Source organism: Mobula birostris, chromosome 5 (genome assembly GCF_030028105.1).
Source record: "Mobula birostris isolate sMobBir1 chromosome 5, sMobBir1.hap1, whole genome shotgun sequence".
NCBI lineage: Eukaryota > Metazoa > Chordata > Chondrichthyes > Myliobatiformes > Myliobatidae > Mobula > Mobula birostris.
In genome coordinates this window covers 202894765-203038943 of record NC_092374.1, presented here as the reverse complement: position 1 = coordinate 203038943, position 144179 = coordinate 202894765, and the positions used below count along the sequence as shown (strand labels likewise).

The 144179-nt window shown below is 46.6% G+C and overlaps 1 protein-coding gene and 1 long non-coding RNA gene across 3 annotated transcripts; one reads left to right on the top strand and one right to left on the bottom strand.

Annotated features, from left to right (window-relative positions):
• Positions 1 to 41194: 41194 nt before the first annotated feature.
• On the bottom strand, positions 41195 to 85621 carry LOC140198290 (zinc-binding protein A33-like). 2 transcript variants are annotated; one of them, XM_072259356.1, is made up of 6 exons: positions 85171 to 85620; positions 84989 to 85084; positions 83946 to 84179; positions 82476 to 82498; positions 82264 to 82379; positions 41195 to 41804 (listed from the first exon to the last, which is right to left on the bottom strand). In XM_072259356.1, the coding sequence occupies exons 1-6, from the start codon at positions 85579 to 85581 to the stop codon at positions 41272 to 41274; spliced, it is 1413 nt and encodes a 470-aa protein (XP_072115457.1). In that variant the 5' UTR covers positions 85582 to 85620; the 3' UTR covers positions 41195 to 41271. The 2 variants fall into 2 exon arrangements, with proteins under 2 accessions (XP_072115457.1, XP_072115458.1); XM_072259357.1 differs by lacking the exon at positions 84989 to 85084 and having other exon boundaries at positions 85171 to 85621.
• Positions 85622 to 87531: 1910 nt separating this feature from the next.
• On the top strand, positions 87532 to 103628 carry LOC140198294 (uncharacterized). Its single transcript, XR_011886157.1, has 3 exons — positions 87532 to 87958; positions 89890 to 89939; positions 102794 to 103628. It is a non-coding gene; the product is annotated as an uncharacterized lncRNA (long non-coding RNA).
• The last annotated feature ends 40551 nt before the right edge of the window (positions 103629 to 144179 follow it).

Sequence of the window (144179 nt, the reverse complement as noted above, 5' to 3'; positions counted from 1 at the left end):
CAACTATTTATTACAAATTGCCTTAAATTACACGTTACACATTTAGACGGAGGCGTAACCTAAAGATTTTTACTCCTCATGTATGTGAAGGATGTAAGAAATAAAGTCAATTCAATTCATTCTCTCTGCTTCAGGTTTCCCTTTCCCCGGAAAAGGGTTCTGGCTGAGTAACATATCGGCCGATGTCTCATGGCCGCAGAGTGATAATCTTGCAACAATTTGGGAACTCGTTCACCACACAGTAAATGTTGGTCCTGCTGACGATGCCCACATTCCATAAAAAAATAAATTCTTGCTTATGCTCCAGTCGAGAGTAGCAGCATTTTGTTTCTGCTCCTTCTGCAGTACCGGTTTCCAGCAGCAGGTGGGGCCCTTCACCGTCAAACTCTATCTCTTTGTGATCGAGACGCCGTAAAGCGATTGCCCTAATGGTTACGCTCCCAAATACATTAATTGTTTACACAAATGGTGAACATCAGAATTCTGTAGAGATCTTTTACTGCATTTTACGTAGAGATCGCTCTCTACGTAACTCCCTTGTGCACTCGTCCCCCACCACGGATCTCCCTCCTGGCACTTAACCCTGCAAGCGGGTTAATTACGACACCTGCCCCCGCACCTCTTCCCTCACCGCCATTCAGGACCAAGCAGTTACACTTCACCTGTGAGTGACACCTGTCGGGGTCACCCACTGTATCTGGTGGTCCTGGTGAAATCTCCTCTGCATCAGCGAGACCCGGCGTGGATTGATGAACCGCTTTGTCGAGTACTTACGCTTCGCCCGCCACGAAAGGCAGGATCTCCCAGAGGTCACGTACTTCAACTCCACCTCCCATTCCTATTCTGTCATGTCGTTGATGGCTTCAGCTACTTCCACGATGAGGCCAGGCTTTGGTCAGAGAAGCAAAACCTCATATTCCATCTGGGTAGCCTCCAACTTGATGGCATGATCATTCATTTCTTTTTCCGCCTCCCTTCCCTTTTTTCATTCCCCGTTTTGGTTACTCTCTCAAACGTTCTCTTCTTCCCATCGCACATCTTCTTCCCTTCATCCAAGGTCCACTCCACTCTCCTATCAAATTCCTCCTTCTTCCGCCCTCTCACAATTCCACCTATACCGTTCCAGCTTCTTCCTTCCTGTCCGCTCCTCCACCCACCCAACTTCCGTCTCACCTGGTCTCATCAATCCAAAACTTGCCGGCTTGGACTCCTTCCCCTCCTCCCACTATCCTATTCTGGCTCACGTCCCCTTTCCTTTCCATAAGACCATAAGACAAAGGAGCAGAAGTCGGCCATTTGGCCCCTCGAGTCTGCTCCGCCATTTTATCATGAGCTGATATATTCTCCCATTTAGTCCCACTCCCCCGCCTTTTCACCATGACCTTTGATGCCCTGGCTTCTCAGATACCTATCAATCTCTGTCTTAAATACGCCCAGAGACTTGGCCGCCACTGCTGACCGTGGCAACAAATTCCATGGATTCACCACCTTCTAGCTAAAAAAAATTCTTCGCATCTCTGTTCTGAATGGGCACCTTTCAATCCTTAAGCTATACCCTCTCGTACTAGACTCCCCCACCATGGGAAACAATTTTGCCACATCCACTCTGTCCATGCCTTTCAATATTCGAAATATTTCTATGAGGATCCCCCCCCCACCCCATTCTTCTAAACTCCAAGGAATACAGTCCAAGAGCGGACAAACATCCCTCATATATTAACCCTCTCATTCCCGGAATCATTCTAGTGAATCTTCTCTGTACCCTCTCAAACGTCAGCACATCCTTTCTTAAATAAGGAGACCAAAACTGCGCACAGTACTCCAAGTGAGGTCTCACCAGCGCCTTATAGAGCCTCAACATCACATCCCTGCTCCTATACACTATAACTCTAGAAATGAATGCCAACATTGCATTCGCCTTCTTCACCACCGGCTCAACCTGGAGGTTAACCTTAAGGGTATCCTGCAGGAGGGCTCCCAAGTCGCGTTGCATCTCCGAACTTTGAATTCTTTCCCCATTTAAATAATAGTCTGTCCGTTTATTTCTTCTGCCAAAATGCATAATCATACACTTCCCAACATTGTATTTCATTTGCCACTTCTTTGCCCATTCTCCCAATCTACCCAAGTCTCTCTGCAGATGCTCTGTTTCCTCAGCACTACCGGCCACTTATCAGCAAACTTAGCCACAAAGCCATCTATTCCATAATCCAAATCGTTGATGTACAACGTAAAAAGAAGCGGCCCCAACACGGACCCCTGTGGAACACCACTGGTAACCGGCAGCCAAACAGAATAGGATCCCTTTATTCCCACTCTCTGTTTCCTGCCAATCAGCCAACACTCTATCCACGTATGTAGCTTTCCCGTAATTCCATGCGCTCTTAAGCAGCCTCATGTGTGGCACCTTGTCAAAGGCCTTCTGAAAATCCAAATATACAACATCCACTGCATCTCCCTTGTCTAGCCTACTGGTAATTTCCTCAAAAAATTGTCATAGGTTTGTCAGGCAGGATTTTCCTTTAAGTAAACCATGCTGAGTTCTGCCTATCTTGTCATTTGCCTCCAGGCACTCTGTAATCTCATCCTTGACAATCGACTCCAACAACTTCCCAACCACCGATGTCAAGCTAACAGGTCTATAATTTCCTTTTTGCTTCTTTGCCCCCTTCTTAAATAGCGGAGTGACATTTGCAATCTTCCAGTCCTCTGAAACCATGCCAGAATCTATCGACTTTTGAAAGATCATCGCTAATGCCTCCGCAATCTCCACAGCTACTTCCTTCAGAACACGAGGGTGCATTTCATCTGGTCCGGGAGATTTATCTACCCTTAGGCTATTCAGCTTCCTGAGTACTTTCTCTGTTGTAACTGTGACTGCGCACAGTTCTCTTCCCTGACACCCTTGAGTGACTGGTATACTGGTGATGTCTTCCTCAGTGAAGACTGATGCAAAATACTTGTTCAGTCCCTGTGTCATCTCCTTATCTCCCTATCTCCCATTGCAATTTCTCGAGCATCATTTTCTATCGGTTCTATATCTATGTTGACCTGTCTTTTACTTTTTATATACTTGACAAAGCTTTTAGTATCTTCTTTGATATTATTTGCTAGCTTCCTTTCATAGTTAATCTTTCCGTCTCAATGACCTTCCTAGTTTCCTTTTGTAAGCTTTTAAAAACTTCCCAATCCTCTGTCTTCCCATTAATTTTTGCTTCCTTGTATGCCCTCTCGTCTGCTTTAACTTGGTGGCTTTGACTTCTTTTGTCAGCCGCGGTTGCATCCTTTTTGCATTCGAAAATTTCTTCGTCTCAGTCTGAAACATCGACTGGTTATTCCCCTCCATAGATGCTGCCTGATTTGCCGAATTCATTCAGCAATTTACCCACAGTGTTCCTTGTACTTTATTGTCTACCTGCACTGCACTCTCTCTGGAACTGAACTCCGACCCGCTCCCCAACGTCACCCCGGCACACCAATCACTTCCCCTTGCCACCTCACCCCAGTGTACCGACCTCTTCCCCACCTCCTACCGGTGCACAAACCTCCTCCCCCGGCGCACCAGCCTCTTTCCCCTTCCCCTCCCGGGCGTACCGACCTCTCCGCGCTCTGACACTCCCTCACACATTAACCGCACCGTCGTCACCTAAGGACTCCACACCCCCTCCCCAGATACACGCTGACCCAAGCACACATGAATACACACTGGGACCCGTGGACAATGCCTGCTATCCATGAGCTAACGAATGAGACACACACACCGCGGGCATCCGCTGTTCCTCTTTATTGAACCCGCGGGACGGAGATCCGCCGACACGAATCCCCTGTGCAAAAAAAAACATCCTAAACGCGGTTTCCCAGTGTCACAGCGGAATTCGCTCTGTCTCTGTAACACAACATCCCATCACCAAATTTTTAACACCCGAAAATAACTGTTAAAATAAGTTAGATCAAAAGACCGCATGTAATAAATAAAGGCACTAAATTTCAGAACACTAGCAGCAAGTGTTGACCATGAGACTGCATTCAGTCCTGGAGTCTCCTTTCCGATGACACCAGCTTCCCACCACAACCCTATCCAGTTAATCTTGTTTACCCATGAAGAACGACCTTTCGGCCGATTATTCAGAGCAATACCACTCAGATGGTTTCAGACACTCGTTTGAGGGGGGAGCGGGGTGTGAGCCCCATCCTAAAGAGCTCCTGCCTCCTGGAGGCAATTCATAGAAACCTGAAATAAATTCAGAAAACAGTGGTAACACTCAGACGGTCAGTCAGCCTCTGTGGGGAGCTGATATTTCAGAAACACCGGTCAGTACATTCAGGGGTTGGCTCTCAAACCTGCCCCGCCATCCAAAGTGATCATGGCTGTTTTCCTGATGTGGGATCGCGACGTGAAATGTGGACGTACGCCTTTTGCCTCCATGGATACTGCTCGGCCCGTTGAGATTTTTAGTGTGTTTTAATTTAATACAGGCCCCCAGTATCCGCGACCCCTTTATTTGTTCTTTATGGTTCTCCTCAACCATTTTACGCGCTGGTTCCCCAAACATGCTCCATTCCACGTTGGATAAAATATTTCTGTCTCCATCTTTAATCTATGCAATGATTTCCTACTTGCCCTCCCTCGGAGGCAGAGAATTTCAGATCCTCACTACCTCGAGAGAGATATTTCCACACGTCCCTATTTTCAAAAGACGGGTCCCTTCTCCAGACCCCATTTTCGTGACTCTCCCTCAAGCGGGAACAGTTTGAGGCGGGGAACTGCCTTGGGATTAGAAGCATGGAAAACCTACAGCACAGTACAGGCCCTTCGACCCACAATGCTGTGCCGAACATGTATTTACTTTAGAAGTTACCTAGGGTTACCCATAACCCTGTATTTTTCTAAGCTCCATGTACCTATCCAGGAGTCTCTTAAATGACCCTGTCATATGTGCCTCCACCAGCACCACCGGCAGCCCATTCCACACACTCACCACTCTCTGTGTAAAACAACTTACCGCTGACATCTCCTCTGTACCTACTCCCCAGCACCTTAAAACTGTGCTCTCTCCTGTTGGCCATTCCAGCCCTGGGAAAAAGCCTCTGACTATCCACAGGATCAATGCCTCTCATCATCTTATACACCTCTATCAGGGATTGAAGTCACCTTGGGAGAACTGTAACAGAGGTACTTCGACCTGAAGAATTGTTAGGTTCAGCCCCTCCACGGGGTCTAATCGATCGCGTGGGTTCGGTTCTTATTCCAGACCCTCCTTCCCAGCGTGGATTCCTGGGATGCAGGAAAATGCTGGAAAGCTTTGTTCCATGTTAGAATACATCCAAAAGACCACGGCTGAATAGCCTAAACCTGCTCCTATGTTTTGTGCTCCCCGAGCGCTCTGTGGAATCCTTCTGTCGCAGCCCTTATCCCGCGGCCCCGGAAGTCTTGGGTCCCTGACCATCCAAGCCCTGGACAGCAGTTTACAGGTCCCCTTCATTCCGAGCGACCAGAACCCGTTCACTCCCCCTCCCCCACAGAAAAGGGCCGAGACTCGAAAGTGCAAATTCGGTGTGCCGAAGGATCAGTCGCCGGTCCGAAGAGAATGGGACAGATTGGTGGTGATGCCCTGTCCCCACCCCTCACTCAACCCAGCACCACCACCTCCCTAACCCGATCCTCGATGACTTTCCCACGTCCTTTCCAACAAGGGAGAGATCACCCCTGCTTTAACTCCGCACACCTCATGTCCCCCACTTCAACATTAGAACACGGGTGGGATCGAGGCGGCGGTACCTACACTCTCTACAGAAATTAACTTCTCCCCTGCCCTCAACACTTCCATCCCTTTAAAAAAGGGATGGGAACTCCAAAACCAGCCAGTCTTTGAGATTGAATGCTCAAGGAGGGTGGTTGGTGGAAGATCATAATTTGCAAATTAGCCCCTCGAAGGGGCAGTCCTTCATCGTTGTCAATGTTCACGGAGGGTGGGGCCTGGGATGGGTAAGGGGCTGTGTTTTAAAGGAGCCAGCGTCCCCTCTCTCCTTACCCGCCCCTCGGCCCACAGAGGCAGTCACTGTATTTTGAAAGCTCCGAAATAGGTCTTGTGGTATTCCATTTCAGCCCGGCCGAGGGGACTGATCTTCAGGGACAGGCGCGTGCGTTTGGCCAGCAGGAAGACACCCCCCTGCCGGATCGACTGGTACCATCTCTTTTTGTTGGACCCCTCACAGGCTGACTGGGTTGCCTCCATGAGTTCTAGGACTTTATGGCTAGAATGCTGCTGTTACAGAACTTTACTCTCCAGGACCTCTGAGATGTCACTGCAGTTGGACCCCACGAACGAGACTTGGGCGTACACATAGTAATGGCCTGCCTCCAAAACGATGATGAATCCGTCTTTGTAATCCATGCCCTGGAGGCTGGATTCCATCCTGGTAGACCCCCACTTCACACTTCTGTTGTCAAGCTGCTCTAAGGCTGGGAGGAGAGGGATAAAGGTCAGACCATGGTCTCTGCAACACGACTGTCTGTGAACGTGAACGAATACACACATCCCTACACCCCTACCTCACCGTTTACCTGCTCACCACTTGTCCCTTTATCCTTCTCTCCATTCCCACCCAGGAGAGTGGGATTGAGAGGGATAATGAATCAGCCATGATCAGCTGGCAGAGCTGTCTCGATGGGCCAGTTGGCCTATTTCTACTCCGATCTCTTCTGGTCTCACAACTTGCATTCCTCCCTCCATTCCCTATCCCCCTCCTTCTCTACATCCCTTTCCTCTTCCCTCTCTCTCCCTCACCCTCCGGTGAGCTGCTATGGTCTTGGGTTACCAGAAGACTACGTGACATCGGAACAGAATTAGCCTATTGGGTCTGTTCTATCATTCAATCTCAACCCCATTCTCCTGCCCCTAAACATTTGACACTTTTACAAATTAAATCCCATTAACCGCTGTTTCAAATATACCCACCGACTTGGCCTCCACATCCATTTGAACATAAAAAATAGAACATTACAGCACTGTGCAGGCCCTGTGGCCCTGATTTGGTGCCACACATTTAACCTACTCTCGGAACATTTCCAACCCTTCCCTCCTACATAACTCTCCATTTTTCTACCATTTATGTTCCCGTCTAAATGTAGCAATGACTTCCACAGATTCACCACACACACACATCGTTCCAACCTCACTGCTTCCCCTGCTTTACTGCGAATAAGGCCATTCAGCCCATCACTATACAATCATGGCTAATTCTTTCTCAGTCTTCTCACCCTCATCCGCATAACCTTCAACCATTACCGATCAATGACCCCTGCCTTAAAACACCCAGTGACATCGTCTCCACAGCTATCTGTGGCAATGAATTCCACAGATTCACCTCCTTGGCTGAACAAATGTCTCCTCATTTTTGTTCCAAAGGTGCATTCCTTTATTCTGAGACTGTGCTCTGTGGTTCTAGACTCTTCCATTGATGGAAACATCTTGTCCACATCCACTCTCTTGAGCCTTTCAGTATCTTGCAGGTTTCACTGAAATCCCTCTGATCGTTCTGAAATTCATCGAATAAAAACCCAGAGACATCAAACACTCCTCAGAAGAAAAAGTCGAGGGTCAGAAAACTTCTCGTTTACTTTAACAGATGTGAGGATTGCAAGGCCAACAAGTGGAGGTGTACAGGATTGTCCTTGGATGAAAGGGTGGACACGAGATCCATGCTTTATGTCTCTGGGCCTGCTCTCGCTTCAGTTTAGAAGAATAAGGGTTGTTGGGGGGTGGAGAGGGATCTCATTGAAATCTACTGACTATTGAAAGACTGAGATAGAGTGGATGTGGAGTGGATGCTTCCATTAGAGGGAGAATCTAGGGTCAAGAGGGCACAGCCTCACAATAGAAGAACGTCCATTTAGAACAGAAATGAGGAGAAAATTCTACCAGCGAAAGTGGTAATAGTGGTCCAAAGAGCTCAAGACAGCAGAAGAATTTGGCCATTTGGCCTGTCATGTCTAATCCACCACATGATCATGGCCGATTTATTTTCCCTCTCAATCCTATTTTCCTGCCTTTTTGCCATAATCCGTGATATCCTCACTAATCAAGAACCTATCAGCCCCTGGTTTTAATAACCCAATGACTTGGCCTCCAGAGCTGACCGTGGCAATAAATTCCACAGATTCACTGCCCTCTGGTAAAAGAAATTTCTCCACTTCTTTGTTCTAAAGGGACATCCTTCCATTCTGAGACTGTGCCCTCTACTCCTCGGCTCTCCCAGTCTTGGAAACATCCTCTCCATGTCCACTCTATCTCGGCCTTCCAATGTTGGATAGGTTTCAATGAGATCCTCACTAATTCTTCTGATCTCTCGTGGGTGCAAGGCCAGAGCCACCTAACAATCTTCTGGCATTAACCCTTTTATCCCTGGGATTACTCTTGAACCTCCTCCGGGTCCTTTTCAATGAAGGCATACAGTTTCATAAATATGGAACCAAAACTGCTCACAGTACTCCAATTGAAGTCCAAGTAACGGCTTTTAAAGCCCCAACATTACATCTTTGTTTTTATATTGATATCCTCTCAAAATGAATGCGAACATTGCATTTGCCTTCCTTGCTACTGACACAACTGGCAAGTTAACCTTTAGGAAATCTTTCACAAGGACTCTTTGCCACGTGCAGTCCACTCCCCATTTCTCTGTGTAAAACAAACTTGCCTCATTAATCTCCTTTTAACCTTCTCCTCTCACCTTATATTTACTCCCTGTTGTATTTGACATTCCCACACTGAGGATAAAGAGACTCTGACTGTCTATAATGCCTGTGTCAGCTGTTGCTGACTTTTCTTTCGACAGCTGCTGAGTATCTGTGTTCCCACACTTCTGTACCTTGTGTAACGCCCTGGTTCACAGTTTTACTGACCTGCTGTAGGTATTTCATTCAGCAGCTCTGTAAGATCAGTCTGTTCTGCTCTCAGCCTGCTTCGGTTATTGTTCAAGATACAGGATGATGAGGAATGTGTGTCATCCAATCAGGATGGTGGTGCAAGGGGGAGGTTTTTCTGGTGACGGACACTAAAGTTGGGCTTGGAGCTTTTGTTCGGCGGGAGATGAAGAGAGGAGATGCTGGAGAGAACAGGTCGTAAGATTCGATCAAATGCGGGACCGTGATTCGATGAAGCCAAGTTCCGAGATCGGTAAATGTGGTGAAACATTGAGCTCCAACTTGTGAACATTTCAATGTTTAATGAAAATAGCCCTTCTCTTTTTGTTTTTCTTTACTAACCCTTTAGTTAAGTTTCATAAATATATTTCCTTTATTTGAATGCAGTGTACTGTCTGTTACTCCGTGGCACTAATATCTAACAGGGTAGCAAATTACACAACATCCACACAAACCGGGGTTTCGGGTGCGAGAGCCGTCTCAATCTCACAAGTTTGACGGGACCAGACAATGTCTTCCCGAGACCTACACAGACAAGGAAACCAGAGGTTTTCGCTTGTGATCCTCTCAGTCTGTGATGCTCCCTCCCTGGTAAGGACCGGAGGTGGGGCGGGGGGTGGGGGTGTACCAGAGTACTTCCGCACAACCCCTGCGGGTCAGTGGGGAGCGGCGGGTGTGCACTTGGCATCTGTTGACATATTCCTTCCCGTCTGGGTGAAAGCAGAGAGTGAGAGCGAATAACGGGAGCATTTCCGCCACCTGCTGGCCAGACGCGGTATAAAGAAAATGATATTTAAGATTCATTCTGTCTTTTTTTCTGATTCAGATCAGGATATTCACATATGCATTCACGGATAAAGAAGATGCTGCACACGTGTTCAAGGCCACAGGAAAACACCTCATTAGAACTAGTACAAATGCAATACAGATAGAAAAATCAAAAGTCTATAGGAGTTGAGTACAGAATCAAAATAATCCTTATTATTCACTGAGCCGATCTCTGCAATGTCAGAAGGGCGGCACAGATCCGACCATTTTTCTTACAGCTCCCCGTCCCTAGTCCCCATCCCTTCATCTCTCTCTTCTCTAAGTCTCAGCACTAACACCGGTGATCTAGCGTCAGACAAAACTCTCCCATTGCGCAAAGAAAATGCCACTTTTTATACCATTTAAGATTCCTTCAAAGCATAACATGATCATCACCCCAGTACTTTTCCGTAGATTGGTGTTTCCAGCTAAACCCTCTATAATGACCTTCAGCCCAGACACAGAATTTAGGAAGAAGACACTGTTCAGAACAAGTGAGACCGGACCTCTGGAGCCGGGCCGTATGTGGTGAAGTCAAGAACGGAAATGGAAATCAGGAGTTGAATGTTTTCCACACTGTGACGTACAATGTCCAGTCCTGTGGTGATTCCTGCAGCGACATCTTTGTCATCGCCACAGCATCAGTCTCCTCACAGCAGATTCTCTCCACATCCCGTGTTCCATACCATTAACTGATTTAATAGTTGCACAAATTTACATTAACCACTGTTTTTACACTCCAGTCGGACTACCTTCAGTCATCGAGCTGAACAAAACGAGCTTTTGGAGGAACACCGAGGGTCAGGCAGCATCTGTGAAAAGAAATGGACAATTGACATTTCAGTTTGAGATCCTTCACCTGGACTGCATCAACCCGGAATATCTTCCGTCCATTTATCTCCACAAATGCTGTCTGACCCGCTGAGTTCCTCAGCAGCTCTATTTTCCGTCCAGATTCCTGCATCTACAGTCTCTGTGTCTCTCCTTTCATAAGAACATAAGAAATAGGAGCAGGAGTAGGCCATCCGGCCCATCGAGCCTACCCTGCCATTGAATAAGATCATGGCTGATCTGTCCGTAAACTCAGCTCCATCTACCTGCCTTTTCCCCATAAATCCTTAATTCCCTTACTTTGTAAAAAACTACCTAACTGTACCTTAAATATATTTAGTGAAGAAGCCTTAACTGCTTCCCTGGGGAGAGAATTCCACAGATTCACCACTCTCCAGGAAAAACAGTTTCTCCTCATCTCCGTCCTAAATCTTCTCCCCTGAATCTTGAGGCAATGTCCCCTAGTTCTAGTCTCACTTACCAATGGAGACAACTTTTCTACTTCTATCTGATCTATCCCTTTCAAAATTTTGTATTCTGTAAGACCCCCTCTCATTCTTCTGAACTCCAGAGAGTGTAGTCCCAGGGGACTCAATCTCTCGTCATAGGTTAACCCCTTCATGCTTGGAATCAACTTGGTGAACCTCCTCTGCACTGCCTCCAAAGCTAGTATATCCTTCCTGAAGTATGGAGACCAGAAATGCACACAGTACTCCAGATACGACCTCACCAGTATCCTGTATAGTTGCAGCATGACCTCCCTGCTCTTGAATTCAGTCCCTTCGGCAATGAAGGCAACATTCCATTTGCTTTCTAAGTAACTGTTGTATCTGCAAGCAAACTCCTTGCGATTCATGAACAAGCACTCCCAATTCCCTCTGCACAACAGCATGTTTCAATCTTTGAGCATTTAAATAATAATCTGCTCTTCTAATATTCCTTCCAAAGTGGATGATCTCACATTTACCAACATTGTATTCCATCTGCCACACCTTAGCCCACTCACTTAACCTATCTATATTCCTCTGCAGACTCTCCACATCCTCTGTACAAATTGCTTTTCCATTCAGTTTAGTGTCATCAGCAAATTTTGCTGCACTACACTCAGTCTCCTCTTCCAAATCATCAGTGTAAATGGTAAACAGCTGCGGACCCAGCACCGACCCCTGCGGCACCTCACTCACCACTGAATGCCAACTGGAAAAACACCCATTGATACCAACTCTCTGCCTTCTGTTGGTTAACCAATCCACTATCCATACCAAAACACTTCCTCCGACTCCATGCATCCGTATCTTATTTATAAGTCTCTTGTGCATCACCTTATCAAACGCCTTCTGGAAATTCAAGTGTACGACATCCACTTGTTCCCCTCTATCCACTGCACTCATTATGTACTCAAAGAACTCCAGTTATTTTGTCAAACAGGATCTGCCCTTTCTGAATCCATGCTGCGTCTGTCTAATGGAACCACTCCTTTCTAAATGTTTCACTATTACTTCTTTACTGACAGTTTCAAGCATTTTCCCGACTACGATGTTAAGCTAACTCAAGATCACAAGACAAAGGAGCAGAAGTAGGCCATTTGGCCCATCGAGTCTGCTCTGCAGCTCCTCCATGAACTAAACTATTCACCCATCTATTTCCAATTTCCGGCTTTTTCCCCATATCCATTGATACCCTGACTAATTAGATACCTGTCAATCTCCTCCTTAAACACCCTCAATGATCGGGCCTCCACAGCTGTATGTGGCAACGAATTCCACGAATCCACGACCCTCCGGCTAAAAAAATTTCTCCTCATCTCTGTTTTAACTTTGTACCCTCTAACTTTAAGACTATGGCCTCTTGTCCTGGACTCACCCACCAAGGGAAACAACCATTCCACATCTACTCTGTCCAACCCTTTCAACATTCGAAATGTTTCTATGAGATCCCCTCTCATTCTTCTATACTCTAATGAATACAATCCAAGAGCCGACAAACGTTCCTCATTTGTTAGCCTATCCTATAGTTGCCCGTCTTTTGCCTACATCATTTTTTTAAAAAGTGGTGTGACATTTGCTGTCTTCCAATCCGCCGGGATCTGTCCAGAGTCCAGAGAGTTTTGATAAATGATCACCAACGCGTCTATTATAACCTCCGCCAATTCCTTCAGCACCCTGGGATGTATCCCAGCAGGACCAGAGGACTTATCTACCTTCAGGCCCTCTAGTTTGCTCATCACTATCTCTTTAGTGACAATGATTTTATCCAGGTCCTCACCTCCCATTTCATCCATAACATCCTTCTTTGGCATATTAGACGTATCCTCCACCGTGAAGAACGACACAAAATAGTCAATCAATGCCTCAGCCATTTCCTTATCACCCAATATCAATTTCCCCTTCTCGTCTTCCAAGGGACAAATGAGCTTGTAATTTGATACTATCTTTTATTTCCTTTGTTATCCAAGGCTGGTTCTCGCCACACTTGCTATCTTTACTCTTGACTGGAATATACTTTTGTTAAGCACTGTGAAAAATCTCTTTGAAAGTATTCCACTGCTCCTCAGCTGTGCTACCAAATAGCCTGTGCTCCCAATTCACATTAACCAACTCCTCCCTCATAGAAACATAGAAACATAGAAAATAGGTGCAGGAGTAGGCCATTCGGCCCTTCGAGCCTGCATCGCCATTTATTATGATCATGGCTGATCATCCAACTCAGAACACCGCCCCAGCCTTCCCTCCATACCCCCTGACCCCCGTAGCCACAAGGGCCATATCTAACTCCCTCTTAAATATAGCCAATGAACTGGCCTCAACTGTTTCCTGTGGCAGAGAATTCCACAGATTCACCACTCTCTGTGTGAAGAAGTTTTTCCTAATCTCAGTCCTAAAAGGCTTCCCCTCTATCTTCAAACTGTGACCCCTCGTTCTGGACTTCCCCAACATCGGGAACAATCTTCCTGCATCTAGCCTGTCCAATCCCTTTAGGATCTTATACGTTTCAATCAGACCCCCCCTCAATCTTCTAAATTACAACGAGTACAAGCCCAGTTCATCCATTCTTTCTTCATATGAAAGTCCTGCCATCCCAGGAATCAATCTGGTGAACCTTCTCTGTACTCCCTGTATGGCAAGGATGTCTTTCCTCAGATTAGGGGACCAAAACTGCACACAATACTCCAGGTGCGGTCTCACCAAGGCCTTGTACAACTGCAGTAGTACCTCCCTGCTCCTGTACTCAAATCCTCTTGCTATGAATGCCAGCATACCATTCGCCTTTTTCACTGCCTGCTGTACCTGCATGCCCACTTTCAATGACTGGTGTATAATGACACCCAGGTCACGTTGCACCTCCCCTTTTCCTAATCGGCCACCATTCAGATAATAATCTGTTTTCCTATTTTTGCCACCAAAGTGGATAACTTCACATTTATCCACATTAAATTGCATCTGCCATGAATTTGCCCACTCACCCAACCTATCCAAGTCACCCTGCATCCTCTTAGCATCCTCCTCACAGCTAACACTGCCACCCAGCTTCGTGTCATCCGCAAACTTGGAGATGCTGCATTTAATTCCCTCATCCAAGTCATTAATATATATTGTAAACAACTGGGGTCCCAGCACTGAGCCTTGCGGTACCCCACTAGTCACCGCCTGCCATTCTGAAAAGGTCCCGTTTATTCCCACTCTTTGCTTCCTGTCTGCTAACCAACTCTCCATCCACACTAATACCTTACCCCCAATACCGTGTGCTTTAAGTTTGCACACTAATCTCCTGTGTGGGACCTTGTCAAAAGCCTTTTGAAAATCCAAATATACCACATCCACTGGTTCTCCCCTATCCACTCTACTAGTTACATCCTCAAAAAATTCTATGAGATTCGTCAGACATGATTTTCCTTTCACAAATCCATGCTGACTTTGTCCGATGATTTCACCGCTTGCCAAATAACTGACTCCAGCAGTTTCCCCACCACCGACGTTAGGCTAACCGGTCTATAATTCCCCGGTTTCTCTCTCCCTCCTTTTTTAAATTCCTCTGGATGAGGTCGTTTTCTCACTAAAAATCGTCCCCCGCTCCTACAGCTCGGAAATCACCCGGGCTGTCTTCAGATTCGTCTGGGGATCCAAGATGGAGCGGGTGAGACGGACCGCCATGCACAAGTCCCTGGACAATGGGGGCAAGAACGTCCCCAATGTCGCCCTCACCCTGATGGCCAGCTTCGTGTGTGGCTGCATCAGATTGTGCGTGGATCCCAGATACGTGGGCACAAAGTACTACTATGTGCCCAGGTTTTACCTGTCGCCCTGGCTACGAAGGATGGGTCTGGCCCCTTTCCCGCGCAACACCCCTGTCAGCTAGTCGTTGCCCCCTTACCTGTCCTTCGTAGAAAAATTCTTCAAGACCAACGCATTTGACCACAGGGCCATTAGACAGTGGTCGGCACGTAATGTCCTGCAGACACTGCAGGAGAAGGACGTGATGGACACAGTGGGTGGTTCCCTGAGCAGACCGTCCAGTTCATCTGGCAAAATGCCTCATCGCTAGATCTTACCAACAGGCACAAAGACCTCGCCTGGCTGGCGACGAGAGGGGCCCTCCCAGTCAGATCCCTCCTGTATGCCCGGAACGGTTCCTCCACACCCCGTTGCCCAAGGGAGGACTGTAATGGGGTGGAGTCGGTGGCTCACCTCTTTGCACACTGTGGGTTCGCAAAGAAAGCGTGGAAGAGAATGGAAGGGACAGTACTAAGAGTCATGCCCAGCAGCTGATATACCGAGGACTCCGTGATCTACGGGCTGTTCCCGGGGACGCACACGGAGACCAACATCCGGTGCTGCTGGCAGATCATCAATTCGGTGAAAGACGCTCTTTGGTCGGCCCGAAACTTGATGATCTACCAGCACATGGAGATGTCCGTGGGAGAATGCTGCCGACTGGCACACTCTCGTCTGCAGGAGTACGTGCTGAGGGATGCACTCAAACTTGGTGCGGCCACCGCGAAGGCCCGGTGGGGAAGGACCACAGTTTAACGTTCATCACCCGTAGGAGGGGGGGAGTTTGGGTGGGGAGGAGACCGACCCTCATCAGCGGTGTGGACAGATAATCAACATGGTTCCCAAGGAATGGGTGGAATTGTTAATTTGGGAAAGTATTAGAGCCATTGCCTGCCTTATTATTGATAACTTGATTGTTAATAAGTCTTAACTCTTGACCAAGGGTCGAGAGTATATGTATGGTTTATTGTAAACAGATTTCACTGGTAAATGAACAGAGAGGCAACGCATAATTTTATTGTTAATACCTTTGTTGAGTGGGGACGCAGGGTCAACGAATGTTTTTTTTCTTGTGGTAATTAAATTTATTTTGTAATACTTCTGAATAAAGTATTTTTGGGGAAAAAAAAGTTGTGCATTGGATAGAGTTTTGGGAGCGTTTATTTTTATCCCTGTATCAGAGAGCCGTGCCTGCCCATAGTCAAGGGGGACAGGTTCCCTTGCTTGTACTCTGTCCCCACACTGTTTTCCCGTGTGTTGTACTGCCGACCCGACTTTTTCTATGCTCGTCTATTCTAAGCGCGGTGGTGCGAGTATTGTAGCCGCTCCTCTCCCCTTGTAAATAAACTCCTTATTGTTAAAACTGTATGTCCAGAACCCTTGACTTGAGACCCAAAGAATCTGTCTCATTTCCATCACAACAGCTTGTAAACATATCCCTTTAGTTCCAGACTCCCCCACCAGTGTACGCATGCCCACATCTTCTGGAGAAACCCTTGTGGAAGGGAAACAAACAACCCGCGAAACAAACACGATCGGACGGCTCAGCCCGCTCCCGGATCGACTTCCTCTTCCTGTCTGAGTCCCTCACGGTCAGGTCCACCGACGTCACGCCGGCGTTCTTCTCTGACCACTGCCTTCTGAGAGCCACCTGTCGCTTACGGGAGGACCAGAAGACAGGCAGGGGGACTTGGAAGCTGAACGTAAAGCTGCTGACCCCAGAGAACATCGAGGAACTAGAGAGGGAGTACACAGGTTGGAGAACCTTGAAAGCCTTCTTTGATTCCCCGGTTTACTGGTGGGAAGCCACCAAGGAGAACATTAAGAGGTTCTTCATCCGCAAGGGTATCCAGAAGGCAAGGCAGGAGCAGAGGGAACTGCGTAAACTCCAGACAGAGTTGCAGCAACTTCTCCTTCTGCAGTCGAAAGGGGTGGATGTCAGGGAGGAACTGCGAGAGGTGAAGGGCCGGCAAGCCCAGCACCTCGCCGCTGAACCCTCCAAGATCATCTTCCGATCAAGGGTCCAAACCGTGGAGCAGGACGAGACGTGCTCACGCTTCTTCTTCCAAAAGGTGCACAGGGGGAGCTCTGTGATCCGCAACCTTAAGGAAGAGGACGGCTCAGTCGCGTCCTCGCAGACCGACATACTGAGGATCTGCAAGTCCTTCTATGCCGGTCTGTACGACGAAAAGGCCACAGAATCCACAGCCTCCCGCAACTTCCTGTCGTCTATCACGCAGGTCTTAGACGACGGCAAGCGGGAGAGTCTGGATCAGCCACTGACCCTGGACGAGCTGACAGGCTCCATCCGTTCCTTTGGGTCGGGTAAGACTCCCAGAAGCGACGGCTTACCGACTGAGTTGTACTCGGCTCTGTGGAACTGGATGGGCCCAGACCTGCTGGAAGTGTACAACGCTATGCTTCTGGCCGGCAGTATGTCTGAGTCCATGAGGAAGGGCATCATCAGCCTCATCTACAAGCAGAAGGGGGAAAGGGAGGACATTAGAAATTGGAGACCCATCTCTCTCCTGAATGTGGACTACAAGATCCTGTCCAAGGCTATCGCCAACAGGGTCAAGTCTGCTCTGGGACAGGTGATCCACCCGGACCAAACCTGTGCTGTACCGAGCAGGAAGATCTCAGACAGCCTCGCTCTGCTGAGGGACACCATCGCCTACATGCAGGACAGGGGGGTGGACGCCTGCCTGGTCAGCTTGGACCAGGAGAAAGCCTTCGACAGGATATCGCACACGTACATGGCGGACGTGCTCTCCAAAATGGGATTTGGGGAGGGAATCCGGAATTGGATTAGACTGCTCTACACAGACATCCGTAGTGCAGTCCAGGTCAACGGGTGGGAAACAGACAGCTTCCCCATCAGGTCTGGAGTCAGGCAGGGCTGTCCCCTCTCCCCTGTCTTGTTTGTCTGCTGCATAGAACCCTTTGCGGAAGCCATCAGGAGGGATGAAGGCATAAGAGGGGTGACGCTGCCAGGCAGTGGAGGGACCCAAGTGAAAACCTCCCTGTACATGGACGACGTCACCGTCTTCTGCTCTAATCCGAGGTCAGTTCACAGGTTGATTGGCACCTGCGAACAGTTCGAGCTAGCGTCGGGGGCCAGGGTCAACCGCACGAAGAGCGAAGCCATGCTCTTCGGCAACTGGCCCGACCGATGCAGGGTCCCCTTCACCATCAGGTCTGACCACGTGAAGGTGATGGGGATCTAGTTCGGAGGGGCTGAGGCGTGCAACAAGAACTGGCAGGAGCGGACTGCCAAGATGAAACAGAAACTGGGACTGTGGGGAGGGCGCTCTCTGTCGATAACGGGCAAGAACCTGGTCATCAGGTGTGAGGTGCTCTAGGGCTGCTGTACTTGGCGCAGGTCTGGCCCGTCCCCCGCTCCTACAGCTCGGAAATCACCCGGGCTGTCTTCAAATTCGTTTGGGGATCCAAGATGGAGCGGGTGAGACGGACCGTCATGCACAAGTCCCTGGACAACAGGGGCAAGAACGTCCCCAACGTCGCCCTCACCCTGATGGCCAGCTTCGTATGTGGCTGCATCAGGTTGTGTGTAGAACCCAGGTATGTGGGCACCAAGTACCACTATGTGCCCAGGTTCTACCTGTCGCCCTGGCTACGAAGGATGGGTCTGGCCCCACTCCCGCGCAACGCCCCAGTCAGCTGGTCGTTGCCGGCATACCTGTCCTACGTAGCAAAGTTCTTCCAAGAGAACGCCTTTGACCACAGGGCCATCAGGCAGTGGTCGGCACGTAGTGTCCTGCAGGCACTGCAGGAGAAGGACGTGATGGACACAGTGGGGTGGTTCCCTGAGCAGACTGTCCAGTTCATCTGGCAGAATGCCTCATCGCCAGATCACACCAACAGGCACCAAGACCTCGCCTGGCTGGCGGTGAGAGGGGCCCTCCCAGTCAGAGCCCTCCTGTACGCCCGGAACGTCGTCTTCGCACCCCACTGCCCACGGGAGGACTGCAGTGAGGAGGAGTCTGTGACCCACCTCTTTGCACACTGCCAGTTCGCAAAGAGGGTGTGGAGGAGGATGGACGGGCTAGTGTCACGTTTTATCCCCAGCAGCTGCGTAACAGAGGGCTCTCTCATCTACGGGCTGTTCCCGGGGATGCACACGGAGACCAACATCCGGTGCTGCTGGCAGATCATCAACTCGGTGAAAGACGCTCTTTGGTCAGCCCGAAACTTGATGATCGACCAGCACATGGAGATGTCCGTGGGAGAATGCTGCCGACTGGCACATTCTCGGCTGCAGGAGCACGTGCTGAGGGACGCACTGAAACTTGGTGCAGCCACCGCAAGGGCCCGGTGGGGAAGGACCACAGTATAGGTTTCTCCACCCGTGGGAGTGGGAGGGGTCGGTGGGCGGGGAGTATACCCCTCAACAATGATATGGTAAGCTGAACTACTGGAGTGCCACGTGGGTGGCTATAAATACGGATATGTACTGAGTATAATGGAAACGTATGTAAAGGATGAAAAGTTATTGAATGATTTATTGTATATATTTATTTTTGAATAAAGTATATTTTGAAATTTAAAAAAAAATCACCAATTGCCTGTAAGTGGTCCTAGGACAGTCCTCCGAGATGGAGAAAGTGTGGAACACACACAAAATGCTGGAGGAACTCAGCAGGCTAGGCAGCATCTACGGAAAAAAGTACAGTCGACATCATGAAGTTCCTTGCAGCTACATTTTCATGCGCATCTTTATCACCCTCTCTGTATCAACAACACATGAATAAACTTCGTCATTCACATTCGCGTTATCTTGATCGGGTTAATTTCTGTTCAGGATTCTTATGGCAATATGTTTATATTCACGGTTGCATAATTGGATTATGGCAAGACCTGTTGGATAATGGACATTAGGGAAGACACCTTTACAGAATAGGTAAAACCGTTGGATTGATGGGAGAAGGGGGTAAGACAAGAAGGGAAAGAATTACAATGACTCGACTTAGAATTGGGCATACTATGCTTAATTCTTCCTTGTATCTTGTTGGAAAACATCACTGCGGTCTCCGTCTACCGTAGATGGAGGCCTGTTGCCTGCAGCTGCCTCCTGCTGTTGGGAGACGGGAGCTGTACTGTAGCAGCTGCTGGTGGATCTCTGAAGCTCTCACCACTCCCCTGTGCAATGCGACAGACTGACGGCCAAAGGTGAACAAGGTGCAAAGGGAACCGTGTTTAATTAAAAACAGACTAGGCCAGTGCATTGTGTTCTTTACTCTTATATTCAAACATTTTGGGTGTATGGGGTGTCAGGGAGGTGTAGCATCTCCGGCTGTGGAACATGTCGCGTCCTTTTCAGGGCAGATCGTCTATCTTTGGTCCCCACCTGGCACTCAGCTCTCACCTGTGGCTCCCGGTAACTGTTTGCATGTAACAGCTGCCACACCCAGAGCAACTGCTTCGACAAGCTGGCTAAACCAGGTGAGGGTAGCCGACGGGTCTCAATCCCTCGGTGGGATGGGGAGTTGTCTATCCCAGCATGTGAAGACAGACTCCGGCGGATTGAGCGGACGAGACCAGTGGAAGGTCCCACGGTCAAGAAGGCGGTCTCTCCAAGCATCGTGGAACGCCGTAGAGCACAACAAGACACAGAAGATGTCCTGGTCATCCACTACACCTAGTCCCATCTCCAGCTGTCTCAACTCTGTCTTGCCACTAGATCCAGATGGGAATTGGGAAGAGAGAATGAGGCTGACGCTGCGCAGCTCTCCCTCACTTAAATCCAAATTAAGCGCTAGTCTTGACACCATCAACGAATGGTGCCATCGATGACGAAGGAGGAACATGATGATTCAAACGTCATTCACCTTCATTTAATACAGAACTCAAACAGCGAACAGATAAGTTATTTCTTCAGCAGTTTGAACGGGGCACGACTGCGCAAGCGCGTGGACTTCGCCAGTGAGAACAGCGAGAAGAGTTTAAAAGCGAGAAGTGTTCAAAAGGTGACGGTTAGCAGTTCACAGGCAAGGGAGATGGGATATTAATAGCAGTATATATTTTACAATGGAATGCAAGGAGTTTTATCGGAAATGGTCCAGAATTTAAGAAATATGTATCAGAATTTAAGGAAAAACCTCAGATTTTATGTACACAAGACACATAGTTGAAACCCAGGGTAAATGTGCAGAACTGCAACAACAAATAGGAGTACTCAATAAGAACAGCTGCGAGTTGGAAAGAGATTGGAAAATGGAAGAACTTATTACAAAGTTACAAAAGGAAAATGAATTGTTGCAAAGTGAATTATCTACATTCAGATTATAAAATGATAACATGGAAACAAATGAAGAAGAACTTCGATCTCAGTGAACAAGTACATGCTATGATTCAAGAAAATGAAAACTTGGAAATAGCACATAGACTTGAAAAGCAGCAATTTTAAAGTTATGCATGTGAGAATTAATATTGTTACATACCCCATAACTGGGTTGCCAAACCAGCAGAAATGGACCACTCAGTTGGAGTCTGGATTACTGGAACTAAGGAAGTTTTATTAAAGAAATAAGCAACACAGTACCCTAATCTTAAGGGTACAAATGCAACAGTTTAGCAATGATAAAACACACACATAAACAGAACTAGGATAATAGGATCAATCAAGCTCTATCGCAGTCTAGGGGTAAGTGATCAGTTTCAAGTGACGCAAAGTTCAGTTCAATTTAGTTCAGTTCGCAGTAATCACTGCCGTGCCGTTGGGGGCGGGGCAAAGAGAGAGAGAGCGAAAGCTAATGAATATTCAAATCGGATTCCAAACAGACCTTCGATATTCCTCGCAGTTAACTTTCGGGCGAGCCCTTTGTAATGTCTTCTGAGTTCACCGACTGTGACCCCTCCGTTCCAGATACGATCGTTCCTCTGCGGTGAACCCGGCACCCAGGCAAAAGCGGACATACACACCAGGTTCCCGCCGACCTGTACCTTTCCACCCTGTGCGTCTCTGGTAGGTCCTGTGACAGAACTCCAAAACTCACACCAACTTGTGGGGGCACAACGCACTTCCAGGGTCTCGTTGTCTCGTCGTGTCGTGGTGTCTTTTGCCTTAGCGAACCTGTTCCTTTTATCCCCCTGCTGGGGTATCGCCTGTCCATCAGACTTCAAACAGTTCAGGCTCAAAGCACCTGTCTTGACAATACTCGGAACTGTGTCTCCTTTTCGTTAATCTCTCTCGTCCTCCATTAACATTCCCGAATGTTCCCCCATTGTCCTTCTTATCGGCATCAATCTTCTGATAACTTGGTATTTTGTCACATACCCCTACCCTTCAAGGATTTTTACCGGGGTAAAAATTATAGTCATGAATACACTATTAGATACACAGAGATATGCATGTTCATCAGCTATTTGGCTAATACAGAGAATTTTAAGTTGTCAACACCTTGACAGACAGTCAGCAACCACATTTTCCAGTCCTTTTATATGTGTTATTTTAATAATCCTCTAAAAGCCAGGCTCCAATTTAGCAAACTTCATTGTAGCCAAAAACACTAATGAGTTGTGATCAGTGTAACGTCTCAGTGGTTTTCGTCCCGGACCAAGATAACAAGGGTCGTCCCATACCAACTTAGCATTCTTTGGCAAGGGCTTAGTAGGAGGGTGGGTAATATCCGCAAAGTTCTTGCAAAACTTTCTATAGTACCCCACCATCTCCAAGAGCCTTCTCAGGGCTCTCTTGTCTGTCGGGGTGGGGACTTCGGAGATAGTTTGCACCTTAGCTTGCATCGGTGCCAGCTGCCCCTGTTTTACCACAAATCCCAGATAAGTGATTTTCGCGTGGCCGAATTCGCTTTTTGCGAGGTTCACTGTCAGGCTGGCTTCAGACAGCCGTTTAAACAGTGCCACACTGTGCGTCTCCCACGTGTCTCTCCAGAACACTACATCGCTAATATACCCTTCTGTGTTCTTTAGCCCTTTTGTCACTGAATTAATCATTCTATAGGGGTGTTGCTCACTAGGATGACCTGACCTGACAACCACCCCATGTCCCGGCTCTTTGCATCGCCTCGAGACAATCGAACATACGTGTGTGTGCCGTTTAATTAGTTTTATCAATGGCCCGCTTTGTTCGCGGGTTAGGTGAGAGACCTTATCAGTAAACCCGGCCAAAACAATAGACATCTCCCATCTGGTCGGCACCATACTTATCCTTTCAAAATGGGTCCTCGCCTTATCAGGTGGCACCGTAGCCTCATTAATTTTCATGATATCACCAGCTAGATCTGTTTTCTGATCGTAGTGAGCTTTTAACATTTTAATAGCCTCTAACTGTGTTAACTCACGTCTACAATAGTCAATAACATCCTTCCTCCTGTGTAGCCAGTAAAACTTTTTCATGATTCCACCGACTGTTTTCCTCCCCCCAAAATGTCCACCGAGAGGTATCTTGTGGCCCAGGATAAGAAACTCAATCCCATATATTTTTGGCACCACCCCCCATTCCTCATCTGCGGGCACGGTACTTGGTCTCCCTTTCTTCCTTAGCACTCCCTCCTTCACATAGTAGTCCACTGGTTTCCTTTTTAATTCTGATTCAGAGAGAGCTGTCTCCGCCGAAACCATCAGCTCCTCGTCTCGCTCCTGTGCCTGTACAAATTCTTTCCTTTCTAATGATAAATCTACCTTAATTTCCTCACTTCCTCCTGTTTCATCACGCTCCTTCTTTTTACTTTCTACCCCCTCCTGGTACAAGGCTGGTAATAACGTCTCAGCTAGAGCTATTTCGGCAGTCTTTCTGGACATACGCCGAGTCACTGCGCAAACGGGATAAACCTGTGAGTCTATGAGTGGGGCCTCAATGCTGGCAGGCGGGCCTGTCAATTTTACTGCTGGATACACGTCCCCGCCGGCGAGGTCATTACCGAGCAAGATCTCCACGCCTTTCATCGGTAGTTCGAGCCTCACCCCTATCGTGACCGGTCCAGAGACCAAGTCGCTTTGTAGGTGTATCTGGTGCAAAGGCACTGCTTCAGTCCCTTGCCCAATGCCTTTGACGCTGACCTCCCCAGTCTGGGCCTCTGAACTAAAGTCTAACACACTGTTTAATATCAATGACTGACACGCTCCAGTGTCTCTCCAGATCCGTACTGGAACTGCGTTTTAACCCCTCCTTCACCGACACCAATCCGGCCGAGATAAACCTTTCGCGCCCTCCCTGAACTTTATCAGACCGCTCCTTCCCCAGCGGTTTGTTTACCAACTCAATACAGCCAGTCGGAACCGCCGTTTTTCCTTTTCCCGTCTCCTTCTTTGGGGCAAAGCACCTGGACGCAAAGTGTCCGACTTTCCCACAATTATAGCATGCGACCCCAGGAGACTTCCTACCAGACTGCTCCCGGTCTACCTTATCCTTTTCACTAATCCCCGGCTTACTTTCTGACCTTTCTGGCGGACTCTCCCCGCCGTCCTGACTACCCTTCTGGTAGCCTTTACTCGGGGCAAACTTCGTTTTATGTGTCAACGCCTACTCATCCGCTAACTTAGCGGTTGCGGCTAAAGTGTCTGCCTCTTTCTCATCTAGGTAGGGTCTCATACTCTCAGGGACACAACCTTTAAACTGCTCAATCAGGATCAGCTGTCATAATCCCCATCTACCCCCTTCGAGGCGCACCAACGCTCACAATATATCTGCAGCTCACGGGCAAACTCTAAATGCGTGCGGCCCCACTGCTTCCTCGCATTCCGGAACCTCTGCCGGTATGCCTCCGGGACCAATTCATAAATCCTGAGTATGGCCTCCTTCACCACCTCATACCTCTGGGCATCTTCTGCGGACAATGCTAAGTAAGCTTGTTGGGCTTTTCCTTTAAGTACACTCTGAAGCAAAACAACCCACTTATCCCTCGGCCAGTCCTGATTTGCAGCAACTTTTTCAAAATGGAGAAAATACCGATCAACCTCGGTCTCGTCAAAGGGGGGAATCAGCCTGACCTCTTGGGTCGCACTGAACCCTCCACCCTGGTTCTGCATGGGCCATGCGCTGCCATCATCTTTAACCTCTCCAGCTCGAATTCCCTTTCCCTCTGTCTCTCCAACTGCCTCTCTTCTCGCTCCAACTGCCTCTCTTGCCGTTCTAACTGTCTTTCTCTTTCTTCGTGTTCTGGCCGCCGTACCCGGAACTCATGCTCGAGTCTCAATTTTTCAATCTGTACCTGCACTGTGTCTTCACCTGGTTTTCCCATAGACACGACCTCCAGCTCCCCTTGGGGAAACACATATTTAGACACATAATACTCTATGATAGCTCTGTGCATCTCCTCTCTCCTCATTGTCTACTTCCCCTTAACAAGATTCAACTGTTTGGCCACAGTTGCCAATTCCGCTGTCCTGGCATCCTCTAATGCCTCCAAGGTCGGCGCCTTTAGAAATTCCTCAATGTCCATTTCTGCTGTTTCCCTTTACTTTCTTTCGGGAATTTTAACCCAATCAATTTACCCCGTCCCAAATTTAGCGTTCAAAATCGCAGACGAGAACCCCACTTATGTTACGTACCCCGTAACTGGGTTGCCAAACCAGCAGAAATGGACCACTCAGTTGGAGTCTGGATTACTGGAGCTAAGAAAGTTTTATTAAAGAAATAAGCAACACAGTACTCTAATCAAAAGGATATAAATGCAACAGTTTAGCAATGATAAAAGACACACGTAAACAGAACTAGGATAATAGGATCAATCAAGCTTTATCACAGACTCGGGGTAAATGATCAGTTTCAAGTGACACAAAGTTCAGTTCAATTTAGTTCAGTTCAGTTCGCAGTAATCACTGCCGTGCCGTTGGGGGCGGGGCAAAGAGAGAGAGCGAAAGCGAATGAATATTCGAATCGGATTCCAAACAGACCTTCGATATTCCTCGCAGTTAGCTTTCGGATGAGCCCTTTGTAATGTCTTCTGAGTTCACCGACTGTGACCCCTCCGTTCCAGATACGATCGTTCCTCTGCGGTGAACCCGGCACCCAGGCAAGGGTGGACACACACCAGGTTTCCGCCGACTCGTACCTTTCGACCCTGTGCGTCTCTGGTAGGTCCTGTGACAGAACTCCAAAACTCACACCAACTTGTGGGGGCACAACGCACTTCCAGGGTCTCGTTGTCTCGTCGTGTCGTGGTGTCTTTTGCCTGTTCCTTTTATTCTCCCTGCTGGGGTATCGCCTGTCCATCAGATTTCAAAAAGTTCAGGCTCAAAGCACCCGTCTTGACAATACTCGGAACTGTATCTCCTTTTTGTTAATCTCTCTCGTCCTCCATTAACATTCCTGAATGTTCCCCCATTGTCCTTCTTATCAGCATCAATCTTCTGATAACTTGGTATTTTGTCACATAATTCTTAAACAAAAAGATTTTAGTCTTACAACGATGCAGATGAAATCAATCTAATTGAGATAATGCAATTACGTGAAAAGCATGTGACAAAATTAGGGAAGAATAGCAGTTTGCGGCACTGCTATCTAAGGAGCACATACAGCATTCGCAAGAGGAATTGCAACTACCGAGTGATGCAAATAGAGATCTGCAGGCTGAACTAGGTTGTCTAAAGAAGAGTTCTCCAGGACATATTCGGTTGAAATTGGAACACCACAAGTCCAGCAGGTGGCGGTAATGCACCTTAAAGCTGGTTTACCAACCGCCATAAAACAGAAGAAGGAGAAGGAGAAGATTTCTTCAGCAGTTTGAATGGGGCCCGACTGCACAAGCGCGTGGACATCAGCCAGTGAGAACAGCGAGAAGAGTTTAAAAAGAAGACATTTTATACAGCGGGCGTCAGAGAAGCGGGTGACGGGTGACGGAGTAGAGGGAGACAGAGTAGGAAGGCTTTGACTCAAAGGGGCTTCGGCAATAAAGGGTCGACGCAGGGTAGGTTATCTGTGTAGAATACAGCCAGGAAGTACGTGTGTGAAGCCGGTTTTCTGTGCTCGGTGTCAGATGTGGGAGGTCCTGGAGACTCCCGGACAGCCACATCTGCACCAGATGAGTCGAGCGGCAGCTCCTCAGGGACCGAGGTTATGGACTGGAGCTGCAGATTGATAACCTTTGTCTGGTCAGGGAGAGTGAGGAGGTGATAGAGAGGAACTATAGGCAGGTGGTCACTCCGGGGTCTCGGGAGACAGATAAGTGGGTAATAGTCAGGAGAAGGAAGGGCGGAATCAGAGGCTAGAGAGTACCCCTGTGGCTTTACCCCTTGACAATAAGTACTCCTGCTGGAGTACTGTTGGGGGAGACGGCCTACCCGGGGAAAGCAACAGTGGTCGTGACTCTGGGACATATTCTGTCTCTGTGGCTCAGAAGGGTAAGGAAAGGAAGATGATAGCAGCAGTGATGGAGTACTCTATAGTTAGGGGGTCAGACAGGCGATTCTGTGGATGCAGGAAAGAAACGCGGATGTTAGTTTGCCTCCCAGGTGCCACGGTCCAGGGTGTTTCTGATGGCGTGCACCATATCTTGAAGTGGGAAGGAGAACAGCCAGAGGTCGTGATACATGTTGGTACCAATGACAGAAGTAGGAAAAGGGAGGAGTTCCTGAAAACAGACTACAGGGGTTTACGAAGGAAGTTGAGAAGCAGGACCACAAAGGTAGTAATCTCGGTATTACTGCCTGTGCCACGCGACAGTGAGTATAGGAATAGAATGAGGTGGAGGATAAATGCATGGCTGAGGGATTGGATCGGGGGGGGGGGATTCAGATTTCTGGATCATCGGGACCTCTTTTGGGCAGGTGTGGCCTGTATAAAAAGGATGGGTTGCACTTGAACCCCAGGGGGACCAATATCTTGGCGGGAAGGTTTGCTAAGACCTTTGGGGAGAGTTTAAACTAGAATTCCTGGGGGGGTGGAAACTGAACTGAAGTGACAGAGGAAAGGGAGGTAGGTCACAAATGGTTGTTCGTCCATCGTCATCGATGAAGACCTCGCCACCATGGTGTCGAGACTAATGCTTAATTTTGATTTAAGTGAGGGAGAGCTACGCCGCGTCAGCCTCAATCTCTCTTCCCAATTTCCATCTGGATCCAGTGGCAAGAGAGAGTCAAGACGACTGGAGATGGGACTAGGCGCAGTGGATGTGCAGGACATCTTCTGTGTCTTGTCCTGCTCTACGCGTTCCACGACGCTTGCAGAGGCCGCCGCCCTGACTGTTGGACCTTCCATTGGTCTCGTCCGCTCAATCCACCGGAGTCTGTCTTCACATGTTGGGATAGACAACTCCCTATCTCACCGAGGGTTTGAGACCCATCGTCTACCCTCACCTGATTTAGCCGGCTTGTCGAAGCCGTTGCCCGGGGTGTGGTTGCTGTCGCATGCAAACAGCTACGATGAGCCACATGTGAGAGCAGAGTTCCAGGTGGGATCCGAAGGCGGACAAACCGCCCTGAAAAGGACTCATCATGTTCACCCACCGGCGGTGCTACCCCTCCCTGACACCCCATACACCCCAAATAGAGAAAGCTTGGAAACAGTGCGAAAGGGAGGACAGGCAGGTGATAGAGAAGGGACGCACTCAGACAGATGGTTTGAGATTTGTTGATTTTTATGCGAGGAGTATTATGAACAAAGCCGATGAGCTTAGAGCATGGATCAGCACTTGGAGCTATAATGAGCTAGGCTTGGATGGTGCAAGGGCAGGAATGGCTACTTCAAGTGCCAGGCTTTAGATGTTTCAGAAAGGACAGGGAGGGAGGCAAAAGAGGTGAGGGCATGGCACCATTGATCAGGGATAGTGTCACGGCAGCAGAAAAGTAGGAAGTCATGGAGGGGTTGTCTAAGTCTCTGTGGCTGATAGTTATGAGTAAAAAGGGTCAATAACTCTACTGGGTGTTTTTATAGTAACAGGGACATCGAGGATCAGATAGGGAGACAGATTCTGCAAAGGTGTAATAAAGACAGGATCGTTGTGGTGGGAGGTTTTAATTTCCTAAATATTGATTGGCATCCCCCAAGAGTGAGGGGTTCAGATGGGGTGGAGTTTGTTAGCTGTGTTCAGGAAGGCTTCCTGACACAATATGTAGAGAAGCCAACAAGAGGAGAGGCTGTACTTGATCTGGTATTGGGAAATGAACCTGTTCTGGTAGTCAGATCTCTCAGTGGGAGAGCATTTTAGAGATAGTGATCACAATTCTATCTCCTTTACCATAGCATTGGAGAGGGATAGGAACAGACAAGTTAGGGAAACGTTTAATTGGGGAAATATGAGGCTATCAGGCAGGAGCTTGGAAACATAAATTCGAAACAGATGTTCTCAGGGAAACGTGTGGAAGAAGTGTGGCAAATGTTCACGGGATATTTGCGTGGGGTTCTGCATAGGTACGTTCCAATGAGTAAGGGAAAAGATGGTAGGGTACAGGAACCGTGGTGTACAAAGGCTGTTGTAAAGCTAGACAAGAAGAAAAGAAGAGCTTACGAAAAATTCAAAAAACTAAGTATGATAGAGATCTAAAAAATTATAAGGCTAGCAGGAAGGAGCTTAAGAATGAAATTAAGAGAGCCAGAAGGGGCCATGAGAAGGCTTTGGTGGATAAGATTATGGAAAACCCCAAGGCATTCTACAAGTGTGTGAAGAGCAAGAGGATAAGACATAAGAGAATTGGACCAATCCCGTAAGACAGTGGAAAAGTGTGTATGGAGCCAGAGGAGATAGCAGAGGTACTTGATGAATACTTTTCTTCAGTATTCACTACGGAAAAGGATGTTGGCGATTGCAGGGATGACTTTCAGCGGACTGAAAAGCTTGAGCATGTGGATACTCTATTAAGGAAGAGGATGTGCTGGAGATTTTGGAAAGCGCCAATTTGGGTAAGTCACCGAGACCGTACAGGATGTACCCCTAGCTACTGTGGCAAGTGAGGGAGGAGATTGCTGAGCCTCTAGCGATAACCTTTACACCATCAATGAGGACGGGAGAGGTTCCGGTGGATTGGAGGGTTGCAGATGTTGTTCCTTTATTCAAGAAAGGGAGTAGAAATACCCAGAAAATTATAGGCCAGTGAGTTTTACTTCAGTGGTTGGTAAATTGACGGAGAAGATCCGGAGAGTCAGGATTTATGAACATTTGGAGAGGCATAATACAATTGGAACAGTCAGCATAGCTTTGTCAAAGGCAGGTCAAAGAATTTTTTGAAGACATGACTAAACACATTGATGAAGGTAGAGCCATAGATGCAGTGTATATTGATTTCAGCAATGGTATTTGACAAGGTACACCATGGAAGGTTTATTGAGAAAGTAAGGAGGCATGGGATCCAAGGGGACATTGCTTTGTGGATACAGAACTGGCTTGCCCACAGAAGGCAAAGAGTGGTTATAGATGGGTCATATTCTGCATGGTGGTCGGTCACCTGGGGTGTGCCTCATAGATTTGTTCTGGATCCTTACTCTTTGTGATTTTTATAAATGAGCAGGGTAAGAAAATGGAAGGATGACACAAAGGTTGGGGATGTTGTGGATAGTGTGGAGGGCTATCAGAGGTTACAGCACGACATCGATAAGATGCAAAACTGGGCTGAGAAATGGTAGGTGGAGTTCAACCCAGATACGTGTGAGGTGGTTCATTTTGGTTGGTCAAGTATGATAGCAGAATATAATATTAACGGTGAGACCCTTGGCAGTGTGGAATAGCGAGATTGTTGATGGTCCATTCGGAAATCTGATGACAGAAAGAACAAAGTGTTCTGAAAACATCAAGTGTGTCTTCAGGCTCCTGTACCTTTCCCTGACGGCATCAGCGGACTTGTCCTGGATGGCGAGGATTTTAATGATGGACTCCACACTCCTGAGGCAGCCTCATTTGACGATATCCACAATGTCGGGGAGGCTAGTGCCCATGAGGGAGCTGGCTGAGTTTTCAAACCTTTGTAATGGTTTCCGATCCTGTGCAATGGTACCGCCGCACGGTCAGTATGTACCCAGACTGAATGCCCCCTACAGTACATCTGTGGAAGTTTACTTGAGTGAGGGATTCTGATTGTGCAAAAAGATTGTGGAGGATGTAAGAGGAGTATCCTTGAAGTGAAGTAAGATCAAGTGAAGTCATGCCGAATTTATTGTGGTGTGTACAAGGCAACATGACAGACTGGAGACACGACAGGCTGCAGACGCTGAAATCCAGAGCAACACACGGAATGCTGGAGGAAAGGCAGCCGGCCAGACAGTGTCTGTGGAGGGAAACAGACAGTCCAGTTCTGCTCAGAGGATGGGTCTCGAGGGGAAATGATGACTGTCCATCTCCCTCCATAGATGCTGCCTGACCCCGAACCCCGGTGAGGAATCAGACACCCCACCATCTCCAGCAGCTCATGTGTTGCAATGAAAAACCTTCAGCAGCATCACAGGCTCAGACAATGGCAGAAACTGAAATTCTACATCAAGTATACAAAGCAGTGAAGAAAGTGCACTGGAAAGGATGAGGAGACAGAGGACACAGGAGTTTCACATCATGAACGGTTTAACAGAGGATAGTTTCCAGGACAGGACCAGCCAGTAAACGGTTTAATGGGGGAATGGAGGATGATGGAAGTGAAATAAATTGATTCTCTGCTAAGTTGTTGGCCAGAGAGAAGTTGATTCAACAGGAACTCAGACAAGGGGCTCTGCTCAGGTAACCTGAGGGGTTGTGCAGGTGAGTAATCGGTAACTTCCTGATTGGGTGGGAGAGAAGGTTGGCTCTCACCGCACTCCCAGACAGTATTCGTGTCGCAGTTAGAAATGTTAATTAAGGGATCTTCTTCTGAAGCCCATCACCCCTACTGGGGCAGAGGCCACCAACAGCAGTTTACCAGAGTCTTCTGTCCTGGGACAGTCTTTGAAGTTGTTCCCGGGTGTAGTCCAACTTTGAAGATCCTTTCTCTCCCAGAATTAAGGTACTTGGAGCTTCTGCAGGTGTTTCTGTTGCACTGGGATTTTACAAACTGGGGTTGCTAGCCCAATTTCCAACGCACCTCCTTTTGCAGCTGGGTTGGGGACCGTCCATAGTGGGGTAAAGTGAGATCTTGCTGTGTAAAAAATTGGCTCAGGTGCTGGCTGCAATTTGAGAGCAGTTGGTCGACTGTTCTCATGTTACCATAGAAGCTACCCGACAAATGATAGCCAAATTGGTTAGTCCTGGGATCGGAGGTCCACGACAGTGCAACAGTGCCCCAACGTCAAGGTCCTGTGATCAGTGAGCCCTGAGTTGTATACCCAGAAGTCGGTGAAATCTGGAGTTGAAGCCAGAGCTCAAAGTCCAAGGATTGGCAAGTCTGGTTGTCGAGGTCCAAAGGTCGAAGGCCGAAACTGTGGAGTCTGGAGATTGAAGCTCGATATCTGCGATTCTGTGAGTCCGGACCAAGGACTGTGGTCAGAAGTGTGGAGACAGCTTTAAGTCCTAGTCTTCCAGGGCATCGGCAAAAGGGCAAACTCATGGCGGCTCAGCTTAATGGACATTGTTAATTATTCTGTTTCAGCCGCTATATCTGACAATCACAACTGCATCCAAGGTCTGTACAGTTAATAAAGGATTTTTAATGCGACTGAACAATTTATCGCTGTGTAAAACAGACGAAAATAACGCTGGCTGCGGTCACAATATCCTCGCTGGGAGGACTCCTCAATGGAAGCATGGCTGTTGCTCGGGGCTACAAGTCCATTAAAAAAACGAGGCTTTCGAATTCCAGTACCAACTATATAGTTGACAAACGTACAGTTTCCGCTAAATAAAATTGACAATCTCAGAGCTAGGGTGCTGTATGAAAGGGACATTAGGACCATGTGCGACCTCTGCTTCACAGAGTCCTGGTCACGTTTTACATTCCACCTCAGGACAATGTCAAGCAGGCTCCAGATATTCTAAAGCATGTGATCAACATGCACGAAACAGAAGAACCTCACGCCTTCCCCAACATTTTGGGGGATTTTGAGCAGGCCAGTTTGGAAAAGTCACTAAATAATTATCATCAACAAATTAGTTGTAGTACCAGAGGAAACAACACACTGGACCACTGTTACACAAAGATCAAGAGAGCTTACCGTGCTATTCCTCACCCAACTTCGGGAAGTCTGATCACCTGGCTGTACCTCTACTCCGAGTACAGGCTGAAACTGAAGACTGCAGCGCCAGTAGTGAGGACCAAGAAGGTACAGACAAGGGAAGCACAGGAGCGCTTACACGACTGCTTTGAATCGGTGGAGTGGACTGCATTCAGGGATTTATCTTCGAATCTAGGTGAGTATGCCGCAGTTGTTTAATGCCGACTTCATTAAAACCTGTGTGGATGAGTGTGCCTATTAAAATTTGCTGTACATTTCCAAACCAAAAGCCGTGGATGAACCAGGAAGTATGTCGTCTGCTGAGGGCTAGATCTATGGTATTTGAGTCTTGGCAACCCAGATCTGTACAAGAAAGCCAGGTATGACTTATGGAGGGCTATTTCACGAGTGAAGAAACAATTCCGAGCAAGGTTGTAGGCAACATCGGATGCATGTCAACTCTGGCAGGGTTTGCAGGACATTACTTCCTACAGAACGAAACCCGAATGGCACCGATGCTTCACTACCAAAGCAGCAGGTCCCGTTGGATCACCTGGTCATGCTGTGAAAACTTGTGCCAACTAACTGGCAGGTACATTTTCAACCTCTCATTGCTATGGTGCGAAGGTTCCACCTGCTTCAAAAGGGCAACAATTATACCAGTGCCCAAGAAGAGTAGTGTGAGCTGCCTTAATGACTATTGTCCAGTAGCACTCACATCTACTGTAATGAAATGCTTTGAGAGTTTGGTCATGGCTAGATTCAACTCCTGCCTCAGCAAGGACCTTGACCCACTGCAATTTGCCTATCGCCACAATAGGTCTACAGCAGACACAATCTTAATGGCTCTTCACACAGCCTTGGATCAGCTGGATAATGCAAATACCTACGTCAGGATGCTGTTCATTGACTGCAGCTCAGCGTTTAAAACCTTCATTGCTACAACCCTAATCAATAAGCTATGGAACCTGAGTCTCTGTATCTCCCTCTGTATCTGGATCATTGACTTCCAAACTGGAGGACCACAATATGTGCGGATTGGTAATAATATCTCCACCTCGCTGACCATCAACGCTGGCACACCGCAGGGATGTGTGCTCAACCCACAGCTCTACTTTCTCTGTGTGGCTGGGCATAGCTCAAATGCCATCTGTTCTGATGACAGAACCATTGCTGGCAGAATCTCAGGTGGTGACGAGAGGGCGTACAGGAACGAGATATTCCAGCTGGTTGAGTGGAGTCACAGCAACAACCTTGCACTCAGCATCAGTAAGACCAAAGAACTGATTGTGGACTTCAGAACGGGTAGGACGAGGGAACATGAACCAGTCCTCATGGACAGATCAGAAGTGGAGAGAGTGAGCAATTTCAGGATCCTGGGTGTCCAAAGATCTAATCTGATCTAACCAGAATAATAGGTATCTTACATTAGGAGTTTGAGGAGATTTGGTTTGTCACCTAAAAGCCTTGAAAACTTCTATAGATGAACCATGGAGAGCATTCTGACAGGCGGCATCACTGTCTGGTTTGGGGAAGGTGCGGGGGGTGGGGGGGTGCGGCTGTACACGATCAAAAGAATCTACATAAAGTTGTAAAATTAGTCAGCTCCATCTTGGGTACTAGCCTCCACAGTACTCAAAACATCTTCAAGGAGCGGTGCCTCAGAAAGGACCCCCAACACCCAGGACATGCCCTCTTCTCCTTGTTACCATCAGGAAGGAGGCACAGAATCCTGAAGGCACACATTCAGCGATTCAGGAACAATTTCTTCCCTTCTGCCATCCGATTCCTAAATGGACATTGAACATTACCTCAGTTATTAATATATTAATTTTGCGTTTGCAATATTTTAATTTCACTGTTTAATGCAGATATATACTCTCTGTAACAGATTTACTTTTTTTCTATATTGTCATGTATTGCATCGTACCGCTGCCGCTAAGATACAAATGTTATGACGTATGCCGGTGACCTGGACCTCTGTACCTCCCTCTGCAATTGGATCCTCGACTTCCCAGCTGGAAGATCACAGTCTGTGCGGATCGGTGACAATATCTCCTCCTCACTGAGGATCAACACTAATGCAACTCAGGGATGTGTGCTTAGCCCACTGCTCTACTCTTCAATACCAATGACAGTGTGACTAGGCAGATCTCAAACAGCATTTATAAATTTGCTGATGATACAACCATTGTTTGTAAAATCTCAGGTGGAGTCGAGAAGGTGTACAGGAACAAGATATACCAACTAATGGAGTGGTGTCGCAACAACAACCTTGCACTCAATGCCACTCAGTAAGATGAAAGAGCTGATTGTGGACTTCAGGAAGGGTAAGATGAAGGAACACATACTAATCCTTATAGAGGGATCAGAATTGGAGAGAGGGAGCACTTTCAAGTTGCTGGGTGCCAAGATCTCTGATGACCGAACCTGGTCCCAACACATCGATGCAGCTACAAAGAAGGCAAGACAGAATCTATATTTCGTTCGGGGTTTGAAGAGATTTCGTGTGTCAACAAATACAGTCAAAACTTCTCTAGATGTACCGTGGAGAGCATTCAGACAGGCTGCATCACTGTCTGGTATGGGGGAGCTACTGCACAGGACCAAAAGAAGCTGCAGAGGGTCGAAAATTTAGTCGGCTTCATCTTGGGTACAAGGCTACAGAGTACCTTGGCCATCTTCAAGGAGCGGTGTCTCAGAAAGGCAGCGTCCATTATTGAGGACGGCCAGCACCCAGGGCATGCCCTTTTCTCACTGTTACCATCAGGCAGGAGGCACAGACTCAGCGATTTACAAACAGCTTCTTCCCCTCTGCTATCCGATTCCTAAATGCACATTGACCTCGTGAACACTACCTCACTTTTTTAATATAATTGTTTTTGCACGATTTTTAATCTATTCAATATACATATACCGCAATTGATTTACTTATTCATTTACTTATTAGTTTTTGTTCTTCTATATTATGTATTGCATTGAACTGCTGCTGCAAAGTTAACACATGCCGGTGATAATAAACCTGCTTTGATTATGATTCCTTCCTCGGTTTAGCGATCTGTCTGTGTACGAGTGGGCCACAAGTACCTCATTTCGACTTTCTTTTGGGCAGTCGGCGGGCAGTAACTGTTGGCCCCGCTACCGATGCCCACATTCCAGCCGAGTTACAGCATAGTGTTTCTGCTCTTCCTGCAATACCGGTTTCCAGCAGCAGGTGGCGATCCTACACAGTGAAACTTTCACGAGAAAATCTGCAGATGCTGGAAATTTTTATTCTGTCGCTCTCCCAGTGTAGAGTACTGTACCTTCCTGCTTCAAATTATACTCCATTGTCCCTGTACCAAACAAGACCAAGGTAACTGACATCCTGTTGCACTCACCTCAATCAGTAGCAAATGCTTTGAGAGGCTGGTCAAGGATTACATCTGCAGCAAGCTACCACCCACACTGGACCCCCTACAATTCGCCTACTGACACAACGATCAACAGACGATGTAATAGCCACTGCTCTACATACCATCCTTACATATCTGGAGAAGAGGGATGCTTATGTGAGAATGCTGTTATTGGACTACAGCATTCAACACCATAATTCCCTCCAGGTTCGACAGGAAGCTCAGAGACCTCGGCCTTGACCCTGCCTTGTGCAGCTGGATCCTGGACTTCCTGTCAGATCGCCAGCAGGTGTTTAGAGTGGGCTCCCTCACCTCCACCCCTCTGACTCTCAATACACGAGCTCCTCAGGGCTGTGTCGCCACCCACAACTCTAATCTGCTAATTAAATTTGCCGACGACGCTGCATTGATTGGCCTAATCTCAAACAGTAACGAGGTGGCCAACAGGGGAGAAGTCATCTCTCTGACACAGTGGTGTCAAGAAAACAACCTCTTCCTCCATGTCGCAAAAACAAAGGAGCTGGTTGTGGATTACAGGAGGAATGGAGACGAGCTAACCCCTATTGACATCAATGGATCTGGGTTTGAGAGGGGAAACAGTTTCAAGTTCTTCGGCATCCACATCACCGTGGACCTCACGTGGTCTGTACACACCAGCTGTGTGTTGAAAAAGGCACGACAGCACCTCTTTCACCTCAGACGGTTGCGGAAGTTCGGTATGGGTCCCCAAATCCTAAGAACTTTCTGTAGGGGCACAATTGAGAGCATCCTGACTGGTATGGGAACTGTACCTCCCTTAATCGCAGTATTCTGCAGAGAGTGGTGTTGACAGCCCAGCATATCCGTACTTGTGAACTTCCCATGATTCAGGACATTTACAATGACAGGTGTGTAAAAAGGGCCCGTAGGATCATTGGGGACCCAAGTCACCCCAACCACAATCTATTCCAGCTGCTACCATCTGGGAAACGGTACCACAGCATAAAAGCCAGGACCAACAGGCTCCGGGACAGCTTCTTCCACCAGCTCATCAGACTGATTAACTCAAGCTGATTTGAGTGTATTTCTATGTTACACTGACTGTTCTATTTATTATAAATTACTATGATTGCACATTTAGATGGAGAGGTAATGTAAAGCTATTTGCTCCTCATGTATGTGAAGAATGTAAGAAATAAAGTCAATTCAAATCAATGCAAGCAACACACCCAAAATGCTGGAGGAACTCAACAGGGCAGGCAGCATCTACGAAAAAAAGTAGAGTTGACATTTCAGGCCAAAGCTCTTCAGCAGGACTGGAGAAAAACATGAGGAGTCACAGTTAAAATGTGTGGCGGGGGGAGAAACACGAGGTGATCGGTGAAACCGGATGCTGGGAAGGTGATTGGGTGAAAGAGATACAGGACTGGAGAAGGGTGAGTCCTGCAGGAGAGAACAGAAGGCCGTGGAAGAAAAGTGGGAGGAGCACCAGAGGGATGTGATGGGCAGGTAAGGAGATAAAGTGAGAGAGGGAAAAGGGCACGGGGAATGGTGAAGGAGGGGCGGCCTTTACTGGAAGTTCGATAAATCGACATTCATGCCATCAAGTAGGAGGCTACCCAGATGGAATATAAGATATTGCTCCTCCAACTGAGTGTGGCCTCATCGTGACAGTAGAGGAGGCCCTCGATGGACATACGGGAATAGGCAGTGGAATTAAAATGGGTGGCTACTGGGAGATCGTGCTTTCTCTGGTGCCTGATGAAGCTGAATCCCAATCCATGTTGGGTCTCACCGATATACAGGAGGCCACACCAGGAGCACCAAACACAGTATATAACCCTATCTGATACAAAGGTGAAGTGTCGCCTCACCTGGAAGTGCCAGGAGGGAGTTCTGTGGGAAAGAACAAATGGACAAGGGAGTCATGCAGGGAGTGATCCCTGCTGAAAGCAGAAAGTGGGGGAAAGAGAAAGATGTGCTTGGTGCTGGGATCCGGTTGGAGATGGTGGAAATTACAGAAATTATTGAGAGTGAGGACTAGTTTCGCTAGATGGAGGAGAGTGGTGGTGGACGGGAACTGGTTGGGACGAGTGTCCAGAAAGAAACAGAGAGCTTTGAGGCATTCCTGCTGGTGGATGGAGGTGTACAGGGACTGGACATCCATAGTGAAAATTAAGATGATCGGGGCCAGGGAACTTGAAATCATTGAAAAGATCCGGAGCGTGTGAAGTCACTGAGGGTTCACACCATCCTGAGACAGTGACCCCTGACCCTCAACTCCTCAGACAGGGGAAATGTCCTCCCTGCATCCTGTCTGTTGGGCCCTGAAAGAGTTTTGTGTTTCCCTGAGATCTCCTCTCATTCTTCTAAACGGGGAACATCGAACGTAGAACAGGACAGCCCAGGAACGGGCACAGAAACTGAAACTGGTCATGTGGTGAACAGTGAAGTCTGTCTAAAGTTACAACAGGACCTCAATCAACTGGGAATCTGGGCAAAGGAATGGCAGAAGAAATTCAACACAGATAAGTGCAAAGGGACACATTTCAGGAAGTTAAAACCAGGACAGAATGTACACAGTGAATGTCAGGGCCCTGGGGAGTGTTGTAGAATAGAAATACCCAGGGGAACAAGTACATAGTACCTGAGAGTAGAGACACAGGTAGACAGTGTAGTGAAGAAGGTGTATGGTACGCTGGCCTTCATCGATCAGGGCATCAAGTACATGAGATTGTTTGTTGTGTTGCAGCTGTACAAGACATTGTGAGACCACACTCAGAGTACTGGGTGCAGTTCTGGTCACCGAGCTGTAGAAAGGATGACATTCAGCTGGAATGTGTGCAGACAAGATTCACAGGAATGTTACCGGGGCTCAAGGGCTTCAGGAGAATCTGGATCGACCTGGACTGTTTTCCCTGAAGCAAAGGAGACTGAGGGTTGACATTATTGTGCTTTATGAAATCCTGCAGGGCAGTAATGAGGTCGATGGTCACAGTCTTTCCCCAGGGTAGGGGAGTCTAAAACTAGAGGATACAGATTTAAGCTCAGAGAGTAAATATCAGCAGGAGACCTGAGTGGCAAATTTTCCACACAGACGGTGGTCGGTAAATGGGATGAGCCGCCAGAGGAAATGGTAAAGGCCGATAGAACTGAAATATTTTTAAGACATTCAGACAAGTTCGTCATTGAAAATGTTTACAGGAACACTGGCCAAATGTCGTCAAATGGGACGTGCTGAGAAAGCCACCTTGGTTGTCACGGACATGTTACGCCGAAGGGCCGGTGTGCGTGCTGTCTACCTCCATCAGTCCAATTAGGAAGAATGGGACCTCACATCAGAGCAGGGCTGTACAGGGGTGAAGTCAGGAAGTTTTCCTGCATCCGTGTTTGAGTAATCCCAGTGTATCCGACACCTCACAATCTTCTGCTGCATCAAGATCTCCCATTTCAGTGTCAAAGACATTTGTTTGACAATTTAAATAATTAATATTTAATCACCTTTTCACCCTCCTGCTTTACACCTCTCTTTATTCCCCGGACCCTTCTATCCTCCCTCTGGTCAGTCTGTACACTGCTCTGAAGAAGGTCAGAAACAGAAGCAAGGAGGCCATTCAGCCGCTCACACCTGCTCTCCCATTAGACATGATCAATACCATTTCCCTGTACTAATGCTGTTTCTACTGATTCACTTTGCATCCAAAACTCTATCCACATCTCTCCTCAACATAGTTGATGTGTAAATGTGAAGAGCCCTGTTAGATTATGAGCTGGGTAACTGCGTTTATTCACCTCTGAATGGTCGTCCCCTCACTGTGCCTCCTCATCCTGACAACCCCGTTACCAGAAACATCATCCCTGCATCTATCTGGGGCGCCTGGAGCAAGTCTCAGACTCTCTCTCTGTCTCCACCACACACAAATACACACAGGGGGTGTCACCATTTACATTTCCCCATTGCGTCAATGACCAACACAGTCTGCCTGAGGATTGTGCTGGGATCAGCCTGCATGTGTTGCCACACTTCCAGCTCCAAAATATCATGTCCACATCTCTCTAAACCTTCACCGTACCTCTCCGGGTAGTTCCAACCTGAGCATCGATTTCTCTAATGGTCCACTCCCCTCTCCGAGCACATTCCTTCTTCTTTATCCCCCTTCCGGAGGAAATTACACTGCACTCCCATTTTTACACGACGTGGTATGTGAAGCCTGTTCCTCTCTCCACAGACCCTGACTAAACTGCTGTGTTTTTCCTGAATTCCTGGGTATAAACTGGGTCCCAAAATGATTATCTGATTTAATCCTGGCTCTATTTGTCTCGTAAATTAGAGGAACAGCTCCCCATGTTCCGTCAGGGTGATCTGCAACCTGACAGCATCAACATTGAATTCTCAAACTTTTGGTAGTCGTTCCCTCTCTGTTAAATTGTCTCTCTCCTCCTGATCCACCAGTCCCATCACCCTATCTCTTACCCTCCTTCCCCACTCTCTCCACCTGCCCACCACCCACACACTCCTCCCCACCTCCCTCCCTTTACTTCAGTCTCCACTTTCCCCTCCTGTCAGATTCCAAAATCTTCAGCCCTTTGTCACTGACACCTCTCACCTCCCAATTTCTGACACATTTCCACCCCCCACCATCTATTACCCCTCACTTGGATCCACCCCTCACCTGTCCATTTCCCTCCACAGATGTTACCTGACACGCCAGGAGTCAAAGGCGTTTTGCATGTTACCAACACTACATGTCCCGTCTTACCAAGATTCACCCTGACCTCCCTCTCCCAGTCAGCACCACCACCACTTGTCCCAGTTACCCTGTCAGTCCCGGTGGACTTTAGCACCTGGGGGAGTCGGGGAGCTCAGGACCCGCTGCCCGCGGCTGCTGCTGAATCGGCAGTGTTTCTGTTCCGTTGACGGATGCGGTGAACGAGTTAAAATTAATGGATCGATAATTCTCACATCGTGTTTATTTCACTCTCCACACATTTATATTTACACTGACTTACTCCTGACGCCGGTCCCGGGACCCAACTCGTTTACAGACCCGGAGCGGAACCGGAGCAGATTCTCAGGCACTCGTTTTTATTCCCAGTCGCGAATGAAGGATAAAGTTTCTCCGTGAATTTATTCCCAGTGAAGGTGTGGAGATGGGACTTGGTCTCCGCGTTGTAAAATGAAACTGTCCCGGACTCGTAACTGAGATAAACTCCCACCCTCCCGGGGATGGGACCGGCAGGCAGAGGGGACTCAGGGGAGGTGTAAACCTTCATCACGTCATCAGACCGCCCGATTCTCCAGAATCCGGTCTCCGGACACCGTGTGGCCCATCTCTTCCTCTCCACAGGCTCTGCGGCGACTCCCAGACTCCAGCGCCGATTCCCCGTCACCTCCACCTCCCAGTAATGTCTCCCCGATGTGAATCCCTCCGATCCCAGCACACAAAGCCAGTGTGTGAACCTCTTCCCGGTGTCAGGGAGATCCCTCCGGGTCCCGGTCAGTCTCACACTCTTCCGATCCTCAGACACCTCGAGCTCCGGATGCGCCGTTTCCACATCCAGGGTGACAGAGTCTGGGGGGGGGGGGGGAGAAGCAGAGAATTAGAGAGTCCCCGGGGATCGGGGGGAGACTCGGGCAGCGCGACCCCGGGACCGGGGGAGAGGCCGCTGGGCCTCAGGCACAGTCAGCTGGCCGACAGGACCCTTTCCCAGGGTTTCACCCAAACTACAGCGGATGGAAAACCAGCATATTCCCGAGGTTTTTCCTCGACATGGAGAGCGGCTTTTTCCTGATCTACACACGCACAATTTTGGAGGATCTCAGCGGATCAAGCAGCATGTGTTAAGGGAGATGTACAGTCGATGTTTGAAGCCGAGACCTTTCCTCAAGTTTGGAGGGAAAGACGGGAGATAGCAGTGGAAACAGGTATGAAAAAGGAGTGGAGCAACAACTGGATCCAGATGAGGATGGAATGAGTGAACACTGGAGGCATTTAAAGAGGAGGTAAGTCAGAATTCATCCGTGCCGACGAACTCACTTTAATGAACTAGTTCCATTTTCCTGTATTTGCCCATTATTCCTTTAACCGTTTCCCACCCATGTACCTGTCCAGATGTCTTTTAAATCATTGTAACTGTATCCACCTCTACAATTTCTTTTGGCAGCCTCCTGAGCTCCAGGAAAACGACCCAGAATATCCAGTCACTCCTTATACCCCAAACCCTGTAGTCCCAGTAATATCCTTGTAAATCTGTTTTTCCTCTCTCAGTTTAAGGACATTCTTCCTGTAGGAAGATCACCAGCACTGGACAGTGTGATCCAAGTCATAAAGACAAGAAAATCTGCAGATGCTGGAAATCCAAAGCAACACACACAAAACCTAGACCCACAACATCAACTGCTTATTCATATCCATAGCTGTTGCCTGATCTGCTGATTTCCTCCAGCAGTTTGTGTGTGTTACTCTGCTCCAAATGTGGCCTTCCCAATGTCTTGTACACTCTTAACGTAACGTCCCAGCTCCTGTACTCAGTATTCTGACTGATGAAGGCAATCACCTCCTGGTCTCTCTGTTCCACAACACGCTCCAGGGCCCCACTGATTCCTGTGTAAATCCTGTCCTGGTTTGCCTTCCAAATGGCAACACCCACATCTCTCTGAATTAAAAGCAATTTCCATCCAATGGCCCAGAGACCGAATTAATCAAGATCTTGCTGTAATCTTGGATAAACCATGAGCAACAGGGTTATGTAGTGGATAACATAATACTGTTGCACCATGGGGCGTTCTGGAGTTCAGAGTTCAATTCCGACACCATCTGGAAGGAATTTGTACGTTCTCCCCGTTACCTCGTGCTCTCGACTCACCCCTCAGACTGGGGAGGAGTGGACAGCGAGGAAGACCATCATTACTTGCAGAGGGATCTGGAGCAGCTTGGAAAATGGGCGGAAAATGGCAGCTGGAATTTAATGCAGACAAGTGTAAGCTGTTGCACTTCGGTAAGACCCCAGTGTAGGTCTTACACAGTGAATGGTCGGGCACTGAGGACTCTGTTCTACAGCATATTTGGGAACACAGGTCCATAATACATTGAAAGTGGTGCTACAGGTGGATAGGGTAAAAAGAAGCGTTTGTCAAATTGGCGTTCATAAATCAAAGTTTTGAATACAGCAGATGGGATGTTATGTTGAAGTTGTATGAGACCTGGTGAGGCCTATTTTGGGGTATTGTGTGCAGTTTTAGTCACCTACCTACAGGAAAGATGTAAACAAGTTTGAAAGAGTACAGAGAAAATTTACAGGGATGTAGCTGGGACTGGAGGACCTGAGTCATAAGGAAAAATTGAATAGTTTAAGACTTCATTCCTGTAACATAGAAGACTGAGGAGAGATTTGATAGAGGTATACAAAATTCTGAGGGGTATGCATAGGGAAAATGCAAGCAGGAGGGTTAGGTGGGATTTTTTTCCACGGAGGTTGGGTGGGATTACAACCAGAGGTCATGGGTCAAAGGTGAAAGATGAAAAGTTTAAGGGGAACATGAGGGAAAACTGCTTTATTCAGAGGGTTGTGAGAGTGTGGAACGAGCTGCCAGTGCAAGCTCGATTTAAACATTGAAGAGAAGTTTGGACAGGTACATGGATGGCAGGAGTTGGAGGACGATGGTCTCGGTGAAGGTCGATGGGAGCAGGTAGTTTAAATGTTTCGGTACAGACCAGGTGGACTGAAGGGCCTGTGCTGTTAGTTTCTATCACTCTGTGACGCTCGTACAAAGACATAACGGTTTGTAGGTTAAATGGTCATCATATATTGCCCTGTGATTAAGCTAGTTTGAAATAGTTGGGGTGCTGGGTGGAGCAGGTCATTGGTCTGGCACAGCCTGTTTCACACTGTATCTAAATAAATAAATAACCTCTTCACTGTCCAACCTGATGGCATGAATATTGACTTCTCTAACTTCCGTTAATGCCCCTCCTCCCCTTCACAACCCATCCCTTATTTATTTATTTAATATTTTTCCTCTCCCCCTCCGCCCTTTTCCTCTCTCCCTTTTCTCCCTCTGTCCCTCTCACTATAACTCCTTGCCTGCTGTCCACACTTCGGGCTCACCTCTCCCCTTCTCTCTCTCCCCAGGCTTCCCGTCCCATGATCATCTCCCTTCTCCAGTCTGGTATCCCTTTTGCCAATGATCTTTCCAGCTCTTAGATTTACCCCTCCCCCCCTGTCTTCCCCTTATGATTTCGGATCTCCCCCTCCCCTTCCTACTTTCAAATCTCTCACTATCTCTTCTTTCAGTTAGTCCTGACGAAGGGTCCTGGCCCGAAACTTCGACTGTACCCCTTCCTATAGATGCTGCCTGGCCTGCTGCATCCCCCGGCATTTTTTGCGTGTGTTGCTTGAATTTCCAGCATCTGCAGATTTCCTCGTGTCTGCATTTTTAAACATGTCACCCACATTCTCTCCGAATCATTCATATGAATGATGAAAAACAGTGGACCCAGCACCGATCCCTGCAGCACAACCGCTGGTCACAGGACTCCACCCAGACAATTCTGTATCCTATTCCAGATCGTACTGTATCCCATATGATCTAACTCTCTGCTACCTCGTCAAATCCCTCGCTAAACTCCATGGAGACGATGTCTACTGCACGTTCACCAGCTGTAATTTATTTATTGAGATACAGCACGGAATAGGCCCTTCCGGCCCTTTGACCCCCACCACCCAGAAATCCCTGATTTAATCTGAGCCTGACCATGGGACAAGTTACAATGACCCCCACCACCCAGCTACCCCTGATTTAATCCGATGCTGACCATGGGACAAGTTACAATGGCCCCCACCACCCAGAAAACCCTGATTTAATATGAGCCTGACCATGGGACAAGTTACAATGACCCCCACCACCCAGAAACCCCTGATTTAATCCGAGCCTAACCATGGGACAACTTACAATGACCCCCACAACCCAGCAACCCCTGATTTAATCTGAGCCTGACCATGGGAGAAGTTACAATGACCAATTAACCTGCCAACCGGTACGGGTTTGGACTGTAAAACCGGAGCACCTGGAAGAAACCCACGTAGTCATAGGGAACGTACAAACTCCTTACAGGCAGTGACGGGACATGAACCCGGGTCACTGGTACAGTAAAGTGTTGTGCTAACCATTATGCTACCGTACCATCCATGCAGAAAACCAAGCTGGGTATCCCTGATTAGTCCTCGCCTTTCCAAATGAATGTAGATCCCGTCTCTCAGAATGCCCTCCATTAATATACCCTCCACTGACGTGAGGCTCACCGGTCTGTACTTCCCAGGCTTTTCCCTACAGCCGATCTTCAATAAATGTTCAACATTAGACTCCCTCCATTCTTCTGGCCCTTCACCCACAGCTACCGATGACACACATATCTCCAAAATGTGCTCCACACTTTCCTCCTGAGCTTCTCACAATGTCCTGGGATACACTTGATCAGGACCTGGGGGTTGATCGACCTTTTTGCATTTTAGGACCTGAGCACACTTGTTTCTGTAATGTGGTGGAAAATGAGGTCAATCATCTTCTGTAACACGGGAGAATTGAGGGCCCCGTGGAACTGGCACAGAAGAGGAGTTGAGAAATGATGACAGGGAAGGTTTAGCAGGATACAGGCAAAATGCAGGTGAATTGGCCGAGGGGTGATCTGACAGAAATATATAAGGTTACAAGGGGTGTAGATTGAGCAGATTGTTGAAATCTTCTTCCCACAGGAGGGGGATCAAATACAAGAGGTCACAGGTCTGAGGAGGGAGGAAGGAGTTTAAAGGTGAATTTATTTGAACAGTGAGTGGTTGATTTTGGAACTTGCTGCCAGAGGAGGTGATGGAATCAGATACAATTACTGTGTTTAAGAGACACTCAGACAGACACTTCACAGACAAGGCATAGAAAGAGACTGGTCTAATACCGGCCAATGAGATGAGTGTAGATGGGTAAATAGGTCAGAACAGAGCTGACGGGCCAAAGGGCCCATTTCAATACTGTACAATGATGACCCTGTGATTTTAAATGAACTGAATGACTGAGACCCCACAGCCTCCGGTGCAGAGAATTCCAGACACACCATCCTCTGAGGGTCCACCCCATCCTGAGACAGTGACCCCTGACCCTCGACTCCCCAGACAGGGGAAACATCCTCCCTGCATCCTGTCTGCTGCATTTGGAAAGACAAGGAGAGATCAGGGACAGTCAGCACGGCGTTGTGCATGGAAAATCACGTCTCACAAATTCCAGTTTGTTGAAGAGGTGACAGAGAGCATTGACCAGGACAGGGTGGTAGACATTGTCCACATGAACTTCACCAAGGCCTTTGATGTTGACCATAGACCACACACGGAGTATTGTGCGCATTTCTGGTTCCCCAACTGTGGAAAGATGTCATTACACTGGTCAGGAAGCTTCAGGAGGCTGTAACAATGGCTGGAGGGCTTGAGTTAAAAGGAGAGACTGGATAAGCTGGGGACATTTCCCTGGAGCGATGGATGTTGAGGGGTGACCCCTTTTTGAGTTATATAAAATCAGGGGCAGACGTAAGGTCACGGTCTTTTTCCCATAAAGGGGGAGTCCAAAACCAGAGGGCAGAGAGGGAAGGTGAGAGGGGAAGGTTTTTTAAGGGAGCTGCAGGGCAACCAGTGACCAATCGGCATCTGGGATTGATTAGTAAAAACAAATTAAAGGAAGACGGGCAAACACAGCAGCCATCGTCTGAGCGGACGTCATCAGTGTGGTCATCTTGAGGCTTCAGCTCTTCGAGGGTTCACACAGAGAAAAAATAAATAAAAGGCAACTGTTAGTCTTGCGAGACCATGGATCTGTGCCTGGAAAGTCTTCACTCTCCAGGGCGCAGGCCTGGGCAAGGTTGTATGGAAGACCGGCAGTTGCCCATGCTGCAAGTCTCCCTTCTCCACGACACTGATGTTGTCCAAGGGAAGGGCATTAGGACCCATACAGCTTGGCACCAGTGTCGTCGCAGAGCACTGCGTGATTAAGTGCCTTGCTCAAAGACACAACACGCTGCCTCGGCTGGGGCTTGAACTCACGACCTTCAGATCACTAGTCGAACGCCTTAACCACTTGGCCACGTGGTTAAGAGAAAGCAAAGGAAAGAAAAGCTCTATTTTTTTTTTCCTTCTGTTCTTTTCATCTGCTCAGCCAGGACAGTAGAGATGCCAGGCAGGATAGTCAAATGCTCCCCTTGCGGGATGTGGGAAGGCAGGAAGACCTCCAGTGTCCCGGAGGACTACAACTGTGAGATGTACATCCAGCTGCAGCTTCTAAAAAAACACGTTAAGGAGTTGTAGGTGGAACTGGATGAACTCCGGATCATTTGGGAGGCTGAAGGGATGAGAGACAGGATGTACAGAGAGGTAATTACAGCAAGGTGCAGGACACGGAAACTGGGTGACAGTCAGGAAGGGGAAAGGGGATTAAGGAGCCAGTGCAGAGTACCCCTGTGGCCATCCCCCTCAACAACAGGTATATCACTTTGGATACTGTCCGGGTGGGGGGGGGGGGGGATGACCTAACAGAGGAAAGTCACACTGGTCAGGTCCCTGGTACTGAGTCTGCCTCTGTGACTCAGAAGGGAAGGGGGAGAAGAGGCATGCTGTGGTGACAGGGGATTTGTTAGTTGGGGAAAAGGACAGGAGGCTCTGTGGGTGAGAACAAGATTCCCGGATGGGATGTTGCCTCCCGGGTGCCAGGGTCTGGGATATCTCGGATTGAGTCCTCAGCATTCTTAAGTGTGAGGGTGAACAGCCAGAGGTCGTGCTCCATATTGGTACCACTGATATGGGTAGGATGAGTGACGAGGTTCTGCAAAGGGAGTTCAAGGTGTTAGGTGCTGAGTTAAAGGGCAGGACCCCCAGGGTTGTGATCTCAGGATTGCTCTCCGTGCCACGTGCTTGTGAGGCCAGAACAAGCAAGATTATACAGTTTAATATGTGACTGAGGAGTTGGTGTAGGAGGGAGGGCATAGGATTTTTGGATCACTGGGCTCCTTCCAGGAAATGTGGGACCTGTACAGAAGGGAGAGTTTGCACCTGAACTGGAGGGGACTAATATCCTAGTGGGAAGGTTTGTTAATGCTGCACGGTGGAGTTTAAACTGGAGTTGTAAGGGGATGGGAACCAGAGTGCTGGAACAGTTAGTTGAGAGGTTGTGGAGGTAAGACCTCAGACAAAGTTAGGAATCAAAAGTTTGAGCATGGTGCAACTAGTGTCCTGAGCTGCGTAAATTTCAATGCAAGAAGCAGGAAAGGTGGATAATAGTGTTGAAGATGAGGGAGCTGGCTTACAAACAGAGGCAATGTGTCGTGAGGAGAGGCGGTTGATAGGGCAAAATTGTATTCAACAGTATGAGTTGCAACGTAAAATTGAAAAAGGACTAAAGGTGTTGTATCTGAATGCACGCAGTATATGGAAAAAGGCAGATGAACTTGCAGCACAGTTGCAGATTGGCAGGTATGATGTTGTAGGCATCACTGAATCATGGCTGAAAGATTACAGCAAGGAGCTTAATGTCCAAGGATAAACATTGTATTGACAGGACAGGCAGGAAGGGTGATGGGGCGCCATTGCTCTGTTGGTAGAAGATGAAATCAAATCATGAGAAAGATGTGACATAGGGTCATAAGGTATTGAATCATTGTGGATATAGCTAAGGAACTGCAGTGGTAAAAAGACCCTGACATGAGTTGTATACAGACCCCTAAACAGTATTAAGGATTTGGCTTGAAAATTACAAATGTTTGTACAATGGGAGATAGAAAATACATGCCAAAAGGGCAATGTTACCATGGTCATGGGATAGATTGGTCGATTGAAAAAATCAGGCTGGTGGTTGATTACAGGAGGGAGAACTCTGAGGGTGCCTATGAGACGGCGTTTTATAGCATCTTGTTGTTGAGCCCACAAGAGGATCAGCTACTCTGAATTGGGTGTTGATTAGATTTAAGTAGATAACTTAAGATAAAAGACTCAGGGACAAGTGATCATAATATGATCAAATTCACCCTGAGATTTGCAGAGAAGCAAAAGTCAGATACATTAGGATGACAGTGTAGTAAAGGGAATTACAGAGGCATGAGAGAAGAATTGGCCAGAATTAATTGGAAAAGAACACTCGCAGGGAGATCGGTAGAGCAGGAATGGCTGGAACTTCTGGAAGCAATTCAGAAGACACAGGATACATACAATTCTATCTCCTTTACCATAGCATTGGAGAGGGATAGGAACAGGCAAGTTAGGAAAGCGTTTAATTGGAGTAAGGGGAAATATGAGGCTATCAGGCAGGAACTTGGAAGCATAAATTGGAAACAGATGCTCTCAGGGAAACGAATAGGATTAGGACAGGTTTAAGGAAAATCCCAAGGCATTCTACAAGTATGTGAAGTGGATAAGACGTGAGAAAATAGGAACAATCAAGTGTGACAGTGGAAAAGTGTACATGGAACCACAAGAGATAGCAGAGGTACTTAACGAATACTTTTCTTCAGTGTTCACTATGGAAAAGGATCTTGGCAATTGTAGGGATGGCTTACAGCGGTCTGAAAAGCTTGAACATGTAGCTATTAAGAAAGAGGATGTGCTGGAGCTTTTGGAAAGTATCAAGTTGGATAAGTCACTGGGACCAGATGAGATGTACCCCAGGCTACTGTGCGAAGCGAGGAAAGAGATTTCTGAGCCTCTGGCAATGATCGTTACATCATCAGTGGGGACGGGAGAGGTTCCAGAGGATTGGAGGGTTGCGGATGTTGTTCCTTTATTCAAGAAAGTGAGTAGAGAGAGCCCAAGAAATTACAGATCAGTGAGTCTTACTTCAGTGGTTGGTAAGTTGATGGAAAAGATCGTGACAGGCAGGATTTATGAACATTTGGTGAGGCATAATATGATTAGGAATAGTCAGCACGGCTTTGTCAAAGGCAGGTTGTGCCTTATGAGCCTAATTGAATTTTTGAGGATGTGACTAAACACATTGATGAAGGTAGAGCAGTAGATAGAGCGTATATGGATTTCAGCAAGGCATTTGACAAGATACCCCATGCAAGGCTTATTGAGAAAGTAAGGAGGCATGGGATCAAAGGGGACATTACTTGTGGATCCCGAATTGGCTTACCCACAGAAGGCAAGGCGTAGTTGTAGGCGGGTCATATTCCGCATGGAGGTTGACCAGTGGTGTGCCTCAGGGATCTGTTCTGGGACCCCTACTCTTTGTGATTTTTATAAATGACCTGGATGAGGAAGTGGAGGGATGGGTAAGTAAATTTGTTGATGGCACAAAGGTTGGGGTGTTGTGGATAGTGTGGAGGGATGTCAGAGATTACAGCGGGACAGTGATAGGATGCGAAACTGGGCTGAGAAGTGGAAGATGGAGTTCAACCCAGATAAGTGTGAAGAGGTTCATTTTGGCAAGTCAAATATGATGGCAGAATATAGTATTAATGGTAAGACTGTTGGCAGTGTGGAGGATCAGAGGGATCTTGGGGTCCGTGTCCATAGGACAGTCAAAGCTGCTACGCAGGTTGACTCTGTGGTTAAGAAGGCATACAGTGCATTGGCCTTCATCAATCGTGGAATTGAATTTAGGAGCTGAGAGGTAATGTTGCAGCTATATAGGACCCTGGTTAGACCCCACTTGGAGTACTGTGCTCAGTACTGGTCGCCTCACTACAGGAAGGATGTGGAAACCGTAGAAAGGGTGCAGAGGAGATTTACAAGGATGTTGCCTGGATTGGGGAGCATGCCTTATGAGAATAGGTGGAGTGAACTCGGCCTTTTCTCTTTGGAGGATGAGAAGTGACCTGATAGAGGTGTACAAGATAATGAGAGGATCATGTGGATAGTCAGAAATTTTTCCCAGGGCTGAAATGGCTGGCACAAGAGGGCATAGTTTTAAGGTGCTTGGAAGTAGATACAGAGTAGATGTCAGAGGTTAGTTTTTTACGCAAAGAGTGGTGAGTGCGTGGAATGGGCTGCCAGTGGCAGCGATGGAGGCGGAAATGATACGGTCTTTTAAGAGACTCCTGGATGGATACATGGAGCTTAGAAATATAGAGGACTATGGGTAAGCCTAGGTAGATTGAAGGTAAGGACATGTTCGGCACAGCTTTGTGGGCCGAAGTGCCTGTATTGTGCTGTAGGCTTTCTATGTTTCTATGTTTCTACGTTTCTACATCCCAAAGAAGAAGTACTCTGAAGGCAAGATGTGGCTAACAAGAGAAGTCAAAGCCAACATCAAACCAAAGAGAGGGAATAAAACAGAGCAAAGAGTAGTGGGAAGCTAGAGGATTGGGAAGCTTTTAAAAGGCAACTAAAAAAGTCATTAAGAAGGTAAAGAGGGAATACAAAATTAAGTTAGCCAATAATATTATAAAGGACAACAAAAGTTTCTTCAGATACATAAAGTTTAAAAGACCATAAGACTTAGGAGCAGCATTAGGCCATCTGCCCATCGACTCTGCTCCGTCATTCAATCATGGCTGATCCTATTTTTTTTATCTCCTCCTCAAGCCCAGTTTCCAGCCTTCTCCCCGTAACCTTTGAAACCATGTCCATTCAAGAACCTATCAATCTCTGCCTTAAATACACCCAACGACCTGGCCTCCACATGTGGCAAAAAATGTAATAAACTCACCACCCTTTGGCTAAAGAAATTTCTCCTCATCTCTGTTTTGAAAGGGTGCCCCTCTATCCTGAGGCTGTGCTTTCTTGTCCTGGATTCTCCCACCATGGGAAACATCCTTTCCATATCTACTCTGTCTTGGCCTTTCAATATTCGAAAGGTTTCAATGAGAACCCCCCTCATCCTTCTGAATTTCAGCAAGTACACACCTAGAGCCATCAAACATTCCTCGTAAGATAATCCTTTCATTCCAGGAATCATCCTTGTGAACCTCTTCTGGACCCTCTCCAATGTCAGCACATCTTTTCTAAGATGAGGGACCCAGAACTGTTCACAATATTCAAGGTGAGGCCTCACCAGTGACTTTTAAAGCCTCAGCATCACATCCCTGCTCTTGTATTCTAGACCAAGGGTCCCCAACCTTTTTCGTACTGCGGACTGGTTTCATATTGACAATATTCTTGCGGACCGGCCGACCGGTTGCGGGGGGGTGTAGGGTTGCCAACGTACAAGAGTAGCAGTCAAATACCAGGACGAGGGAGATGTCCTCCTTTTTTAAAGAAAGGGGCTTCCCTTCCTCCACTATCAACTCTACCCTCAAATGCATCTCCCCCATTTCATGCACATCTGCTCTCACTCCATCCTCCCGCCGCCCCACTAGGAATAGGGCTTCCCTGGTCCTCACCAGCCTCCGGGTCCAACATATTATTCTCCGCAACTTCCGCCACCTCCAACGGGATCCCACCACTAAGCACATCTTTCCCTCCCCCCATCTCTCTGCTTTCCGCAAGGATCGCTCCCTACGCGACTCCCTTGTCCATTCGTCCCCCCCATCCCTCCCAACTGATCTCCCTCCTGGCACTTATCCGTGTAAGCGGAACAAGTGCTACACATGCCCTTACACTTCCTCCCTTACCACCATTCAGGGCCCCAGACAGTCCTTCCAGGTGAGGCAACACTTCACCTGTGAGTCGACTGGGGTGATATACTGCGTCCGGTGCTCCCGATGTGGCCTTCTATATATTGGCGAGACCTGACGCAGACTGGGAGACCACTTTGCTGAACACCTACCAGAGAAAGCAGGATCTCCCAGTGGCCACACATTTTAATTCCACGTCCCATTCCCATTCTGATATGTCCATCCACGGCCTCCTCTACTGTAAAGATGAGGCCACGCTCAGGTTGGAGGAACAACACCTTATATTCCGTCTGGGTAACCTCCAATCTGATGGCATGAACATCGACTTCTCTAACTTCCGCTAATGCCCCACCTCCCCCTCGTACCCCATCCGTTATTTATTTTTATACACACATTCTTTCTCTCCCTCTCCTTTTTCTCCCTCTGTCCCTCTGACTATACCCCTTGCCCATCCTCTCCCCCCCCACTTGTCTTTCTCCCCGGACCTCCTGTCCCATGATCCTCTCATATCCCTTTTGCTAATCACCTGTCCAGCTCTTGGCTCCATCCCTCCCTCTCCTGTCTTCTCCTATCATTTTGGATCTCCCCCTCCCCCTCTCACTTTCAAATCTCTTACTAACTCTTCCTTCAGTTAGTACTGACGAAGGGTCTCGGCCTGAAACGTTGACTGCACCTCTTCCTAGAGATGCTGCCTGGCCTGCTGCGTTCACCAGCAACTTTGATGTGTGTACTAGTCAAATACGTTGGGTTTATCCCGAGGAAGACTACAATGACCATGAAGCCTTGCGTGGGCACCAGTGCGCATGCGTTTACGTGCCGATTTCTTAAAAATTGTTTTTGCCGATTCTGTTGGCGGCGGCAGCGGGGGGGGGGGGGGGCGGCGGGTGTCTTAATCACGACCGGAATATAGGTGATAAGTGGCTTATACACTCAATTTCGTTTCTAAAAGGGTTTATCTAACGAATTTAATATTAAACACACAGCGCATATTTTCCTCGCATGAATATAGCGATACGACAATTATCAGGGGAGGACAGGGGAGCTTGAAGTGTTGAACGAACTTCCAGTAGAAGTGGTAGAGGCAGGTTCGATATTATCATTTAAAGAAAAAGTGGATGGGTATATGGACAGGAAAGGAATGGAGGGTTATGGGCTGAGTATAGGTCGGTGGGACTAGGTGAGAGTATCGTTCGGCACGGACTAGAAGGGGAGAGATCGCCTATTTCCATGCCATAATTGTTACATGGGTTATATAAGTCACTTATAATAGCATCATAACATTTTAAGTAACGTTTGGATATCAAACACACAGCGCATATTTTCCTCATATGAACATATAAAATCATTGCAATGCACCAACATCGCTGAATCAGTGGGAGCCCTGGGCTTGTTTTCCTGCAACAAGACGGTCCCATCGAGGGGTGATAGGAGACAGCGATACTCGAAGGGGGTTCCTTATGTCCAGTCTATTCCACAATTTAGTTTTCGTTGCATTCATTGCAGGGATATGTTGGAAGCAACGTTTTCAGTGCTTTCCTGGCTATCTCAGGATTTTTAGCCTTGACTTTGATCCAGAATGCCGGCAGAGATGTTATGTCAAACAAACTTTTCAGCCTGCCGTCATTTGCAAGCTCAAGGAGTTGATCTCCTTCCCGCGCTGACGTGGATGACGTGCGGGTAATGACCTCGCGTGCGTTCAAGCTCAACAGTGGCCATGACAGGGAATGAGGGAAGGTGCAGCTGACTCATATCGCCAAATCATATCGTTTCCTCGCGGCCCGGTAGCGCATGCCTTGCGGCCCGGTAGCAGTCCGCGGCCCGGTGGTTGGGGACCACTGTTCTAGACCTCTTGAAATGAATGCTAACATGGCATTTGCCTTCCTCACCATGGACTCAACCTGCAAGTTAGATTAGATTATGAAGGCACACAGTCCACTTTTATTGTCATTTAATAATGCATGCATTAAGAAATGATTCAATATTTCTCCGGAGGCCTCATAATCTAATCATCCCACTAATATTTGCTTTGTTGTATGCTCTTTCTTTTGCTTTTACAATAGCATTGACTTCCCTTGTAAGCCATGGTTGTACTATTTTACCGTTTGAGTATTTCTTCATTTTTGGAAGAAATGAAGAAATACTTATGTCCTGCAGCTTCCTCCTTTTTCCCAGAAACGCACACCATTTCTGCTCTGCTGACACCCCTCATCCCAGCAGCTCTTTCCAATTTACTTTCGCCAACTCCTCTCTCATACCACTGTAATTTCCCTTACTCCACTGAAATACTGCTACATCAGACTTTACTTTCTCCTTAACAAATTTCAAGTTGAACTCAATCATACTGTGATCACTGGTTCCTAAGGGTTTTTTACCTTCAGCTCCCTAACCACCTCTGGTTCATTATGTAACAGCCAATCCAGTATAGCTGATCCCCTGGTAGGCTCAATGACAAACTGCTTTAAATGCCATCTCTTAGGGATTCAATAAATTCACTCTCTTGTGATCCACTAGTACTACCAACCTGATTTTCCCAATCGACCTGCATGTTAAAATCTCCCATGACAACCATAATATTGCCCTTTTGACACTCCTTTCTATTTCCTGTTGTAATCTGTGGTCCATCTCCCAGCTCTGTTGGGAAGCCTGAATATAACTGCCATCAACGTCTTTTTACCCGTGCTGTTTCTTAACTCAACCCACAAGTATTCAACATCTTCCGATCCTATGTCACATCCTTCTGCTGATATGATGCCATTCTTTACCAGTAGAGCCACACCACCACCTCTGCCTACCTTCCTATCACTCCGATATAACGTGTAACCTTGGACAGTCAGCTCCCAACTACAACCATCCTTCAGCCACAATTCAGTGATGGCTGCAACATCATACCTGGCAACTTGTAATCATGCAACAAGATCATTCACTTTATTTCTTAAATTACGTGCATTTAGATACAACACCTTGAGGACGTATTTGCTGTCCTTTCTGATTCTGCAACCCTGACGTTTTGATACTCAGCTGCAACTAAGTCCCATCACCTGCCTGCCCTTCCTGACAGTCAGACTGCACACTATCTTTACTTTTTTTACTATCTGTCCTATGCTGAGTCCCTTCACTCCAATTCCCACCCCCCTACCAAATTAGTTTAAACTCTCCCCAATAGCTCTAACAAACCTGCCCGCGAGAATATTGGTCCCCCTCTGCCTGACAAACCTGTTGGAATTCTTTGAAGAAATAACAAGCCAGATAAACAAAGGAGAATCAGTTGATGTTGTGTACTTAGATTTTCAGAAGGCCTTCGACAAGATGCCATACATGAGGCTACTTAACAAGCTACGAGCCCACGGTATTACAGGAAAGATCCTAGCGCGAACAAAGCAGTAGCTGATTGGCAGGAGGCAAAGAGTGGGAATAAAGGGAGCCTTTTCTGGCTGGCTGCCAGTGACTAGTGGTGTTCCACAGGCGTCTGTGTTGGGACTGACTCTTTTTACATTGTAAGTCAATTATTTGGATGATAGAATTGATGGCTTTGTTGAAAAGTTTGCAGACGATCTGAAGATAGGTGGAAGGGCAGGTACTTTTGAGGAGGTAGAGAAGCTACTGAAGGACTTAGACAGTTTTGGAGAATGGATAAAGAAATGGCAGATAGAATACGGTGTCGGGAAGTGTATGGTTATGCACTTTGGTAGAAGAAATGTAAGGCTTGACTATTTTCTAAATGGAGAGAAAATATTAAAAAACTGAGGTGCAAAGGGAGTTGGGAGTCCTTGTGCAGGATTCCGTAAATGTTAATTTGCAGATTGAGTCTGTGGTGAGGAAGGTAAATGTGGTTTCAAGATTCATTTCAAGAAGACTAGAACATAAAAGCAAGGATGTAATGTTGAAACTTCATAAAGCACTGGTCAGGCCTCATTTGGAGTATTGTGAGCAGGTTTGGGCCCGTTATCTTAGAAAGGATGAGCTGAAACTGGAGAGAGTTCAAGTGAGGTTCATGAAAATGATTCCAGGTTTGAATAGCTTATCATATGAAGAGCGTTTGATGGCTCTGGGCCTGTATTCATTGGAATTCAGAAGAATGAGGGCTGATCTTATTGAAACCTATCGAATGGTGAAAGGCTTTGATAGAGTGGATATGGAGAGGACGTTTCCTACGGTGAGAGAGTCTAAGACCAGAGGACACAGTCTCAAAATGGGGAAGCATCATTTTAGGATGGAGATGTGGAGGAATTTCTGTAGCCAGAGAGTGGTGAATCTGTGGAATTCTTTGCCACAAGCTGATGTGGAGGCCCCTTATCTATATTTAAGTCAGAGGTTGATAGATTCTTGATTGGTCAGGGCATGAAGGGATATGGGGAGATGGCAGGAGATTGGGGCCGAGAGGAAAATTGGATCAGCTACGATGAAATGGCGGAGCAGACTCAATGGGCAAAATGGCCTAATTCTGCTTGTATATCTTAGTCTTAAGGTCTATGGTATAATTAAAATATTTTAAAATAAATTTAGACAGGTACACAGATATGAAATTGTTAGAGGGTGTCATGTGTGACATAGAAACATAGAAAAATAGGTGCAGAAGTAGGCCATTCGGCCCTTAGAGCCTGCACCGCCATTCATTATGATCATGGCTGATCATCCAACTCTCAACCCTGCACCAACCTTCCCTCCATACCTGCTGATCCCCCTAGCCACAAGGGCCATATCTAACACCCTCTTAAATATAGCCAATGAACTGGCCTCAACTGTTTCCTGTGGCAGAGAATTCCACAGATTCACCACTCTATGTGTGAAGAAGTTTTTCCTAATCTCAGTCCTAAAAGGCTTCCCCTTTATCCTCAAACTGTGAACCCTTGTTCTGGACTTCCCCAACATCAGAAACAATCTTCCTGCATCTAGCCTGTCCAATCCCTTTAGGATTTTATACGTTTCAATCAGATCCCCCCTCAATCTTCTAAATTCCAACGAGTACAAGCCTGGTTCATCCAGTCTTCCTTCATATGAAAGTCCTGCCATCCCAGGAATCAATCTGGTGAACCTTCTTTGTACTCCCTCTATGGCAAGGATGTCTTTCCTCAGATTAGGGGACCAAAACTGCAAACAATACTCCAAGTGTGGTCTCACCAAGGCCTTGTACAACTGCAGTAGTACCTCCCTGCTCCTGTACTCAAATCCTCTTGCTATAAATGCCAGCATACCATTCGCCTTTTTCGCCGCCTGCTGTACCTGCATGCCCACTTTCAATGACTGGTGTATAATGACACCCAGGTCTCGTTGCACCTCCCCTTTTCGAAATCGGTCACCATTCAGATAATAATCTGTTTTCCTATTTTTGCCACCAAAGTGGATAACTTCACATTTATCCACATTAAATTGCATCTGCCATGAATTTGCCCACTCACCCAACCTATCCAAGTCACCCTGCATCCTCTTAGCATCCTCCTCACAGCTAACACTGCCGCCCAGCTTCATGTCATCCACAAACTTGGAGATGCTGCATTTAATTCCCTCATCCAAATCATTAATATATATTGTAAACAACTGGGGTCCCAGCACTGAGCCTTGCGGTACACCACTAGTCACTAGTCACTGACGCCAAGCAGAGCTACCGGACGGATGATGCTAATGAAAGAGATAACAGAAGACAATGGAGAAACATTCAAAATGCTAATGAGAGCAAATAGAGAGATTAACGAGAAAGAAACACAATTCAGATATTGACAGACCGGTTGCTTTGAACCTGAACTGTTTGAAGTTTGATGGACAGGTGATACTCCAGCGGGGGATAAAAAGAGCAGGTTTGCTAAGGCACGAGAGATGCCACGAGACCCTGGAAAGAGCAGTGTGCCCCCACAAGTGGTGGGAGTTTGGAGGACCGACTAGCAGGAACCAAACAGAGGCTCACAGGGTGTAAAGGTACGATCAGTGGGAACCTGGGATGTGTGTCCGCCCTTGCCTGGGTGCCGGGTTCACCACTGAAGAATGATCGTACCGGAACGGAGGGGTCACAATTGGTGACCACAGCGGGATTAGAAGACATCAAAAGGTCTGCCCGAAACCAACTGCGAAGACATCAAAAGGTCTGCCTGAAACCAATTGCATCTCCCACTCTCTCTCTCTCTCTCTCGAACAGTACAAAAACAGCGACTACTTCAAACTGCACTAAACTGAACTGAACTCTACTTCACTTAAGCCTGATCATTTTACCTCTAGACTGCGATAGAGCTTGTTTGATTCCTGCTACCCTAGTTCTGTGTATATGTGTGTATTATCATTGCTAACCTGTTACATTTATATCCTGACGATTAGTGTACTGTAGTATTTATTTCTTTAATAAAACTTTATTAGTTCCTAGTAATCACAGACTCCAATGAGCGTTCTATTTCTGCTGGTTTGACAACCCAGTTACAGGGTATGTAACAAGGGATATGGGACAAATACACAGAAATGGGACTTACTCAAGAAGACATCTTAGCTCGGATGGATGAGTTGTGCCATGGGTTCAACATCTACCAAACCCCTTCCCAGATCATCCTCCTGAGGAATCTCACCCTGGAGTCTGTCTGTGAACTGTTGGTGTGATGTCAGTTCAGAGGGCAGTTCAGTGCCACAAAAACAGGCAGATTGGTTAAAGGTGGCAGGTATCATTCATAAATGTAAATTTGTGTCTGTGGCTCTGACGATGTGTCCCAGTCTGCTGGTGTGTGTGGGTGTGTGTGTGTGTAGGGAACTAACAATGCACAATGCTGAGGCTCCAACTACAATCTATCAATCATCCTTGTGCACGTGTGTGAGGGTGATTTGCCAGGCTGGCTACATTATCTTCTCCCATCCTTCACCGAGGTCAATTCTGATTGGCGTGTCTGGGCTCAGTCTGACAATGCTTCAATGTGGTGGTTGCAAACCAATCTTCTGTCCTTGGACTCACTTTACACTGCACGCTGTCAGAGCAGAGCTGTCAGGATAATCAAGGATATGACCCACCTAGCCAAAACACTTTTCGTCGCTCTTCCCTCCGGGAGAAGGCTCAGGAGCTTGAAGACTCGTACGGCCAGATTTGGGAACAGCTTCTTTCCAACTGTGATAAGACTGCTGAACGGATCCTGACCCGGATCTGGGCCGCACCCTCCAAATATCCAGACCTGCCTCTCGGTTTTTTTTTTTGCACTACCTGACTTCCCATTTTTCTATTTTCTATTTATGATTTATAATTTAAATTTTTAATATTTACTATCGATTTGTAATCCAGGGAGTGGGAAGCGCAGAATCAAATATCGCTGTGATGATTGTACATTCTACTATCAATTGTTTGGCGACAATAATGCATAAAGTTTGATTATAATATGAGGTTTGCGAGTCCAGCAGGGGGCAGAGCTGAGTCAATCAGACTGCGGTTACGGACAGGTCAGATAGGGTGAGTGACATGAAGGACTGGTGTATTTTTCTGACAATCCCTGTCACCACAGTGTACCAGATTTTATCCCCTTTAATGTCATTCATTGTATGTTAATTCCAGAGCTACTGTGTTCAGATTCAAACTCGTGCATTGGCGTATTTCACATAAAAATTGCTGGTGAACGCAGCAGGCCAGGCAGCATCTCTAGGAATAGGTACAGTTAACGTTTCAGGCCAAGACCCTTCATCAAGACTAACTGAAAGAAGAGCTAGTAAGAGATTTGAAAGTGGGAGGGGGAGGGGGAGATCCAAAATGATAGGAGAAGACAGGAGGGGGAGGAATGGAGCCAAGAGCTGGACAGGTGATTGGCAAAAGGGATATGAGGCGTTCATGGGACAGGAGGTCCAGGGAGAAAGAAAAAGGGGAGGGGGGAAAACACAGAGGATGGGCAAGGGGTATAGTGAGAGGGACAGAGGGAGAAAAAGGGGAGAGAGAGAAAGAATGTGTGTATATAAATAAATAACTGATGGGGTACGAGGGGGAGGTGGGGCATTAGTGGAAGTTAGAGGAGTCAATGTTCATGCCATCAGGTTGGAGGCTACCCAGATGGAATATAAGGTGTTGTTCGTCCAACCCGAGTGTGGCTTCATCTTTACAGTAGAGGAGGCCGTGGATAGACATGTCAGAATGGGGATGGGATGTGGAATTAAAATATGTGGCCACTGGGAGATCCTGCTTTCTCTGGTGGACAGAGCGTAGATGTTCAGCAAAGCGGTCCCCCAGTCTGCGTCGGGTCTCGCCAATATATAAAAGGCCACATCGGGAGCACCGGACGCAGTATATCACCCCAGTCAACTCACAGGTGAAGTGTTGCCTCACCTGGAAGGACTGTTTGGGGCCCTGAATGGTGGTAAGGGAGGAAGTGTAAGGGCATGTGTAGCACTTGTTCCGCTTACATGGATAAGTGCCAGGAGGGAGATCAGTGGGGAGGGATGGGGGGGACGAATGGACAAGGGAGTTGCGTAGGGAGCGATCTCTGCGGAATGCAGAGAGAGGGGTGGAGGGAAAGATGTGCTTAGTTGTGGGATCCCGTTGAAGGTGGCGGAAGTTACGCTAATAATATGTTGGACCCGGAGGCTGGTGGGGTGGTAGGTGAGGACCAGGGAAACCCTATTCCTAGTGGGGTGGCGGGGGGATGGAGTGAGAGCAGATGTACGTGAAATGGGGGAGATGCGTTTAAGAACAGAGTTGATAGTGGAGGAAGGGAAGCCCCTTTCTTTAAAAAAGGAAGACATCTCCCTCGTCCTAGAATGAAAAGCCTCATCCTGAGAGCAGATGCGGCGGAGACGGAGGAATTGCAAGAAGGGGATGGCGTTTTTGCAAGAGACAGGGTGAGAAGAGGAATAGTCCAGATAGCTGTGAAAGTCAGTAGGCTTATAGTAGACATCAGTGGATAAGCTGTCTCCAGAGACAGAGACAGAAAGATCTAGAAAAGGGAGGGATGTGTCGGAAATGGACCAGGTAAACTTGAGGGCAGGGTGAAAGTTTGAGGCAAAGTTAATAAAGTCAATGAGTTCTGCATGCGTGCAGGAAGCAGCGCCAATGCAGTCGTCGATGTAGCGAAGGAAAAGTGGGGGACAGAGAGCAGAATAGGCACGGAACATAGATTCTCCCCTTTTTTCTCTCTCCCCTTTTTCTCCCTCTGTCCCTCTCACTATACCCCTTGCCCACCCTCTGTGTTTTCCCCCCTCCCCTTTTTCTTTCTCCCTGGACCTCCTGTCCCATGAACCCCTCATATCCCTTTTGCCAATCACCTGTCGAGCTCTCGGCTCCATTCCTCCCCCTCCTGTCTTCTCCTATCATTTTGGATCTCCCCCTCCCCCTCCCCCTCCCCTTCCCACTTTCAAATCTCTTACTAGCTCTTCTTTCAGTTAGCCTGAAACGTCGAGTGTACCTCTTCCTAGAGACGCTGCCTGGCCTGCTGCGTTCACCAGCAACTTTTATGTGTGTTGCTTGAAATCCCAGCATCTGCAGAATTCCTTGCATTTGTCCAGTGTGAATGGGATCAGGATTCAGTGGATCACATAACAGTGCCGTGTGTTGGTTGTATGTTGCCCCCTGTGTCAGTCTGTTCAGGGATTTGACATCTGCAGCTGACCATGTGACAGTGATGCTTCCCAACAGGTGGGGTTGGTGCGGGAATTAACTTCAATTCTGACGACCCAGTCAGAGGCAGGAACAGGCCACCGTGACGAGGTTTCCAGCAGGTTGGCGACGCTTGTTTAAAAGAAGAGCTTCGCAGGCGTTCGGCCTCATTCTGACGGCCCAATCAGCGGCAGGAGCAGGCCTCAGCGATGAGGTTCCTCGCAGGTCGGTGACACTTGTTTGAAAGCATGGAAGGAACAAGTGGAGCGGCCATTGTTGGAAATAGGTCAGTGGTGAGGGTAGGGCTGTCTGTCATCATAATGCCATAATCAAAAATTGAGGCGAGAAGACTGCAACTAGCGGGGCACTCTCTACGCCACTTCGAGCTACCTGACAGCCTAGTCATCATATGGGAACCCAAGCATGGGAGGATAAACACTGGGCGCCCTCCCAAGATGATGGTCAGCACGCTCCCAGAAGACAACAGTGCGGTAATGTAGATGAACTGAACACACTGATGAGGGAGAGGGAGAAGTGGAGAGTCCGTCATCGCTCCCGACGCCGACCCCCTAGACCTGAGTCGACGTTGTAGTAGTAGGTGAGAGTAGGAGTGTCAGGCTTTGGCACAAAGGAGTCTTCAGCTCCAAAGAGGTGTTGACTCTGGGTAAGCTTCTGTTAAGGGTCTCTTTTTTTTCTCTTACTGTACCTCGTGTAGTAAATGGCTGTTGTGTGTTCATCATGTTGGATGTTGGAGTCCTGGGAGACCCAGAGTCTCCCAGTGAACACCATCTGTGTGAAGTGCATCTGGCTCCAGCTCCTTGAAGACCATATTAGAGCACAAGACCGTATGACACAGGAGCAGAATTAGGCCATCTGGCCCATCCAGTCTGCTCCGCCATTCAATAATGACCGATCCTTTTTTTCTCCTCCTCAACCCCAGGTTCCGGCCTTCTCTCCGTAACCTTCGATGCCATGTCCAATCAAGAACCTGTCAATCTCTGCCTTAAATACACCCAATGACCTGGCCTCCACAGCTGCATGTGGCAACAAATTCCAGAAATTCACCAGCCTTTGGTGAAAGAAATTTCTCTGCATTTGTGTTTTTAAAGGATGCCCCTCTATCCTGAGGCTGTGCCCTCTTATCTTAGATTCTCCCACTATGGGAAACATCCATTCCACATCTACTCTGTCTTGGCCCTTCAGCATTTGAAAGGTTTCAATAAGATCCACCCTCATCCTTCTGAATTTCAGCGAGTACAGACCCAGAGCCATCAAACGTTACTTGTATGATGTGACGGGGTCCTGAATTACCCCTATGAACTGTGCTTTTGAAAAGAGACAGGGAGAGGTGCTCAACAACAAACACCTTGTTAAAAAGAGAAAGAGAGTTATTTAACACCAACATCTTGTTTTTAAGAGAGAGAGAGAGATGAAGACTGCTTGGAGATGGTGTTACTTTTCGGCAGCGTGTTTACATTTCCCAAAGACATGGCCTGCTTGTACATTCTTACACAGACAGAGAGGGGAGGAGTTATTTGAGAGACTGTTGGTACTTTGGTACTGAGTATGGTGAGATAAATAGAAGGTCAGATGATAGACCTGCAACACATGATTTTGGACACTGAATGAGCTTTGTTGAGCCTACAGAAAAAGTGGATTTTTGAAGGATCGATCAGTGGCTCTTGCAGTGAGAAAAGGGAATGACTGGTGGGGAACTGTTTGTGTTCCCAACCCTTGCCTTGGTTGATAATTCTAGCACAGAAGAGTGGTCCCCTTTGTTTTGGTCACAGTCGGTGACTTAAAAAGGATTTCGGAGGACAACGGGAATATCGATGGCGTCATACTCACCTGAAGACTCAAATTTCTCCCTCTCTCTCTCTCTCTCTCTCTCTCTCTCTCTCTCTCTCCATCACTACTCAACTCAATACCATGAACTGAACTGAACTTTACTTATCATCGTAAGACTGTATCTACTTACCGCTAGACTTGAAGAAGCTTGGTTTTCATATATATTCCACACTTACTTATATATAATCATTGCTAACCTGTTTGGTTTAGCTGTATTTAAATTACTGTATTGCATTGTTACTAATAAATTCCATTAGTCAATAGCAATACTGGACTCCAAAGTGTTTTCCATTTCTGCTGGTTCTTTAACCCATCACAGGGTACGTGACAATGATAACCCTTACATTCCCGGAATCATTCATGTGAACCTCCTCTGGACCCACTCCAATGCCAGCACAACTTTTCTAAGATGAGGAGCCCAAAACTGTTCACAATACTCAAGGAGAGGCCTCACCAGTGCCTTATAAACCCTCAGCTCTTGCATTCTAGACCTTTTGAAATAAATGCTAACATTGCGTTTGCCTTCCTCATCACCGACTCAACCTGCAAGTTAACCTTGAAGGTGTTCTGCACAAGGACTCCCAAGTCCTTGGGGATGTTAGGGATCTAGAGCAGCAGCTGAATGACCTTTGGATTGTAGAAGAGAGTGAGGAGATAATTGATCAGAGTAACAGGGATGTAATCACCTCGAAGCTGCAGGAGGCGAGTAGCTGGGAGACTGTCAGGAGAAACGGAAATGTGAACAGGCAGTTAGCACAGAGCAAAGAGGTCCTGAAAAGAGAATTCAGAGAGCTAGGAAGAAAGCTGAGAAGCAGGACCTCCCAGGAAGTAATTTCTCGATTGCTGCCTACGCCACGCACCAGTGAGGGTAGAAACAGAATGATTTAGCAAATTCTGGAGGAACTCAGCAGGCCAGGCAGCATCTGTGCAAAAAACTACAGTCAATGTTTTGGGCTAAATCCCTTCAGCAGGATTGAAGAAAAAAGGCTGAGGAGTAGATTTGGAAGGTGTGGGAAGGAGAGAAAGAAACGCCAGGTGATAAGTGAAACTCGGCAGGGGAGGGATGAAGCAAAGGGCTAGGAAGTTGATTAGTAAAAGAGACAGAAGGCATGGAAGAAAGAAGGTGGGGGGGGGGGGTGGGCAGAGAGCCCCAGAAGGAGGCAGAGGGCAGGCAAGTTGATACCATGAGAGAGAGAAAAGGAATGGGAAATAGTGAAGAGTTGGTGGTGGAGGCATTACTGGAAGTTTGAGAAATCAATGTTCATGCCATCAGGTTGGAGGCTACCCAAATGGAATATAAGGTGTTGTTCCTCTGACATAAGTGTGGCCTTATCCCCACAGAGGAGGAGGCCATAGACAGACATATCGGAATGGGAAATGGAATTAAAATGGGTGGCACTGGGAGATCATGCTTGTTCTGGCAGACGGCGCGTAGATGCTCGGCGAAGTGGTCTCCAGTCATCTGGAGTGTCACCTCACCTGGAAGGACTGTTTGGGGCCCTGAATGGTAGTGAGGGAGGAGGTGTAGGGGCAGGTGTAGCACTTGTTCTGCTTGCAAGGATAAGAGCCAGGAGGGAAACCAGTGGGGAGGGGTGAATGGACAAGGGAATCATGTAGGGTGTGATCCCTGCCAAAAGCAAAAAGTGGGAGTCGGGGGAGGGAAAGATATGTTTGGTGGTGGGATCCCGTTGGACATGGCGGAAGTTGTGGAAAATGATGTGCTGGACGCGGAGGCTGGTGGGGTGGTAGGTGAGGACAAGAAGAACCCTATCACTCGTAGCATGGCCGGAGGATGGGGTAAGAGCAGACATGCGTGAAATGGAAGAGATGCGGTTGAGGGCAGTGTTGATGGTGGAGGAAGGGAAGCCCCTTTCTTTGGAAAAGGAGGACATCTCCTTCTCTCTGGAATGAAAAGCCTCATCTTGAGAGCAGATGCAGTGAAGACGAAGGAATTGAGAGAAGGAGACGGCGTATTTACAAGTAGCAGGTTTGGACGAGTTATAGTCCAGGTAGTTGTGAGAGTCTGTTGACTTATAATAGACATCGGTGGATAAGCTGTCTCTGGAGATAGAGACATTGAGATCAAAAAAGGGAAAGGAAGTGTCGGAAATGGACCAGGTGAATCTGAGGGCAGGGTGGAAGTTGGAGTCAAAGTGGATGAAATCGACAAGTTCAGCACGGACACAGGAAGCAGGACCGATACAGTTGTTGATGGAGCGTAGGAAAAGTGCGGGGCGGTCACCAGTGTAGGATTGCAACATAAACTGTTTCAGGTCGCCAGTAAACAGGCAGGCATGGCTGGGACCCATGCGAGTGCCCATAGCTACCCTTTTTGTTTGAAGGAAGTGGGAGGACCCAAAGGAGAAGTTATTTAGAGTGAGGATGTTTCACTTGGTGGAGGAGAGTGGTGATGGGGGGGGGGAGTGGAAATATCCATCCATGGTTGGGACTGGTGTCCAGAAAGGAACGGAGAGCTTTGAGGCCTTCCTGGTGGGGGATGGAGGTGTATAGGGGCTGGACATCCATAGTAAAAATAAGATGATGGGGGCTGTTAGGGTGGGTAGATGATTCATTTACACTTAAATGACTCTGGCCACCAGTCTCCTGTTTGACAAAGTACTGTGGAATGAGTTCACAACAATGCATTTCCTAAAAGCTGTGAATATCAGAATACTAGCCAGACGCTACGGATGGAAGTGTGAACTTTACAGGTAATTTCGAAGACAACCTTATCCATACTTTATAAATATTAATTGTCCTCTCTGTTAGCACGTAAAATACCAAATAAATGTATTGTGGATTTGACTTGCACTCCTAAAGGCTGTGAGTACCAACCCAGACGTGTTGGTGTCACAAGGAAATGGTGAAGTCAGAAGGTGTGATGTTTTGTATGTAGCTTCAGAAGGAAGCATTGTCTATAACTTGGTAAATAGGAATTGCCCTTTGTGTTTAGCATATAAATATCGAGCCCACATTGGGCTAGCAGACCTTTCTACCGAAAGCGTCTCTGTCCGTATGACGCCTGCTGTACCTTGTTGTGTTGAATAAAGAAGCTGCTTTGTATCTACCAGTGACTCTGTCTCTCCAGTGATTTCACCCACGCTACAACAGGGGCCAGGGTACCTGAAATATCAAGAGCGTGTGTGGTGTGACTGATGTAAGTGGGAAGGGACTGAACCAGGGGGGATAAAACAGAGTCTACAAATGCAGATATGAGTTCAGTGAACCAAGAACAAGCTGAATCAATGGGTCTACCTGGACAAGCAGTTTTGTGGATTTTGGGTGGGAGGTAGAAACGGGAAGTGCGTGATGTGGGTTGTGAGAGTCTGTTGGTTTATAATAGACATTGAGTCCCTTCCTCCACCATCAACGCTACCCTCAACCACATCTCTTCCATTTCACACACGTCTGCTCTTACCCCATCCTCCTGCCACGCTACCAGGGATAGGGTTCCTCTTGTCCTCACCTACCACCACACCAGCATCCGCATCCAGCACATAATTCTCCGAAACTCCTGCCACCACCAACGGGATCCCACAACCAAACACATCTTTCCCTCCTCCCCCAACCTTATGCTTTCTGCAAAGATCACTCCCTACGCGACTCCTTGTCCATCAGTCCCTCCCCACTGATCTCCCTCCTGACACTTATCCTTGCAAGCAGAAAGGTGTTTCACCCGCCCCTACACCTCCTCCCTCACTTACATACAGAGCCCCAAACAGTCCTTCCAGGTGAGGTGACACTAACACCTATGAGTCTGTTAGGGTCATATGCTGTGTTCAGAGTTCCCGGCGTGGTCTCTTGTATATCAGTGAGACCCGACGTAGATTGGGAGATTGCTTCGCCAAGCATCTATGCTCCATGTGCTGGAAAAAGTAGGATCTCCCAGTGGCCACCCATTTTAGTTCCACTTCCCATTCCCAAATGTCCCTCCATGGCCTCCCCCACCGTCATGATAAGGCCACACTTAGGTTGGAGGAACAGCACCTTATATTCTGTTTGGGTAGCCTCCAACCTGATGGCATGAACATTGATTTCTCAAACTTCCAGTAATCCCTCCACCTCCCCCCTGCTTCACCATTTCCCATCCCCTTTCCCTCTCTCATGCTATCTCCTTGCCCACCCATCGCCTCCTCTGGTGCTCCTCCCCCTCCCCTTTTATCTTCTTTCTTCCATGGCCTTCTGTCTCTTTCTCCAATCAACTTCCCAGCACTTTGCTTCATCACTCCCCATCTAAGTTTCATGTATCTCCTGGCGTTTCTCTCTCTCCTTGCCCCACCTTTCAAATCTACTCCTCAGCTTTTTTCCTCCAGTTCTGCCGAAGGATTTCAGACCAAAACGTCAACTGTACATTTTTCCATAGATTTTGCCTGGCCTGCTGAGTTCCTCCAGCATTTTGTTTGTGTTGCTCGGATTTCCAGCATTTGCAGATTTTCTCTTGCTTGTGATTTGGCAAATTAATGTATGGCTGAGAAGCTGGTGCTGGGACACGGCTTCAGGTTCTTGGATCACTGGGATCTCTTCTGGCGGAGGTATGACCTGTTCAAAAGTGACAGGTTGCACCTGGAACCAAGGGGGACCAATATTCTAGCGGGCAGGTTTGTTAGAGCTGTTGGGGAGGGTTTAAACTAATTTGGCAGGAGGTGAGAACCAGAGTGACGGGATGGGATAGGGAAGTATGGTAAAAAATCAAAGAGAGCCTACAGTCAGACTCAGGAAGGGCAGGAAGGTGATGGGACATAGTCTCAGCCAGCAGGGTAAGTATCAGTACTTTAGGAACACAGAATCAAACAGGGTAGCAAATGCAGTACTCAAAGTGTTATATCTCAATGCACAGAGGATAAGCCAAAAGGTGGATGATCTTGTTGCACTATTACAGATTGCTCGGTACGATGTTGTGGCCATCACTGAATCGTGGCTGAAGGATGGTTGTAGTTAGGAGATGAATGACCAAGGTTACATGTTGTATCAGAGGGATACGAAGATAGGCAGAGGGGGTGGCGTGGCTCTGCTGGTAAAGAATGACATAATTTCTACTGTAAGGACATGTTCGGCACAGCTTTGTGGGCTGAAGGGCCTGTATTGTGCTGAAGCTTTTCTATGTTTCTGTGTTTCTAAATCAGTAGAAAGATGTAACACAGGATTGGAAGATGTTGAATCCTTGTGGATTGAGTCAAGAAACTGCAAGGGTATGCACAGGTTTCCCCCGCCATCAGAAACAAGAGCGTTCCTATGAAATGGTTCGTAAGCCAGAATGTCGTAAAGCGAAATAGCAATTATCATTTACTTATATGGGAAAAATGTGTGAGTGTTCGCAGACCCAAAAATAACCTACCAGATCATGCCAAATAACACATAAAACCTAAAATAACAGTAACATATAGTAAAAGCAGGAATGATATGATAAATACACAGCCTATATAAATTAGAACTACTTCTCTACAAAGATTACCTGCACTGTTCTCCATAGCAAAAATCTCACGCAAGCGTTCTTGACAGAAAATCTCACACAAGCGCTGTTGGCAAAACACTCTCTCCAGTAACTTTAGGCTATGAAGCTGCCAAATCATGCCAAATAACACGTAAAAATACACAGCCAATATAAAGTAGAAATAATGTATGTACAGTGTAGTATCACTTACCAGAATTGGGACAGCACCAAGCACACCAATGATGGTGTGTTAGACTGAGTTGTCGGAGGTTGGGGTGGTGCAGTGGCCCCCATGCTCCGGGCAGTGACCCGACACTGATCTGCGAAGCATGCGGGGGTACAGCAGTAGCCGGGACGCATCCAGCACATCCTTAAGAAAAAAACTGAAGCAAACATGCTAATTAATTAGGTGCCGCCCGGCACGTAATTAATTAGCATGTTTATTTCGGCTTTTATCTTAAAGATGTGCTGGGTGTGTCCCGGCTACTGCTGCATTCTCTGCGAGTCGGTATCTGTCCGGGACTCGGGGGTTGGGGTGGTGGGACTCTGGGGTGTCATCTCGTCGTCTGTTTCCATGAGGGTACACAGAACATAGAATAGTACAGCACAGTACAGGTCCTTCGGCCCACAATGTTGTGCCGACCCTCGAACCCTGCCTCCCATATAAGCCCCCAACTTAAATTCTTCCATATACCTGTCCAGTAGTCTCTTAAAATTCACTAGTGTATCTGCCTCCACCACTCACTCAGGCAGAGCATTCCACGCACCAACCATTCTCTGAGTAAAAAACCTTCCTCTCATCTCCCCCTTGAACTTCCCACCCCTTACCTTAAAGCCACGTCCTCTTGTATTGAGCAGTGGTGCCCTGGGGAAGAGGCGCTGGCTATCCACTCTATCTATTCCTTTTATTATCTTGTACACCTCTATCCTGTCTCCTCTCATCCTCCTCCTCTCCAAAGAGTAAAGCCCTAGCTCCCTTAATCTCTGATCATAATGCATACCCTCTAAACCAGGCAGCATCCTGGTAAATCTCCTCTGTACCCTTTCCAATGCTTCCACATCCTTCCTATAGTGAGGTGACCAGAACTGGGCACAGTACTCCAAGTGTGGCCTAACCAGTGTTTTATAGAGCTGCATCATTACATCGCGACTCTTAAACTCTATCTCACGACTTATGAAAACTAACACCCTATAAGCTTCCTTAACTGCCCTATCCACCTGTGAGGCAAATTTCAGGGATCTGTGGACATGCACCCCCAGATCACTCTGCTCCTCCACACTACCAGGTATCCTGCCATTTACTTTGTACTCTGCCTTGGAGTTTGCCCTTCCAAAGTCAACTACCTCACACTTCTCCGGGTTGAACTCCACCTGCCACTTCCCAGCCCACTTCTGCATCCTATCAATGTCTCTCTGCAATCTTTGACAATCCTCTACACTCTCTACAACACCACCAACCTTTGTGTCGTCTGCAAACTTGCCAACCCAGCTCTCTACCCCCACCTCCAGGTCGTTAATAAAAATCACAATAGGTAGAGGTCCCAGAACAGATCCTTGTGGGACACCACTAGTCACAATCCTCCAATCTGAATGTACTCCTTCCACCACCACCCTCTGCCTTCTGCAGGCAAGCCAATTCTGAATCCACCTGGCCAAACTTCCCTGGATTCCATGCCTTCCGACTTTCTGAATAAGCCTACCGTGTGGAACCTTGTCAAATGCCTTACTAAAATCCATATAGATCACATCCACTGCACTACCCTCATCTACATGCCTGGTCGCCTCCTCAAAGAACTCTATCAGGCTTGTTAGACACGATCTGCCCTTCACAAAGCCATGCTGACTGTCCCTGATCAGATCATGATTCTCTAAATGCCCAGAGATCTTATCTCTAGGAATCTTTTCCAACAGCTTTCCCACCACAGACGTAAGGCTCACTGGTCTATAATTACCCGGACTATCCCTACTACCTATGTTGAACAAGGGGACAACATTCGCCTCCCTCCAATTCTCCGGTACCATTCCCGTGGACAACGAGGACATAAAGATCCTAGCCAGAGGCTCAGCAATCTCTTCCCTCGTGGAGCAGCCTGGGAAATAATCCGTCAGGCCCCGGGGATTTATCTGTCCTAATGTATTTTAACAACTCCAACACCTCCTCTCCATAATATCAACATGCTCCAGAACATCAACCTCACTCATATTGTCCTCACCATCATAAAGTTCCCTCTCATTGGTGAATACCGAAGAGAAGTATTCATTGAGGACCTCGCTCACTTCCACAGCCTCCAGGCACATCTTCCCACCTTTATCTCTAATCGGTCCTACCTTCACTCCTGTCATCCTTTTTTTCCCTCACATAATTGAAGAATGTCTTGGGGTTTTCCTTTACCCTAATCGCCAAGGCCTTCTCATGCCCCCTCCTTGCTCTTCTCAGCCCCTTCTTAAGTTCTTTTCTTGCTTCTCTATATAGAAAACATAGAAAACAGGTGCAGGAGTAGGCTATTCGGTCCGCCGAGCCTACACCGCTATTCAGTATGATCATGGCTGATCATCCAACTCAGAACCCTGAACCTGCATTCCCTCCATAACCCCTGATCCCTTTAGCCACAAGGGCCATATCTAACTCCCTCTTAAATATAGCCAATGAACTGGCCTCAACTGTTTCTTGTGGCAGAGAATTCCACAGATTCACCACTCTCTGTGTGAAGAAGTTCTTCCTAATCTCGGCACTAAAAGGCTTCCCCTTTATTCTCAAACTGTGACCCCTCGTTCTGGACTTCCCCAACATCGGGAACAATATTCCTGCATCGAGCCTGTCCAATCCCTTTAGAATTTTATATGTTTCAATCAGATCTCCCCTCAATCTTCTAAATTCCAGAGAGTACAAGCCTAGTCGATCCAGTCTTTCATCATATAAAAGTCCTGCCATCCCTGGAATCAATCTGGTGAACCTTCTTTGTACTCCCTCTATGGCAAGAATGTCTTTCCTCAGATTAGGGGAACAAAACTGCACACAATCCTCCAGATGTGGTCTCACCAAGGCCTTGTACAACCACAGTAGTACCTCCCTGCTCCTGTACTCGAATCCTCTTGCTATAAGTGCCAGCATACCATTCGCCTTTTTCGCCGCCTGCTGTACCTGCATGCCCACTTTCAATGACTCGTGTATAATGACACCTAGGTCTCATGGCACCTCCCCTTTTCCTAATGGGCCACCATTCAATAATAATGTTGTCCTGTTCTTGCCACCAAAGTGGATAACCTCACATTTATCCACATTAAATTGCATCTGCCGTGAATTTGCCCACTCACCTAACCTATCCAAGTCACCCTGCATCCTCTTAGCATCCTTCTCACAGCTAACACAACCATCCAGCTTCGTGTCATCTGCAAACTTGGAGATGCTGCATTTAATTCCCTCAATATATTAATATATATTGTAAACAACTGGGGTCCCAGCCCTGAGCCTTGCGGTACCCCACTAGTCACTGCCTGCCATTCTGAAAAGGTCCCGCTTATTCCCACTCTTTGCTTCCTGTCTGCCAACCAATTCTCTATCCACATCAATACCTTACCCCCAATACCGTGTGCTTGAAGTTTGCACACTAATGTCCTGTGTGGGACCTTGTCAAAAGCCTTTTGAAAATCCAAATATACCACATCCACTTGTTCTCCCCTATCCACTCTACTAGTAACATCCTCAAAAAATTCTATGAGATTCGTCAGACATGATTTTCCTTTCACAAATCCATGCTGACTTTGTTCGATGATTTCACCACTTTCCAAATATGCTGTTATCACATCTTTGATAACTGACTCTAGCATTTTCCCCACCACCGATGTTAGGCTAACCGGTCTATAATTCCCCGGTGTATAATTCCCTGGTTTCTCTCTCCCCCCTTTTTTAAAAAGCTGGGTTACTTTAGCCACCCTCCAATCCTCAGGAACTAGGCCAGAATGTAAAGAGTTTTGAAAAAATATCACTAATGCATCCACTATTTCTTGGACTACTTCCTTAAGCACTCTGGGATGCAGACCATTTGGCCCTGGTGATTTATCTGTCTTCAATCCTTTCAATTTACCTAACACCACTTCCCTACTAACATGCATTTCCCTCAGTTCCTCCATCTCACTAGACCCTCTGTCCCCTACTATTTCCAGAAGATTATTTATGTCCTCCTTAGTGAAGACAGAACCAAAGTAGTTATTCAATTGGTCTGCCATGTCCTTGTTCCCCATAATCAATTCACCTGTTTCTGTCTGTAGGGGACCTATATTTGTCTTAACCAATCGTTTTTTTTTCCACATATCTATAAAAGTTTTTACAATCAGTTATTATGTTCCCTGCCAGTTTTCTCTCATCATCTTTTTTCCCTTTCCTAATTAAGCCCTTTGTCCTCCTCTGCTGGTCTCTGAATTTCTCCCAGTCCTCAGGTGAGCCGCTTTTTCTGGCTAAATTGTATGTTTCTTCTTTGGAATTGATACTATCCCTAATTTCCCTTGTCAGCCACGGGTGCACAACCTTCCCTGATTTATTCTTTTGCCAAACTGGGATGAACAATTGTTGTAGTTCATCCATGTGATCTTTAAATGCTTGCCATTGCATATCCACCATCAACCCTTTAAGTATTATTTGCCAGTCTATCTTAGCTAATTCATGTCTCAGACCTTCAAAATTACCCTTCTTAAAGTTCAGAACCTTTGTTTCTGAATTAACTATGTCACTTTCCATCTTAATGAAGAATTCCACCATGCTATGGTCACTCTTACCCAAGGGGCCTCTCACGACAAGGTTGCTAATTAACCCCTCCTCATTGCTCAATACCCAGTCTAGAATGGCCTGCTCAATAGTTGGTTCCTCGAAATGTTGGTTCAAAAAACCACCCCGCATACATTCCAAGAAATCCTCTTCCTCAGCACCCTTACCAATTTGCATTCACCCAATCTATATGTAGATTGAAGTCACCCATTATAACTGCTGTTCCTTTATTTCACTCATTTCAAATTTCCTGTTTAATGCCATCCCCAACCTCACTACTACCGTTAGGTGGCCTGTACACAACTCCCACCAGCGTTTTCTGCCCCTTAGTGCTATGCAGCTCAACCCATATCGATTCCACATCCTCCCGGCTAATGTCCTTCCTTTCTATTGTGTTAATCTCCTCTCTAACCAGCAATGCTACCCCACCTCCTTTTCTTTCATGTCTATTCCTCCTGAATATTGAATGTCCCTGAATGTTGAGGTCCCATCCTTGGTCACCCTGGAGCCATGTCTCTGTGATCCCAACTATATCATATTCATTAATAACAATCTGCACTTTTAATTCATCCAAACAACAGGAATTCTGCAGATGCTGGAAATTCAAGCAACACACATCAAAGTTGCTGGTGAACGCAGCAGGCCAGGCAGCATCTCTAGGAAGAGGTACAGTCGACGTTTCAGGCCGAGACCCTTCGTCAGGACTAACTGAAGGAAGAGTTAGTAAGAGATTTGAAAGTGGGGGAGGGGGGAGATCCAAAATGATAGGAGAAGACAGGAGGGGGAGGGATGGAGCCAAGAGCTGGACAGGTGATTGGCAAAGGGGATATGAGAGGATCATGGGACAGGAGGTCCAGGGAGAAAGACAAGGGGTGGGGGAATCCCTGAGGATGGGCAAAGGATATAGTCAGAGGGACAGAGTGAGGAAAAGGAGAGGGAGAGAAAGAATGTGTGTATAAAAGTAAATAGCGGATGGGGTACGAGGGTGAGGTGGGCCATTAGCGGAAGTTTGAGAAGAATATGTTCATGCCATCAGGTTGGAGGCTACCCAGATGGAATATAAGGTGTTGTTCCTCCAACCTGAGTGTGGCTTCATCTTTACAGTAGAGGAGGCCGTGGATAGACATGTCAGAATGGGAATGGGATGTGGAATTAAAATGTGCGGCCACTGGTACATCCTGCTTTCTCTGGCGGACAGAGCGTAGGTGTTCAGCAAAGCGGTCTCCCAGTCTGCGTGGGGTCTCGCCAATATATAGAAGGCCACACCGGGAGGACCAGATGCAGTATATCACCCAAGCCGACTCACAGGTGAAGTGTCGCCTCACCTGGAAGGACTGTCTGGGGCCCTGAATGGTGGTAAGGGAGGAAGTGTAAGGGCATGTGTAGCTTACAAGGATAAGTGCCAGAAGGGAGATCAGTGGAGAGGGATGGGAGGGATGAATGGACAAGGGAGTCGCGCAGGGAGCGATCCCTGCGGAAAGCAGAGAGGTGGGGGGAGTGAAAGATGTGCTTACTGGTAGGATCCGTTGGAGGTGGTGGATGTTACGGAGAATAAGATGTTGGACCCGGAGGCTGGTGGGGTGGTAGGTGGGGACCTGGAGAACCCTATTCCTAGTGGGTTGGCGGAACGATGGAGTGAGAGCAGATGTGCGTGAATGGGGGAGATGCGCTTGAAAGCAGAGTTGATGGTGGAGGAAGGGAAGCCTCTTTCTTTAAAAAAGGAGGACATCGCCCTCATCCTGGAATGAAAAGCCTCATCCTGAGAGCAGATGCGGTGGAGACGGAGGAATTGCAAGAAGGGGATGGCATTTTTGCAAGAGACAGGGTGAGAAGAGGAATAGTCCAGACAGCTGTGAGAGTCAGTAGACTTATAGTAGTCATCATTGGATAAGCTGTCTCCAGAGATAGAGACAGAAAAATCTAGAAAGGGGAGGGAGGTGTCGGAAATGGACCAGTTAAACTTGATGGCAGGGTGAAAGTTGGAGGCAAAGTTAATAAAGTCAATGATCTCAGCATGCGTGCACAAGCAGCAATAAAGTCTACGATCTCAGCATGCGTGCAGGAAGCATCCACCTTGTTACGAATGCTCCTTGCATTGACACACAAAGCCTTCAGGCTTGCTTTTACAACACTCTTGGCCCTTATACAATTATGTTGAAAAGTGGCCCTTTTTGATTTTTGCCCTGGATTTGCCGGCCTGCCACTTTTACTTTTCACCTTACTACTTTTTGCTTCTACCCTCATTTTACACCCCTCTGTCTGTCTGCACTTGTTCCCATCCTCCTGTTGTGAACTAACCTCCTCTCTCCTAGTCTCTTTAATTTGATTCCCACCCCCCAACCATTCTAGTTTAAAGTCACCTCAGTAGCCCTCGCAAATCTCCCCGCCAGGATATTGGTCCCCCTAGGATTCAAGTGTAACCCATCCTTTTTTTACAGGTCACACCTGCGCCAAAAGGGGTCCCAATGATCCAAAAACTTGAATCCCTGCTCCCTGCACCCATTCCTCAGCCACACATTTATCCTCCACCTCATTGCATTCCTACTCTCACTGTCACGTAGCACAGGCAGTAATCCTGGGATTATTACCTTTGCAGTCCTTTTTCTCAACTCCCTTCCTAACTCCCTATATTCTCCTTTCAGGACCCCTTCCCTTTTCCTACCTGTGTCATTGGTACCTATATGTACCACGACCTCTGGCTCCTCACCCTCCCACTTCAGGATATCTTGGACGTGATCAGAAATATCCCGGATCCTGGCACCAGGGAGGCAAACTATCATCCGGGTCCCTGGACTGCGTCCACAGAATCACCTATCTGACTCCCTCACTATCGAGTCCCCTATCACAACTGCCCTCCTCTTCCTTTCCTTACCCTTCTGAGCTACAGGGCCGGACTCTGTGCCGGAGGCACGGCCACTGTCGCTTCCCCCGGGTAAGCTGTTCCCGCCAACAGTACTCAAACAGGTGTACCTATTGTCAAGGGGCACAGCCACCGGGGTACTCTCTATTACCTGACTCTTCCCCTTCCCCCTCCTAACCGTGACCCACTTGTCTGCCTCCCGTGGCCCCGGTGTGACCACCTGCCTGCAACTCCTCTCTATCAACATCTCACTCTCCCTGACCAGACGAAGGTTATCGAGCTGCAGCTCCAGATCCCTAACGCGGTCCCTTAGGAGCTGCATCTCGACCCACCTGACGCAGATGTGGACGTCCAGGAGGCTGTGAGACTAGGACCTCCCACATCCCGCACCGAGAACAACAAACTGCCCTCACACTCGTACTGCCCCTCTCCTCAAATAACAACCAAAAATGAATACCAAACCTTCCTCGCCTCGCCATTTCTGCCTAAGCCCGTTGAGCCGAAGCCCTTAAGCCTTCACTCTGCTCCCGGCTCACTCCGTTTCCCGAAAAACGACGCTACCCGCTGTATAAGGCTGTGTTCCTTTCAAATCTTCCGCGCTTCACTGCCCGACGTCACACGCCTGTGCAGTCCCGCCTCTCTGAACGCCGATGGGAAAAAAACAAAAAAAATAAAAATGGCTTCCTCCGCACTCCCGCTCCGATTCTCAGACTGCATTCTCCAAATATTCCTCAATAGACCCATCCGATCCTTGCTTCCTAAACCTCATGTATACTGCCTTCTTCCACCTGACTAGATTTTCCACGTTACTTGACACCCATGGTTCCTTCACCCTACCATTCTTTATCTTCCTCACCGGGACAAATTTATCCCTAACATCCTGCAAGGGATCTCTAAACATCGACCACATGTCCATAGTACACTTCCCTGCAAAAACATCATCCCAATTCACACCCGCAAGTTCTAGCCTTATAGCCTCATAATTTGCCTTTCCCTAATTAAAAATTTTCCTGTCCTCTCTAATTCTACCCTTTTCCATGATAATGCTAAAGGCCAGGGAGCGGTGGTCACTGTCTCCCAGATGCTCACCCACTGACAGATTTGTGACCTGACCCGGTTCACTATCTAGTACTAGATCTAGTATGGCATTCCCCCTAGTCGGCCTGTCCACATACTGTGATAGGAATCCGTCCTGGACACACCTAACAAACTCTGCCCCATCTAAACCCTTGGAGGTAATCAGGTGCCAATCACTATTAGGGAAGTTAAAGTCACCCATGTATACAAGGGTAGGCAGGTCATTTTATTCTATGTCTGCCTACCTCGATGTCGAAGGTTAAGGTTCGTCGTCTGCTGTGGCTGATGTGGAAGGCTTGCTTGACTGCTTAGCCTCATGCATTTTTCTCTCATATAGTTCTTTGTAAGCACTCAAACCATCCTGCAAATATGCCCTAAACCGACGTACCCTTTCAAAAATAAAGGCATACTGTATCATTGCAGCGAAAATCTCACACAGTTGCTTCACGTTCAGTTCCTGGATGACTTCACCTTCGGTCCGTTTGCTACTGTATTCAGTTTCGATTATTATCCTTTCCTCTTGCAATTGCATCAGCTCTTCATCTATCAGTTCTTGGTCATGGGATGCCAAAACCTCTTCAACATCATCTTCGTCAACTTCCACAAGCCAAACTCACTTTGTCCTTGCTTCGTTCACCACGATAGAAACGCTTAATTATGTCTAGTTTTACGCTAAATGTAACACCTTTACAAGCTCTTTTAGGCTTTTCCGATACTTTAGAACTCATCTTGCAAATGGCTGTTCACAGGCACGTGTTTAAGCCATGCTGGCGAGAACGCCGTTCCGAATACCGGGGAGAGCGGCTGCTCGGGGTACACGCTGATTTTTATCGCACGCTGATTTTTTTTCGCGTGCTGCTTTTTTTGTAACAGTGAAAACACCTTCTGTTAGCGAAAACAGGGAGCTAATGTAGGTCTTTCGTAACAGTGAGGTTTCGTAAAGTGAACGTTTGAAAAGCGGGGTACACCTGTACAGACCTCCCAATAGTAGCTGGGATGTGGACCATAGAGTACAACAGGATATGGAAAAGGAGTGACAAAAGTGCAATGTTATGATAGTCATGGGAGATTTGAACATGTAGGTCAATTGGGAAAATTAGGTTGGAAATGGATCTCAAGTGAGTGAGTTTGCTGAATGCCTGTGAGATGGCTTTTTAGAGCAGTTTGTCGTTGAGCCTACTGGGAGATCAGCAATACTGGATTGGGGGTTATGGAATGAACTGGGGGTGATTAGGGTGTTTAAAGTAAAAGAAACCTGAGGAGGCAGTGATCACAAAATGATTGACTTCAACTTCAAATTTGATAGGGAGAAAGTGAAGTCTGACATAGCAGTAATACCGTATAATAAGGGAATTTACAGTGATAGGTGAAAGGAGTTGGACAAAATAATTTGGAAGGAGATGCTGGCAGGGATGACAGCAGAGCAGCAATGGAGTGGGTTTCTGGGAAGAAATGAGAAGGTGCAGGATGGGTGTATTCCAAAAACAAAGAAATACTCAAATGGGAAAATAATACAAAGGAAAAATAATACAAAGGCAAAGGAAAGGACATAAAGCAAAGCAAAGATTAGTGGGAAGGAAGGATTGAGAAGCTTTTAAAAACTACAGAGCGCAACTAAAAGAATCATTAGGGGACAGAAGATGAAATATGAAAGCAAGCTGACAAGCAATATCAAAGTGGATAGTAAAAGCTTTTTCAAGTATGTAAAAATAAAAGAGTGATTAGTGTGGATGTAGGATTGCTAGAAAATGAGGCCAGAGAAATAATAACGGAGGACAGGGAGGTGGCAGATGAACTAAGTGAGTGCAGTTAAATTTACAGGGGAGAAGGTGCTCAAAAAGCTGAAAGACCCAAAGGTACATCAGTCACCTAGACCAGATGAACTGCACACTCGGGGTCTGAACGAGATAGCGCTACAGATTGCGGAGGCATTAGAAATGATCTTTCAAAAATCATTGGAAGCCGGCAAGGTGCCAGACGACTGGAAAATTGCAAATGTCACTCCATACTTTAAAAGAGGAAGGTAGCAGAAAAGAAATTATGACCAGTTAGCCTGACCTCAGTGATTGGGAAGATGTTAGAGTCAATTGTTAAGGTTGAGGTTATGGAGTACTTGGTGACACAGGACAAGACAGAACAAAGTCAGCATGGTTTCCTTCAGGGAAGCTCTTGCATGAATAAACCTGTTGGAATTCTTTGATGAGATTACACATAGGATAGATGCAGTGTATGTTATATAAATAGACTTTCAGAAGGCCTTTGACAAGGTGCCACACGAGGCTGCTACCAAGTTAAGAGCCCATGGTATTACAGGAAAGTTGCTGACATGTTTAGAGAGTTGGCTGATTGGTAGGAGGCAGCGACTGGGAATAAAAGTACCATTTTCTAGTTGACTGCCAGTGACTAGTGGTGTTCCTCAGGGGTCAATGTTGGGACCACTTCTTTTTATGCTGTATATCAATGATTTAGATGATGGAATAGATGGTTTTGGTGCCATGCTGGCAGATGATATGAAGATTGGTGGAGGGGAAGGTAGTGTTGAGGAAATTGGTAGGCTGCAGAAGGACTGAGACAGATTAGGAAAATGGGCAAGAAAGGAGAAAATGAAATACAATATTGGAAAAAGCATGGTCATGCACTTTGGTGATAGAAATAAATCTGCAGACTGTATTCTAAGTGGGGAGAAAATCCAAAAATCGGAGATGCAATGAGACTTGGGAGTCCTTGTGCAGAACAACCTAAAAGTTAACTTGCTGGTTGAGTCAGTGGTGAGGAAGGCAAATACAATGTTAGCATTCGGTTTAAGAGATCTAGAATACAAGAACAGGGGTATGTTGCTGAGGCTTTGTGAGGCACTGGTGAGGCTTCACCTTGAGTATTGTGAACAGTTTTGGGCTCCTAATCTGAGAAAAGAGGTGATGGCATTGGAGCGGATTCAAAGGAGGTTCAAAGATGGGCCAAGTAGATAATTCTGCTGCTATGTCATATTGTCTATAGTTCCCCTTCAGTCGTATTATTACAGCCAATTATATCAGGGAGGCAGAGCGAAGTTGTTATGGCTCCCAACGGCGACTCATTTGCTTGCATCTTCGGAAACAGCTCTATTTCCATCGTTAACATCTCTATTTTTCCCTTTCAGGATTCTTTTGAAGACCCTGACCTGGAGTTACACACTGACTACGGTTCTTTGCGAGAATGGAACCCTCTCTCGGGGTTCCACAATCAGCCGCTATTCAGTATACTGAAGTCTCGGTCCATGATCTCGGCACCTTTTCAGAAGCCTAGGATCCCAAGCAACTGGTCTCCAGCACCCAGCAGATGTTCCGACTCCCCCAACGACACACGGGTGACACCGACTCTTGATTCGCCCGTCAACTGGGGGAGTGTGTCGTTGGGGGAGTCGGAACATCTGCTGGGTGCTTGGGAACCAGGGATCTTTGTGATCTTCAGGCACAGAGCTCGGAAAAAGTGACGTAACGGACTTTTAACATCGTAATAAAGCGAGTTGTTTGTTTTCTCTCCCGCTGGCTGGAAAAATGGAGTCACCTCTCTCTCCCTTATTAGGAGAGAGAGAGCCTGCAGTGTGTTGAACTATTGGGTTAACGATGTAGTCTTTGGGGTAACTGCAAGTCTGTGTCTGTGCTATCGCTTAGCTCACGCTGAGTGCTGGTAGCGGGTGCGCTTTACTTTTGCCGCTGGGGGGAGTGGGACTGTTGCTCGCTGCCGCTTATGTGCAGGACGGAGGGGAGCGGGGGGGGGGGGTTGTAATTGGGGTTCTAACACTTGACTATCGTTCATTCTTTAGGGCACTTCTGTTTTTGAAAAATAGTTGTGAAGAAAAAGCACTTCAGGATGTATACTGTATACATTTCTCTGACCTTTGAACCTTTGAAACTGTGCCTCATAAACAAGGACAAATGAAACTGTATGTTTTACCTTGCTTAATGCCATCAAACACTTTTTCCAACGCTATCATCAAATAGGGATGATCGAATTTTTCAGCCCGTAGGGCACCATCTGTCACAGACAATGTCAGGGTATCCTCACTGAACCTGTAAATATTATACAGCTGGTTATAAACTGAGCATCAGCAAAGTTTGAACTATTTTACAAATCCATCCAGAGTTTCAGTAAAGACCATGTCCTACCTCTTCTTGCGATGAGTTTCCTCCTGAAATAAATAAAACACAGATCTCAATTTACTGAGACTGACTGTCAGCATCCGAATAGCAGGAATCTGAGGCAAGTTATTACAAACTGCTGAAAATTCCCACTTATTCCCACTAACACACACGGTGAAAGAAACATTGAAACATAGAAAACCTACAACACAATACAGGCCCTTTGGCCCACAAAGTTGTGCCGATCATGTCCCTACCTTAGAAATTACTAGGGTTACCCACAACCCTCTATTTTTCTAATCTCCATGTATCTATCCAAAAGTCTCTTAAAAGACCCTATCATATCCGCCTCCACCATAGTTGCCAGCAGCCCATTCCACGCACTCACCATCTTCTGCATAAAAATACCTACCCCTGACATCCCCTCTGTACCTACTCCAAAGCACCTTAAACCTGTGCCCTTTTGTGGCAGTCATTTCAGCCCTGGAGAGAGCTTCTGACTATCCACACGATCAATGCCTCTCAACCTCAAAGGGTCGAGTGCACTCAACCTGTTTTCATGAGGCATGAAAGAGGGACACAGAACCACGGGAGAAAGTACAAGGAATGATTATGAAAATTATACCATAACTGAGAGGATGGAACTTACAGGACAGACTGGACAGGTTATGTATTTTTATCTGGATATGATGTCAGGGAGGATCAGATGGAGAAATTTCAGATTGCGAATGAATTTGACGGGGTGGGAGTGGAGAAAATATTTCTGCTTGGGCAGAGACCAAACGTCAAAGTTAAAACATCAGTTAGTTGTTAATACATGCCACAAGAAATGTGGTGAAGAAAATGTGGAACTCACTGCCACAGGAGTGGCTGAAGTGGAACAGCAGAGATTGAATGTAATGGGGAAGCTGCATAAACACATGAGGGACCATGGAGTTCGGGGCACTGTTGCTCTGTGTGGTGAATGTGTGGGAGATTGCTTGTGAAACAGGGAAATTGATAGGAGAAGAAGGGCTGAAAGACCTTTCTTTGATCCAAAATGGGATATAATCCGAAAAAGAATATATCTGAAAAACAAAACAGATGGTACAAAATTCTCCAAAACAATGAACCTGATACAAACTGATATTAATTCTAAATCTGATGTGTGGGTCACATTCTGCAAGTCAACCTCAGTTCCCACTGATCGGCAGACAGACCCTCACACATACTCACAGACTCTGAGTATCAGGGGATATTATACATGGGAATCACATAAACGATCACCAGCTCAGCGCTATGTTCAGAGTAACTCATTGCCGAGAAGGTTGCAGACTGTCCTGTGATGTATGGATGTTGTGGGAGTCCGGTTTGAGGAATGACAGCAGTCCAGAACAGTGAAAACATCTGCCAGGTTTAAACCACTTTACAGCTGCAGTATCTGTAAATTCCACACTGATTTAAAATACATCATTTTGTGACTGTGCACTTTTACAGAACCAGACTGAAATCTCTCACCATAAGGAATATCACATTGTCTTTCTGATCCTTCCGTGTCTGTAACTTAGAGATTTCCTCCTGAATAGAATTTAAATTCTCTTGAACCTCTCGGAGATTTTTCTCCATTAGATTTAGAATCCTCTCTTCTTCTTCCCTGAGATCTCGGAGCGCGTGCTGCTCTTTCTCCATGATAATCCGGCGCAATTCAGCAAACTGGGATGTGATCTGGGACTGAAAGCTTTGTGACTGTTCCTGTCAAATGAAATGAGAGGCTAGTTTATTATCTGGCCCTGGTGTATTTCCTTATGATATGGAAGGTCTATCCAGCCCATCATCATCCAAGAGGACCACATCCTTGCCATTGGGTTTGGAGGCTTGTGAGCCTCAGTGACCCAAAGAACTCTGCTGGCTGGAATGTGGGCTTTATGCTTTGACTCTTGGTAGGGTCACCCATGCCAAACAGGTCAAAGGGTAGAGGCCAGAGTAAGAGTGGTCTATTGGTCCTCCAGGTTCATGGGTTCAGCTCAGGGCTAACAATACTGACTGGTAAAACAAAATTGTTACAGAAACAATGAAGAGTCTTTCTATATCTGAGTGTCATGTTATTGCTGAGTCTCCACTCAGGACCTGCATGACTGACAGGAGTGAAAACTGAAAAGTAGCTGCTGACGTGTTCAATGGAGACATGAACACTGCCAGAGATGGAGGACCTTCATTGCTGTCCTAAACACCAGTGGCATAACAGGCAGTAAGTAAGTGGTTCTCAGATCTTTAATCACATTTCCCTGAAACCCAGTCTTCCTCACTGACCCATTAACTCCCACCTGATTCACATACAACCCCCCTTCACGGGGTTAATTACAGTAGCCAATTTACCGTTCAACCATGGAATGTCGGCTAAAAGAAGGCACTGGTTACGGAGAGAACGCGCAAACTCCACGCAGACAGCACCAGGGGTTAGGATCAAACCCAGGTTACTGGAGCTGCGATACTCGGCTATTCCGCATTAAAGGGAACAAAACTACACAATGATATTGGAAATTCTGCTCAGGAAGCCTCACCCGAACTCCAAAAATCTTCTCTTTCTGTTGCTGCTCCATTTCCTGAAAGTCTGATTTCTTTTTTGTGAGAGAGTCTAAGGAAGATTTAACCCGATCCTGGGAATCAAGAGTGAATGGATTAGACAAAAAAGATGACACTTTTGGCTGAGACAAAAAGACGGTCGAAAGCGGGTTATTTTTACCTTGTAAGTTTTAATGGCTTCTTTAACCGGCATGAAGTTGTGAGACTTGTGTTCCAGTGCATCTCTACAGATCAGACAGATCAGTTTCTTGTCCGTCTCACAAAACAGCTTCAGTTCTTCCTGGTGTTCCTCGCAGTGAAGTTTACTTTCCTTCTCTTTCGGATTCAGGTTTAGTTTTCGAGCTTTCTCAGACAGATTTGCTAAGGCCCGACTGGCTCTGAGGGTGCGGTCCGCAATCTCCTCTCTACATTCCGGGCAGGAGTTTCTCTCCTCCCTTTCCCAACACCGTGTGATGCAGGAGCGGCAGAAGTTGTGTCCACACTCCAGTATAACCGGATCGATGAAGAAATCCAGGCAGATGGGACAAATTATCTCCTCGATTAAACCCTCAACCTGTCCTTTCGAAGCCATGTTAACTCTCGGTACTTCCTGGTTCAGGATCCTTTCACTTTCGGGAGCTGCTGAACCCCTGCAGTACCGCGATTGTCCAGTAGGCGCGCTGCAGTCTCGGGAATGAACATAACGTTGCTGCAAGTGTTCTCTGGGAAGAAATCGCGGCAATTTCCACGTCAGGGTGGGATCAGAAACACATTAAAGAGGTCTGAATATAAATGAACCCGGAGCACGAAGCCTGGTTCAGTGTAAGGCAGAACTGAAAGGGACAATCCCTGAAAAGCGAGAGAACAGTTGGCCTGTTTTCCGACCCTGCTCCAAAGTGCTCCTGCCCCACTGAACTCGTGTCCTCAAACATAACTTTACCTCCTAACTTCTCTACTTTCTGCAGGGATCACTCCCTCCATGACTCCCTTGTCCATTCACCCTCCCCACTAATCTCACTCCTGACACTTACCCCTGCAAGCAGCCAAACTACCTAGTCACCTCCTCCCTCACCTCCATTCAAGGACCCAAAAAGTCCTTCCAGGTGAGGCAACACTTCATCTGCTGGGGTCATTTATTTGGTCTGCCGCTCCTAATGCAGCCTCCTCTACATTGGTGCGACCTGTTGTAAACTGGGGACTTCATTGTCAAACAACACTGCTCCATCTGCCAAAGATGGAACTTCCTGGTGGCCAAATATTTTAATTCCAATTCTCATTCCCATTCCAACCTGTCAGTCCATAGCCTTCTCTTGTGCGAAGGAAAAACAATGTATATTATGTCTGGATAGCCTCCAACCTGATGGCATGAATTTTATTTCTGCCTCCAGAAAAAAATTCCGTCGCCCTCCCCTGTTCATCTATTCCCCACTCTGGCCTCTTACCTTCGCCTAACTGACTATCATCTCCCCCTGCGTTCCCTCCTCCTTCCCTTTCTCCTATGGTCCATTCTGCTCTCTTATCAGATTCCTCCTTCTCCAACCCTTTATCTTTCCAACCTACCTGGCTTCAGCTATCTTCTTTTCTGTTCTGTCCCCACCTCCCACCAATTTTATTCTAGAGACTTCCCCCTTCCTTTCCAGTTCTGAAGAAGGATCTCAGCCCGAAATGTCATTTCCATAGATGCAGTCTGACCTGCTGAGTTCATCCAGTATAGAACATAGCAAATTTACAGCACTTCTGCCCACAACATAATGCCAGACATGGAACATACTCTAGAAGCTGCCAAGAATTTCCCTACCTCATCGCACTCTATTTTTCTAAGGTCCATGTACCAATCTAAGAGATTTTTAAAAGATCTTACTGTACCTGGCTCCACCACCTTCACTGGCAATGCATTCCATGCACCCACCACTCTCTGTGTGAAAAACTTACCCCTGACATCCCCTTGTACCTACTTCCAAGCACCTTAAAACTATGGCCCCTCGTGTTAGCCATTTCAGCCCCGGGAAAAAGCTTCTGGCTATCCACGCGATCAATGCCCCTCATCATATTGCCCACCACCGGGAAAAGAGGACGGGAATGGTGAAGGAGAATTGGGGGTGGGGGGTGGGGGCATTACCATGGCCTCCTCCACTGTTGTGATGAGTCCACATTTAGGTTGGAAGAACAATACTTTATATTCTGTCTGGGTAGCCTCCAGCCTGCTGGTATCAACATCGATTTCTCGAACTTCCGGTAATGCCCCCAACCCCCTCTCCTTCACCATTACCCATCCCCGGTTTCCCTCTCTCATCTTATCTCCTTGCCTGCCCATCGCCTCCGTCTGGTGCTCCTCCCCATATACTTTCTTCCATGACCTTCTGTCTCTTCTATCAGACTCCCCCTTCTCCAGCCCTGTATCTCTTTCACCAATCAAATTCCCTGCTCTTTACTTCATCCCTCCCCCTTCAGTTTACTCCTATCACTGTGTGTTTCTCTCTCCCCTCCCCCAGCTTTTAAATCTACTTCAGCTTTTTTTTTTCTCCAGCCCTGCCGAAGGGTTTCGGTTCGAAGCGACGACTGTACCTGCCGCCCCCCCCCATCCCCCCACAGAAGCTGCCTGGCCCGCTGAGTTCCTCCAGCATTTTGCGTGTGTTGCACCGAGTACATCGAGTCCTTCCTGGTGACTTGTGGTCAAGCGTGTTACTCTGGAGGAACTGTGCTCAAGTTCATTAACGCAAAGTTCAGATGCACAGGCGATAAACAAAGTCATTGACAGGAGCTTCCTGTGACTCTGAGAACAAACTCGGCGCTTCCATCGGAATGAAATCTGCAGTTCAGGGAGGCGGTCCGCCAACTCACCCTCAAACCCGCAGATAAGTGGGGTGCTGTAGTAGTCTGGCATACTGACCTCTACCATTCAGACCCAGCGACAATTCTCACACACCTCCTGCTTACCCCTCCAACAGGACCCCACCAAGGAACACCAGGTGAGTGTCTCCCACACCATCACCGGCTTTATAAGCTCTGGGGATCTCCCACCCACTGCCTGCAACCTCATAGTTCCTGCACCCACACCTCCCCTTTCTACCTCTTACCCAAGATCCACAAACCTGCCTGTCCAGGTAGACACATTGTTTCAGCATGCTCCTGCCCCACTGAGCTCATATCGGCACACCTTGACTCTGTTTTATCCCTCCTGGTCCAGTCCCTTCCTCCCTACAACAGTGGCACTTCACACACATTCTGGATCTTTTCAATGATTTCAAATTCCCTGGTCCGAATCATCTTATTTTCACTCTGGATGTCCTATACCCCCACCTCCACCCCCAACCAGGAAGGCCTCAAAGCTCTCCATTTCTTACTGAACAGCAGACCCAACCAGTTCTCCATCACCACTCTCCTCTGTCTGGCAGAACTTGTCCTCACTCTCAGTAATGTCTCCTTTGGCTCCTCCCACTTCCTTCAAGCAAAAGGGGTAACCATGGGCACTCGCAAGGGTCCCAGCTATGTCTGCCTTTTCATCAGCTACATGGAACAGTTTATGTTACTGGTGTCTGTCCCCCACTTTTCCTACGCTACATTGATGACTGCATTGGTGTTGCTTCCTGCACCAATTCTGAGCTCTTCAAATTCATCAACTTTCCCTCCAACGTCCACCATGCCCTCAATTTTTCCTGGTCCATTTCCAAATCCTCCCTCCTCTTTCTTGATCTCACTGTCTCTGTCTCTGGAGACAGCTTATTTACTGATGCCTGTTATAAACCCACGGACTCTCACAGCTACCTGGACTATACCTCTTCCCACCCTGTTACTTGTAAAGACACCAGCCCCTTCTCTCAATTCCTCTGTTTCCGGCGCATCTACTCTCAGGGAGAGGCTTTTCATTTCAGAAAATTGGAGGTGTCCTCCTTCTTCAAAGAAAGGGGCTTCCCTTCCTCCGCCATCAATGCTGCCCTCAGCTGCAGCTCTTCTAGTTCACGATGTCTGCTCTCACCTCATTCTCCTGCCGCCCCACCAGGGATAGGGTTCCTCTTGTCTTCACCTGCCACCCCACCAACCTCTGTGTCCAGCACATAATTCTCCGTAACTTCCATCATCTCCAACAGGTTCCCACTGCCAAGCACATCTTTCCCTCCCCCTCGCTTTCTGCTTTCCACAGGGTTCTCCCCCTACATGACTCCCTTGTCTATTCGCACCCCCCCCCCCCACCCGCCACTGATCTCCCTCCTGGCAAACGGAACATGTGCTACACCTGGCCCGACACATCCTCCCTCACTGCCATTCAGGGCCCCAAACAGTTCTTCCAGGTGAGGCGATACTTCACCTGTGAGTCTGTTGGGGTGACGTACTGTGTCTGGTGCTCCCGGTGTGGCTTCCTGTACATCAGTGAGACCTGACATAGATTGGCAGGCCGCTTTGCCAAGCACCTATGCTGCATTTGCCAGAAAACGCAGGATCTCCCAGTGGCCACCCATTTTAATTAAACTTCCCATTCCCATTCTGACATTTCAATCCATGGCGATGAGGCCATGCTCAGGTTGGAGGAGCAACACCTTATATTCTACTTGGGTATCCTCCATCCTGATGGCATGAACATCGATTTCTCAGCCCCTCTTTCACCATTCCCTGTCCCCTTTTCCCTCTCTCACTTAACCTCCTTTCCTGCCCATCGCCTCCATTTTCTTTCTTCCGTGGCCTTTTGTTCTCTCCTATCAGACTCCCCCTTCTCCAGCCATGTATCTCTTTCACCGATCAAATTCCCAGCTCTTTACTTCACCCCTCCCCGCTTCCCGGTGTCACCTATCACCCTGTGTTTCTCCCTCCCTCCCCCAACTTTTAACCCTGACTCCTCATCTGTTTCTCTCTGGTCTTGATGAAGGGTCTCGGCCCGAAACGTTGACTGTACTCTTTTCCTTAGATGCTGCCTGGCCTGCTGAATTCCTCCAGCATTTTGTGTGTGCTGCAAAGGTAAACTTATGTTTTAAGAAATTAAGCTTTATTTATAATAACATATCTAGAAAAGTTTAAAACAGTTCAAATGATATTTGACATTCTTAATGTCATATGGGCAATACATTCAGTAATGTTGACACTGTTTAAACCATTGTCACTCAGATCGCCTCGGGGATGTTGTAAATTTCAGTGTTCGTGGGGCTTCCCCACCTGACCCAGGCCCTCCATGTGTGCTAGCAGAAGGAGTCTCGACTGTGGTCCTCTCCCAGAGACTTTGCACTGGCTGTACTGAGCGTCACTGTGTCCCTCAGCACATCCTCCTGCAGCCTGGACTGTGCCTGTCTGCCAGAATTTTGAGAGTGTCAGGGCACAGAAGTGAGTGTTGTCACTATCACTATGGAGAAGGACCGTGGAAAACACAAAGATCTGAAAGTAGACAAGTTACCTGGAGCAGATGAGTGAGACCCAGAGGTTCATAAAGAAGTAGCTGAAGTGATTGTGGAGATATTAGTGCTGATCTTTCAGTTTTCACTAGATTCTGGAGTGTTTTTGGGGGACTGGAAAATTGCAAATGTCACTCTACTCTTTAAAAAGGGAGGGAGGCAAAAGACAGGAAATTATAGGCGATTTCTTCTGACTTCACTGGTTGGCTAGAGTCTGTTATTAAGGATGAGGTTTCAGAGTAATTGAAGGCACATGATAGGTTGAAATCAGCATGATTTTTCCTTCAGGAAAATCTTGCCTGACCAATCTGTTGCATTTTTTGAGGAAATAACAGGAAGGATAGACAAACAAGAGTCAATAGATGTTGTTTACTTGGATATTCAGAAGACATTTGACAAGGAGCCACACATGAGGCTGCTGAACAAGCTGAGAGTCCATGGAATTACAGGAAAGATACTCGCACGGATAGAAGATTGACTGACTCTCAGGAGACAAAGAGGGGGAATAAAGAGGTCCTTTACTTGTCGGGTGTCGGTGACGAGTGGTGTCCGCAGGGGTCGGTGACGAGTGGTGTCCGCAGGGGTCGGTGACGAGTGGTGTCCGCAGGGGTCGGTGTTGGGACCGCTTCTTTATATTTTGTTTGTCGGTGATATAGATGGCAGAATTGCTGGTTTTGTGGACAATACAAAGATAGCTGGAGGGGTAGGTGGTTTTGAGGAAACAGGGAGTCTGCAGTAGGGCTTAGATTGCAGAATGGCAAAGAAGTGGTAGCTGGAATATAGTGTCGGGAAGTACATGGTTGTGCACGTTGGTAGAGGGAATAAAGGTATCGAAGGAATAAAAGCGCTTTCAAGTAGTTACAGAGGAGAGGTTGGGGTAAGTTTTTACTCAGAGAGTGGTGAGTGCATGGAATAGGCTGCTGGCGACGGTGGTGGAGGTGGATATGATTGGATCTTTTAAGAGACTCCTGGATAGGTACATGCAGCTTAGAAAAATAGAGTGCTATGGGTAACCCTAGGTAATTTCTAAAGTAAGTACGTGTTCGGCACAGCATTGTGGGCCGAAGGGCCTGTATTAGGCAGTAGGTTTTCTATGTTTCTATTAAACATGCAGCAAATTTGGAAATTGGAGGTGGAGAGAGACTTGGGAATCTTAGTGCAGCATTATCCAAAACTTAACATGCAGGCTGAGTCAGTAGTCGGGAAGGCAAATGCAATGTCAGCATTAATTTTGAGGGGACAAGAATGTAAAAGAAAAGATGTAATGCTGAGCCTTGTTAAGTCATTGGTCAGACTCCATTTGGAGTATTGTGAGCAGTTTAGGCTCCTCGTATCAGAAAGGCTGTGGTGACATTGGAGAGGGTCCAGAGGTAGTTGTGAAAAATGCTCCTGGTAAAGAACAGGTTAGTTAGAAGAAGCATTTGATGGTTCTGTTCCTGCATTTGCTGGAGTTTAGAAAAATAATGAGTTATCTCATTGTGACCAGTCAAATACTGGATGGCCTATAGAGAATGGAGTTGGAGAGGATGTGTCCAATAGTGGGAGAGTCGAGGACCAAGGCGCACGGACCCATAATACAAATACATCCCTTTTGTACATTGGTGAGGGGGAATTTCTTTAGTCATTAGATTATGAAACTGGAATTCATTGTCCAGAGAGATGTAGGGGCCAAGTCACTGAGTATATTTAAAGTTGAGGTTGATGGGTTCTTGATTAGTAAGGGTGTCAAATTGTCGGGAGAAGGCAGGAGAATAGGATTGAGAGGGTAAATAAGTCAGCCATGATGGATTGACAGAGTAGACTTGATGGACCGAATGGCGTGATTCTGCTCTGATGTTCTATGGTTTTCTGGTCAAACTCACTTTGATCCTGTCTCTCAGAAATTTTCCCATCACAGATGTGAGGTTCAGCGGCCTGGAGTTCCCTGGATTGTCCTTCCAGCCCTTCTCAAGTTGTGTCCTTGAGCCACCCTGCACCCTCTCTCTCCACCTTTGATTTCTGAATTTGCTGCACTTTTAATAGAAACATAGGAAACCCAACATATTTAAATATAAATTCCACAGAGGGTTGTGGTTCTGTGGAATGCTCTGCCTCAGAAGGCAGTGGAGGCCAATTCTCTGCATTCTTTCAAAAAAGAGTTGGTTAGAGCTCTTAAAGATAGCGGAGTGAAGGGATATGGGGAGAAGGCAGGAAAAGGGTACTGATTGTGGATGATCAGCCATGGTCACAGTGAATGGTGGTGCTGGCTCAATGGGCTGAATGGCCTACTCCTGCATCTATTGTCAATTGTCTATAAACCCAGTTGGCACATGGGTATTAAACCTCCCAATCGTACAAGATATAAATATAATATACCAAATAAAACATGAAAAAGGAAAAAAATAATATATACCCAAAAGAAAAACTAATCTAAACAATGGTAACCACTTAAACTAAAGAAAGAAAAAGACATGGACTGTTGTGTAACGTCAAAAAAAAGGAACCATTAGTGTTGTCGACTCCGCCCATCTCGGCATATATTAAAAAGAAACAGAATAGGTTTGGAAAAGATCAAATTACATCGTTTGGAAGTGTTGAATAGATGGCTTCCAAGTCTTTTTGAATTTAATAGAGGGATCATAAATTACACTTCTAATTTTTTCTAAGTTTAAACACAACATAGTTTGACAGAACCAATGAAATCTGGCAGGAGGATTGATCTCTTTCCAGTTCAGCAAAATGGATCTTCTAGCCATTAATGTAAGAAATGAAGAGGTTAAATGGTTTAGCTCTATCATTGGTAATCCAAAAATTGTGGTAATAGGGTGGACCTACTCCTGATGTCTTCGCATTCCCTTGATCAGGCTCTGGGGATTTATCCACCTCAGTTGGCTTTCACATCATCAGCACCTACTCTTTTGTAATGTGAGATTTTCCATGATGTTGATGTTCATTTTCCTTCATTCCGTGGATCCCATGCTGTTTTCCCTGGGAAACAGGGATGGGAAATATTGATTTCAGACCACTCCCCTCCCGAGCTGATCCACCGGTTGATAACCACATCAGTGCTTAAGGAAATCTGTTCTTTCACCAATTACTCTTTAAATCTCAATGTGCCTGTAGCCGCTCATGAATGTCATAGAAACGTAGAAAATAGGTGCAGGAGTAGGCCATTTGGTCCCTCGAGCCTGCATCGCCTTTCAGTATGATCATGGCTGATCATCCAACTCAGAACCCTGTACCTGCCTTCTCCCCATACCCCCTGATCCCTTTAGCCATAAGGGTCATATCTAATTCCCTCTTAAATATAGACAATGAACTGGCCTCAACTGTTTCCTGTGGCAGAGAATCCCACAGATTCATCACTCTCTGCGTGAAGAAGTTTTTCCTCATCTCGGTCCTAAAAGACTTCCCCTTTATCCTTAAACCGTGACCCCTCATTCTGGACTTTCCCAACATCGGGAACAATCTTCCTGCATCTAGCCTGTCCAATCCCTTTAGATTTTTATACGTTTCAATAAGATCCCCCCTCAATCTTCTAAATTCCAGTGAGTATAAGCCTAGTCGATCCAGTCTTTCATCATATGAAAGTCCTGCCATCCCAGGAATCAATCTGGTGAACCTTCTTTGTACTCCCTCTATGGCAACAATGTTTCACCCATAAAGTGGTGGATGTATGGAATGCTCTGCCTCAGAAGGCTGTGGAGGCCAAGTCCCTGGATGCTTTCAAGAAAGAGATGGGTAGAGCTCTTAAAGATAGCAGAATCAAAGGTTATGGGGATAAGGCAGGAACTAGATACTGATTGTGGATGATCGGTCATGATCACAGTGAATGGTGGTGCTGGCTCGAAGAGACGAATGGCCTACTCCTGCACCTATTGTCTATTGTCTATAAGAATGTCTTTCCTCAGATTAGGGGACCAAAACTGCACACAATACTCCAGATGTGGTCTCACCAAGGCCTTGTACAACTGCATTAGAATCTCCCTGCTCCTGTACTCGAATCCTCTTGCTATGAATGCCAGCATACCATTCGCCTTTTTCACCACCTGCTGTACCTGCATGCACACTTTCAATGACTGGTGTACAATGACACCCAGGTCTCGTTGCACCTCCCCTTTTCTAAATCAGCCACCATTCAGATAATAATCTGTTTTCCTGTTCATGCCACCAAAGTAGATAACCTCACATTTATCCTCCTTAAATTGCATCTGCCATGAATTTGCCCACTCACCCAACCTATCCAAGTCACCCTGCATCCTCTTCACAGCTAACACTGCCACCCAGCTTCGTGTTATCCGCAAACTTGGAGATGCTGCATTTAATTCCCTCGTCTAAATCATTAATAAATACTGTAAACAACTGGGGTCCCAGCACTGAGCCTTGTGGTACCCCACTAGTCACTGCCTGCCATTCTGAAAAGGTCCCGTTTATTCCCACTCTTTGCTTCCTGCCTGCCAACCAATTCTTTATCCGCATCAATACCACACCCCCAATACCGTGTGTTTAAAGTTTGCACACTAATCGGCTGTGTGGGAGCTTGTCAACAGTGTTTTTCTCCCCTGTCCACTCCACGAGTTACATCCTCAAAAAATTCTAGTAAGATTCGTCAGACATGATTTTCCTTTCACAAATCCATGCTGACTTTGGCCGATGATTTCACCGCTTCCCAAATGTGCCGTTATCTCATATTTGATAACTGACTTTAGCATTTTCCCCACCAGCGATGTCACGCTAACCGGTCTATAACTCCCCGGTTTCTCTGTCGCTCCTTTTCTAAAAAGCGGGGTTACATTAGCCACACTCCAATCCTCAGGAACTGATCGTAATTATCATTCAAATTATCTGCAGAGGTATCGCGTGTTCTCTTCCTATCCTCTTGATTTCTCTCTTCACTGTACTCCTCTCTCTGTCTGATACTCTTCGGGTCAGAGAGCTTGACCGGGGATTTCTCACAGAAAGTTGAATCCACTCCTGTTTACTCTTTGTGGTCAGAGCCTTCACAATGTATTTTCCCAGTTCTCTCAGTAACCTGGTCCCACTATGTCTGTGCTGACCATGAGACCAAATTAAACTAACCCCGCCTTTCTCCATACACTCTATATCCCGCACACCCCACCTCCCTTTTCCTGCCTCCTCACGGGCAGCCACAAAATAAAGAAGCCTTATGGAAACCAAAAGAAAGAAGACCGTCAAACACCCAATGCACAGAAAAATACTCGGTACTCCAAAGACAAAAAGAAGCCGATAAAGGAACTCAGCAGGTCGGGTGGCATTTCTACAGGAAAAGTGATAGTCGACGTTTCAGGCTGAGATTCTGCATCAAAGCCCTGTCTCTGCTGCCTCATGTGTCTCCACAACACTCCGAATGTGACCTCACCAAAGCTTCAAGCAAGAGAAAATCAGATCTTCATCAGGAGTGGAGAAAAAAAGATGAGAAGTAAGAGTGAGAAGGTGAGGGGACAGAAAGAAGAAATACAAGGTTGTAGGTGATCGGTGAAACCGGGAGAGGAGGAGTGGTGAATAAAGAGCTAGGAAGGAAACTGGTGACATTGATAAAGGGCTGGAGAAGGGGGATAGAGGACAGAAGGCCATGGAAGAAAGGGGAGGTGGAGGAGCACCAGAGGGAGGTGATGGGCAGGAAAGGAGACAAGGTGAGTTGGTGAAATGGGAATGGGGAAGGGTGAGGGTGTGGCCATTACCGGAAGTTCAAGAAATTGATGTTCATTCCATCAGGTTGGAGGCTACCCAGACGGAGTAATGTTTTGACAAGATATATGTAGATAGTTTGACTAGAGAAGCGATTACAGATGACCGCCTCCCAGTACGTGAGGCTGGGACATAGAAACATAGAAACATAGAAAATAGGTGCAGGAGTAGGCCATTCGGCCCTTCGAGCCTGCACCGCCATTTATTATGATCATGGTTGATCATCCAACTCAGAACCCCGCCCCAGCCTTCCCTCCATACCCCCTGATCCCCGTAGCCACAAGGGCCATATCTAACTCCCTCTTAAATATAGCCAATGAACTGGCCTCAACTGTTTCCTGTGGCAGAGAATTCCACAGATTCACCACTCTCTGTGTGAAGAAGTTTTTCCCCATCTCGGTCCTAAAAGGCTTCCCTTTTATCCTCAAACTGTGACCCCTCATTCTGGACTTCCCCAACATCGGGAACAATCTTCCTGCATCTAGCCTGTCCAATCCCTTTTTCAATCTTTTTATTAATTTCAAAATATAGAAACAAAACATAGCAATAATACAGATAATATGAGATGTATTGTTACATTTAAAAAAAGAGTAATTGCAAAACCAAATAGTGGAAATTACCAAAACTCCCATACATGTAGAACTGATCACGGATAATATAAAGCAAAAAAAAAAGGAAAAAGACAAAAAAAGAAAAAAAAAACCCATCCCAAAAGAAAAAAAAACTAAACTAAATTAAAAGACTTGAACAAAACTAACAACTTAAAAATGGAAAAGAAGAAAACCACAGCGTCGACGCCTCCACTCCCCTCCAACAACAGTACAAAGAAATAAAACCAGTTTGGAAATGATCAAATTACATCAAATGAAAATGCTGAATAAATGGCCTCCAAATTTTTTCAAACTTAATAGAAGGGTCATAAACTGCACTTCTAATTTTCTCCAAGTTCAGACACACCATAGTTTGTGAAAACCAATGAAATACTGTAGGAGGGTTGATCTCTTTCCAATTCAACAAGATGGACCTTCTAGCTATTAAAGTAAGAAATGCAATCATCCTTCGTGATGAAGAGGTTAAATTATTTGAGTCTATCATTGGTAATCCAAAGATAGCAGTAATTGGATGAGGTTGTAAGTCTAGATTTAGGACCGTTGAAATAATATCAAAAATTTCTTTCCAATATTTCTCCAACAAGGGACATGACCAAAACATGTGAGTTAAAGAAGCAATCTCAGACTGGCATCTGTCACATATTGGATTAATATAAGAGTAATAACGAGATAGTTTATCTTTGGACATATGAGCCCTGTGAACTACTTTAAACTGTATCAACCTATGCTTAGCACATACAGAGGATGAATTCACCAACTGAAGAATTTTTTCCCATTTTTCAGTCGGTATATTAATCTCAAGTTCTCTTTCCCAGTCAGCTTTAATTTTATTAGAGGCATCAGGACATAAATTCATAATTATATTATATACAATTGCTATTACACCTTTCTGAGAAAGATTTAAGTCTAAGATTTTTTCCAAAGTGTCCATTGGATATGGGTGTGGAAAATTAGGAGAGACAGTAATTAAAAAGTTTCTAATCTGTAAATATCTAAAAAAGTGAGATCTGGGTAAGTTATATTTATTAGAGAGTTGATCAAAAGACATAAAACAGTTATCCAAAAATAAATCGCGAAAAGATATTATACCTTTGGTTTTCCAATCCAAGTAAGCTTGATCCATCATGGAAGGTTGAAAAAGAAAATTTGATATAATGGGACTTGCTAGAATGAATTGATTAAACCCAAAAAATCTTCGGAATTGAAACCATATACGTAAAGTATGTTTAACTATTGGGTTATTCATTTGTTTATATGATTTAAAAGAAGTAAAAGGAAGTAAAGTTCCTAAAACCGAACCCAAGGAAAACCCTTGTAATGAATTAGATTCAAGATTTACCCAATGAGGGTTTAAAGATGCGTCCAAATCTTGTAGCCAAAATTTTAAATATCGAATATTAATTGCCCAATAATAGAATCTAAAATTTGGGAGGGCAAGTCCCCCCTCCTTTTTGGATTTCTGTAAATATCTTTTACCTAACCTAGGATTTTTATTCTGCCAAATATATGAGGAAATTTTTGAATCCACGTTATCAAAAAAAGATTTTGGGATAAAAATTGGAACCGATTGAAATACATACAAAAATTTAGGCAAAATGATCATCTTAATAGCATTAATCCGACCAATCAAAGACAAAGAGATTGGAATGTAGATTCAAAAATTTTTTCAAAAATTCTAGCTACTAGACTGGAGAAGGTGTTACCTCAAATTCTTTCCATGGATCAAACCGGATTCATCAAAAATCGCTATTCATCTTTTAATATTAGGAGGTTAATGAATATTGTTTATACCCCCTCACTTACTACCCCGGAATGTATTATCTCATTAGATGCTGAGAAAGCCTTTGACAGAGTTGAATGGCCTTATTTATTTAATGTTCTTGGGAAATTTAATTTTAATATGACATTTATATCTTGGATTAAATTGTTATATTACTCCCCGGTAGCCTCGGTCTGTACAAATAATTATAGATCTCCTTTTTTTCGTCTTTTTCGCGGCACTAGGCAAGGTTGCCCTCTTAGTCCTTTACTATTTAATATTGCTCTTGAACCTTTAGCAATTGCTATCCGTGACTCGCCAAATATTGTTGGTATTACCCGTGGAAATGAAATACATAAACTATCATCATATGCAGATGATTTGTTGTTATATATCTCTAACCCGGAGAAGTCAATTCCTGCTATCTTAGATCTGTTAGCTCAATTTAGTAAGTTTTCTGGTTACAAATTGAATCTTAGTAAGAGTGAATTATTCCCTTTAAATAAGCATATACCTATTTATGGACGTTTACCATTTAAATTGGTTACTGATTCATTTATATACTTAGGGATAACAATTACCAAAAAATATAAAGATTTATTTAAAGCTAATTTTTTACCTTTAATTGATCAGATTAAACTTTTATTTACCAAATGGTCCCCAGTCCAATCCCTTTAGGATTTTATACATTTCAATCAGATCCCCCCTCAATCTTCTAAATTCCAACGAGTACAAGCCCAGTTCATCCAGTCTTTGTTCATATGAAAGTCCTGCCATCCCAGGAATCAATCTGGTGAACCTTCTTTGTACTCCCTCTATGGCAAGGATGTCTTTCCTCAGATTAGGGGACCAAAACTGCACACAATACTCCAGGTGTGGTCTCACCAAGGCCTTGTGCAACTGCAGTAGTACCTCCCTGCTCCTGTACTCGAATCCTCTCGCTATAAATGCCAGCATACCATTCGCCTTTTTCACCGCTTGCTGTACCTGCATGCCCACTTTCAATGACTGGTGTACAATGACACCCAGGTCTCGTTGCACCTCCCCTTTTCCCAATCGGCCACCATTCAGATAATAATCTGTTTTCCTATTTTTGCCACCAAAGTGGATAACTTCACATTTATCCACATTAAATTGCATCTGCCATGAATTTGCTCACTCACCCAACCTATCCAAGTCACCCTGCATCCTCTTAGCATCCTCCTCACAACTAACACTGCCACCCAGCTTCGTGTCATCCGCAAACTTGGAGATGCTGCATTTAATTCCCTCATCCAAGTCATTAATATATATTGTAAACAACTGGGGTCCCAGCACTGAGCCTTGCGGTACCCCACTAGTCACCGCCTGCCATTCTGAAAAGGTCCCGTTTATTCCCACTCTTTGCTTCCTGTCTGCTAACCAATTCTCCACCCACACCAATACCTTACCCCCAATACCGTGTGCTTTAAGTTTGCACACTAATCTCCTGTGTGGGACTTTGTCAAAAGCCTTTTGAAAATCCAAATATACCACATCCACTGGTTCTCCCCTATCCACTCTACTAGTTACATCCTCAAAAAATTCTATGAGATTCGTCAGAAATGATTTTCCTTTCACAAATCCATGCTGACTTTGTCCGATCATTTCACTGCTTTCCAAATGTGCTGTTATCACATCCTCGATAACTGACTCCAGCAGTTTCCCCGCCACCGACGTTAGGCTAACCGGTCTATAGTTCCCCGGTTTCTCTCTCCTTTTCTTTTTTAAAAAGTGGAGTTACATTAGCCACCCTCCAATCCTCAGGAACTAGTCCAGAATCTAGTCCACTACCTTCCTTGATTTATTCTTTTGCCAAACTGGGATGAACAATTGTTGTAGTTCATCCATGCAACCTTTAAATGCTTGCCATTGCATATCCACCGTCAATCCTTTAAGTGTCATTTGCCAGTCTATCTTAGCTAATTCACGTCTCATACCTTCAAAGTTACCCCTCTTTAAGTTCAGAACCTTTGTTTCTGAATTAACTATGTCACTCTCCATCTTATTGAAGAATTCCACCATATTATGGTCACTCTTACCCAAGGAGCCTCTCACGACAAGATTGCTAATTAACCCTTCCTCATTGCTCAAAACCCAGTCCAGAATAGCCTGCTCTCTAGTTGGTTCCTCGACACGTTGGTTCAAAAAACCATCCCGCATACATTCCAAGAAATCCTCTTCCTCAGCACCTTTACCAATTTGGTTCACCCAATCTACATGTAGATTGAAGTCACCCATTATAACTGCTGTTCCTTTATTGCACACATTTCTAATTTCCTGTTTAATACCATCTCCGACCTCACTACTACTGTTTGGTGGCCTGTACACAACTCCCACCAGCGTCTTCTGCCCCTTAGTGTTACGCAGCTCTACCCATATCGATTCCACATCTTCCCGGCTTATGTCCTTCCTTTCTATTGCGTTATTATCTTCTTTAACCAGCAACGCCACCCCACTTCCCCTTCCTTCATGTCTGTCCCTCCTGAATATTGAATATCCCTGAACGTTGAGCTCCCATCGTTGGTCACCCTGGAGCCATGTCTCTGTGATTCCAACTATATCATACATTAATAACAATCTGCACTTTCAATTCATCCACCTTATTACGAATGCTCCTTGCATTGACACACAAAGCCTTCATGCGCTCTTTTACAACTCTCTTAGCCCTTATACAATTATGTTGAAAAGTGGCCCTTTTTAATGCTTGCCCTGGATTTGTCGGCCTGCCACTTTTACTTTTCTCCTTAGTACTTTTTGCTTCTACCCTCACTTTACACCCCTCTGTCTCTCTGCACTGGTTCCCACCCACCTGTTGTGAACTAACCTCCTCCCGCCTAGCCTCTTTAATTTGATCCCCACCCTCCAACCATTCTAGTTTAAAGTCACCTCAGTAGCTCTCGCTAATCTCCCTGCCAGGATATTGGTTCCCCTGGGATTCAAGTGTAAACCGTCCTTTTTGTACAGGTCACGCCTGCGCCAAAAGAGGTCCCAATGATCCAAAAACCTGAATCCCTGTCTCCTGCTCCAATCCCTCAGTCACGCATTTATCCTCCACCTCATCGCGTTCCTACTCGCACTGTCGCGTGGCACAGGCAGTAACCCCGAGATTACTACCTTTGCGGACAAAGTGTTTAATGTGTCAGTGGGGAAGACTTTGCCCCAGCGAGCATCTTTCTATTTGTTTTGAAACAGATGGAAAAATTGGACCAGTGCTGAGCCTGCATCTACCTGGAAAGCAGAGAAGATGTCTCAGGCTTTCTCTCTCTTTCTCTGCCACACGCACGCGCACAGACACGTGAGCTCAGACATTTACCTTTATCCACGGCCTTGTCTTCACTTGCACTTACACACAGTTTCATCCGAACCTCCCTCAACTTTGATCCCTCTTGTCCTCTCCCTCGGGATTCCCCCTGCCCCTTAACTTCTGTGCACCCTTCCTCAGACCTCATGCCTCCAGCACTTTCCCACCCCTCCCTTTGCGGCACCCTGTTTGCTACGTGGTTCCTTCCTGTGACCCCTGCATTGGGCTCTCCTTCCCACCCGAGTGGGTGACACAATCCTTGCTCGGGTGACACAACTGTCCCAAATGATCATGTGAGCGAGGCTGAGTGATGGATGGGGCGAAAGGGGCACTGGAACACTGAGTGACGGAGGGGCAGAAAGAAACCCACACTGAGAACCGCGTGTGACCTTTGATACCTGCATGGGGGTCTTTTGTCGCCCAGTGAGTTTGACAGGGCTGGAGAGTGAGTGAGGGGAAAGGACTGAGGTTGAGGATCACATGGGAGGAGGGGTACGCCACCATGTGACCCTCATGGTGACATCGTTGTTAATGCTCTGAATTCACGATTCCGCCAATCTGGTTGATAAATGTTTGGACGTTCAGTTCATGGCGGTACCGCTTTCAACCAGGAGATGGGGATAGCGAGCTGTGCAAAGATCAGTTTCACGGCGAGGATCCCCACCTGCTGCTAGGAACCGGTACTGCAGGGCTTCTTCCTTCATGTTCCCTCCCCCAGTGCTCCCTCCCCCAATCCTCCATCCCGACTCACCTGGTGTACCTTTCACATGTCATTTGTACTCCTTACCTTCTCCCGCCTTATTCCGACTTTATCCCCCCTCCTTCCCAGTCCCGATGAAGGTTCTCGGCGGGAAACATCGTCTGTTTATTCCTTCCATAAATGCAGCCGGACCCGCTGAGTTCCTCCAGCATTTTGTGTTGCTCGGGATTTCCAGCGTCTGCAGACTCTCGTGTGTCACATCCATTTGTTGTTGTTTGCTTGTTTGTTTATTTGAATCAGATGCTCGAAAAACTAAAAATAAACAGAAAATACTTGAACTCCGCAGAGGCCAGGCAGCGTTTGAATGAAGATGTTATGGACGTGGAACGCACACTCCGTGTCTCTCGCCGTGGATCCTGACTAACTTGTTATTGTTGTTCCTGCATTTCCTGGGGATAAAACGGGTCGAAAACAGAATAACTGATTCCACGTGGGCATCCGTTGTGATCTTGTCTCATCAATTAGAGGAACAGCTCCTCATGTTCCACTGGGGCAGCCTGAAACCTGCCGGCATGAACACTGAATTCTCCGACTTCCGGTAGTTGCTCCCCCTCTGTCACTTTTCCTCTTAATTTTCTCTCTTTATGATCCATCAGCCCCCATCACCCTCTCTCTTTCCCCTCCTCCCCCACCCTCACCACCTGCCCATCCTCCACACGCTCCTCCCCACCTCCCTCCCTTCATTCCAGACTCCACCTTCCTCCGACCAGATTCCATCATCCTTGTCACTGCCACCTCTCACCTCCCGGCTTCTGACACATTTCCACACTCCACCCCTTCCTCATCTGCCAGCTCTTACTCCACCTTTCTGTACCGACCATCTCCCCTCTTTCAGCCCAGATGAAGGGTCTGGAGCCGAAATGGTAACTGTTCATTTTCCATTCCCATCCTGTCTGTCTCGCTGAGAATCTCCGGCGCTTTGTGTGTTTCCAGCGTTGCCTGCCCATTCCCTAACATTCACCCTGACCTTCCCAGTCAGCACCACCACCACTTGTCCAACTTAACCTGTCACGTTGTCCGTGGGTCTTCAGGACTCAGGGAACTCCGGACCTGTAGCCCGTAGCTGCTACTGAATGCGCAGTATTTCTGTTCCGTTGGTGGATGCAGTGAACACATTAAAATCAATGGATCTATAATTCGTGCTTATTTCATTCTCTACACACTTATATTGACACCGTATTCCTCCTGTCGCCGGTTCCAGGACCAGACCTGGAGCAGATTCCCAGCCACTGTTTTTTTTTTCCCAAGTCCAGAAGAAAGAATAAAGTTTCCCTGTGAATTTATTTCCAGTGAAAGTGAGGAGATGGGACGTGGTCTCCGCGTTGTAAAATGAAACTGTCCCGGACTCGTAACTGAGATAACCTTCCGACCGTTCTCTCTGCAACTTTTCCTGATACAGTACTGTTGCTGCGGCACGTTCGGCTGCCAATGGCAGCAGCGAGGAGAAAACATGGCCTTAATTATGGATGTTGCTTTCTTGTGGCAGCGCTCCCTGTCAGATGCGCTCAATGGTGAGGAAGGCTTTTCCTGTGACAGTTTGGGCTATGTTCACTCTGGGCATTTGTGTTTCCACAGCAGGCCGTGATGCAAGCAGTCGGGATAATCCCCACTGCGTATCTGTAGAAGTTTGTCAAAGTTTTAGATGGCATGTCGAAAATGCGCAAATTCTGTACTATCACAGTAATGGCGCTTAATGTGCTGGACCCAGAACAAATCCACTGAAATCAGAACCCCAAGGAATTTAAAGGCATTGACCCCTTCCACCTCCGATTCCCTGATGAGGTCTACCTCATGGACCTCCGGTTATTCCCTCCTCCAGACGATAGTCGGCCTTGTTCTGCTGACATTGAGTGAGCGGTTGTTGTTGTGGCACCAAACAGCCTGATTTTCAATCCCCCTACTATATGCTGACTCGTCACCACCTTGGATTCCGCCAACAATAGTCAGCAAACTTAAATATGACGTTACAGTCATAGTCATAGTCATAGTCATACTTTATTGATCCCGGGGGAAATTGATTTTCGTTACAGTTGCACCATAATTAATTAAATAGTAATAAAACCGTAAATAGTTAAACAGTAATATGTAAATTATGCCAGTAAATTGTGAAATATGTCCAGGACCAGCCTATCGGCTCAGGGTGTCTGACCCTCCAAGGGAGGAGTTGTAAACTTTGATCGCCACAGGCGGGAATGACTTCCTATGACGCTCTGTGTTGCATCTCGGTGGAATGAGTCTCTGGCTGAATATACTCCTGTGCCCAACCAGTACATTATGTAGTGGATGGGAGACATTGTCCAAGATGGCATGCAACTTAAACAGCATCTTCTTTTCAAACACCACCGTGAGAGAGTCCAGTTCCATCTCCACAACATCACTGGTCTTACGAATGAGTTTGTCGATTCTGTTGGTGTCTACTACCCTCAGTCTGCTACCCCAGCACACAACAGCAACCATAATAGCACTGGCCACCACAGACTCGTAGAACATCCTCAGCATCGTCCGCCAGCTGTTAATGGACCTCAGTCTCCCCAGGAAATAGAGACGGCTCTGACCCTTCTTGTAGACAGCCTCAGTGTTCTTTGACCAGTCCAGTTTATTGTCAATTTGTATCCCCAGGTATTTGTAATCCTCCACCATGTCCACACTGACCCCCTGGATGGAAACGGGGGTCACCGGTACCTTAGCTCTCCTTAGGTTTACCACCAGCTCCTTAGTCTTTTTCACATTAAGCTGCAGATAATTCTGCTCACACCATGTGACAAAGCTGTGTTTACTCTCAGAGTCCTAAAGCGAGCAGAGCAGTGAGCTCGGGACAAAGCCTTGAGTCACTGTGCTTGTGGAGGAGATGTTGTTCCCAGTCCCAACTGACTGAGGTCTGAGAGTGAGGGAATCGAGGGTCCAGTTGTACCAGGAGGTATCGAGGTCTCGGTCTTGGAGCTTATTGAATAGTTTTGAGGGGATGACAGTGTTGAGTGGAGAGCATCCTGATGTCTGCATCTTCATTGTCCAGATGTTCCATGGCTGAGTGAAGAGTCAATGAAATGGCATCTGCTGTGGATTTGTTACGACCGTGGGCAAACTGGACAGCAGCCGCTGCTCGGGCAGGAGTTGCGGTAGTTCAGCCTCTCAAAGCATTTCGTCACAGCGGATGCAAGGGAACTGGACAATAGCAGGTCAGGCAGCACCAGTGGAGGGGAATAACCAGTCGATGTTTCGGGGCGAGACTCCATCGACTGGAAAAGAGGAAGAAGCCAGAATAAGGTGGGGGGGGGGCGGAGTACAAGCTGCGGATGACAAGTGAGACAAGGTGAGAGGAAAGGTGGGTGTGTGTGCGGGAGAGGGGAGGGAGTGAATTATGAAGCTGGGGGTGATAGTTGGAGGAGTTAAAGGGCTGAAGAAGGAGTATGACAGGAGTGGACAGAGGACTAGAGCAGAAAGGGAAGGAGGAGATGGGGAACCAGATGGAGGGACTGGCAGTTCAAAGTTCAAAGCAAACTTATTATCAGAGTACACATACCTCACCATATACAACCCTGGTGTTCATTTTCTTGCGGGCTTGCTCGATAAATCAACAGAATAATAACAAACATAACATAATCAATGAAAGACCGCACGAACCTGGCCGTTTAACCAGTGTGCAAACGACAACAAACTGCAAATACAAAAAGCCAAAATAAATAATAAATAAATATTCAATAAATACCAAGAACATGAGATGAAGACTATTTCAAAGTGAGTCCTCAGGTAATGGGAACGATTCAGTGATGGGCACTGTGGTTATCCCCTTTTGTCCAAGAGCCTGATGGCTGAGGGGTAGTAACTGCTCTTGAACCTGGTGGTGCTCACCCTGAGGTTCATGTACCTTCGTCCTCACGGCAGCAGTGAGAAAAGTGCATGCCCATGGTGTTGGGGGTCCCTGATGATGAAAGCTGATTTCCTGCGACAGTGTTTCATGTCGATGTGCTCAATGCAGTGGAGGGCTTCACTCACGATGGAATGGGCTGGATCCACTGGATCTCACCCTGCGATGCAGCCAGTCAATATACTCTCCACTACACATTTACAGAACTTCGTTAAAGTTTTAGATATCCTGCTGGATCTCTGCAAATTCCTAAGAATGTGGAGGCCCTGTTGTGCCTTCTTCGCAATTATATTTACGTGCTGGGCCTGGAACAGGACATGCAAACTATTAACCCTGAGAAATTTAGAGTTGTCAGAATTTGTAATTCTCTACTGTACTTGTCCTGTGTATTGTACGTCTGCCGTTGTCAGTGTCCCTTTATCTCACTTTAGGAAACGCATCTCAGTACATTCTTACTGAGAGTCTTGACTTACCGAAAGCTCTTGTCTGTTGCTGACTTCCTGTAGTGACTACCCCCCCGCCCACCCTTCCCACCCCAACATCCCCAGACACAGTCAGACTCGGAGGGGGCTTCTCAACAGTGACTCCTCTGGGTCGCACAGTTGTCGAGCCGAACCCCACGTGACAACAATGGGCAGACGATCTCTCATCGCCCCCTTGTGGTGAGTGACAGTAATTCGGAGCGTCAGATAAACCAGATTTCTGTCTCTGGAGATGGTGAACAAAGCAGGAAGCTTGAGAGAACAACAGTAACTGGTTAGATCAGTGGAAGCTATTTGTGGTACAAGGAAAACGGCTGAGAAAGTTCACCTGTGTCTCTTCCTCCTCAGATGTCCAACGAAATTTGGCACAGAACAAAGAAATCCATATCACTTTACAGGCCCTTTGGCCCACAACATTTTGCCAGCCATGTAGCATACTCGAGAAGCTGCCTAGAATTTCCCTAGTGCATAGCCCTCTATTTTTCTAAGCTCCATGTACCTATCTAAGAGGATCTTAAAAGCCTCTATTTTATCTGATTCCACCACCGTCGCCGGCAGTGCATTCCACGCACCCACCACTCTCTGTGTGGGAAAACATACCCCTGACGTCCCCTCGCCACTTATCTCCAAGCACCTTTAAACTATGCTCCCCACCCCCATGTTAGCCATTTCAGCCTTAGGATAAAAACCTCCGACTACCACACGATCTATCACTCCAAGGAGAAAAGGCCAAGTTCACGCATTCTATTCACATTAGGTACGCCCTGCAATCCAGACAAAATCCTTGTAAATCTCCTCTGCACTCTCTCTGTAGTATCCATATCCTTCCTGTACACAAATGAACACAGTACTGCAGTGGGGTCTGACCAAGTTCTCATACAGCTGTAACATTACCTCACGGTTCTTGAACTCAATCCCATGGTTGGTGAATGCCAACACACCATATACCTTCTTAACAGTACTGTCACCCTTCACAGCAGCTCTGAGTGTCCTATGGACATGGACCCCAAGATCGCTCAGATCTACCACACTACCAAGAGTTTTACTATTAATATTATATTCTGTCTTTAAATTTGACGTACCAAAATGAACAACTTCACTGTTACACACATAAAAGTTGCTGGTGAACGCAGCAGGCCAGGCAGCATCTCTAGGAAGAGGTACAGTCGACGTTTCAGGCCGAGACCCTTCGTCAGGACTAACTGAAGGAAGAGCTCTTCCTTCTAACTGAACTCTTCCTTCAGTTAGTCCTGACGAAGGGTCTCGGCCTGAAACGTCGACTGCACCACTTCCTAGAGATGCTGCCTGGCCTGCTGCGTTCACCAGCAACTTTTATGTGTGTTGCTTGAATTTCCAGCATCTGCAGAATTCCTGTTGTTTGCGTTTTTAACTTCACTGTTATCGGTTGAAGTCATCTGCCACTTCTCAGCCCAGTTCTGCATCCTATCGATGTCCCGCTGTAACCTCTGGCAACCCTCTAGACTATTCACAACATCTCCAACATTTGTGTCATCAGCAAACTTATTAACCCACCATTCTAATTCGTCATCCAGGTCATTTATAAAAATCACAAAGAGGAGGGGCCCCGGAACAGATTCCCGTGGAACACCACTGGTCACTGACCTCCATACAGAATATGAACCATCTACAACTACCCTATGTCTTCAGTGGGCAAGCCAGTCCTGGATCCACAAGACAAGGTCCCTTTGGATCCCTTGCCTCCTTACTTTCTGAAGGAGCCTTCCATGGGGAACCTTATCAAATGCCTTACTGAAATCTATATACACTACATCCACTGCTCTACCTTCACCAATGTGCTTTGCTACTTCCTCAAACATTTCAATCAGGCTCGTAAGGCATGAGCTGCCCTTGACAAGACCATGCTGACTATACCTAATCAGATTATGTCTCTCCAAATGCTAATAAATCCTGCCTCTCAGGATCTTCAACAACTTCCCCAGCACTGAGGTCAGGCTCACTGGTCAATAATTTCTTGGGTTATAGACTCCCTTTCTTGAACAAGGGAACAACATTTTCAACTCGCCAATCCTCCGGTTCTTCTCCTTCCCAATTGATGACACAAAAATCATCGCAAGATGCTCAGCAATCTCCTCCCCCGCTTCACACAACAGCCTGGGGTATATCACATCCGGTCCCGGTGACTTAATGTTTTTCAAAACCTCCAGCACATCCTCTTTCTCAATGTCTATATGCTCAAGCCTTTCAGTCCACTGTAAGTCATCCCCACAACTGCCAAGGTCTTTTTTTCCTGGTGAACACTGAAGCAAAGTATACAGTAATACCTCTGCTGCCTTCACCGAGCCCATGCACACGTTTCCCTATCACACCTGATTGATCCTATTCTCACATAGCTCATTCTCTTGCCCTTCACATACTTGTAGAATGCCTTGGGGGTTTCCTTAATCCTGCTCACCAAGGCCTTCTTGTGGCCCCTTCGGGCTCACCTAATTCCATTCTTAAACTCCTTCCTAGCAAACTTGTAATTTCCTAGAGCTCTAAGAGTACCTAGTTTCTGGAACCTTTCACAAGCTTTTCTTCTTAACTTGATCTTCTGCATCCTTTGTACACCATGGTTCTTTAACCCTACCATCCTTTCCCTGTCTTAATGGAACATACCTATGCAGATCTCCAAGCAAATGTTCCCTGAACATTTGCCTAATAGCAAATGTTATTTGCTAATAGCCAGGGCCAGCATTTCGTTCATTAATGCCAACGGCGGCCTGTCTCCCGAACCATCCAGGTGCAGTAAGCGGGCAGCTCGCTTGCGCCGTGAGAGTCCAAAAGTCCTTATGAGCAGGGCTTTGAATGCTGTGTATCTGCCGTCCTCCGGGAGCGACTGTATAAACTCCTCAACTTGTGCAGCTGTCTCCTGGTCGAGGGAACTCAGCACGTAGTAGTAAAGAGTGGAATCCGAGATTATCTGCCGAATGTGGAATTGGGCTTCTGCTTGTTCGAACCATAGGCGAGGTCGCAGCGTCCAGAAGCTTGGCAGTTTTAACGAAACTGCATGAACAGATGCGGCGTCGGTCATCTCTGGTCCAAATATCGTTTGGGCCGTCGGGGTCACCAAATGTAGCGGTGTGCTACACACAGCGCTAGAATAACGACACGTAGTCGGTGAGTTGTAGTTGCGAAAAAAGAGATTTATACAAACTTCGCGGCGTCCTTTAAAACCTTTCCCGTTCCCACCCTCCCCGGGCGGGACTGCTGTGGGGAATGCATATTCGCAGACCCTTCCTGCGTGCGAGATTTTCCCCCTGCTGGTGAAGATGGCCTGGCCCCCTTTTTGGGGCCGGCCTCTCTGTCGGCGCGCGCCGTTCTGTGAGCTGGTTGGATTGCGCTGGAAAGTGGGTCGCCACACCCTCTCAATTTCAATCTCCATAGTCGGGGGAATCTCCAGCGCTTCCCGCAGCAGCTTGTCTACAAAGTCTATCATCGACAATCCCTCCGCTCCTTCGGGTACATTATAAATCCTGATGTTTTTCCGTCGCGATCTTCCCTCTTGGTCAAGCCATTTACTTTCCTGTTGATTTAATATTTTTATCGTCTTACAAAGTATCTGTTCCACGTTTTGCACGCGATCTTCCGCCTTCTCAATTCGAGTCTCTGCCACCGCTATTTTCTGATTGACGTTGGCGAGCTCTGTCTTTATATCATTGAGTTGCTGTTTTATATCTTTTTGGACTTCCCTTATATCTTCCAAAATCCTTATCATATTTGCCGCTTCGCCCGCACGAGGCCCCGTGTCAGCCGCGCCACCACGTTTCACCTCTCTCTTCCATAGGTTCCGCAGTGACGCTTTTTATCTCCATTCTTTTCCCCATTCTTGCCCCCCAATCAATTCAGATATTTTCGAAAGATCTTCTATTTGATGGATTAATGGGGCAAAATATGCGTTTTTCCGGAGGAGCTATTGATTTAAGCTGCCATTCTGAGCGATGACGTCACCGGAACCGCCGATTTAGTGGGTATTTGACCGCATTCTTTATTTCCTGTCGGAATTTGCTCTGAGTCACGGCATAAATACAACTGTCGGTGCAGGAACTGAGAATCTGCAGCATTATCGGTGTGTGTTCTGTGATGTAACGGGAATCAAAAACATAGAACAGTACAGCACAGTACAGGCCCTTCAGCCCACAATGTTGTGCCGACCCTCAAGCCCTGCCTCCCATATAACCCCCCCCACCACCTTAAATTCCTCCATATACCTGTCTAGTAGTCTCTTAAACTTCACTAGTGTATCTGCCTCCACCACTGACTCAGGCAGTGCATTCCACACACCAACCACTCTCTGAGTAAAAAACCTCCCTCTAATATCCTCTTTGAACTTCCCACCCCTTACCCACTCTTTTGTCCCCGCAGCCCCCTGTGGGTTCGACTGGCCGTTAAAATCCTTCTGACCGTCAGAATATTGAAAAGCAAAATCAGAATGAATGGGAGACAAGGATAGAATATGCGGTGAAACATCTTAAATGCCGCCCATGAGGGAGAGCTTGTGTTGCTCGCTGCAAAAACACAATCCCAGGGAACACCATCAACTATTTCTCTCGTCCCGTTTGCAAAGTACCCGGACACAGTCTCCAAACAGGCCAGCACACTCACTGTCCCGATAACCACAGCCGCCGTTCTCTCGGTTTTGTTTTCAGCCTCTCAGAGCAAATAGCCACAAGTCGATTGACGGTGAAAGCGACAGTCAGCCAGACTGAGGTCGCAGTGCTTGCAAATGTCAATCGGAAAACAAGCCTGCACACATGGGTGATGAACACGAATGATTGAGGAAAACAAATCTCAGCACGGGATTCGAGATAACGACCAGGAGATCGGCCGCTGCCATTCCCACAAGGTAGCGAGTGACACATTTAGAGAGACCACACTTTCTCCGAGACAGGATCACAATCACCACCCAAGTTCGCTGGAAGAGGGAACAGGAACAGCAAGTTGAGAAAATAGTGAGAAGAAGCCTTTGAGGGGATCCTGCAATATTTCCACCTTATTGTTGCATTTAGCGTTGGAAGGTTCGTGAGAGGGCGCAGAGCTGGCGGACTCAGAGAAGGAATTTACACAGTTTAATAAAGCCCTGTATGTTCTGAATACGGATTCCATACTGATATGAAGTGGCAGCGGACAGCTAAAACTGCGGAACTACCTCCTCAGAGACAATACTGGATGGAATATTTGGTACCGGCACCTTTCGGGTCTCGTGTGGATGATATGAATGAATCCGGACGCTGATGGCGGGATTCTTCCCTTAGACTATAATCAATTTCCATGGCAATCCCTGTCAGCGACAGAACAACCGAAGGACGGAACAAAAACAGGATTCCGGAAACACTCATCCGGGCAAAGCAGAATATGTGGAAAAACGGTTAAAGTATCTCGCCTCAGAACTGTTCTCCGAGAGACCCCTGACACGAGTGTTATCTGGTTTATCTTTCCATACAAGCTGTTTGGGGCTTAGTGATTCCAGGATTCCCCGAGTTTGTTTCCTATTCCAGCATTTGCCACATCACTGGCTTTACAGCAGAACATTGACTGATTCCAACAGATACAGCGCAGTCTGATACAAACTCACCACCAGATATGACGCCTCCCACTGAATCCATCACAGTGAAGCAGGGAGAGGAATTCAACGTCCTGCTGCAAACTCGCTGCCGTAGTCAGATGTCTGTAACAGTGTCAGTTGTAAATATAATAGAATAAGTTTCACAGTATTGATAACTATGAAGCACGGAGTCAGTTGTGTTAACTTACTCATCAACGAATTCATTGTGCTGCCCATCAACTGCTCTGCATTCTGTCATAACACAGTCATTTATTAAAAATCTACAACAGTTTCGTGTTTTAACACGGAACTCCTCACATTTGCTGAAGTCTTGCTACCAGTCGATAGTCTGACTGTTGCACGTAGCTCAGAGAATCGCTCACATGCAAAGGCAGGCAATCAATTGGTACAAACTTAGCGGGCTGCAGAAGCACAATATTTGCAAATGCAGTGCAACTGCTACATGATCAAAAGCACAGCGACCCGAACCTCCCATTATTGACCACAAACCACTGGAAGAAACCTGCCTGACCCACTCAGTTCCATAGCAGTTGGCGGATTCGGTGAACTCCTGCAGCGGCTGGTCTTCAGATCAAATCCTTGCATCTATATTCCCGGTGCTTGCGTTCGATTCCTGAAATATGGAATACTGGCATTGGACAGGTGATAGTGGAAACCAGCGACAGAAAAAAATCACATCGTTGGAATTAAACTTCAACTCCCAAAAACGGCATCTGAAACTTCGATTTACCGGGAATTCCAAAGGCTTAAATAAAAGGATAGTAACTGGACTACACCATATGACTGGATACATCATTTCAGTGATTTCTGTTCCTCCTGAATTCACAGCTCCGTTAGGCACTTTGAGCTGATGCATTGAAATCGGCGCTGATTTATGCAGAGGATCAGTCTCCAGTCTACATTCATTGGAACAAACACTTTAATTCAAAACCTCATAGCGTCTGATGTAAATATTGAGCTAATTGAAAGCAATTACTTCAGAATTCTCTGGAATTACCTCAGGCGTGTCTCTGGTGGAAATAAGGCCAGCAGATTTAATTACAAATACTGAGCTTTGTCTCGAAGCAGGACAGATCTTATCTTTCTGTTGACTAATTACTCATGTCTGAACGGAGGCCAGCGACTCTGACAGAGCACGACTTTCAGTCCCTACAGTTTCCCACCTTGAATTGTCTTTCAGTGCATTCGTTTCTTCCTTACCGCGCGCGCGCAAACACACTCACACACACACACACACACACACACACACACACACACACACACACACACAAACACAGAATTGTATCTCCAAAGCTACAATGGAGAGACCGATGTCAGGATGGAAACGGTCACAAATGAACACGTGAAAATCTACAGATGCTGGACAGCCGAGGCAACACAAGGAACTCTGCTGAGTTGCTCCAACATTTTGTGTGTGATGTTGTTGATCTAATAGTCTTCCATGAGCATCTCAAATCAGCCAACGGTCAAAAGAAATTGAGAAGAAATATTTCAACCTGCAACCTGTAATTTGATTATTAACCTCTTGTGGGGTAACCTGATAAAAAAAAACTTCTGATCATCCAAGTAAATTATATCAACTTCTCTATTGTTATCATAAATTATAGTTACCTCCCCATAGAACTGCAACATATTAGTAAAATTTGATTTAACCTTTCTGAACCTATGCTGGCTTTCTGCTAACATGCCTGGTCTTATCAGCTGTTTTTCCTACTCGGTCTTCATTAGTGTTTCACTTATCTTACCGACGATACACGTTAGCCTTACTGGCCCATAGTCACCAGCGTCAGTGCAGTCACCCTTATATACCGGGGCAACGTTAACACTTTTCAAGTCCTTAAGAATTTCACCAAACTTTATAGAATTTGAAAAATGTACTTGTTAGGGGTTTGTATAGTTAATCGCAGACTTCCTTAATTTGTTAACTGATTTATTAACTTAACTCAAAAATTTACAGGATATTAGGCCCCCTCCAGTTCAGGAGCAATCCATCTCTTGTGTACAGGTCTCCCTACGACAGAAGAAATTGCAGTGATCCAAGAACCTTAATCTTTCCCCCTGCATCAGTCGCTCATTCATCTGAATCATCATTCCATTTCTAACCTCACCAATATGAGGCACAGAGTGCAAACTAGAGATTACTGTTTTTTAGTTGTGCTTTCTAAGTTCTTTCCTAATTCCCTCTGTTCACAGCGTACAAGCACAACCCTCATTTTAACAAGTTATATGCACCTCGAGCCCTTGAGAATTTTCGGCAGCCACTCGGACAAGTTCCTGACTCTGGTACTCAAGAGGCAACAAACCATCCTACTATCTCTTTTACAGCCACAGAATCTTGAGTCTTCTCTCAAACACTGTCCAGTCTGACCTCGCCCTCCCCGACTGGGCATCTGAGACACTGTCAGTGCCAGCAGCCTGGCTGTTGCTGGTGTGCCCTGCGAGGTCATTCCCCCATCAGTATTCAAAACCTGTGAGGGGAGCAGCCACTGGGGGACCCTGCACTGTCTCACTCTTTCCCTTGTCTCTCCTGGTGGTTACTACACTTATCAGCATCCGGTGTCATTGCTCTAGATGAGCCCAGGTCTGTCGATCTCCAGCGCCATTTATTTCCCACGGTCAGTCGGGAAATACAGCTGGTGCATGTCCCTCATGTTTATTTATAGGGGGCACTGACCGACTCCCTGATCTCCCACATCCTGAGGCAGAGCGTGCCAGTGGCATAACTGCCATTCTTGCTACTCCAACAGGGAGAGAGATTCGGGGGAAAAATCCTTTAAAATTTCACGTCCTAGGGTACAACACATCATATGCCATTCCTCTGCACACATTTCCAGATGGTCTATAGACAATAGACAGTAGACAATAGACAATAGGTGCAGGAGTAGACCATTCGGTCCTTCGAGCCAGCACCGCCATTCACTGTGATCATGGCTGATCATCCACTATCATTATCCAGTTCCTGCCTTATCCCCATAACCTTTGATACCGCTATCTTTAAGAGCTCTATCCATCTCTTTCTTGAAAGCATCCAGAGACTTGGCCTCCACAGCCTTCTTGGGCAGAGCATTCCATATATCCACCACTCTCTGGGTGAAAATGTTTTTCCTCAACTCCGTTCTAAATGGCCTACCCCTTATTCTTAAAATGTGGCCTCTGGTCTGGACTCACCCATCAGCGGGAACATGCTTCCTGCCTCCAGCGTGTCCAATCCCCTAATAATCTTATATGTTTCAATAAGATCCCCTCTCAGCCTTCTAAATTCCAGAGTATACAAGCCCAGTCGCTCCAATCTTTCAACATATGACAGTCCCGCCATCTGTTGAATCCTTTCAGACAGTCCAGAGGGAGGTAAATGAGGTTGGGGAGCTGCATCGCCGATCAGGCAAAATGTTGCAAGTTTGAGTCTCATCCAGTAAGCCAATGTGGGTGGAACTCAGTAATAAAAAGAGTGCAATCACTGTGATGAGATTATACTGTAGGACTCTCAATAGCCAGTAAGAGGGAGGAACAGACATGTTAGCAGATTATCAGCTGATGTAAAAACAACAGAGTAGCTGTAGTTGGTAAATTGTCTCCCCGGAATGATTGAGACTTCCTTACTGCCTGATAATTGGATGGGGCATTATTTGTTCGTTGTGTTCAGGAACGTTTCCAGAAAGTGTACGTAGATGGTCCACCAGGGAGGGGAACATACCTGACATAGTATTGGTAAATGAGCCTAATGAGATGTTTGGAATTTCATTGGGAAAGATTTAAGGGTTATAATTCTGAATGGTTTTAGCTAGCTATTGATTAAGGATGAGGCTGAACCTGAAGGTGGATGAATGTGAGTTTGTGGAAGAATTGAGCAGGTGTCATAGAGAGTAGTCTGGGAGCTGATGTTACTGGTTGTTACTGGATGGAGCTGATGTCTTACATGTGAGAATCACGTACAGCCCAGTCGGTCAGAATTTAGTCCCTGTGAGGAGGGTAGAGAAGGACAGGGATGGTCAGGACCTTGGTGTGATGAGAAGTATTATATTTGTTTAAAAATGTAAGAGGAGTCATATGCAAGGGCGAGGAAGATGAAATTGGACAGAGTTGTGGAGGAACATACAGGAAGCAAGGAACAAGTCACACTGTGAATCCAGAGAGTGAAGAGTTGATCGCATGATAACTGTGGCTCCGGGCATAAAATCCCACCTTTGTACAAAGGATTCTGTTGAATCCTTTGCAATCTTCCTCAATAACCACAACGGTACCAACTTTTTGTGTCAATTATGCAGTTTCCTGGTTGGTCTTGTTAAACGGCGAACATTATTAGGTCATCTGCAGGTATCTGCAGCAACATGTGTAATTAAAAATAGACTTCAAATATCTCTGTGAAAGCCCATGCCATCTGCAATCTTGCCTCATTCACTCAATAACCTGGAATGAATTCTATCCAGTCCTGGTGAGTTATCCACCTTCGTGTTCTTCGAAAGTCCCAATGTTCCCAGCAATTTGTTCGCAATGTGCGTGGAATATCAACGTATCCTTCCTGATGCTTATTTCCCCCATCACTTTCTGTTTGGTGAATACTGACGTGAAATATTCATTTGGTGATTTGGTCACTTATTCTGTCTCCAGACGTACTTTTACTCCTCCACTACTGAGTTGGCGATATTCCTGCTTTCTCTGCAGTGTCCCATTTGTTTTTAATGTACGTACAAGATGTTCTCTCCAGGCTTGCTCAGCAAAATAATTCCCTGTCCCTTACCATCTTTCAGCACTGCAGATTATCTTTTTAAATGCATATTGCTGCATATCCATCACGGGCATTGTCTAATTTCCACTTTTTAAACATTCCTTATCATTCCTTTTCCTTTTTGACTGCATTTACAACTTCTCTGATCGTGCAATGTTCTTAGATCTGGACTCTTGTCTTTCTCCTCATATAAACCATTTGAATTTCGAACCACTCATCATTAAATAACTTTCACAGATCAGGTGTGAGTTACAGCCGCTCCCGGTCTCTGCTCTCCCCAGTTCCTACCTAACATACTTCTTATCAGCTTGCAACACACACAAAATGCTGAAGGAACTCAGCATCTATGGAAAATAGTAAACTGTCAACAATTCGGGCAGAGGCCCTTTAACAAGACTGGAAAAAAGAGATGAGAGGTGAGGATAAGAAGTCGGAGGTGAGTATGAAGTACAGCGTTGAAGGTCATCATTAGCTTGCCCTTAGTTTAGTGTTGTGGTTGTTCTAGTGTTTAACGGTGGTGTACAGGACCGTGTGCTCACTGCACAGTGCTGTGAGTTTTATTGTTCTGTGTCCTGGTAGTGAAGGTCTACATATGGTCAAGTTCACTGTCCCTGTAGTCAAATGTTGACTATTCTTGAGAAGTCACATATGCAGGCCATGTTTATACAAGAGATAGACCACTCCCTTCTATTGCAGTACGGGTCAGATGTTGTTAAGATCTCTGTTCTTACAGTACAGTGCTGGCAGTTTAAACATCATATTTAACTGCATGTGGTCTGTGCCCCCCGTGGACTAAATTCTCCAAAGGACTTACCCCTCTAAATGGTTTGAGAGAAACAACAGCACCTCCTCTTTAGTATCAACACGCCAGAGAATATCTCTATACCGCCTTTCTCATCACGCTTTCCTCCTTGTCCTTCTGCTTAGTTAACACCAATATTCATTTTCTACCTCGCATGCTGACTCTGGCTCCGGGCATAAACTCCCACCTTTGTCCTTGAGTGGTCCTGTCCTCTCCCCTCTCCACTGTTGTTTTCTGTGTATGCATAAGATGCCTTGCGATTGTCATTGATCCTCCTGAATGAGGATATTTCCTGGTAACTCTTCACTGTCTTGATTCATAGTGTGACTTGTTCCTTGCTTCCTGTATCTTCCTCCAAGATTCTGTCCAATTTCATCTTCCTCGTCCTTGCATATGACTCCTCTTACATTTTTAAATAAATACAATATTTCTCATCACACTAAGTTCCTGACCATCCCTGCCCTTCTCTACCCTTCTCACAGGGACTAAATTCTGACCGACTGGGCTGTACGTGAGTCTCACATGCCAGACATCAGCTCCATCCAGTAACAACCAGCAACATCAGCTCCCAGACTGCTCTCTAAGACACCTGTTCAACTCTTCCACAAACTCACATTCATCTACCTTCAGGTTCAGCCTCAACCTTAATCAATAACTAGCTAAAACCATTCAGAATTATAACCCTTAAATCTTTCCCAATGAAATTTCAAACATCTCGTTCGGTTCATTTACCAATACTATGTCAAGTATGTTCCCCTCCCTTGTGGACCATCTACATACTGTGACGAAAGAGGGTTACAAAAAGTACACATAGATTAAGATGTTAACTGTCTTGTGCTGGCACCAGTGGGATCATCAGTTGATCTGCCACCTGTCTTCAGGAGAAAGAGAGATAAGGAAGACAATGGAGCAGCATTTGGAAATGTTAATGAAGAGACGAAAGAGTTTAACGGAGGGAGACACCGGTCTGAGAACTGTCAAGATCGGCTCCTTTTTGAACCCTGAACTGTTTGAAGTGTGATGGACAGGTGATACCCCAGCAGGCGGATAAAAAGGGACAGGTTCGCTAAGGCAGGACACACACGACACCACGAGGTAACGAGACCCTGGAAGCGGTGCGCCTCCCACAAGTCGGTGGGAGTTTTTGGAGGGCTGGTCGCGGGACCAAGCCATAGACGCACAGGGTGGAAAGGTACGATCGGCGGGAACCTGGTGTGTGTCCGCCCTTGCCTGGGTGCCAGGTTCACTGCAGTGGAACGATCGTATCTGAAACGGAGGGGTCACAGTCGGTAACCTCAGAAGACATTACAAAGGGCTCGCCCGAAAGCTGACTGTGAGGAATATCGAAAGTCTGTTTGGAATCCGATTTTGAATATTCACTCACTCTCTCTCTCTCTCTCTCTCTCTCTCTCTCTCTCTCTCCCACGGCACGGCAGTGATTACTGTGAACTGAACTGAACTCAATTGAACTGAACTTTGCGTCACTTCGAAACTGGTCATTTACCCCTAGACGACGATAGAGCTTGATTGATCTTGTTATCCTAATTCTGTGGACATGTGTGTTTATCATTGCTGAACTGTTGCATTTATTATTCTTTCGATCAGAGCACTGTGTTGCTTATGTCTTTAATAAAACTTTCTTAGTTCCAGTAGTAATCCAGACTCCAACTGAGTGATCCATTTCTGCTGGTTTGGCAACCCAGTTACGGGGTACGTAACAATACACTTTCTGGAGACGTTCCTGAACACAACGAAGAAATAATGCCCCATCCAATTATCAGGCAGTAAGGAAGTCTCAGTCATTCTGGGGAGATGATTTACCAACTACAGCTAACCTGCAGTTTTTACATCAGTTGATAACCTGCTAACATGTCTGTTCCTCCCTCTTACAGGCTATTGGGAGGCCTACAGTATAATCTCATCACAGTGATTGCACCCTTTATATTTCTGAGGTCCACCCACATTGTCTTAATGGATGAGCCTCAACCTTTTGACATTGTGCCTGATCGGCAATGCAGCTCCCCAACCTCATTTACCTCCCTCTGGACTGTATGAATCATATGAATCCTGGAATGTTTCCATACCAGTCTTGCTTTTCTCTTAACCAGATCTCTGTAGTGGTTGCATCACCGTGCCATGTACTGATCCAGACTTTAAGTACGTCTGCTTTCACTGTTCTACACCCTGCTCTGAAATAAACTCACTTCTGCCCTTCGGTGCCACTGTACTCATTAACGTGGCCCCATCTTGACTTCCTTTTGCGGTTCCTCGACCTCATCTCCTCCTTCAGCTCAATGCTACCTACTGACCTGTAGCTCTGGATCCCAGCATCCTCTCCACATGCAACATGATTAAAATTATCACGGTGGCTCCAGCAAGTTTTCCCTGCGAGAATATTAGTTCCCATTCAGTGTAACATCATTCTCACTCATCCTGGAAGAGAGCCCAATGTTCTGTATTCCTGATGCCCTCCTTCCTGCACCAGATTGTTAGTCACACATCTGTGTACCAAGCATGCGTCACCGGAGTTAATCCTAAAATCACCACCCCGGAGTTCTTACTTCTTAACTTTCTTCCCAACTCCCTGAAGGACCTTGTCTCTCTGTTGTTAGTTCTAACAAGGATCACAGTCTCTGGCTGCTCACCCGACCCTTTCAGAATGGCCCGTACCTTCTCAGAGACATTTGATTCAGCTCAGGCAATTTACTTATGCATTCGCAAACAAAGGAGACTGCACACGTGTTGAAACCACGCAATTTTTTAGAAATCGTAGGATTTTAATATAGAACAAAAAGAAACAAATGTCTACAGTATTAGCTGTACATAATTCAAAATAATACTTATCATCAACTAAGCATGCCGATCTCAGTGATAGGATGGAACCACAAATCCGGCAATGTCACAATGTCACACAGCTCTCTCTCTCTCTCTCTCTCTCTCTCTCTCTCTCTCTCTCTCTCTCTGTCTCCGTCTCTCTCTCTCGCTCTCTCTTCCCTCTCTCCCTCTTTCCCTCTCTCTTCCCTCTCTCCCCTCTCCCCCTCCCTCCTCCCTCCTCCCTTCTCTCTCTCTCTCGCTCTCTCCCTCTCTCCCCTCTCTCCCTCACGATGTCTGAGACGCTTCACTCTACCGCTCTGACTCTCATTTTTTTTTGTCTCTTCCACGTGCTCATCCCTCACGCTCAGTCTCGCGACATCTTCCTCGTGTCCTCCCCCTCGCGCCCTTTCCCTCACGCCAGCTCCCCCGTGCTCTCTCCCCCTTGCGACATCTCCTTCTGTCGCTCTCCCTGGCGCTCACCATCGCCCGCACCCTCTCCCTCACTCCCTCTCCATCGGATTTATGACCTGTATTGATCACAGGACCCAGGCTGGTTGAGGGTTAAACCAGACGGAGCATCCTCTGTGAGAAAGTGATGAAGGAGTGGGAAATGATGAGAAACAGAAATGTTTGCCCAGCGTGACAGTGGGATTTTTGAATATCAATGAGCAGAGGAGGGTGTGACTGTCAGTTTAAATATAAACTTCCCCTGTAGTCTGACAGCCTCCCCAGAGTAACTAAACCCCGCAGGTTCAGGGAAAATGAAGTGGCATTGATTTTCATCAGTGAGGTCATCAATCTCTCCCCTTCCAGCCTCCCTGACTGAATTAGCCTCCGGGGCTTGATGGCGGGGTGTTCAGCTGTGTCTGAGGCTGTGAGAGCTGATGGTGACGGTGGATCAGAAGGTATGAGTAGGCGAGGTGTTGGTTGGCCTCTGAGTGCTAGAATGCAGCAGCCACCCGTCTCCAAGGGCCAAAGCAAGTTGAGTGTGATTGAGTGCAGGATGGGGTAACAGGTATTGAGGGGGGCAGAGGACTCTCAGTGCCATCAGCTGCTCAGACGTAATTGGAATACAAAATCAGCTCGCCGATAATATTAAAGAGAATACCAAAAGTTCCTTCAGATACATAAAGTGTAAAGGAGAGGAGAAAGTGGATATCAGACCGCTGGAAAACAATGCTGGAGAGGTAGTAATGGGAGAGCAAGGAAATGGCGGATGAAGTGAATAAGTATTTTGCTTCAGTCTTCACTGTGGAAGACTCTAGCAGGATGCTGGAAGTTCAGGAGTGTCAGGGGTCAGAATTGTGTGAAGTTGCCATTACCAGAAGGTTCATGAGAAACTGAGAGGCCTGAGTGTAGATCAGTCAACTGAACCGGATTGTGTAGAACCCCGTGTCCTGAAAGGGGGGGCTGAAGAGATAGTGGAGGCATTAGTAATGATCTTTAAAGGATCATAGATTCTGGAATGATTTCCAAAAGACAGGAACATTGCAAATGCCAATCCACTCTTCAGAAAGGGAGAGAAGCAGAAGAAAGGAAATTATTGGCCAGTTAGTCTGACCTCAGTGGTTGGAAAGATGTTGGAGTGGATTATTAAGGATGAGTTCTCAGGTTACTTGGAGGCACATGATAAAACAGGTCGCAGTCGGAATGGTTTCCTCAAGGGAAAATCTTGACTGACAAATATGTTGGAAATATTTGAAGAAAGGATGTTTCCTACAGTGGGCGTATCCAGAACTGAAGGGCACAGACTCAAAATTGAGGGGCGACCCTTTAGAACAGAAGTAAGGAGGAATTTATTTTTTAACCAGTGAGTGGTGAATCTGTGGAATGCTCTGTCACAGACTGCTGTAGAGGCCGAGAATGAGGGTATATTTAAAGCAGAAGATGATAGATTCCTGATTGGTCAGAGCATCAAGGGATATGGTAATAGGCATGTGTATGGGGTTGAATGGGATCCTGCATCAGCCATGATAAAATGGTGGAGAGGACTAGATGGGCTGAGTGGCCTAATTCTGCTCCTATGTCTTATGGTCTTACGGTCTTAAATAAGAAGCAGGATAGACAAAGGAGAATTGGTTGATGTTGTGTACTTAGATTTTCGGAAGGCCTTTGACGAGATGCCACACTTGAGTCTGCTGAACAAGCTACAAGCCCCTGGTATTGCAGGAAAGGTATGAGTGTGGATAAAGCAGTGGCTGATTGGAAGGAGGCAAAGAGTGAGAATAAAGGGAGCATTTTCTGGGTGGCTACTAGTGATCATTGGTGCTCCACAGAGGTCTGTGTTGTGACAGATTCTTTTTATGTTATGCGTCAATGATTTGGATGATGGAATTGATGGCTCTGCTGCAAAGTTTACAGATGAAATGAAGATAGGTGGAGGGGAGGTAATTTTGAGGAAGTAGAGAAGGACTCAGGCAGATTAGGAGGGTGGGTAAAGGAATGGCAGATGAAATACAGTGTTGGGAAGTGTATGGTCATGCACTTTGGAAGAAGAAATGAAAGGGCTAACTATTTTCTAAATGGAGGGAAAATACAAAAAACTGCATTGCAAAGTGACTTGAGAGTCCTTGTGCGGGATCCTGAAAGGTTAGTTTGCAGAATGAATCTGCAGATTTACACTTACTGAGAAATATTTTTTAAAGAAATCTTAAACTTTGTCAGGAGTACATCAAAACATTGAAGCATACAGTGAAATGTGTCAATTACACCAATGATCAACAGTACGAGGATTGTGCTGGGGGCAGCCCTTATGCTGCCTTCCGTCTGGCACCAACATCGTGTACCCACAACTTACCAACATACCCTTTCAATATGGGAGGAAACTGGATCACCTGGAGGAAACCCTCATGGTCACGGGAAGAACATGCAAACTCCTCACAGACAGTGGTGTGGAATGAACGCTGGTCACTGGCGCAGTAAAGCGTTACTCTGTCTGCCATACTACCGCACTGCCCGGCAGTAGACAATGTCTGAACAGTGGCTGGAAGCACCGACAGGGCAGGACAACCCCAGACCCCACGGACACCGCGCGACACAGCCTTCGCTGTTTCCTCTCCTGGACTGGTGTAAAAGGCGAGCCCGCAGCTTGAAGCCTAGACATCATTACAACGGAGGCCACACAGCTCCCTGCCACCTGTCTCACCAATAAGCTTGGGAAATGGACTTGCAGTGTCGTACACTGCCAAAGTCCAACAGGGTCTTGTGATCTGAAGTAAAACATCGCAGGCAATCACTCCCTGTTAGAGTACATCCTGTCTTCATGCACTGACTCCAATGCCTTTCTGTAGCAGACAATAACACTCCAAGTCCTGCTCCTCCACCAACGAGCAGCTCGCTGATGGGGTTGACGTGCAGTACCTGAAGTTCTTAATGTCCAGCTTGGCTTGTGATCATAAAAAATACATTAAAGAAAAGACCAACCACCTTTGGTTGTCCCCGGAGTGGCCGCTGCACCTGGACACACCGCCATCTCACTGGAATGCAGAATAAAGGGTAGCAGCTGCTGAAAGAGTGCGGTGCAAGTAAAAGATAAAGTGCCGAGAATCGATCTTCTTACACGAGAGGTCCGTTCAAGAGTCTGAGGACAGTGGGCTGGAAGCTGTCTTTGACCCTGGTGGGACGTGCTTTCGTATCTTCTGCCCGATGCTTCTGCAGGTCAAATCATTACAATAGTGCATTGAGGCAGGACAAGGGAAAACGATAACAGAATGCAGAATAAACATAAGAACATAAGAAATAGGATTGGGAGTAGGCCATCTGGCCCATCGAGTGCTCCGCCATTTAATAAGATCATGGCTGATCTGACCTTGGACTCATCTCCACCTACCTGCCTTCTCCCCATAACCCTCAATTCCCCCACTGTGCAAAAACTTATCCAACCTTCTCTTGAGAATATTTACTGAGGTAGCCTCCACTGCTTCATTGGGCAGAGAACTCCACAGATTCGCCACTCCTAGGTTTAGCGTTGAGCTCTATCGGCTCGTGTTTATCCCGGGGAAACCCCGTCCGCCCACCAAACTGTGTCTCATGGTTTGCGTCGGTGCTGTGTAATGCCACCTGGTACAGCCTCACACATCAATTATCAGACAGCACACAATGTACACTTTGCAGATTACACTTTATAAATCTGACTGGGACTGTTAGATAATAGAGATACAATATAAAAGAGAAAGAAAAAAGGCGCCAGGCTCATCAAAGTTCAACTTCTTCGTGCACACAAGTTGGAGCTCAAATAGCGGGGTCCCCTCTTTACCCTGCGATCCTCTCCGACTCGCCGCTCGGGACCAACCACGGTGGTCGACCAGAGCGCTTCCAGCACGTCCTTCTGCTCCTCGTTCTCCTCCTGAAAACCCCCCAAACACCCCAGCCTTGTGAGACAGAATATCACCCACAAAAAGAATAACATGGACACCCATTGGTTCATTCACCCCCCACCCCCATCAATAATATAAACAAGCTGCTAGAAAGGAACCACTGTCTCAGCAGTTAACATTACAGAGAAGCCATTTTGACTAGCCTACGCAGTCACATAAATGACTAAACCCCTTCCATAGGGAAAAGCAGTTCCTCCTCATCTCCATCCTAAATCTACTCCCCTGAATCTTAAGGCGATGTCAGGAGCGGAGCAGGCAGACAGTAAGGTGGAAGACCTTGATCAGGTAAACTGTGAAGTCAAGAGTTCATCAAGAGAACCATCCAACAGTCTTACAACAACAGGATTGAAGTCAAGTTAAACACAGGAAATGTTGCAGGAACTTATCAGGTCAGGCAGCATCTATGGAGGGGAATAAACAGCTGACGATTCAGGCCATGAACGTTCATCAAGACTGGAAAGGGGCAGAATCAATAAGACTTGAAACTGTCCATGAGCCTGATGGTGTGTACTTTCAGGCTTATGTATCTTCTGCCCAAGGGAAGGGGTGGAGAAAGAGAATGTCCAGGATGTTTTGGGTCTTCGATTATGTTCCCTCCGTTACCGAGGCAGCGAGACGCCTTTCTGTGATGTACTGAGCTGTGTCCACAACTCTCTGCAGTTTCCGGCATTCTTGGGCACAGCCGTAGCCATGCCAAGCCTTGGTGCATCCAGATAGGACATGATCCCACAGATAAAGAGGACAATCTTAAGGGGCTAAATGGTTTCCTCAAATACTCTCATTTTATTTCCTGGTCTGTGTGGTTTAATGTTTGACACTTCACTGTCTGATGAAGTGGAAAATAGAATTTTTGCTGGTCATCCCTCACCGAAAGAGATTTGAACTCACTTGAACTTTTACTTTCTGAGATCAGCTGGGGATGGGATTTGAATATTGTGGTCCTCTGGGCCCTACTTGGCTTGGCTGACACTTAATATCAGTTTAACTTCTTCTCCCTTTGTCCTTTCCCGTTCACTTGAACCAAAAACAGCATGAAAGTGGAAAGTGTGGTCACAGGGTATCACATTGACTCAAACGACACATTTCAATCTCTGTTTTGATGTGATAAATAAAAGCTGCTCGTATCTTCTCTGCAAACGTGGAATACGGGCAGAGAATATTTTCTAAAAGGGAGGGAATTCTGAAATCAGATGTGCAAAGGGACTTTGGAGACCTAATGCAGAATACCCTACAGATTAACTTGGAGGTTGAGACAGTAGTAAGGAAGGCAAATGCAATGTTAGCATTCATTTCAAAGGTATTGGAATATAAGAGCAAAGATGTACTGTAATGATGAGCCTTTATAAATCATCGGTCAGGCCACATTTGGTGTATTGGCAGCAGTTTTAGGTGCCATATCTTAGAAAGGATGTTTCCTGTAGTGGGAGAGTCTATGACCAGAGGGCACAGCCTCAGTTACAAAATACACATGGACTAAGATGTTAACTGTCCTGTGTTATCACCAGTGGGATCATCAGTTGATCTGCCACCTGTCTTCAAGAGTTTTGGCCCGCTTATGATCAAGACTCCCTCGAGGTGGTGGGCCAGCAGTGCTAAAGCACCACCTCCCACTGGTGAGCTTAAAAACTTGGCATCTGCCTCTATCAGAGTTGTTGGTCACTTCCATCCAACAGATAGTCTGCTCTTCAGGTGTCTATGCAACTACTGAAGGGTTTGCAAGATATGTATACACTGTCTGACTATCTGCCCCTCTGGACATACTTGGTCCACCCCCATGCTGATCCCTTCTCTGCTGCCTCAGCTACAGCCCTGCAGGTTGACTTGATCTCTCTTGTAGTGAAGCCAAGGTCACGCAGCCACTTCTGGAGAGTGAACACAATAAACCCACGGCAGCCCACTTCGAATGGATAGCATGAGACCTTCCACCCTCTGTCTCTGCACTCTGATCTCAACTCTGCATACTGGGTTAACTTGCGCTCATGGGCTTCATCGATGTTGTCTTCCCAGGGGACTGTGAGTTCACCAATAACCGCTTCTCTACTGGTGTCAGACCAGACGATTATATCTGGATGCAATGTGGTGAAAGCTATTTGCTCCGGGAAACTGCCTTTCCCGTCCGAGTCAGCCTTGACACACCAATCATTGGCTGAGGAAAGTATGCTTGATCGTGAGCCTATGCTGTACACCCTTGACTTGGAGCCTTCTTTCACGAATGATATGCGATGTTCTGTGCAGCATGGGGCATGAGATAAGTTGTGCTGCAGTACTCTCTGTTCAACCGCTTCTGTTACAACTTTGAGAACGTTGTTATGTCTCCAAGTGTACATGCAGCTGGAAAGATTGACTCTGCATGCACTCAAAATATGTTGAAGTGTTCCCTTCTCGGCACAAGCAGCACACCTGTCTGTCTTATTTTCATATCAGGTGCTGAGGTTGGCAGGTGTTGGGAGCAGATCGTACGCTGCTCTGTATAAAAAAGAAATGCGGAGCGGTTCCATCGGCCACAGAACATTCCAAGGTAGGTGTCGTTGGTCAACACTTTCCCACCGGGTCCAAGAATAAAAGGATATCCATTTACAACAGAGATGAGGAGGGATGTGTTCAGGAGAGGATGGTGAATCTGTGGAATCCATTGGGACTGATGCCTATTGAGGCCAAGCCGTTGGGTGTATTTTGAGCAGAGGGTAATAGGTTAACAAACTTGTCAGGTTTACTGGGAGAAGGCAGAAGAACGGGGGTTGAGATGGAAAGTACATCGGCCATGATGAAGCTCAAGTTCAAGTTTACTGTCATCTGACTGTTCATAAACACAAACGAATCAATGTTCTTCCAGACCATGGAGCACCCACAACACATATATCACACACAGCGCATAAAACAAAATATTACCACCACAAATAAGATAATAAACTATCATTCAAAATGCATATCAAGTGTGCAGCACAGGTAAATACTGAACAGCTCGCTGACCTAGTGACAAGACCTTAGTGGTGGCAGGGTAGTCATTAGTCTCACAGCCTGAGGTTAGACATTGTTACCCGTCTGGCATTTCTATCCTCATGCTCCTGCATCTCCTTCCTGGTGGTCGTGGGTCGAAGAGATTGTGGTGGTAGTGTTCCTCAACAATGCTTTTGTCCCTTTCTATTCAAACCTCCCAGTAAATGTAACAGCCCGGGGGCAGGGGGAGACCCCAGTGATCCTCTTGGCATCTTTACTATCCTCTGTAGGGCTTTGTGGTCTGAGGCCTTGCAGCTTCCTTCTTCTGGATCAGCATCGAAAGGCAGACCAGACTCGATGGACTGAATGGCCTCATTCAGTGCCTGTGCCTCATGGTCTTATTGTTCTTGAGATTTTGCAGATGTTGAAAATCCTGTCAACACACAGAACATGCTGGAGGAGCTCAGTTTAAAGCAAAACTATTATCATAGTACATTTTCATGACCCCGATATTCATTTTCTTGCAGGCATTCACAGTAGACACAAAGAAACACAATAGAATCAATGAAAAAGTCCACACAAACAAAAAACATATAATCAATGTGCATAAGACAAACTGTGTGACTACAAGAAGAAACAATTACTGCTAATAAATAAATATGTAATAAATAACACTGAGAGCAAGTTGTCGATTCCTTGAAAGTGAGTCCCTAGGTTGTGGAATCAGTCAGTTTTGAGGTGCGTGAAGTGGAAAATGAGAGGAGAGTGAAGGTTGAGTAATTACCAGAATTTGTAATTATCTGCTGTAATTGCCCCTGTGCATCGTCTACATAGCGGATCATCCGCAGTTGTCAGCGTCTCTTTCTCTCACTTTAGGAACCCATCATCAGCATTTTTCTACTGACAGGCTTGACTTACTAAGGGTGCTTCGCTATTGCCGACTTCCTGTGGTGCAAACCCAACACCCGCTCCTCAACCCCCAGACACAGTCAGACTCGGAGGGGGCTTCCCTTCAAGGTCGCCTCCTAGACCCGCTGTTGTCGAGCCGAATCCAACGTGACAATGTGCAGAACGGTCCCTCATCGCCCCCTTCTGGTGACTGACAGAAGCTCGGAGAGTCAGACAAACCAGATTTCTGTCCCCAGAGACGGTGAAGCAAGCTTGAGAAAACTTTTGTAACCGAATGAAATCAGTAGAAGGTATTTGTGATGCAGAGAATACGGCCAAGAAAGTGCCCAAGGGCCTCTTCCTCCTCAGGAGACCAGAGAAGTCTGGCATATCCCTTCAATTTTAAGTTCAAGTTTCATATCAGCTGACTGTACATATATACAACCAAAAATAACACTCTTCCAGACCACGCTGCATCCACAAAACAATTATCACACACAGCACATTAACCAAAATATTATATTACAATGAAGTTTATAAAATCTAATTCAAAATGCATGCAATAAACCACAGCACAGGTGAACAGCAAATGGCTTTTTGTCCCAGTGACGAGACCTTGGTGGTGGCAGGGTATTCATTAGTCTCACAGCCTGAGGGAAGTGGCCGTCACCCAGTCTGGCCGTCCTAGTCCTGATGCTCCTGCACCTATTACTGCCGGTAGTGGGTCAAAGTGTTTTAAAAACATGCAGAAGGAAAATAAGAAGGACAGTCAGAAGGAAAAGATGAATTATGAGAGGAAGCCATCGACGAACATCAAAAAAGATGCTAAAAGCTTTTTTAAAGTGTGTAAAGGGTAAAAGAAAGACAAGAGTAGATACAGGACCAACACAAAATGAAGCTGGAGATATTGTAATGAGAAATGAAGAGATGGCAGAGGAACTGAATGCGTATTTTGTATCAGTCTTCACAGTGGAAGACATCTGCAGTATACCGAACATTCAAGAGTGTCAAGGAAGTGAAGTTTGTGCAGTGAAAATTACGACTGAGAAGGTGCTCAGAAAGCTTAATGGTCTGTGGGTGAATAAATCTCCTGGACCTGATGGAATGCACCCTCGGGTTCTGAAGTAGCAGCTGGAGAGATTGCGGCGCCCTTAATGATGATCTTTCAAGAATCGATAGATTCTGCCATTGTATCCGATGACTGCAAAATTGGAAATGTTACGATGCTATTAAAGAAGGGTGGGAGGCAGCAGAAAGGAAATTAGACCTGTTAGCCTGACGACAGTGGTTGGGAAGTTGTTGGAAGCGATTGTTAGGGATGAGATTATGGAGTACCTGGAGGCACATGGCGAAGTAGGCCAAAACCAGCATCGTTTCCTGAAAGGAAAATCCTGTCTGACAAACCTACTGCAATTCTTTGAAGAAATTTCGGGCAGACTACTATTTAGATGTGGAGAGAATTCAAAATGCCTTCTCCCATCGACCTGCACCAGGACCGTAGCCCTCCATATGCCTGCCATCCATGTACCTATCCAAACTTCTCTTAAACCTTGAAATCGATCTTGCATGCACCACTTGCGCTGGCAGCTCGTTCCACACTCTCACAACCTGAGTGAAGAAGTGACCCCTCATGTTCCCCTTAAACTTTTCACCTTTCACCCTTCCCAGTGACCTTGTTGTAATCCCACCCAACCAGTGGAAAAAAAAAACCTGCTTGCATTTACCCTATCTATACCACTCAGGCTTTTGTATACCTCGATCAAATTTCCCCTCAATCTTCTACATTCCACGGAATAAAGTCTTTCAACCGTTCCTTATTACCCGAGGTCTCCAGTCCCAGCGATATCCTTGTCAATTTTTTCTGTACTCTTTCAACCTTATTTACACCTTTCCTGTAGGAAAAACTGCACACAATACTCCAAATTAGGCCTCGTTAAACTACTGATACAACTTCAACATAACATCCCATCTCTTGTAATCTATATTTTGGTTTATGAGGGCCAATGCGCCTAGAGCTTTCCTTACGACCCGATCAACCTGAGACACCACTTTCAATGAATGTTGGACCGTATTCCCAGATCTCTTTGTTCTACTGCACTCCTCACTCAGGTAGGTCCTACCAAAGTGCAATATCTTGCAATTGTCCACATTAAATTCCATCTGCCATTTTCCAGTTTTCAGCTGGACCAGATCCCACAGCAAGCTCTGATAGTCTCCCTTGCTGTCCACTACACCCCCAATCTTGGTATCATCTGTAAATTTTCTAATCCTCAGCGATGAGCCCATTTACACGGAGCTCAGCCACAAGAAAGCAGCGACCGTCATCAAGGACTCCAACCATCCACACCATGCTCTCTTCTCACCACTCCCATCGAGAAGGGCGTACAGAACCCTTAGGTCCCACACTGTCAGGTTCATGGACAGCTGTTACCCTACAACTATCAGGCTCTTGAACCGGTGTGGATAACTCACTCACCACAGCTCTGACCGATCCCACAACCTACAGACTCACCTTCAACAACTCTTTACAAGTAATGTTCTCAGTATATTTTTCTTTATTTGAACAATTTATCTTCTTTTGCACATTGATTCGTTGTCAGTCTTTGTATATGTACAGTTTTCATAAATTCTATTGTCTTCTTTATTGCCCTGTAAATGCCGGCATGAAAAAGAATTTCAAGGTAGTACGTGGTAACAAATAGGTACTTTGACAATGAATTTTACTGAACTTTGAGTACTGGTATTGAGGGCAACACAGAGCCATCCCCAACATCCTGGCCAATATTAATCACACAAACAACACCAAACAAAAGAGCTATTTTGGTTGTTTTCAGCTTGTTATGTATGAACACACAACATTCTGCAGATACTGGAAATCCAGAGTAAAACTCACAAAATGACGAAGGAACTCATCAGGTCAGGCAGCATCTATGGAGACAAATAAAGAGTCAGCTTCTCAGGTCGAGACCATTCATCAGGATGCGATAATCTGAAATACTGACGAAGGTTCTCGGCCCAAAATATCGACTCTTTATTCCTCTCCATAAATACAACACAGTACAGGCGCTTCGGCTAATGATGCAGTGTTGACATTTTAACCTGCTCTACGATAAACATAACCCTTCTCTTCCACATAGCTCTCCACTTTTCTTTCATCCACGTGCTTGTCTGAGTACCTTAAATGCCCCGAATGTATCTGCCTCTACCACCACTCTTCCAGAGCGTTCCGTGTGCCCACCAACCTCTGTGTAAAAATCTACCTCTGGCAACCCCCCAGACCTTCCTCCACTCTCCTTAAAATTATGCCCCCTCGTATAAGCCATTGCTGCCCTGCTCAGGGAGAACAACTGCCTTCCTACCCCGCCTCTGGACTGCACAAGACTTCAGATTCTTGGCAATATCATCTTCCCAGAGTTTGACCCGCTAAGCTGATCGTCAAGCCACCCGACCCAGGAGTGAAGGATGAGAGACAAAATGGGCCAGGCGAGGGAACCGATCATCCCTGGAGTACAACAGTAAAACACTTTGAAAAGAAACCTGTTCAGCAGCTGACTTGAAACAGGCAGTCAAAGAGTGAAGAGCAAATTTAGGTCAACAGGTTCTGAAGGAAGTCAAGTTTCAGAATGAGAAGGCAATGGGATGGAATTACAGTCGTGTGTTACCAGACTTAACCCACACAAGAAGCTGTAATGGTCAACAACTAGAATGTCAAGTTATTAGGTGAGACAGAGGACAGGAGAAAAATAGATTAGCGCTATGTGTGACAGGGTGGGGGAGATTGGTGAGTTATATCTCTTCTGAAAGAGAGGACAGGTGAACAAGGAAGCAAAGCTGTGAACAGAAACTCTGGTAGGGGAAATTACAAACAATGGGAACGTCTCCGCAGCTGGGCGATAGAGACTGGACTCCAATTCTACTCACTGCATTTTAGGAAGACAGGATTTCCCAGTATGGGTCAAGAACTAGAATCAGAATCAGGTTTATTGTCACTGAGGTATATTGTGAAACTTATTGTTCTGTGGCAGCAGGAGAGTTCAGTAATTAATTTTACAGTACGTTACAATAAGAAAATAAATACGTGGTGCAGAATAGTGAGATTGTTGATGGTCCATTAGGAAATCTGACACCAGAAAGAACAAAGTGTTCCGAGAACATCAAGTGTGCCTTCAGGCCTCTGTACCTTTCCCTGACGGCATCAGCGGACTTGTCTTGGATGGCGAGGATTTTAATGATGGACTCCACACTTTTGAGTCATCCTCATCTGACAATATCCACAATGGCGGGGAGGCTAGTGCCCATGAGGGAGCTGGCTGAGTTTTCAAACCTTTGTAATGGTTTCCGATCCTGTGCAATGGTACCGCCGCACGGTCAGTATGTACCCAGACTGAATGCTCCCTACAATACATCTGTGGAAGTTTACTTGAGTGAGGGATTCTGATTGTGCAAAAAGATTGGGGAGGATGTAACAGGGGTGCCCTCGAAGTGAAGTAAGATCAAGTGAAGTCATGCCGAATTTATTGTGGTGTGTACAAGGCACCGAGACAGTATGGAGACATGACAGGCTGCAGATGCTGAAATCCAGAGCAACACACAGAATGCTGGAGGAAAGGCAGCCGGCCAGGCAGTGTCTGTGGAGGGAAACAGACAGTCCAGTTCTGCTCAGAGGATGGGTCTCGAGGGGAAATGATGACTGTCCATCTCCCTCCATAGATGCTGCCTGACCCCTAACCCCGGTGAGGAATCAGACACCCCACCATCTCCAGCAGCTCATGTGTTGCAATGAAAAACCTTCAGCAGCATCACAGGCTCAGACAATGGCAGAAAACTGAAATTCTACATCAAGTATACAAAGCAGTGAAGAAAGTGCACTGGAAAGGTTGAGGAGACAGTGGACACAGGAGTTTCACATCAAGAACGGTTTAACAGAGGATAGTTTCCAGGAGAGGACCAGCCAGTAATCAGTTTAATGGGGGAATGGGGGATGATGGAAGTGAAATAAATTGATTCTCTGCTAAGTTGTTGGCCAGAGAGAAGTTGATTCAACAGGAACTCAGACAAGGGGCTCTGCTCAGGTAACCTGAGGGGTTGTGCAGGTGAGTAATCGGTAACTTCCTGATTGGGTGGGAGAGAAGGTTGGCTCTCACCGCACTCCCAGGCAGTATTCGTGTCGCAGTTAGAAATGTTAATTAAGGGATCTTCTTCTGAAGCCCATCACCCCTACTGGGGCAAAGGCCACCAACAGCAGTTTGCCAGAGTCTTCTGTCCTGGGACAGTCTTTGAAGTTGTTTCCAGGTGTAGTCTAACTTTGAAGATCCTTTCTCTCCCAGAATTAAGGTATTTGGAGCTTCTGCAGGTGTTTCTGTTGCACTGGGATTTTACAAGCTGGGATTGCTAGCCCAATTTCCAACGCACCTCCTTTTGCAGCTGGGTTGGGGACCGACCATAGTGGGGTAAAGTGAGATCTTGCTGTGTAAAAAAATGGATCAGGTGCTGGCTGCAATTTGAGAGCACTTGGTCGACTGTTCTCGTGTTTCCATAGAAGCTACCGGACAAATGATAGCCAAATTGGTTAGTCCTGGGCTCAGAGGTCCATGACATTACAGAGGTCAAGGCCCCAACGTCAATGTCCTGTGATCAGTGAGCCCTGAGTTGTATACCCAGAAGTCGACGAAATCCGGAGCTCAAAGTCCAAGGATTGGCAAGTCTGATTGTCGAGGTCCAAAGGTCGAAGGCCGAAACTGTGGAGTCTGGAGATTGAAGCTCGATATCTGCGATTCTGTGAGTCCGTACCAAGGACTGTAGTCCGAAGTGTGGAGGCAGCTTTAAGTTCTAGTCTTCCAGGGCATCGGCAAAAGGGCAAACTCATGGCGGCTCAGCTTGATGGACATTGTTAATTATTCCTGTTTCAGCCGGCTATATCGGACAATCACAACTGCATCCAAGGTCTGTACAGTTAATAAAGGATTTTTAATGCGACTGAACAATTTATCGTTGTGTAAAACAGACGAAAATAATGCTGGCTGCGACCACAATATCCTCGCTGGGAGGACTCCTCAATGGAAGCATGGCTGTTGCTCGGGGCTACAAGTCCATTAAAAAAAACGAGGCTTTCGAATTCCAGTACCAACTATATAGTTGACAAACGTACAGTTTCCGCTAAATAAAATTGACAATCTCAGAGCTAGGGTGCTGTATGAAAGGGACATTAGGACCATGTGCGTCCTCTGCTTCACAGAGTCCTGGTGAGCCCAGTCCGGTCCGTACTGGACACAGCAATTCAGATTGACAGGTTCACTATACACAGTCAAGATAGGGCTGTCAAGTCTCGCTAAACAGAGGTGGAGGTGTGTGCTTTATGATCAGCTCCTCATGGTGTACTTCTGTGTGGGTGACGTCCCAATCCTGCTCAGCAGAGCTGGAATATCTTGCAATCAAGTGCCTGCCAGTTTACCTGCCACGACGGATCTCAGCGGTCATTTTGGTCACGTTTTACATTCCACCTCAGGACAATGTCAAGCAGGCTCCAGATATTCTAAAGCATGTGATCAACATGCACGAAACAGAAGAACCTCACGCCTTCCCCAACATTTTGGGGGATTTTGAGCAGGCCAGTTTGGAAAAGTCACTAAATAATTATCATCAATAAATTACTTGTAGTACCAGAGGAAACAACACACTGGACCACTGTTACACGAAGATCAAGAGAGCTTACCGTGCTATTCCTCACCCAACTTCGGGAAGTCTGATCACCTGGCTGTACCTCTACTCCCTGAGTACAGGCTGAAACTGAAGACTGCAGCATCAGTAGTGAGGACCAAGAAGGTACAGACAAGGGAAGCACAGGAGCGCTTAAACGACTGCTTTGAATCGGTTGACTGGACTGCATTCAGGGATTCATCTTCGAATCTGGATGAGTATGCCGCAGTTAGAAACATAGAAACACAGAAAATAGGTGCAGGAGTAGGCCATTCGGCCCTTCGAACCTGCACCGCCATTCAGTATGATCATGGCTGATCATCCAACTCTGAACCCTGTACCTGCCTTCTCTCCATACCCCCTTATCCCATTAGCCACAAGGGCCATATCTAACTCCCTCTTAAATATCGCCAATGAACTGGCCTCAACTGTTTCCTGTTGCAGAGAATTCTACAGATTCACCACTCTCTGTGTGAAGAGGTTTTTCCTAATCTCGGTCCGAAAAGGCTTCCCTTTTATCCTCAAACTGTGACCCCGCGTTCTGGACTTCCCCAACATCGGGAACAATCTTCCTGCATTAGCCTGTCCAATCTCTTTAGGATTTTATACGTTTCAATAAGATCCTCCCTAATGAGTATAAGCCTAGTTCATCCAGTCTTTCATCATATGAAAGTCCCGCCATCTCAGGAATCAATCTGGTGAACCTTCTTTGTATTCCCTCTATGGCAAGAATGTCTTTCCTCAGATTACATAGAAACATACATAGAAAATAGGTGCAGGAGTAGGCCATTCGGCCCTTCGAGCCTGCACCGCCATTTATTATGATCATGGCTGATCATCCAACTCAGAACCCCGCCCCAGCCTTCCCTCCATACCCCCTGACCCCCGTAGCCACAAGGGCCATATCTAACTCCCTCTTAAATATAGCCAATGAACTGGCCTCAACTGTTTCCTGTGGCAGAGATTTCCACAGATTCACCACTCTCTGTGTGAAGAAGTTTTTCCTAATCTCGGTCCTAAAAGGCTTCCCCTCTATCCTCAAACTGTGGCCCCTCGTTCTGGACTTCCCCAACATCGGGAACAATCTTCCTGCATCTAGCCTGTCCAATCCCTTTAGGATCTTATACGTTTCAATCAGATCCCCCCTCAATCTTCTAAATTCCAACGAGTACAAGCCCAGTTCATCCAGTCTTTCTTCATATGAAAGTCCTGCCATCCCAGGAATCAATCTGGTGAACCTTCTTTGTACTCCCTCTATGGCAAGGATGTCTTTCCTCAGATTAGGGGACCAAAACTGCATGCAATACTCCAGGTGTGGTCTCACCAAGGCCTTGTACAACTGCAGTAGTACCTCCCTGCTCCTGTACTCGAATCCTCTCGCTGTAAATGCCAGCATACCATTCACCTTTTTCCACCGCCTGCCGTAGCTGCATGCCTACTTTCAAAGACTGGTGTATAATGACACCGAGGTCTCGTTGCACCTCCCCTTTTCCTAATCGGCAACCATTCAGATAATAATCTGTTTTCTTGTTTTTGCCACCAAAGTGGATAACCTCACATTTATCCACATTAAATTGCATCTACCATGAATTTTCCTACTCACCTAACCTATCCAACTCACCCTGCATCCTCTTAGCATCCTCCTCACAGCTAACATTGTCGCCCAGCTTCGTGTCATCCGCAAACTTGGAGATACTGCATTTAGTTCCCTCATCTAAGTCATTAATATATATTGTAAACAACTGGGGTCCCAGCTCTGAGCCTTGCGGCACCCCACTAGTCACTGCCTGCCATTCTGAAAAGGTCCCGTTTATTCCCACTCTTTGCTTCCTGTCTGCCAACCAATCCTCTATCCACATCATTACCATACCCCCAATACCGCGTTCTTTAAGTTTGCACACCCATCTCCTGTGTGGGACCTTGTCAAAAGCCTTTTGAAAATCCAAATATACCACATCCACTGGTTCTTCCCTATCCACTCTACTAGTTACATTCTCAAAAAATTCTATGAGATTCGTCAGACATGATTTTCCTTTCACAAATCCATGCTGACTTTGTCCGATGATTTCACCGCTTTCCAAATGTCCTGTTATCACATCTTTGATAACTGACTCTAGCATTTTCCCCACCACCGATGTTAGGCTAACCGGTCTATAATTCCTCGGCTTCTCTCTCCCTCCTCTTTTTTTAAAAAAGCCGGGTTACATTAGCCACCCTCTAATCCTCAGGAACTAGACCAGAATCTAAGAGTTTTGAAAAATTATCACTAATGCATCCACTATTTCTTGGGCTACTTCCTTAAGCACTCTGGGATGCAGACCATCTGGCCCTGGGGGTTTAACTGCCTTTAATCCCTTCAATTCACCTAACACCACTTCCCTACTAACATGTATTTCCCTCAGATCCTCCATCTCAATAGACCCTCTGTCCCCTACTATTTCCAGAAGATTATTTATGTCCACCTTAGTGAAGACAGAACCAAAGTAGTTATTCAACTGGTCTGCCATGTCCTTGTTCCCCATAATCAATTTAATGCTGACTTCATTAAAATCTGTGTGGATGAGTGTGCCTATTAAAATTTGCTGTACATTTCCAAACCAAAAGCCGTGGATGAACCAGGAAGTATGTCGTCTGCTGAGGGCTAGATCTATGGTATTTGAGTCTTGGCAACCCAGATCTGTACAAGAAAGCCAGGTATGACTTATGGAGGGCTATTTCACGAGTGAAGAAACAATTCCGAGCAAGGTTGTAGGCAACATCGGATGCATGTCAACTCTGGCAGGGTTTGCAAGACATTACTTCCTACAGAACGAAACCCGAATGGCACCGATGCTTCACTACCAGATGAGCTCAACGCCTTCTAAGCCCGCTTTGAAAGGGAGAATATAACCACAGTTGTGAAGATCCATGCTGCACCTGGTGACTCTGTGATCTCTGTCTTGGAGGCCGATGTCAGGCTGGCTCTCAGGAGCGAGAGCCCTCGCAAGGCAGCGGGTCCCTTTGGACTACCTGGTCATGCTCTGAAAACTTGTGCCAACCAAATGGCAGGTACATTTTCAACCTCTCATTGCTGTGGTGCAAAGTTTCCACCTACTTCAAAAGGGCAACAATTATACCAGTGCCCAAGAATAGTGTGAGCTGTCTTAATGACTACCATCTCAAAAGTCAGTCTGTCTCAAGCCTTGTGCTTACGTGGGTTTCTGTGGTTTGAAGCGATTGAGAGTACGGAGGGAGACACCTCCTCCCCGCCCCCACCGGATCGGACGCCAGTCTATCGCGAGGTTAACCCCCAGTATTTTCCGGAATCCATTTTTCAGCTGGGTGGACTGGAGTAGTGTGTGGTTAAGTGCCTTGCTCAAAGACACAACACGCTGCCTTGGCCGGGACTCGAATCCACGACCTTCAGATCTTGAGCACTCACATCTACAGTGATGAAATGCTTTGAGAGGTTTGTCATGGCTAGATTTAGCTCCTGTCTCAGCAAGGACCTGGACCCACTGCAATTTGCCTATCGCCAGAATAGGTCTACAGCAGACACAATCTCAATGGCTCTTCATATGGCCTTGGATCACCTGGACAATACAAATACCCACGTCAGGATGGTGTTCATTGACTGTAGCTCAGCGTTTAACACCATCATTCCTACAGCCCTGATGAATAAGCTACGGAACCTGAGTCTCTGTATCTCCCTCTGCATTTGGATCATTGACTTCCAAACTGGAAGACCACAATATGTGCAGATTGGTAATAATATCTCCACCTCGCTGACGATCAATGCTGGCACACCACAGGGATGTGTGCTCATACCACAGCTCTACTTTCTCTGTGTGGCTGGGTATAGCTCAAATGCCGTCTATAAATTTGCTGATGATAGAACCATTGCTGGCAGAATCTCAGGTGGTGACGAGAGGGCGTACAGGAGCGAGATATTCCAGCTGGTTGAGTGGAGTCACAGCAACAACCTTGCACTCATCGTCAGTAAGACCAAAGAACCGATTGTGGATTCAGAACGGGTAGGACGAGGGAACATGAACCAATCCTCATAGAGGGATCAGAAGTGGAGAGAGTGAGCAATTTCAGGTTCCTGGGTGTCAAGATCTCTGAAGATCAAATCTGGTCTAACCGGAACAGCAGCTATCTTTCATTAGGAGTTTGAGGAGATTTGGTTTGTCACCTAAAACAGTTGAAAACTTTTATAGATTAACCATGGAGAACATTCTGACAGGCAACATCACTGTCTGGTTTGGGGAAGGTGCGGGGGTGCGACTGCACAAGATCAGAAGAAGCTACATAAAGTTGTAAAATTAGTCAGCTCCATCTTGGGTACTAGCCTCCATGGTATTCAAAACATCTTCAAGGAACAGTGCCTCAGAAAAGGACCCCCAACACTCAGGACATGTCCTCTTCTCCTTGTTACCATCAGGAAGGAGGTACAGAATCCTGAAGGCACACACTCAGAGATTCAGGAACAATTTCTTCCCCTCTGCCATCCGGTTCCGAAATGAACATTGAACATCACCTCAGTTTTTAATATATTATTTCTGCATTTGCAATATTTTAATTTCACTGTTTAATACAGATATATACTCTCTGTGACAGATCTACTTTTTTTCTATATTGTCATGTATTGCATTGTACCGCTGCCGCTAAGATACAAATTTTATGACGTACGCCGGTGACCCGGGCCTCTGTACCTCCCTCTGCAATTGGATCCTCGACTTCCCAGCTGGAAGATCGCAGTCTGTGCGGATCGGTGACAATATCTCCTCCTCACTGACGATCAACACTGATGCAACTCAGGGATGTGTGCTTAGCCCACTGCTCTACTCTTCAATACCAACGACAGTGTGACTAGGCATAGCTCAGACAGCATTTATAAATTTGCTGATGATACAACCATTGTTTGTAGAATCTCAGATGGAGTCGAGAAGGCGTACAGGAACAAGATATACCAACTAGTGGAGTGGTGTCGCAACAACCTTGCACTCAACGTCACTCAGTCAGATGAAAGAGCTGATTGTGGACTTTAGAAGGGTAAGACGAAGGAACACATACCAATCCTCATGGAGGGATCAGAATTGGAGAAAGGGAGCAATTTCAAGTTCCTGGGTGTCAAGATCTCTGAGGACCTAAGCTGGTGTCAACATATCGATGCAGCTATAAGGAAGGCAAGACAGCGGCTATACTTCCTTAGGGGTTTGAAGAGATTTCGTATGTCAACGAATACACTCAAATACTTCTATAGATGTACCATGGAGAGCATTCTGACAGGCTGCATCACTCTCTGGTATGGGGTGGGGAGGCTACTGCACAGGACCAAAAGAAGCTGCAGAGAGTCGTAAATATAGTCGGCTTCATCTTGGGTACTAGCCTACAGAGTACCTTGGCCATCTTCAAGCAGCGGTGTCTCGGAAAGGCAGCTTCCATTAATGAGGATGGCCAGCACCCAGGGCATGCCCTTTTCTCACTGTTACCATCAGGCAGGAGGCACAGACTCAGCGATTCAGAAACAGCTTCTTCCCCTCTTCCATCCGATTCCTACATGCACATTGACCCCGTGAACACTACCTCACTTTTTTAATATAATTGTTTTTGCACGATTTTTCATCTATTCAATATACATATACCGCAATTGATTTACTTATTCATTTACTTATTAGTTTTTGTTCTTCTATATTATGTATTGCATGGAACTGCTGCTGCTAAGTTAACACATGCCGGTGATAATAAACCTGATTTGATTCTGATTCCTTCCTCGGTTTAGCGATCTGTCTGTGTACGAGTGGGCCACAAGTACCTCACTTCGACTTTCTTTTGGGCAGTCGGCGGGCAGTAAATGTTGGCCCTGCTACCGAAGCTCACATTCCTGCCGAGTTACAGCATTGTGTTTCTGCTCTTCCTGCAGTACTGGTTTCCAGCAGCAGGTGGCGATCCTGCACCGTGAAACTTTAAACGAGAAAATCTGCAGATACTGGAAATAGTTAATCTCTGCCTCTCCCAGTGTAGAGTACTGTAGATCAGATTCAACTTTATTGTCATTGTGCCGAGTACAGATACAAAGCCAATGAAATGCATTTAGCATCTGTCTAGAAATGCAAAGAGTAGTGTTATTTACAAAATAACTGCGAATAAAAGAGTGCTACAGCACACAGATATAAAAGTACCGAGATAGTACAATACGGATGCAATACTGCTTAGCGGCATGATGAGAGGTTCAGCAGTGTCACAGCCTCAGGGAAGAAGCTCTTCCTGTGCCTGCTGGTGCAGGAGCGGAGGCTCCTGTAGCGCCTACCGGATGGGAGGAGCGTAAAAAGTCCACGGTCAGGGTGAGATGCATCCCTGATAATGCTTTTCACCCTGCCCAGGCAGCGTTTATGGTAGATCTTCTCAATGGTGGGCAATTGGGTGCCGATAATCCGCTGGGCAGTTTTCACCACACGCTGGAGTGCTTTGCGGTCCGATACGGGACAATTGCCATACCACACTGAGATGCAGTTGGTGAGTATGCTCTCAATGGTACAGCAGTAAAAGTCCTTCAGTATCCTGGGACAGAGGTGAGCTTTCTTCATGCTCCGCAGGAAATAAAAGCTCTGTTGTGCCTTTTTGATCAGGATGCAGGAGTTCAGGGACTAGGTGAGATCAGAAATGTGGACACCAAGGAATTTGAAGCTTGATACACGCTCCACTACAGTTCGGTTGATGTAGATGGGGACGTGAGTATGACCCCTGGAATGCCTGAAGTCCACAATGATCTCCTTGGTCTCCTGGGTGTTAAGGGCCAGACTGATGTTGGTATACTACGCAGCCAGGTGCTGGACCTCATCCCTGTAGGCCATCTTGTCATCCCCTCTGATCAGACCAACCAACGTGGTGTCGTCTGCGAACTTGATTATGGAGTTAGAACCATGTACAGGAGCGCAGTCAGAGATGAAAAGGGAGTATAGAAGAGGGCTCAGCACACAGACTTGAGGCACTCCGGTGTTCAGGGTGAGAGTGGAGGAGGAGAGGTTGTCTAACTGAACTGCTTGGAGTCTGTTAGTCAGAAAGTCCAAGGTCCAATTGCAGAGGGATGAGCTGATACCAAGCTGGCGAAGTTTGACGATCAGCTTGGAGGGGATCACAGTATTGAATGCCGAACTAAAGTCAATGAGCAGCATTCTGACGTAAGAGTTGGGGCTGTCCAGGTGGGTCAGGGCAGAGTGAAGTGCCGTGGAGATGGCGTCCTCTGTTGACCTGTTGGTGCGATAGACAAATTGATGGGGTCCAGGGTAGAGGGCAGACAGGATTTCAGATGTGATAGAACTGTACTGTACCTTCCTGCTTCAAATTATCCTCCATTGTCCCTGTACCAAACAAGACCAAGGTAACATGCCAGAACAACTGACATCCTGCTGCACTCACCTCAATAATAAGCAATTGCTTTGAGAGTTTGGTCAAGGACTACATCTGCAGCATCCACACTGGACTCCCTACAATTTGCCTACTGACACAACCGCTCAACAGGCGATGCAATAAATAGCCACTGCTCTACATACTGTCCTTACATTTCTGGAGAAGAGGGATGCTTATGTGAGAATGCTATTCTTGGACTACAGCATTCAACACCATAATTCCCTCCAGGCTCGACAGGAAGCTCGAGACCTCGGCCTTGACCCTGCCTTGTGCAGCTGGATCCTGGACGTCCTGTCAGATTGTCAGCAGGTGTTAAGAGTGGGCTCCCTCACCTCCACCCCTCTGACTCTCAATACACCAGCTCCTCCGGGCTGTGTCGCCACCCACAGCTCTAATCTGCTGATTAAATTTGCTGACGACACTACATTGATTGGCCTAATCTCAAACAATAATGAGGTGGCCTACAGGGAAGAAGTAAAAAAGGCGCAACAGCACCTCTTTCGCCTCAGACGGTTGAGGAAGTTCGATATGAGTCCCCAGATCCTAAGAAACTTCTACAGGGGCACAATTGAGAGCATCCTGACTGGCATGGGAACTGTACCTCCCTTAATCACAGGATTCTGCAGAGAGTGGTGTCGACAGCCCAGCATATCCGTACTTGTGAACTTCCCATGATTCAGGACATTTACAAGGACAGGTGTGTAAAAAGGGCCCGTAGGATCATTGGGGACCCAAGACACCCCAACCACAATCTATTCCAGCTGCTACCATCCGGGAAATGGTACCGCAGCATAAAAGCCAGGACCAACAGGCTCCGGGACGGCTTCTTCCACCAGGCCATCAGACTGATTAACTCACACTGATCTGAGTGAATTTCTGTGTTACACTGACTGTTCTATTTATTATAAATTACTATGATTGCACATTTAGATGGAGAGGTAGTATAAAGATTTTTACTCCTCATGCATGTGAAGGATATAAGAAATAAAGTCAATTCAATTTAATCCAAGCAACACACACAAAATGCTGAAGGAAGTCAGCAGGGAAGGCAGCATCCATGAAAAAAAGTACAGTTGACGTTTCAGGACAGAACTCTTCAGCAGGACCGGA

Coding starts and splice junctions, on each gene's coding strand:
- LOC140198290 (XM_072259356.1), bottom strand. CDS start 85,581: ATGGCTTCGAAAGGACAGGTTGAGGGTTTAATCGAGGAGATAATTTGT. Junction 84,180..84,988: donor AGAAGATTTTTGGAGTTCGG/GTGAGGCTTCCT, acceptor TTCATTTGACAG/GAACAGTCACAAAGCTTTCA. Junction 41,805..82,263: donor GTTTGATGGCATTAAGCAAG/GTAAAACATACA, acceptor CCCCCCCCCCAG/ACTCTGTCACCCTGGATGTG.